General features: G+C 43.6%; 5 protein-coding genes and 1 long non-coding RNA gene across 18 annotated transcripts; 2 read left to right on the forward strand and 4 right to left on the reverse strand.

The window, feature by feature from the left end:
- Nucleotides 1-5,762: 5,762 nt before the first annotated feature.
- FHIP2B (FHF complex subunit HOOK interacting protein 2B) lies at nt 5,763-22,326 on the forward strand. Of its 2 annotated transcripts, none has more exons than XM_051975677.1 (17): nt 5,763-5,781; nt 12,041-12,119; nt 14,647-14,819; nt 15,279-15,383; nt 15,531-15,653; nt 16,077-16,289; nt 16,448-16,644; nt 16,948-17,056; nt 17,358-17,434; nt 17,719-17,908; nt 18,451-18,596; nt 18,721-18,846; nt 19,161-19,251; nt 19,498-19,641; nt 20,068-20,208; nt 20,505-20,605; nt 20,810-22,326. In XM_051975677.1, exons 3-17 carry the CDS (start codon nt 14,697-14,699, stop codon nt 20,946-20,948), a joined length of 2,025 nt encoding a protein of 674 aa, XP_051831637.1. In that variant the 5' UTR covers nt 5,763-5,781; nt 12,041-12,119; nt 14,647-14,696; the 3' UTR covers nt 20,949-22,326. The 2 variants fall into 2 exon arrangements, with proteins under 2 accessions (XP_051831637.1, XP_051831636.1); XM_051975676.1 differs by lacking the exon at nt 5,763-5,781 and adding an exon at nt 7,381-7,489.
- A 392-nt stretch (nt 22,327-22,718) lies between these two features.
- Nucleotides 22,719-37,527, reverse strand: NUDT18 (nudix hydrolase 18). 5 transcript variants are annotated; one of them, XM_051975681.1, is made up of 4 exons: nt 36,777-37,527; nt 35,447-35,509; nt 24,403-24,616; nt 22,719-24,229 (listed from the first exon to the last, which is right to left on the reverse strand). In XM_051975681.1, exons 2-4 carry the CDS (start codon nt 35,456-35,458, stop codon nt 23,634-23,636), a joined length of 822 nt encoding a protein of 273 aa, XP_051831641.1. In that variant the 5' UTR covers nt 35,459-35,509; nt 36,777-37,527; the 3' UTR covers nt 22,719-23,633. The 5 variants fall into 5 exon arrangements, with proteins under 5 accessions (XP_051831641.1, XP_051831640.1, XP_051831639.1 ...); XM_051975680.1 differs by lacking the exons at nt 35,447-35,509; nt 36,777-37,527 and adding an exon at nt 28,616-31,656 and having other exon boundaries at nt 22,719-23,270; nt 23,607-24,229; XM_051975679.1 differs by lacking the exons at nt 35,447-35,509; nt 36,777-37,527 and adding an exon at nt 28,616-31,656 and having other exon boundaries at nt 22,719-23,270; nt 23,603-24,229.
- Nucleotides 37,528-61,302: 23,775 nt separating this feature from the next.
- On the reverse strand, nt 61,303-84,363 carry HR (HR lysine demethylase and nuclear receptor corepressor). Of its 7 annotated transcripts, none has more exons than XM_051975685.1 (20): nt 81,522-81,646; nt 79,808-79,979; nt 78,493-79,137; nt 77,355-78,150; nt 76,078-76,228; nt 75,750-75,940; nt 72,298-72,462; nt 71,900-71,989; nt 71,547-71,662; nt 71,129-71,210; nt 70,642-70,817; nt 69,987-70,205; nt 69,680-69,845; nt 68,461-68,530; nt 68,125-68,255; nt 67,691-67,810; nt 67,474-67,589; nt 63,843-64,007; nt 62,295-62,423; nt 61,303-62,101 (listed from the first exon to the last, which is right to left on the reverse strand). In XM_051975685.1, the coding sequence occupies exons 3-20, from the start codon at nt 79,096-79,098 to the stop codon at nt 62,039-62,041; spliced, it is 3,552 nt and encodes a 1,183-aa protein (XP_051831645.1). In that variant the 5' UTR covers nt 79,099-79,137; nt 79,808-79,979; nt 81,522-81,646; the 3' UTR covers nt 61,303-62,038. The 7 variants fall into 7 exon arrangements, 4 of the variants coding, with proteins under 4 accessions (XP_051831645.1, XP_051831643.1, XP_051831644.1 ...); XM_051975683.1 differs by having other exon boundaries at nt 67,465-67,589; XR_007950354.1 differs by lacking the exon at nt 67,474-67,589.
- An 881-nt stretch (nt 84,364-85,244) lies between these two features.
- On the forward strand, nt 85,245-87,929 carry LOC127548318 (uncharacterized). The gene is made up of 2 exons (XR_007950357.1): nt 85,245-85,450; nt 87,414-87,929. It is a non-coding gene; the product is annotated as an uncharacterized LOC127548318 (long non-coding RNA).
- A 1,449-nt stretch (nt 87,930-89,378) lies between these two features.
- Nucleotides 89,379-94,698, reverse strand: REEP4 (receptor accessory protein 4). Of its 2 annotated transcripts, none has more exons than XM_051975688.1 (8): nt 94,010-94,698; nt 93,128-93,200; nt 92,449-92,525; nt 92,235-92,355; nt 91,569-91,682; nt 90,923-91,058; nt 90,231-90,385; nt 89,379-90,146 (listed from the first exon to the last, which is right to left on the reverse strand). In XM_051975688.1, exons 1-8 carry the CDS (start codon nt 94,039-94,041, stop codon nt 90,081-90,083), a joined length of 774 nt encoding a protein of 257 aa, XP_051831648.1. In that variant the 5' UTR covers nt 94,042-94,698; the 3' UTR covers nt 89,379-90,080. The 2 variants fall into 2 exon arrangements, with proteins under 2 accessions (XP_051831648.1, XP_051831649.1); XM_051975689.1 differs by having other exon boundaries at nt 90,240-90,385; nt 94,010-94,697.
- Nucleotides 94,699-106,340: 11,642 nt separating this feature from the next.
- Nucleotides 106,341-119,096, reverse strand: LGI3 (leucine rich repeat LGI family member 3). The gene is made up of 8 exons (XM_051975690.1): nt 118,680-119,096; nt 116,715-116,786; nt 114,733-114,804; nt 113,909-113,980; nt 113,651-113,722; nt 110,601-110,770; nt 110,132-110,296; nt 106,341-108,547 (listed from the first exon to the last, which is right to left on the reverse strand). Exons 1-8 carry the CDS (start codon nt 118,886-118,888, stop codon nt 107,730-107,732), a joined length of 1,650 nt encoding a protein of 549 aa, XP_051831650.1. The 5' UTR covers nt 118,889-119,096; the 3' UTR covers nt 106,341-107,729.
- Nucleotides 119,097-127,193: the final 8,097 nt, after the last annotated feature.

Raw genomic sequence — 127,193 nt, forward strand, 5'->3', positions numbered from 1 at the left:
AACATCCCCAGTTTCTTCAACAGATCCTTCTATGGTATGGTTTCCAATTCTCTCATTACTAATATTGTCCTCTGGCCAAGATCCAACTTCATCAGTGCCCTTCCTAAAATGTGAACTCCAGAAGGGAACATAATACTTCAAATGTGATCTTAGCAGAGTATATATCTCCCTTATTCTGGACACACGGTTCTCTTCATGAAGTACAACACCAGCATTTTTGGCAGCCTTATTATACTGTTGACTCATGTTGAGCCTGAAATTCTCCCTGTCATTCTCTTATCCAGAAGCACATTTCCCTTCCTGGATCTTTTTGTCCCCAGTATTTAGTTGACAAGAAATTTATGCATCAACATAGATCTTTTTTAGACAGTTCTCCCTTTTCCTCGTCATAGAAATCATTTGCATTTGTGTCATCAACATCTCATCAATAACCTCTATGCAGATGATTTCCAAATCTACACTCTCAAACTCTGAACTCTCCTTTATGTTTCAGACTCATATTCCTAACAGTCTGCAGAATATCTCTACTTAGATGCTACTCTAGCAAGACAAAGCCCATATTTCTAAAACTGAATTCACTCCCTTGAATTTCTGCAATTATTCAAGCTCAAAACCTGTCACTGACACACAGCTCTAGAGCTGGAAGGTCATGTAGTCCAATTCCCTCGTTTTACACATAAGGAAACTGAGACCCGGGGAGTTTAAGTGACTTGGTTACCCAGTTTATGCAGGTGGCGAGTATCAGAGCTAGGATATGAATCTAGGTTTCACTCACAGATCTCTTATTACCATGCCTTCACCCTTCCTCTTCCTTCACCCTTCTATCCCAAACAGCTGCAAAATCTCGTCAATTCCAAGACAAGCAATTCCAATTATCCACATTATTCCTTCCAATCCAATGAGACTTAACACTACTCTGTTTCAGATTCTCATGATCTCTTGTATAAGATAGATATGTAAAACAGTGACTTTTGGTTATGTGGAAATTTTGGTAGCTGACAAGAGGAGAAAAACATTTGTGACTTTGCTCTTCTCTGCAATACAAGGATCTAAGATAATTCTAAAAGACTCATGATGGAAAATGCTATCCACATCCAAAGAAAGAACTATAGAGTTTGAATGCAAATCAAAGCATACTATTTTTACTTTTTTAAATTGTTCTGATCTTCTTTTACAATATAACTAATGTGCAAAATATTTAATAATGATTGTTTAATATGATCTATGACCTATATCAGCTTGTTGTCTTGAGGAAGGGGAGAGAAGGAGGAAGAGAAATCAAAATCTAGTAAATGTCAAAAACTTTTTTTGTTGAAAAAAAGTAAAAACATATATGTAGAATACCAACAAAATCAGCTTGAGAAGAAATACAGCTTACCAGATTAAAGGACTTGAGTGATAGGCTGATAGGCTGTTCTGAGAGAATGGGAGAGAGAATAATCTTTCTCAGAGGCAAAATCCTTGACTGATGGTGGGGATGGCTGCATGGCATTATTTTCATCAGTTCATTTTCCTCTGACTGGCTTCAGGGTTTTGAAGGATGCTGCTGAGAAACTATAAATCAAAAAACTATTTAGGTATTATTAGAAGCATACCTGGAAAATAGATTTTTAAAATTTCATATCATAGATAAGTCACAAAATACCAAGATGCCCTGTTTTGACTCATTGGAAGCCATGGAGGAAGGAAGGAGCAGATTAAGTCAAAAAATAGAAGAATTAGGAGAAAAATCCAAATGTAGGTGATAGAAAAATTTGAAAACAGAAGATCTAGAAGGTAACACATAGACTTGAAATATTTCTGCCTTTAATCTATCTCCTTTCCAATCAACCTCTTACATGGATATGTGAGAAGTATTCCTCATGTGCTTTTCTGATCACATCACTTCCTTACTCAAAAGGTCTTTACTAGCTCCTCGTTGTTTACAGAATGAAACATAAATTCATGATTCTGGTTTTTGAAATGCTCTTTCCCCCAGTCTTATCTCACTACTTCTCCTTACCTCTTTCATCTTCCTGCCAAACAAGATTCTCTTCCCCATTCTATAGTGCTCTCCCTACTCCCATCTCATATTAAGAAGTAATAATAACAGCTAACACTTAAATATAACTTCCATGGTGTGGGAACCATGCTGAGTGCTATTATCTCATTTGATCCTCACAACTCTAGGAGGTAGATCTTATTATTATTCCCAATTTATAGTTGGGGAAACTGAGGCAAACAGAAGTTCAGTGACTTACCCAGTGTCACACAGCTAGTACATGTCTGAGTGCACATTTGAACTTGAGGGTTGGCACTCTATCCATTGTGCCACCTAACTCCTCAGACCTCCTTTCTTCAAAATCTAATTCATGTACCATCTCATTGAGTTTTCTCTGGGTCATTTCTCAGCTGAAAATGATCTCTCCACCTAAAGTTTATTTTTTATGGCACTGTCAGGATATCTCTCATGCACTTACTAATTCTCCTCTGTATGTTGATTATTTATGTATATTTCTTTCTTCCAAATGAGTAGGTTTCTGTCTGAGGAAATGTCTGTGTCATATCTTTGTGTTTTCAATATTCAGTGCAAGATATCTTTATTCTCATCTTTCTTGATGTTTCTATAGTTTCTTGATTACCTTACCTCTCCCAGTCACCAAGGAGTAGCACAAGACTGCATGCTGGCTCCCATTCTTTTGAGCATGATGTTTTCAGCAGTGTAGACATCTTCAAAGAGGACTATTATTAAGGGCTTGTTGGGGGTCCCCTGAAGTTGACAGGATGAACACAACATCACAATTAGCTACCACAATGATGGTAAATTATTTTAACTTGAAAATTCTACAGCTAACAATAAAGTGGAGGGAATATTGGTCCAGGATTTTGTATTTGCAGATGATTATTCACTCAATGCAGCCTTAGAAGCTGAGATACAATAAAGTCTGGATTACTTTTTCTGCTGTTTGTTCTAATTTTGGTCTACCAGTTAACACCAAGATAATACAAGTGCTTCCCCAGCCAGCACTACACCATCCTTACTTAGAACTATTATTTACAGCAAATTGAGAAGTTTTGAAAGCTGTGGATAAGTTCACTTATCTTGGCAGTATACTTTTCAGGGATGTCCTCATTGATAATGAAGTTGACACATGCATATCCACTAGCTCAGTGTTTGGTAGACTCCAAAGAAAAGAATTAGAGAAGAGAGATATTAGACTGACTAACAAACTTGAAGGTCCAAAGAACCATTGTGCTGACCTTATTGTCACATGTTTGTAAAACCTAGACAATACACCAGCACCATGCCAGGAAACTAAATCATTTCCGTTTGAATTGTCTTAGAAAGATTCTGAAGATCATCTGGCAGGAGAAGGGATCCAACACTGAGGTCCTTTCTCCAAATAAACTACCAAACATTTGAACTCTGTTGCAGAGAGCACAACTCTGAGGGCTGGCCACTTTGTTCAAATGCCAAACATATGCTTGTCTAAAAGAATATTTTATGGAGAACTCACCCAAGGTAAGTGCTCACATGGAGGTCAGAAGAATGATACAAGGACTTAGAAGGATTACTTCCAGATCTATATATCTAACCCTAATCTTTCCAACTAGATGTCCCCATCCAGTTGGGGACTTAACTCAAACTCAACATGTCCAGAGCAGAACCCATTCCTTTTCTTAACTTTTTTGTTTTGGTTGAGGGAATCACCATTCTTTTGGGTGGCAACCTTAGAACAATCCTTGAGTTCTTACTCTTCCTCACCAGACACAGCAAATCAGCTGCTAAATTTTGTTGATTCATCTTTTACATTCCTTGCATATGTCTCTCCTCCACTCACATGGCCACTACCCCAAATCATGCCATCATCCTATGCTATTGCGATAGCCTCCCAATTGGTGTCCCTGTTTTAAATTTTCCCTTGTCCATAGTAGCTTCATAGTAATTGATCAAGTCAATCAACAATCACACACATTTAATAAAGTAAATACCTACTACATTCCAGGCACTGTGGAGACACAAAGACAAAAATAAAATATTCTCTTCCTTCCATGAGTTTTTATTCTAATGAAGAAAACATCCATAGATATAGGTACATGTATTTAAAATAAAACACAAACATTGTAGATACAAGGTATCCCTCAATGAGGGATTTAGCTTCCAAATTATTAGCCACTGTAGCTTTTTGAGCTAATAATTATTCATTCTTTCAGGGTCAGATCTTCATTTTAGTGACTGTAGCTAAAAAGGTGGAACAGCTATAGAGCACTAGGGCTTCAAGTCAGGGAGATCTGAATTCAAATCCAGTCTTAAGCACTTTCTAATTATATAATCCCAGATTAATCACTTGATCCTGTTCACCTCAGTTTCCTCATCTATAAAATGAGCTCAGTCTTTCATTCCAGACTCCTTATACTTGATTCCTTTTTTCAGCACAATGCCATGGCTCAGTCAAATTGACCTACCTATTTGCTGCTCCTCATATTCAGTGCTATATCTCTTATTTCCAAGATTTTGTACAGCTCACATACCTCAGACCGAAAATGCACTCTTTTCCCTACCTCCATTTCTTAGGATCCCTAGCATTCTTTGAAGTGCAACTCAAATGCCAACCCCCCATATCAGGCCTTTCCTGATTCTGCCCTGGCTGCTAGTGCCTCCCCATCTTGTATTTATCTTAAGTATAGTTTGAATCTATTCATTTGTTTCCATGTCAATTGATATATTGTTTGCCTTCTCAAGTGATGTGCGAGGGTACAAAGAGAAGGAAAGAATTTGGAAGTCAAAGATTTTTAAAGTGGATGTTAAAATTTTTTAAATTTTTAAATAATTTTTATAATTAGGAAATATTTTGTGAAATAAATAAAAATATAGTAAGTGTATCCCTGTTGTTCTCAATTGAATTTAAGCTCCTTGAGAAAGATTCTGTTTCCCTTTTTGTTTTTTTTATCCCCTGGGTCTAGTACAATGTCAAGCACACAGTACCAGCATAACAAATGCTTTTTTACTTATTAATAATTGTTTGTTGTTGAAATAGTAGAAAAACCTCTAAGAGTACTTTTGAGGGAAAAATAATTCTGTCTAATGCCCTTCTCCCCCTAAAAAATCTACTCTCTGACTCCTTTTTTCTGTCTCTCCCCATTGCTTCTGGGCAAAGCAAAATATGAAACAAAATGGCGCAGTAGATAGAGGGGTATGGAATCAGGAGGACCAGAGTTCAAATATGACCTTCTACTTTTGAACTGCTTTAAAAGTTATACCTACTGATCCAGCCATTCTGGAGAGCAATTTGGAACTATGCCCAAAGAGTTATCAAACTATGCACACCCTTTGATACAGCAGTGTTTTTACTGGGCTTATATCCCAAAGAGATCTTAAAGGAAGGAAAGGGACCCACATGTGCAAAAATGCTTGTAACAAACCTTTCTGTAGTGGCAAGAAACTGGAAAATGAGGGGATGTCCATCAGTTGGAGAATGGCTGAATAAGTTCTGGTATATGAATGTAATATTATTATTATTAATAATTAATAATAATTAATATTATCTATTATTCTATTAGAAATGATGTGCAGGCTGATCTCAGAAAAACCTGGAAAGACTTCTGTGAACTGATGCGGAGTGAAGTGAACAGAACCAAGAGAACATTGTACACAGTAACAGCAAGATTATGTGATGATCATCTATGATAAATTTGGCTCTTCTCAGCAATACTGTGATCCAAGACAATTCTAACAGATTTGGAATGGAAAATGCTATCTGCATCCAGAGAGAGAATTATGGAAACTAAATGCAGATCTAAGTATACCATTTTCATCTTTTTTTTTCTTTTTCTTTCTTGTGGTTTTTCTCTTTTGTTCTGATTTTTCTTTCACAACATAATATGGAAATTGTTTAAAATTATTGTATATGCATAACTTATATAAGATCACTTACTGTTTGGGGAAGTGGGGAGGCATGGGAGGAAGGAAGAATAAAATTTGGAACTCAAAATCTTAGAAAAATGAACATTTGAAAACCATCTTTAAATGTAATTGGAAAAAATAAAATACTATTGAGGGGAAAAAAATTCTGCCTCATACCCTCCACACGCTTCTTTTTTCTCCTTTCCCTCATTGCTTTTGAACAAAACAAAACATGAATCAAAATGGTGAAGTAGACAGAGGAGTCTGGAATTGGAAGGACCAGAGTTCAAATATGGCCTTAGATATTAGTGATATAATCCAGGCAAATCACTTTGCCTCAGTTTCCTTATATGTAAATTACAGATAATAACAGTGTTTACCTCTTTGTTTCCAGTGCGGGCACACAGTAAGTCTATAGTGAATGTTCATTGACTGATTCCAAAGGGTATCTATCTCCCTTCCTTCATCTGTAAAATAATGGATAGCATTTATGTACTTTTATTTATATAGTAAGGTTTGCAAAGCACTTTATATGTTATCGCATCTCTTGGTTCATTTTCTCCCGCTGTCCTCCATACCTTCCAGTGGTTCTCAAACTTTTGTTTTCAGTATCTTTATCCTATTAAAAATTATTGAAGATCTCTCCAAAGCGTTTTTGTTTATCTGAGTTATATTTATAGACATTTACCATGTTGGAGATAAAAACTATTTTTGAATTTGTAGACCCTCTAAAAGGGTTTCGGAGATCCCCAGGATTCTCTAGACCATACTTTGAGAGTCACTGCCTTAATCTCTCCTCCTCTCTCTCTTCCTCCACTCCAATCCAGCAACTCATTTTTCAGCCTTCTTTAAGTACTAAGCAAAATCTTTTTTTACAAGAAGCCTTCTCCACCCCTTTCTTAATTCCAATCCTCTGTTAATTCTCTCTCTTTAGTCTTGTTTTTCGCTTGTTTTGTAAATATTTTGTTTGCATTCTTTCTCCTGATTTAGATGGTAAGTTCCTCGAGGGCAGGAACTGACTTTTGCCTTTTTTGGTCTCCTCCGGGCTTAGCGCCGTACCTGGCTCACAGTAGCGGCTGAAGAAGTGTTTATTGGCTAATTGATTTGGTTTTCACAAAACAGCCCGGTGGGATAGGTGCTACGTACACGTAGCTATAATATTAGTGTCGTTGTTAATATTACTATTTTGCAGCCCCCAGAACAAATGAGGAGATGCCCAAGAGACGCTTGGTGTGTTGCACCCACGTGAGGCTTCGTCCAACCTCGCAAATAATATAAGAAGGGCTGGGTTCTTAACGCCACGGGGGTCCTCTCCAGGCCACGTCAAGGAGATGGGGGGAGGGGGAGAGGCTGGTCGGGAGGAGCCTCTAGCTGGGGGCGTGTCGGGGCTGCGTCACTCAGGGGAAGGGCGGGTCCTGGCCCGGGGGCGGGGTTCGCCACAGCCCCGGAGCCTCCTCCTCAGCCTCGCCGCCGCCGCCTCCGCCGCCCGCACCGGGATCCCGCCGCCCCGCCGGGCCCTCTCCCCCGCCCGGGGACGGGGCCGCCGCCGCCGCTGCCGCCATGCTGAGCCGGCTAGGGGCGCTGCTGCAGGAGGCCGTGGGCGCGGTGAGCCGGGCCGGGGAGGCCGGGGAGGCTGAGGAGGCCGAGGAAGCCGAGCCACGGGGCAGGCTTGGCTGGGGCCTAGGCCCGAGGAGGCGGGGCGGGACGGGGAGGAGCCTCCGAGCGCTCGGGGGTCCCGGGGCGCCCACCCCCTGCCCACGTGGGGGGGCGGGAGGGAGGAAAGGGTTGCCCCGCCCTCGGGGGCTCCCCAATCCTGCTGAGCCGTCCCCTCCCCCTCTAGTCTGTCCCCCAACCCTTCCTCCTCGTGCCCTTCAACTTATTTCTTTCCCTCCTCTTCCTCCCTCGCAGCCCCTTTTCTCGTCTCCTCCCTTGATCTCTCTCTTCCCAACTCCCTCCATTCCCAGTCTCTCCTCCATCCATCACATCCCCAAATATTTCTTCTCCCTTTCCCCAGTTCCTACTACTTCCCAAGTCTCTGACCCCTTCCCAAGTCCCTCTTCTCCCCCACCAATCCCCTCTCCCTGTTCTTCTTCCATCTATCATCCTCTTCATGTTTCTTTCCGCCCCCTCTCTTTACTCCTTTAAGTCTTTTTCCCTTTTTCTAGCCTTTGTTTCTCCTCTCCTACCATCTAGCCCTATTCCCAGATCCTCCCCCACGTCTTCCCACTCAAGTCTCTCTTCCCCATCTGTCTTCTTCAGTTTTCTCTTCTTCCCCATCTGTTCCCTACCCAAGTCTCTCTTCTGAACATCTCTGCTAAATCTCTCCCCATATTCCTCTTCTGCTCTTACATCTAAGCCCTTCCTTTTTCACGTACTTCCTTTACCATCTTTTTCCCCTTCCCTTATTCTTCTTAAGTCTCTCTCCTTAGCTTCTCCTCCACCCCAACCTCAGTTTATCTCCTCCCTGGTTAGGAATCTTTCCCCCAGGTAATAGAATGGGAGGGGAAACACTTTTTCATCAAAATGATAGATTTTTAAATTTTTTTCTCCAGAGGGAATACAGGAAATGACACATTCTCAAAGTCAGAAGGACCCTCATTTAGTCCAGTTCATAACTGATCTAGAATGCCTTCTACAGATTTCCTGACAAGTAGTCATTCCACTTCCAAGTTATAGTGAGGAGAACCTAATACCTCATGAAAAACTTTATAGAGCTCTGATTGTTAGGATGATTTATTTTTCTCCTTATGTAAACTCCCCCCTTTGCACTAATATGGCTATTCCTAGTTCTGCCCTCTGGGGCCGAGTCTCAAGATCTTTCATATAGTAGTACCTCAGATACTGAAAGTTGTTCTATCTTCTCTAGGCCTTATTTCTTAACTCCACACAGTCTGCCTGGACCCCTCCTAAAAAAAAAAAAAAATCAGCAAAATATTTAGTCATCTGAAAATTCCCATCTTTTTTACCTTCCCTTGTCTAATATAGAACCTTGCATAGAAGCAGGCACTTAATATAAATGGAAATTTAATTGAATATTACCCCCTGAATAATCCCATTCAGACAATACCCCTCCAAATTATTCTGATTCGACTTTAAAAGCTTCCACTATTAACCTATCTCACCTAGCTTTAGAATTCTTAGGAACAGGAACTGGAGCAGGAATTTCACTAATGTAAGAAGTGATGGGGAAGTTCCCTCTTCCAAGAAAAGAATATCAGTTAGTACCTTCTTTTTAAATTACTGGCAGAAAATTGCTGAGAGTAGTGATGTCAAACTCAGAAACAGAACAATGGATCCTGCTGGTCTGGAGTCGGGAAGACCCCAGTTCAAATTTGGCTTCAGACACTAGTTATGTGACCTAGGCAAGTCATTGAACCTCTATCCCAGTTTTCTCTTCTGTAAAATAGGGATGATGATTGTAGGAACTCATCAGGGTTATTGTGAGGTTCAAATGAGATGATAATTGTAAAATGCTTATCATAGTGCCTGGTGCATAGTACTATCTAAATGTTAGCTACAATAATTATCATTAGTGTTGTATTTTAATTTATTTTGTTAAATAGTTCTTAATTTGGTTTGGCAGTACTTAGGAGGGTGGGCAGCCCACCTGCCTGTCGATGCCTCTGGCTGAAAGCACTGAGAGTCTAAATGAACTTTTGCAAGCTCACACAGCCAATTTATACTAGAGGCAAGACTTCAGTCCAACTCACTTTGGCTTCAAAACTAGATTTCTATTTATCATTCTACATTCCCTCTCACATGAGTTTACTTCATATATACCCTAAGAGTAAAAGTTGAATTCTGGCCTGTAACTTCAAACAAACCTTAGTGTAAATACATTGTCTGAGGCTCTACCTTAATTGATTCAATCTGAATTTGGTCAATGGTATCTTGTTTCTATCACCAAAATTCAATTACATTTGTATATCCTATATGGAAGAAGTACAGAGAAAGATGCAATTTTTTATATAATGACTGGAGGTATTCCATGTCAATCTGACTTTAAATTCAATTACAAGCTCAAATCTAACAAACCAATTTATTAATTAAGAGATAGTGACTTTAGCCACCTGATGGTATGTATATTTTGGAAACATCTCTACCTTTACCCATATGACCAAAGAAATTAATTTCTAATATAGGAATTTCAGGCATGGATTGAGAGGAAGCATTTTTTGGTAGTGTGACCCCTCAAAAGACACACCTTGGAATCAACAGTCTATAAGAAGGCTGGCCCTGGAAAAATGATAGGGAGTGCTGGAAATACCTTCCCCCTAATTCCTGTCCAACTCTAAATCTGGGATTTTTTTAACCCTGACCTTCTCTTCCTTGCTTTCCCCAACTCAAGGTAACAAGATTCCTATACTTTTTCTTTTCTTTCCCTGGGTTACTGTCACTTCTTAATTTAGTCTGTAACCTCAGGCACGTTGCTTCACTTTCTTATGCTAGTTACTTCTGTAAAACAGAATATGAGATAATTGCTACTTTGTAAAACAAGTATCCCTTATAAATAGAGAGAATTGGCCTTGCTGTCCAAGATCCTTTCTAACTAGAGATCCCATTATCCTAGGGCTATCTTTTTTTTTTAAGCCTATGAGAGGAAATTTCATTGGGAAGTATACTAGAAAAATAATCCTAGTAATAAACCCTCTCATGAAGTTCGTTTAAACTTCCGAAGGGCTATGGGATAACTGACTAATTATCAGAATCTTTCCATTTAACTGAAGACCAGCAAGAGACTTTGGGAGGCTGAAGTTAAATGTGGGTTTGGTAGGGATCTGTTAGAGAAGATCTAAGGTAATCACATTGATAGGAAGCCCACTAAGAAATAGACTACAAGAGCATTAAAGAATACCAGTCCTGAAGTCAGGAGGACTTAAGTTCAAATCTGACTTCAGACACTTAACACTTACTGGAACCCTGGGCAAAACACTTAACCCCATTTGTTTCATTAAAAAAAAAAAAAAAAAAAAGATATAGACTAATCCAGGAGGTATAGAAAAGGTAGGGTGGAAAGGAATAAGCATTTATATAGCCCCTGCTGTGTGCCAAGTACACAAGTATTGTGTGCCGCTTAACTAAGTGTTTTACAAATATTATTTGAGACTCACAACAAAGCTGGGGGAGGGGGGACAGTATTCTCATTTTATAGATGAGAAAGCTGAGGCATGCAGAATAGTTAAAGTGCCTTGCCCAGGATCACTTAGCTACTAAATATAACTTGCTGAGTGAGGTCAAATTTTAAGTCAGATCTTCCTAATTCCAGGCCCAACACACTATCCACAGCACCATATAATTTGGGAATTAAGAAGCCCTCAGATGTGTTCTATATCTATCATCCTCTCCCTACTTCTGCAAAAGGGGAGAGGTGCTTTTTCATAATCTTTCTGTGGGGCCAAGCTTGTTCTTTGTAATGTTGCAACATTCATTGTTGATTGTTTTGTAGCATTCTTTCCATTTAGCTGAAGTCATTCTGGATATTATTTTCCTGGCTTCTCTAATTTCACTTTACATCAATTCATGTATGTCAGTAGTTTCAATAGTGGTCTTGATAATACCCTAAAAATCCCTGGCCACCTTAACTAAGGACAGAACCTAAGGGGATACCCAAATTTGGGGGGGGGGGGTAGAAGAAGAGGAATCAGTTGAGGAACTGTCAGTTAGGAGGAAAAATAGGGTAGTATATAGTCATAGTGGTTAAGGGAGAGAGCATCATGAAACTAGATGATAGGATTTTGGAGCCAGAAGAGATATTAAAGATCTAATTCTTCCCTATACACATAATTTTCAGATAAGGGAACTCCAGAGAAGGAAAGTTACTTGCTCAAAGTCACATAGTAGCAGAAATGGGATTAAAACCTGGGCCTTCTAACACTAGCAGTCATTCTACTATCACACCAGAGTCTCCTAGAAATGGTGCCAGGCAAAAGTTTCAGAAAGGACATGAAGACCAAGCAGAAAGATGGTCAGCAATAGCTGTGGGGTCATGAAGGATAGTGTTCTGAGCCAAGTCTTGTAGACCCCAAAAGACCTGGTACATCGCTCCTTGTGGGCACCACCAGTGCTGGCTGGTGAAAATGTGTGCATTGCTAAAGAGCTGGGGCAGCCACTTCAAGTTCTACCTCTCTCACCCTTGCCTTCTTTCTGTCTTTTTAGCGGGAGCCCAGCATAGACTTGTTAGAAGCCTTTGTGGAGCACTGGAAAGGCATCACTCACTACTACATTGAAACCACAGGTGAGATCTAATTGTTTTGACTTCTCCCATATCACAGGAGAGGAGGTCACATTTCGACCTGCATGGGGAATGGGGGCTCTAAAAAGACAAACAAATAACTTGAAACCACTCCAGTATTTTTGCCAAGAAAACCCTAGAGAATCAAAAATGACTGAATAATTATTATTTCTACCTGAATCAGAAAGATGAATTTTAGATCCCATCATCTATCTATTTCTTCTCCTTGTTCTAGCCTATATTCTTAAATGAGTCTGTTTCAGGAGAGGCTTGAGTATAGAAGAGTTATATTATATATATTATCACCCTTGTTCATATATATGAAGAACTGGCATGTGAAAGAATGATTAGGCTGTTATTCTTGATTCCAGAGGATAGAAGTAGGAATGGAAAATGTAGTGAGGCTGATCTAGGCTGGAAGAAATAGCAGAACAACAATTAGAGCTATATAGGAATGCAGGAGTCTGAGTGGAGTTTAGGGTGGGGAGTGTCTCCTTCCACAGACAGGGAGGTCTTCAGTGATTTCTTGTCAAGCTGGTTGTAGCATGGATTCCTATTCAGATACAGGTTGGATGATATGGCTTCTGAATTCTTGTCCAACACTAAGCTTCTGAATACTAGTCCTAGCCTGCCCTAGAGATTTAAGAGACTTGTAGTGGTCCTAGAATCACACAGAATTCCTTAGATTGTGGCAGAATTCTGGAATACCTGGAATGGACCTTTCTATCTCTGCAAAAATAGAACAAAATAATGAAGAGGACATTGGTCTGAGAATCAAGAAGACCTGGATTCAAATTGCATTCAGATGCTTAATAGGTGTGTGACCTAACCTTTCTGTGCATAATTTTCAAAATAAGGTAGTTGGACTCAGAAGCCTCTAAGATTCATTCAGCTCTAAACCTATGATTGTTTCATCTACTGGGGGGATCTCCCTGAAACCATTGGTAATCCTATGTCTAAAGTAGGATTCAAACTCAGGTCCTGACTTCAGGGCAAGTGTTCTACCATCTGTTACATCTGGTTGGCTTGTAGCATAAACAGTCTTCAGATTAAGCTAAAATGATCAGCCTGGTGAGGGCTACTAGTACTCTGGATAGAAGACCTGTAGAAAAGGTGGCAGGCACTCTTAGATCAGCAAGAATTTATTAAACACTGTGTGTAAAGCACCATGCTAAATGCTAGGAAGAAAGACAAAAACAATCTCTGTCCTCAAGAATATTAAATTCTAATGAGGGAAACATCATTTAAATAAATAGATACATAGAAAATACAGAAAGAGGAAATGAAAGGAATCTTGAAAGGAGAGAGCTCTAGTACATAGCAGGAGGCCAACTCATTGATATTAAAGGAAGCCCTGTGGAAAACTCAGAAGCAGCAGATCTTTCTCTTTTTTTTTTTTTAATTATAGCATTTTATTTACAGATATATGCTGTATCTCAAAGCAATGGCAGGTTGACCAATACATGTAAAATGTGTTAAAGTATAAGTTAAAAACAATATATGCATACATGTCCAAACTTATTTTGCTGTACAAAAAGAATCAGACTTTGAAATAGTATACTATTAGCCTGTGAAGGAAATCAAAAATGCAGGTGGACAAAAATATAGGGATTGGGAATTCAGTGTAATGGTTCATAGTCATCTCTCAGAGTTCTTTCGCTGGGTGTAGCTGGTTCAGTTCATTACTGCTCTATTGGAAGTGATTCATCTCATTGCTGGAGATGGCCACGTCCATCAGAATTGATCATCGTATAATATTGTTGTTGAAGTATAGAATGATCTTCTGGTCCTGCTCATTTCACTCAGCATCAGTTCATGTAAGTCTCTCCAGGCCTTTCTGAAATCATCCTCTTATTTTCTTAAAGCATCATTTACTATTAGATTCTTGATCTGGCTGGCCAAGGATGCCATGTTCCTCCCTATCTCCCACTCCCACTAGCTCCCTTTCTCCAGAGGTGACTAGAATAGGTGGAGGAGTCAGAGCCCATGGAAATAGTTGGTCTGGTCTTATCTTCCATGCTAATGTGCAGTTATTCTCTTTAAATTCTTAAAGCAAAGACTAAACCAAACTCAGGGAATGGTCATCCAGGAGACCTCATAGATGTCTTCTAAGTTGCATGATAAAAACTCCAGAATCTAGGACTTGTGTCAGACCCAAAGCTAAAAGGTGCCCCAGACTATCCACTGTTGAAATGTCAGCCCTAGACAGCTCCTTTCTAAAAACATCTTAACCATTCTGCCTCTGGAAGGCAGGAAAATGATGTTGACACCCTCATTTTGATGGAGGGCAATTGTCTAAAGAGCATTTGGCATCCAGAGTTCTGAGAGACCTAGTTTTTAATGAAAGGGAGTTTCATCTGAGAGCCCTCATTTCTTTTCCCTTGTTCTTGGAATTAGATTTGGCTTCTGGATCTAAGTCCATATTGGCTACCATGAACTGTCAAACTTTTCTCTACCCTCCAGAGTATACTTATTAATTCCATTTTGGCAAGAGGATACTAAATAAGAGCTCTTCCTCTACATGCTTTAGATGAAAACACTCCAGCCAAGAAAACAGACATTCCCTGGAGGCTGAAACAGATGCTGGATATCCTGGTCTATGAAGAAAAGCAACAGGCAGCAGCTGGAGAGGCAGGGCCCTGCCTTGAATATCTGCTACAACACAAGATCCTGGAAACCCTGTGCACCCTGGGGAAGGCTGAGGTAGGGCACAGCACAACCCTAAACCCAGAAGCAGTTCCTGGCCCTTGTAGCTACAAGAGCCTCTAAGGACTACCTTGAGAGTGCTCTTGAGGGAGGAAAATGAAATGCTAGGCAAAGGTTGGCAGGGGAAATTGAGTTCCTCAATTCTATTCTCCTCTCCTACCCTGTAGTTCTTAATATCAGCCTCCTGAAAAGGCCTAACTGGAATGGCCCCTTGCACAGACCTGACGGTGATATGAGACCAGGGACTATGATGGTGGCCATAAGGATTCTTCCATCTCCCCAAGCCTACGTTTCAGAGATGGAGTTTTACCCATTTCTTGACCAAAGCTCACACCAACATTTTTTCTCTAGGGGACCTAGAATCCCTATACTTACTCACTTACCCCTTGCTGTGCAACATGGGGATTGTTCCCATTGATAGGATAGCAGTCTTTTGATCATTTATTGGCCTCTCAGTACCCCCCAGGTATGCGCCAGCAGGTGTTCCTGTTCTTCAGCAGAGTCCTAGCCCAAGTACAACACCCTCTTCTACATTACCTCAACGTCCACCGGCCTGTGCAGGTATGGGATTAATGAGAGCAATGGGGGTGGAGGATTTAGATGGACAAGATGGACAAGAAGATGTGGCATATTGCCCTCCTCCCTTCTCCCCACCAGGACACCCTGCCTTACAGCTACTCTCTTTCGCATGCTTTCCTCTGTTTCCAGAAACTCCTCCAGCTTGGTGGGTCTGCTGCTGGATCTCCCACAGAAAAGGAGGAGGTACACTTCACCACCGTTCTTTGCACCAAGATCCAGCAGGATCCAGACCTGCTCACTTATATCCTAGAGGTAAGTACTTGTCCCAAGAAAAGGAGGAAGGAGAGACAGGGTCTCCCTGGGGTTCCACCTCCAGACCACACAAGGCAGGCCACTCAGAACCAAAGACTCAGATTTCATAAGCTCATTAGGGAATGTCAACTTTCCAGGTTTTAGACAAATGGTTCCTTCTCCTTCTGGGAGTGGAGTGCCCAGAGATGAGCTTCTAAAAGTCCTGCTAGCCACTTTCTAGTTGGTTCAGAGCTAAGTTGAGTTTAGAAGGAACCTTAGAGGTCATCTAGTCCAATACTTCTCTCCTACCCTCATTTTATAAATGAGCAAATTGGAGCATAAAGGAGCCTTTGTGTGACAAGTCAAGATCACACAGATAGTATCAACACATCCTGTACTCCCACAGGAGTGCCATGACTGAGACTCATCCAGACTTCTTTGCAGGGCAAAAAAGGTGTGGGGAAGAAGGATACATCTAGCCAACAGGACAAGAGCTCTCCCCCTGAAGAGTCCTCCAGCAGGGTCCTCAGAGTTGATGGGGAATCCTGGGGGGCCCAGGCTACTGGTACCCATTTGCCAGGAGGAACTGAAGAACCTGACAGTGGGCTTGGGGAGAACAATCTACTCACCTCCTTGATTGGGTTGTGCAAAAGCAAGGTGATGGCCAAGGAGGGGCTGAAATGAGACTGGTGGGTGGATGGGTGGCAGTGGCCAGCAGATGTGGGATTGGGAATGGATGGGACAGATGGAAGAGGAAGACCTGTTGGTTTCTCCGAGTGCTCCTTTCCCTGATATTCTCTGTCCCCATTCTTTAGAAGAGTCGAGTGGCCCTGAAGGCCCAGGAGAACCTGCTGCTCCTGGTAGGTGTTGCCCCCCACGCAGCAGCCACCTACTTGGTACAAAGGAGCCCTCTGTGCTCTGCAATGGCAGAACACCTTTGCCAGCTGTATCAGGCCATGCCCAGCTTCCTTGACCCTGCTGACATCGTCACCCTAGAGGGCATCAGCTGGAGGTAGGCCTTGGCTTGAAGCATCCTACCACTGGCCGGGTAGGAAGGCATCCCATGTGGGGCATCTTCATTCTGTGTACTTCTTGCCTCTGGCTCCCAGAGTCCATAAGATGCCCTAAAGATTCCCTCAGGGAAGGGACCAACTCTGTTCTTTTATCCTGGTTCAGAAGGCTTCTATAGAACTATCCTCGGGGAAAACGTCTCGATGGCCTGGGAGGCCCCAGGGGGCTAAACATCTAGAACATATGATGGGAGAAATGCAGGAGTCCTTCCTTCACCACTCAGACTGCCCCTTTTTCCCTGCAGGTTGCCTTGTGCCCCTTCAGATGAGGCCTCCTTCCCAGGCAGAGAAGCTTTAGCCGCATTCTTGGGCTGGTTTGATTATTGTGACCACCTCATCAGGGAGGCACACGAGGTATGGAGTCACTTGATCTGGGTTCCCAGGATAGGGGAAGAGTGCCCAGCTCTCTGGTTGGCAGGTGCCCATGTCCCTTTACCATGCAGCATCTTTGTAAAAACTAAATAGGGTGGGTATCTCTAATTGTCTACCTCAGTACTCTGAAGAAAGCAAGACATAAATTGAATCCCACCTTACCCTATTCAATTTAATTCATATTTACCGATATGATGCCTAAATACTGTGGTTGGGTACCTATTCTTGAACCCTTGCTCCTTAATTCAGATGAGGTGTGAGATGTGGGTTTTTTTGCCCCTAGATTGTTGCAGGTGCCCTGGCAAAGGCTGTGACCGAGAAGCTGTTTGTTGCAACTCTACAACCCCAACTCTTGCATGTGTAAGTTGGAGTCATCATCCTCCAGGCCCACACCAAGCATAGGCTCAAACTTGATGTCCACTTCCATGTCCCAGGACCACATGCATCTCAGACCACAGTCTTCTCCAATGAAAGCTAGTAGCATTTATTCACCAGTGCCCTGTGCTGTCCTGGTCCTCCTGAGTCAGTCTTTTCCCTTCATCTTGACTCTCCAAACCTCACGGGGGTTGAGGAAGGAGATAGACAACAGGGAAGCTGCTGCTCTTGCAGGCCTCTCCCCTTCCTAAGGTCATCTTCCTTCACAGAGCAGAGCAGAGAATCCTGACCTCCACAGCCCTACTGACAGCCTTGCTGCACCAGCTCTGCTCCCCAGCCCTGCTGCAGGAAACTGTGGATTTTTTCATGGGCACAGAGCAGCAGCCTGAAGTTCCTGAGGACAGTCCCCATTCTTTGTGCTCTCACCTCATTGGACACTGTGACCACCTCTCTGACGAGGTGAGGATGGGAGATGGCCACCTTTTCTGGTAGCTCCCTCTTCTCTTCCAGCTCTAGACCCTTCTCTTTAACTAGAGGGGTCTGTGGTTGCTTTCCAGAACCAGAAACCCCCCCTAAAGTGTTTCATCTTTTCTCAGCTCCTTTCAGGCTCAAACCTCCACAATTTAATAAGCAATTAACAATTTAGCTTGCATTTTGTTTTGCATCTAACTTAAATCTGTCTAGGATTTTATAATTTGAAAAGCACTTTTCCATCGATGGAGCAGACATGGCAAGTATTGCTGGCATCATTTCACTAGCAGAAGCTAAGTCAGTAGGCTTGCCCAGGATCACCTGGCAAGTTACTGTCAGATGTCCTGTCCCGTGTCCTGGGCCAGCGCTCTTTATTGTCTTCTGTTCTCTCCCCGGAACCATCTCGCCTCCCTGGGAGCGCAGGCCCAGAAGCCTTATCTTGGTGAGCTTGTCCCGGAACAGTCTCCACCGCTGCTCACCCCGCCCGGCTCCTCCCTCACACCCTCTCCTGTGTCTTCTGTGCCTCCCAGATCAGCATAGCCACCCTGCGGCTGTTTGAGGAGCTGCTGCAGAAGCCCAACGAGCAGATCATCCGCAGGCTGCTCCTTCGGAACCTGGAGGGCCGCACATATGTGGCCCGGGGCTTGCCTGAACCAGAAAGCTATGAGGATACCCTGTGAGTGGGACGTGGGCCGGGGGGCAGGCAGGAAGGGAAGGGGAAGGGGGAGGAGAGGAAGGGCGATGAGCAGGGAAGGGAAGAGACTGCAGCACACCCTCACTCCTCACCCTTGGCCCTGCAGAGACTTGGAAGAGGACCCTTACTTCACAGATGGCTTCCCAAGCTCTGGCTTCCAGTCCACCTCCAGGCTTCCAGCTCCCACCCCCCACCTGGATGGCAAGACGGCCGTGACGGAGATTGTCAACAGGTGAGGAGTCCGAGGCTAGAGCTTGGTTCTCCTCACTCTGGGCAGGAGCTCCTTTTAGAAGGGGAGGGTATAGAGGACTGGTGTTCCCTGACAGGGAACCTGGCCTCTGGCCTCGCAGCTGGCAACGGGGGGAGCAGGCTGGGAGCCAGGAGTGATGTGGGGCCTTATCTTCTGCCTCCGGGCCATTGGCTACCAGCTATGGCAGACCAAGCAAGCAAGGAGAACAGATCCCAGAGGTCTAGGACCCAGAGTCGGGTGCAGCATCCCTGCTTGAGCTCCTTAATTTCTGGCTGCCTCCTTCCTGTATCTCTCAGCTTCCTCTGCCTAGTCCCAGAAGAAGCCAAGACTTCAGCCTTTCTGGAAGAGACTGGTTACGACACCTATGTCCACGATGCTTATGGATTGGTGAGTTTTTCCTTGCTGGTTCCCTTCTCTCCTCTTCTCATCCAGGAAGGAAGTGTGGGGATCATTTTTTTCCCATGTCATCACTTACCCTGTAGACATAAGCTCCCCTATTCGGAATTCGTTTCATTTCTAAGGAAGGACTGAAAATCTGATTTCCTCTTTAAAGTTTAAGAATTATGTCCCTGATTTCCCTCAGGCCTAGTGTCTCAGAACCTGTCCAAACCCAGGATTTCTGTCTCATCTCAGTTCCAGGAATGCTGTTCCCGGGTTGCCCCATGGGGTTGGCCTTTGACTCCTACTCCCCTGGATCTCCATGAGCCTGAGACTCCATTCTTTGAGGGTCGTTTCCTCCAAGTGCTTTTCAATCGGATGTCACGGATCTTGGATCAGGTAGCAGGATCAGCATAATGAGGGCAGCACCACAGCTTGGCAGTGTGTAAAGGCACTGAGTAAACAGCACAAGGCAGGCACTCGGGATAAAGCCAGGCTTGTACCCGCCACGGTGGTGGAGTGGTAGGATGACTGATCGCAGGGAGAAAATTTCTCATCAGGATCTTGGGTTCTAATACTAACTCTCTCCTTCCTGCCCTTCCCTCTTTCCAAACCCATGACCTCCCCCCATCTGGGAAGCCCCATCATACCTTTGCTCTTCATGTCCCAACATGCTTGGCCTTAGCCCCAGGGAAACCATGTCACATATATCACATGCCTCTGCCTCCCCCGCACATGTTCACATCGGCCAGGGGCCTTGCTTGGAAGTTGAGAGAATGCTCAGGGGTCTCCCCTCATTAACATTACCCACCGTGTTCTCTCCAGCCATACAGTCTGAATCTGCAAGTGACTTCCGTCCTGTCCCGCCTAGCCCTATTCCCTCACCCCCATATCCATGAATACCTCCTGGACCCCTACATCAGCCTGGCCCCTGGCTGCAGGAGTCTCTTCTCTGTGCTTGTGAGGGTAAGGATGCCAAAGAAGCAAGGGGCAAGCTGAGGTGGAGAGGGAAGTAAAGGGGATCCAGAGCCTGGCTTGCTGTCCACGTATGGTATCAGAAGCAGGGAGGCCCTGGCCCTAGTGGGGTGAAGGAGGGAGGGGCCCCTTCCTTTTCCTTCCCCACCTCCACAGTGGTCCATGACTGGCATCTCCTAAAGAAAGGCCACAAGAGGAGTTCCAGATCCCAATGCTGTGCCCTCTCCATGTGCCCTACTCCTTTTCCCATTTCCCCCATTTCCTGGTAATTTTTCTCATTTTCCTAGGTAATTGGAGACTTGATGCAGAGAATCCAGCGGGTGCCCCAGTTCTCAGGCAAGCTTCTCCTGGTTCGGAAGCAGTTGACTGGGCAGGTTCCTGGAGAGCAGTAAGTCCCCATTCAGATGCTGCTGATGCTTTGGGAGATGTCCCAGAGGAGAGGAGAGGGAAAATGGGTACTGCTGGGGAAGGGTCCTGCCATTTTCCTCTGGCAGCTTTCTCTGCTGTGTCCTGTAGGTCTCAGGGAAGGGAGAGGGGGAACACTAGCCCTGGGCAGCTGGACAGCTGTGGCCCTTTGCTTTTTTTCCTATAGAATGGACCATCAGACCCTCCTGCAGGGGGTGGTAGTGCTCGAGGAGTTCTGCAAGGAGCTGGCCGCTATTGCCTTTGTTAAATTCCCCCCAAACAGTCCTCACCTGAACCTGCCTTCACCCCCACAAGGACATGTCTGAGCCAGAACCATGGGGGATGGGGGACTCCGCGTCTACACCTTGGCCTCAAGGCAGCCTCTTCCCCTGGCATGCCCAGCACTGTTCTCCCTGGAGTGGGGAGAGGGGCCTGACTGTCTCTTCAGCCTCCAGCAATGGCGCCTGCTTTTCCAAGGCCAGTGGGACTCAGCTCCTGGCTTCTTCCACATCTTCCAAGGCGGGGCTCCGAAAGGCTGCCAGGGAAGCCGGAGAGGAGGCTACGGCTGCTTCCTGGACAAACACCGTTCAGAGAGAGAGAATGGGGCGGACGCCCAGCACTTATCGATCTTTGATTTTTGTACCCACTACCTCTCTTAAGGGACTGGCAGAAGAGAGCAGTCGGCTCTTCAGTCTGGGGGGTGGAACCTACTTCCATCCTAAGCATCAAAGAGCTGCTGAGACTCAGACCCCATCCGCCTACCCAAGCTTGACCCAAGGGGATGTGGGCAGCGAAGGCAGAGCTTGGGGAGGCCCCCTCTTCCTCCTCTGCCCCTCCTTCAGGCAATTGCAAAATTCCCAACTGCAGCATGGCAAGCACCCAAGGTATGTTCCGCACCCAGGCGGGGGCAGCTGCTAATGAGAACCTTGATGTGAGTGCAGCCAGGGTGGGAAAGGGCCCGGGGAGGAGAGCGAAGAGCCAGCCTGTGGCTGGTTTCTCTGGCGCCCTCTGAACCCGTCTCGGCAGGTCCCTGACACCTGGGTTGAGGCGCTGGGATCCAGGAAGGGCCGTGCCCTTAGCAGCCCGCCCAACTCCCTGGCTCTGAAAGCACACGCATCTAGGGAACATCAGGCCTCGGCAGAGTCCTGGAGGAACAAGGCTGTAGTGTTCTTCGGCCCACCTGCAGACCCGGGAAGGGGCTGGGGCAAGAGCAGCCCGAGCCCATGTCCCGCTCCACGTGTTCTCGGCTGCCGCTGCTGCCACCCCGCTCACCCTGGATCTGTCTGGGCCTGCAGTGGGCGGTGCTAGCATTACCTCACAGGGCTAGAGTCGTTGGCTTCCCTACAGGCAGGGAGCAGCAGCAGCCCAAAGCCCCTTTTCTCGTTCCCTGGCTGCCTTTCTCTGGAGATCAGACTCTGGTTGCCAAGGGGGGGTAACACGCAAGGGCAGGAAACTCAATGACCTCCCTCATCCCTCCGTTCCTCGCTGCAAACGGGGAGGAGTATTGGCTGGCTACTTGTTCTCAGGGTGGAATATCAAGTCTGATCTCAGCTGCTGGAGACTACACGGATGGGCTACCTTTGTTCAGCTTTGGGGACACAATGGGAGGTCTGGAATTGAGCTCCCAACTTCTATGCACTTTGGCCTATGCATGGTGCCCTCTGTGAGGCAGCACAGCAATAAAACGGTGTGGTTGTGCAAACACTATGGCTCCATCCTTTTCTATATTTTGCGGCCTTTCAACTAGAGAAAACAAAGACAGAAGACCCCTCACCCTCACGGGATAGTTTTCCTTGTGCCACTCTAGACTGTTCACCAAAGCAGCAGCTTCTTTTCATTGTATATGCCCCTTTTATCTTTGAAATGTTTCCTCAGTTAGGTGAGAGAGACTGAAGGGAAGCCCCTACCAAGGTTTACAGCCTCATGTCTTGTCTTTCTGTGATCTAAGAACCCTAGACCACCCAGGCGGGTCAGCTTATGAGAACAGCTTTTACCAAGACTCCTAAGCTCAATGAAGCATCCAGCTTCTCTCCTTGGGCACTGTAACTAACACATCCCCGCTTCTGTTATACACCCACCCAGGAAGACTTCAAAGGGAGCTTCATTGAACATTTATTAAGCACTTATATACTAAGTGTTTATTAGAGGCATAAAGGGTTGAAAAAGAAATAGTCCTGCTCTCAAGGAGTTTACATTCTACTGTGGGGATAGACAGACAAAGAAGCATAACACAAGGGAAAGTGAAAAAGAATAATGGAGTCAGTGACTGTTTCACAGAGAAGGCGGCACCCGAACTTATCCATGAAGTAGTCAAGGATCCCAAGAACTGGAGATGAGGAAGTGCATTCCAAGCTTAAAGGAAACCTCATGTAAATACACAAAGCTGGGAGATGAGTTCCATAACAGCAGGCAGTCTAGTATGGCCGGAATGTAGACTTCACCAAGGGAACAAGTACGCAAGAAGGCTAGAAGCCTAAGTGCAAGTCAGACTGTAGAAGGCTTTAGATGCCTGGTATAGAAGTCTATATTTTCTAATGCTATTTTTGAGCAGGGCAATGACATGGTCAGTCACCCAGTTGCTCAGGAAGAGGGCACGCTGCAGCAGCCTCCCATTTACCCTTCAACTGGCACACACACAGGCTTCAGCACTGTAGAAGAAGATAAAAGATGTTACCATTGGCAAGCTGGCCACAAAAGAGAAGTAGACCTGATTTCATCTGCAGCCAAGATGTTTTATAATCTCAGGCTCTATGATGGGTAGGCTTTCAATCTGCCTTAGGTGACCAGTGTTTGGGCTCTGAACTCTCTGCCCAAATTTAGTCAAAGTTCCCATTGGCAAGCAAAAAGCAGCACTAGGGAGTGGAAGGAGGATAGTGGCCTGAGAACCTACAGGTCCCTATTCACCCCCCTTCCCAGAAGATTTCTGTGGGCTCAACTCCCAGGCATCCTAGGAAATTCAAAACCATGTGGTCTCAGTTACCTACATGTGTGCCCATTGCCCAGCGGCTCAGCTAATTGTGAATTGGGACAACGGACACTTCTTGAAGTCTCTTTAGGAGGTGGCTTCTCATGTCTTCCTCTTCCACCTGCCACCAGCAGAAGTTGATTCCTTGAATCTCGGGTGGCTTGTTGAAGACACCTGGGTTTCTATAGGCCACTGTTACTAGCACATTCAGGCAGATCCCATCGGCCTGATTCTTGCCCAGGTGCTGCAGCCCCAGTACCCCCTGGGTCTTCACTGTCAACTGAGAGAGCGTCAGGCACTGCTGTAGGAGTCGAAACACCGACACCACAATGCTGCTATTCTGCTCTGATGGGGTGAGTCCACAGGCTGTGATGGGCAAATGGAGACTGCCTTCTGTACCTGCCAACACCCATATATTCTTGGCACTGGTAAAGGCAGCTATAAGCCTCTGGCAGATAAACTTGCAGGGAAGCTCTTGGGGCAGAGTAGGAGGATGTTTAGCTTGTTGGAAATAGTGGGAACCCAGTTCTATGAGGGGCAGGATGTCATGGGAACGGAGCGGGGTGGGCAAGGCTGCTTGTGGATACCAGCCAGCTTGGAGGGACTCCTTATCTGCCTCCTCAGAAGTCTTGAGGATCCCACCTGAAAGAATGAAGAAGGGAGAAGGAAGCATCAGAGGTAAAGGAAAAAAGATGCCCTCTTTGGCAGAAAGATTTATATCAATCATTTTAGGTTTGCCTGTCTGTGGGGTCTGAGGAAATAAAAGGGGAGTGGGGTGCTCCCCACCCACTGCCTACCATGCTGTGAAGGAGTACCTGTGGGACGGGCAAGGAAAGCAAAGCGGATCCAGCGGGGACCTCGCTCCTCCACTGCCAGCAGCGTCAATGGCTCACATTCTAGGCCTGCCTCCTCCTTCACCTCCCGTCTCAGTGCCTCCAGAATGGTTTCCCCAGGCTCCATCCTCCCAGCAGGTAGATACCAAGACCCATGGCACTCTCTTTTGGCTTCCTGGATCATTAACACTTCACCCTAGGGAAAGAAAGAGCACCTCCCTTCCCAATTGTCCATCCTTTCCATGACCCAATTGTCCAGCCCGCCATGATCAATTTTCAGGCAAAACAAATAGCACGCTCCCTCATATCAAAAAGGTCCCTCCCAAAACCTCTGAGCCCTTCCCTCCCCCATCAGAAACTTAAAGAGACGCCGCAAATACTAGAGTTGGGATGAATGTAGCAGGCAGGGAAACACTGAAGCACTGTTTGCTAGGTTTGCCCCTGCTCTTCCAGAGCATCTGAAATTCTGACTCCCCGTTTTTTCCCACAAGTTCCCTCTGGAAAGTAGGTGCCAGAATTTCAGAGTCTCATCCAGGGTTTGGAAGCGCTCGACGTCAGGCCTGTGCCTTGTTCCCAATGTGTGTCTGCATTTCTCTCCCGGCTAGATTTCAAGCTATTAAGAAACGTCAGATTTGTTTGGAAGGTCCTACCTCACAGAGCAGTGTGGATCGAGTGAGATATGTGTGCACAAGTCCCCGCGGCCCTCCCTCTGGTGATCCCCTCCCGTATCCTGTCTGCACTTAGCCTGTCTGTGCTCGGCCGCGTGCGTGTCGACTCTCCCATGGCTGGGAGCTCCTTGAGAGCAGGGGCTGAGTTTTTGCCTTTTCTTGTATCCCCAATACTTACCACAGGCCCTGACACACTGTAGCTTGCTTGTCAATCGGCTTTAAACCTTACAGGGCAAACCTTAAAGGGCTATTCAAATGGCAGCTGTCATCATCCTCATTAGTCTGACACCGTGGGCCTCCCAAATCCTCTCCTGCCTCAACTCTGAGACCTTCCTCCCACGGCCTCTCACTTGGGTGGTCAAATCTTAGACGCTGCCATTACTTGAAACTGCTTCCCCTTGGCGATCACTGACTGCGAAATTTCCATTTCTGACATAACTCACTCCCCCAGATCTCTGGTCAGCTGATGCCCTCCTGTTCTGTCAGCACGTCCTCTTCTGACCGGTCTCCCTACCTAGTCTTGACCACCGGTGCAACCCTTGCAAGTTCTGCTCCCCTTCCTCCTTTGCCTTTCTGTCACTTTGTCCTGCTCATTTAAAATGCTGGATAAGGATGATTCCCCTTCTCTGCTCCTATTCCTCAACTGCTTTAACAAAGTGAAGAAAGTGATGGAAAGGCCCAGATGGGGTCCTACAATGGAAGCTAACAACCTTCACCCGGGCCCTCCCTTGAGGCGGGGCAATCATTCTGCTTCCGGCTACTGATGCCCATTCCCCTCCCCAGCTGCTCCCAACCTCCTTTCTCCTCAAACCCACTCACTGTCAGTCCTTGGCCTCAATCTTCCCAGGCAAGCAGGAGATGAAGTCATCTGCCTGAAACTTCCCCCGAGTCCCCTCCTCCACGCATCTGAGCAAATAGCCATACCCTCCTCCTTTCCTCTGGCTCCCCTCCTGGCCCGGGACCTGGGTCCGTCCTCCCTCCGCCCCCTCCCGCCCAGGACCTCTTCCATCTCAGCGCTCTACCGCTTTACTGACACCTTTCCTTACAAACACATTTCCTCCAACTTCAAAACAAACGCACACCCTTCGAACTCAGCCATGCTCTCCAATTAGCCTTCTCTGCACAGAGAATGGTTACATGCTTCTAACTTGTCTTTTGACCACCATTCACTTTCTAATCTCTCTGGTAGCTCCTTTTCCAGCTCTTTAAAAACAAGGTGGGTGGAAGAAACTCCACAATTCTCTTTTCTCAGTATCTGCATGTCTCTCAGTTACTAACTCTCAGTATCTGTCTCTTAGTGCCTGCTTCTGCCTTTCTTTACCTCTTGACAACTATCTCTTAGTATCTGTACCTCTGCCCATCCCCCTGCTCTCTCCCTCCCTCCTTCTCTAGTGTCTCTCTCATCTCTTTCCCTCTCTAGCTCTCCCTTGCTCTTCCCCTGTCTCCATCTCCCACTCTGTGTGTGTGTGTGTCTGCATCTCTCCCTTTCTGTCTCTCTTATCTCTCTCCTTTCTCCTTCTGTCTCTCTGTTTCTCTTGGTGTCTCATCTCTCTTCTCTCTTTCTTCCCCTCTGTTTCTTTCTGTCTCCCCCACTCTGTCTCTCTTTCCCTCTCTCTCTTCCCATCTTTCCATTTCCCCCCTCTCTTATCTCTCCTTCTCTGTCTCTCATCTTTCTCTCCCTCTCTCTTCTCCTGTCTCTTTCTGTTCCCCTCTTCCTCTCTCTTTTGCTCTCTTCCTGTCTCTTTGTCTCCCCCGTTTCTCCCTCTCTCTCTTCCCATCTTTCCATTCCCCCCCTCCCCCTCTCTTATCTCTCCTTCTCTGTCTCTCATCTTTCTCTCCCGCTCTCTTCTCCTCTCTCTTTCTGTTCCCCTCTTCCTCTCTCTTTTGCTCTCTTCCCCTGTCTCTTTGTCTCCCCACTCTGTTTCTCCCTTTCTCTCTCCTGTTTGCTGTTTCATGTCTTTCTTCCTCTCTCTCTTCCCCTCTCTCGTCTTTTTGTCTCCCCCTCTCTGCCACCTTCCCCACTTTCTCTCTCTGTATCTCTCTCTCTGTGTCTCTCATCTCTCTTCCTCTATCTGTTTCCCCTCTATCTCTCCCTCTCTGTCTGTCTCTCTCTCTCCCCCCATCTCTGTCTTTCTACAAACTTTCCCTTGATGATTTCATCAACTTTCATAGCTTCCATTTTCACCCCAAGGCAGATGACTCCCAAATCTTTATCTCCCTATTTTACTCCTCCCATGCATGCCAATCCAGGCTTCCAACTGCCTGCTGGATACCTCCCATATCAAGATGTCCTGTCAGTACTTCAGAGTCAGTGTGTCCCAAACTGAACTCATCATCCCGCCTCCAAAACCTGCTCTTCTTCCTGATTTCTCTCTTTCTGTTAACTATACTGTCATCCTCCCAGCCACACAAAATTGTAAACCTCAATAATCTTTAATTATTCCTCCTCTACTTGAGGCAGTTAGGTGGTAAAATGAATAGAATACTGGACAGTCAAAAGAAGTGAGTTCAAATTTGACCTGAGACTTGCTATGTGTGAACTTAAGGCAAGTAATTCAACTTCTATCTACCTCAGTTTCCTCAAATGCAAGATGAGGGTAATCATGGTATTTACTTCCCAGGGTTGTGGTGGAGATCAAACAAGATCACATTTGTAAAGTACTTGACATATAACAGGGTTTAATAAGAGGGGTCTCTTCCCTTCCCCCAATATGTTCAATAAACATTTGTGTACCCCAATTGAATATATGTTCTTTGAAGACAGGAGCTGTTTTGTCTTTTTGTCTTTAAATAACCCCAGCATGTGGTAAAAAAGAGATGTTTAATAAATGCCTCTTTTCTCTTTTCTCCCCTTCCCCAAAACCTATTCAACAAGCATTTATTTCCACCCCCCCATAAAATATAAACCCTTTGTAGACAGGGATTGCTTCATCTTTTTGTCTCTGTAACCCCAGCATGTGGCACATAATAGATGCTTAATAAGTCCTTGCTGAGCAGCTGGACATTTGCTAAAGGTGTTCCCCTTTATTCAGGACCAGTTCAAGAGCCAGTCACAAAGCTTTCTCCAGGCATTTTGTCTGGATCTTTTCTATGCATTTATCTTATTCTAATTTGCAAGTGCTGGCTTGCAAGCTCCTGGTGGGGAGGGATCGGATCTTGTTTCTCATCTGTCTCCTTAGCCCACGTATGTGTTTAATAAATAAATAAAACGTAGAGTGGAATCCTCCATGCTTGCCTCCCCTGTGTCAGCTACCACAGTGTGGTGTGCCTACCAGATATTCAATAAACGTTTGGGGTGAATATTCTTCTTCTTTGGGTGACACTCCTACTAGGCACTTAATAATATGCTGGTTTGGGCTGGAATGAGAACGGCGTCTGACTCTCCAGTCACCACCTTGCCCATTAGGGGGTCCTTTCTCCATCTCTTTCCCAAGCCCATGGCTTCAATGGTCCGGCCTCTAGGATCCTCTACCTGGGGGTGCCTGGTCCCAAAGGACTTTAGCGTCGGGATCCTGGCTGTCTCTCACCTGGTCGTTGAAGAAGACAGCCAGCACGATATAGGAGACATTCTTCCTGAGCTGCACGGGCACAGGTGAGACCTTTCGGGGCACAGAGTCATACTCCAGCACGGGCAGCCCCTGGCCCCCCAGCACGGCCCTCAGATCCCCTGCCAGGCCTGAGGATGCCATGGGCAAGGGCCGGGGGGAGGAGGATGCAGGGATGGGGAGAGGAGGGAAAGGCTGGGACCCAGAGGGTGGGGACCACACTGGATCACGTGGGGGGGAGTGGTTGGGGTGGAGCAGGGACTCTGGACCGGAGGGGACAGGTGGAGGAAGCCCCACGAACAAAGATGGAAATGGGTTAAAAGAAATGGGACCTCGGGCGCACGGGACAGACTAAAGTCCAGGGCTAAGGACGCAGGAAGATCAGGGTCAAGGTGAGGGTCAAGGTCAGAGCCAGCTCTCCGGCAGGCCCAAGCCCGGCCGGAGGAGGGGGGAGTAAGAAGGGGGAGGGGACATCAGGGCCTGGTCGGGTTCCCTCCTCCGGCCCCTCCTCTCTCGGGAGACCCAGCCGGGCCCCCCCGCCCCCGCTGCTGTGATGTCACTCTACTCCGACCCCACCATTGGTCTGCTGGAGCCCTTTAGAACAAGGAGGTGGAGACTGTTCTTAAAGGAGCCGAGTCCGCGGAGTGACCGTTCAGACTTCCGCCCAGCTCGCGCTGCCCCTCCGCTTCTCCCTTCCGCGGCGCGATGACGTCACCATCCCTGAGGCCCGCAGGTGACTTCGGAGTGACGTCATAGAAAAGCGGGGACAGCCTCTGTCCGACCTTGGCCCGCCACACCCCGGCTCTCTCCTTCGCCCCCTCCCCCTTGCATCCCAGGCCGACGCAGCCACGCACGCATTTCCTCCTCTGGGACCCCTGAAACTGCGCCCCGCCTTGCCACGCCTCGCAGCCGTCCTCCCTGGCCCTTCCTGGGGCCAGACGGAACGGGGTCAGCCTCTCTTCGGCACGTCAGCCCAACTTGCACCCCACGCCCCCGCTGTCTGTGCAAGCTGAGCCCCCCATTCCTCCCCACCTCCGGGCCGGGCGCTCTTCCCCGCGTCCTGGGGGCCTTTGGATTCTGACACCGGCAAACTACCTGTCTTGTCTTTGCCAAAGTGTGACCGCGGAGCCCCAGATGTGCTCGGGGCGGGGGGCGGCCTTCCAGGACAGGGGAGCCTCTCCCCAGACTTGCAGGCTAGTGCTCGTCCGCTCACGGGGATAGTCTGTGGGCGCTTTTGTCTAACACTGAGCTTGCAGAGCCCCGGAATCCTCAGGATTTTTTTTTTTTTGTCTACAATTATTTTATTTTTTAAAATTATTATTATTAAAGCTTTTTATTTTCCAAATACATGCATAGATAGTTTTCAACATTCACTCGTTCAAAACCTTGTGTTCCATATTGTTTCCTTCCCTGCCTTGCATTCCCTCCCTTAGAGGGCAAGTAATCCAATATATGTTAAATATGTGCCATTCTTCTATACGTATTCCCACAATTATCATGCTGCACAGAAAAATCAGATCAAGAAGGAAAAAACTGAGAAAGCAAACAAACATTCAATCACAAGACCATTGGAATTGGTCTGAATCACCTCATTGTTGAAAAAAGAAAGTCCATCAGAACTGATCATCGTATAATCTTTCTATTGCCATATACAAAGATCTTTCAAGATTTCTTCACCCCCAACTGCTGCCTTTTGTAATCCTACATTTGGACTTTGCGTGCATCCTTATTATTTCTCACTGAAGAAGGGCAGGTCAATGGTGAGATGATGGGGGGAAGAGAGGGAAAGAGGGCGGTCAGCAAGGTATCCCTGAGGGCCAGTGGCAAAGTCAAATAGACAGCGTAAGGATCCCTGTCAGCTACATGCTGACTTAGAAAACCATAAATTAACATTAGCTATGTCTTACTGTATTTTTATTTATTTTATTAAAATTTGTTTTTGTTTAATCTGGTCTACTTCTTGTTAAATTGTGGACCTACCTTTGGTACAGGCTAGTGCACTACCCATGGAGTCAGAAACTCCTCCCTCAATGACTAGCTGTGTGATCTTGAGCAAGTCACTTAACTACTCTGTCACCTGTAATACGGGGATAATAAGAACACCTCTCTCAGGCTGTTATGAGAAGCAAGTGAAATAATATTTGGAAAGCACTTTGCAAACCTCAAATTGCTATAGAAATGCTAATTATTATTATTACTATTATCTCTCTGACACATGTTGTCTAGAGGAATCGGGACAAGTTATTTAATCTGTAGGTACTCTTGGGAGCTCTCCAAGACTATGAGCTGAAGTGCTGACTTTCTTTGACTTGGGGAATTTCCTCATAGGAGAGTTGATTCTATCAATGAAATCATATCTCTAGTCCAAAAGCCCTAAATATCCCCATAGTTCTTGTCACTTAACCACTCTCCTTCCTATCTTGATGTCATTTACACATCTGATAAACAAACCAGTTATCCCTTCATCTAAGTCATTGATAAAAATTTGAAAACAGCACAGGGCCAAACTCTGGGCATATCATTGGTCCCATCACCATCCATGAATGTTTGTTATCCCAGAATAACCAAATTCTCTTATTTGACCCAAATCTCTCTCTACTCATCACTAAGCTTCATCCCTCTTAAACTTGTTTTTTCTTAACTTAGTCTACACTGCTAGATTTCCCATTTCCTCAGCCAGTACCATGGCCCTATTTGCCTTCTTTCCCAGTGTTCACACTATCTTTAAATCAGTTCAACTTTATGTTGTTTTCTTTCCTCCAGATCTCTACCTTCCCAATGCTCACCTCAAGTCAATTAACTTCTTTGTCATCTGTAATAGGACACCTATTTCCCAGGATTGTAATGTTGCTTCTGAGCATCTCAAACTCAACTTGTCAAAAATAGAATTCATTTTCTTTCCCACAAACCTCCTTCTTCCAGATTTCCCTACTATTGTTAATACTATTCCATCTCCAATTTCAGTGTTCAAATGATCGTCAATGTAATCCAAAATTTAATATCTTTTGTAGCTCAATTATTTCTCCACATAATTTGTTTTGTAATCACATTCATATATATGTATGTATATATACATATGCATTATTAATTATTTTATTATTATAGAATTTTATATATATATACTCTTTTTTTCCTCAAAAAAATACTATATTTGTTCCATTTTTATATTTGTGGCAAATTAATAAACTCCAAAGTATTAAATACTTATTATTCCTTATACTATTTCCATTATTAAGAGAACTTAAGACAAGTAATACACTGAAGCCTGACAAGTATGGGGGGATTTTCTGATTATGAATAAAATTAATCAGCATAAAACTATACTACTAAATCTCCAGCACTTAGTATAGTACTTTGTACATAGTGCTTAATAAATGTATTATTCATTTATTTATTCATGAGGTTGGGGAGGAAACACACCACCATTCTCCCAGTCATCCAAGCTCTCAAACCTCAGTGTATTCCCATTCCTCACTCCATATATCCAATCCATTGCCAAGTCTTGTCATTTTTACCTTCTCAATATCTGTCCTATTCTCTTCTTTCCATTCAGGTCCCCATTACCTCTCCCTTGGTGGTAGTTTTCCTGCCCCAGGTATCTCTCTAATTCAATCTATCTGTCATTCAGCTGCCAAAATTATTTGCCTAAAGGACATCACCTCCTTGCTCAGAGACCTCCAGTGGCTCCCTATTACCTCCAGAATCAAAGAGAAAATCCTCTAGTTTTTAAAGTTTCTTAGAACTTGACTCCTTGCTACCCTCCCAGCCTTCCTACATTGTACTCCCCTCATGTACTTTATTGTTAGTTCTTTGAAGAAGACACTCATCTCTTATCTCTTTGTCTTTGTATGGATTGCCCCGATGCCTGGAATGCTCTTCAACTGAAATTCCTCCTTCTCCAGCAAACCTTTCCCATAAATCTCATTGTGAATGCCTTCTCCTTTTAGATTACCTTCATGGACTCTCTTTGGTATGTACCTAGTTATTTACATTTACTCTTTCCTGTTTAAATGCTTGCCTCCTTTTCTTTTTTCTTTTTTAAGGTTCCAGCACTTAGCACAGTGCAGGGCACATTTCTAGCCAGCTAGATAGCACAGTAGATAGAGCACTGGGTCTGGAATCAGGAAACCTGAATTCAAATCCAGTTTCAAACATCAACTGTGTGATCCTGAACAAGTCACTTAACCTCTCTGCCTCAGTTTCCTTATCTGTAAAATAGAAATGATATTAGCACCTACCTTGTTGTGAAGATGAAATAAGAAAACAATTGTAAAGCACTTTGCAAACCCTAAAGTGCTATATATAAATAAATATATAAATTAAATAATTACTGACTGACTTGACTGTGTTTACCATATATTTTTCACATTAATTATCTGTCCCCACAAATAAGTAATATATATATAATAAGATATAAGCTCCTTAAGGTCAGACATTGTTTCATTTTTGTCTTTGTCCTTAGAACAAAGTAGGGACTTAATAAATGTTGCTTAGTTGAGTTGAATTGTGGATATGACAAATCCCTGCAGTCAGAGGTGTCCTGCAGCCAGCTCATACTATCTGGGTAAATACAACAAAAGCAAGATTTGATTTCTTGTTTTGTTGATTGTCCAGATTTAAGCAAGTTGTGGAGAAAACATTAATAATGCAAATTAAAACTAAGTGTATTCCATGCGCTTTTCTTCTCCTCATGGGGGGATCCAAGAGCTCCTTGTTAAACATTTACTAGGATACCTCTGTTTGTAGCCATTAAACTTCAAACATCAATGAAAGTAGAGTAGTCATTCAACCAGTTCTGTTTCCACTTAATTCTATGATCCGTTTCTCTCTGTGATACCTATTCCATTCTTCAAAAATTTTCAAAAATCAACCATAGATTAGCACTCACACTACAAGTTATTTTGGTAATCTGGGAGTAGTTGTTCTTGCCCTTGGGATAAAGAACCATTGAGGACAGCTCTTTCTTACTCATTTATTTACTCATTAATATATTTCCTCATTCACTTCACTCATCTATTAAATCACTTATTCATTCATTTTTCATCAATTCTTTACCATACTGACTCATTCACTCATTTATTTGCTCATTCATTCATTTACTGGAAAAAAAAAACTTATTCTGTTATATAAAGCATTGTAAGGAAAGATAAAATCTGGCTTTTCAGAGGTGGGATTTGAAAAATATAGAGGTTAATAAATCCTTGTTTAATTAAATTGAATGATGGTTAAGAGGAAAAGGAAGGAACAAGGAGAGCCTCCTTAGGTAAATGTTGAGAGCTAATGTTACTTGAAGTTTTTGGTCTTCCTATTCTGCATCCATCTTTTCAGGGGTTCTTTATGGGTCCATTTGGTGTTTAGGACCAAGTCTATGCTGTGGTATAACCCCACACTCTTCCCATTTTCTTTCTGTGTTCCCCACCCCCCACTCTCAAGCATCTGAGGTCCAGTAACTGCCCAAGGCTGCTTCTGCCTATAAGGATTCCCATGTTCACACTTGCCTCTCTTCCCTTGGACCTTTTCCCAGACGTTCCCTGTCTGCACTTGTACCTCAGAGCACCCTTAAAGCAGAGACCCTCTTCTATGCTCTTGTCACATTCATAGGCCTGGGCACACAGTAGGTAACTCAATAATAGATTTGTTAATTAATGGATCACCCACAATAGAGATTATTACCTGTTCTTCCCCATTCAGACCCTTCCAAGGTTCCCAGTGTCAAATGTAGAGAGTCCTGGGGCAGTGAGTCAGGACGCCAGGATTCCAGACCTATTCCACACACTTGCCTAGTGTGTGTTTGGGCCTCAGGTATTCCTGTCTGTAAAGTGGGGATGATGATCCCAATCTCCTCCCTGCCTCCCAGGGATGTGGTGAGAATGAATGAGATCATGTCTGGGCAGGGCATCGAGTGCCTCTGAGACCCAGTCTAAGATAAACACCCGGGTGGAATAACAGACTGCAAGAGGGAAGACATTTCCATAATGTTTGTTTTCTTTCTATCTTTCTTTCTTCCTTCCTTCTTCCTCCCTCCTTCCCATCCTTCTTTCCATCCTTCCTTCCTTCTCTCCTTCCTTCTTTCCCTCCCTCTTCTTTCTTTCTTTCTTTTTCTTTCTTTCTTCTTCTTCTTCTTCTTCTTCTTCTTTCTTCCTTCCTTCCTTCTTTCTCTCTCTTTTCTTTTTCTTCCTCTCAAACTTATTTTCTTTCCTTCCTCCCTTCCTTTCTTCTTTCTCTTCCTTCCTTTTCTTCATCTCTTTTCTTTTTTCTATTTCCCCCTTTAATTTTCTTTTCATTTTCTCCCTCCTTTCTTTTTTTTTCTTCTTCTCTATTCCTCTTTTTCTTCCTTCTCCTCCTCCCTTTCTTTCTTCTTCTGTGTTTCCCTCAGCTTGTAGATTTACACAAATTCCTAAATTCCTAGGTTTAATGTGGGATAATTTTGGGAATAAGTATACCTTAACAAGCTAGGGATTCTATCACAGTTCAACTGGGAACGTCTAAATTCTTCTTTCTTCTTTCCTTTCCCCTTCCTTTTCCTCTATTCTTCTTTTTCTGTCCTTTTTTCCTCCTCCTCCTCTTTCTTCCTTTCTTTTTTTTCCTCTGTTTCTCTCAGCTTATAGATTCACACAAATTCCTATATTCCTAGGTTCAATGTGGGGTAATTTGGAGAATAAGCATACCTTAACGAGCTAGGGACTCCATCACAGTTCTTATTGGGAACTTCTAAAAATCATCTGAACTTAGGTTTGTTTCTTATTAGCAAATTGGACAAAGAACATGCTTTTCAAAAGTTAAACATTTAATCAGGACTATAGGGAAGCCTACCTCAACAGCCATTCTCAAATAAGTAAGAATTCATTTCCACTTCTCACTTCCTATCAGAACAGCCTGGGAAAGAAAACAAAATCTCCAAGTCACATGACCCCAAAATAGGAAAGTAGAAAATGTATGTTCTTTCTCTCCTTCTCCATCTCTCTCTCCTTCTCCTCCCTCTCTCTCCTTTCCTTCCTTTCTCCCTCTCCCTCCCCCTTCCTCCTTCCCTCTCCTTCCCTCTCTCTCTCTCTGTCTCTGTCTCTGTCTCTCTTCAAAATCTGCTTCACTGTCTTTCTCTAAAATTTTCCTTGATGATCTCATCAATTTCTGTGGCTCGATTTTTACCCCAAGGCAGTTTCGACACCTTCTCGTAGCCCAGATGTCTGTTCATTTTACTCTGTGGGGTCTTAGAAACATGTCAGGACTTTCGAACTCCTGGATAATGACAGTGCAGTCTCTCCCCATGTGGCTGTATTTTTTCCTTCTGCCCAGAGGTTTCTGTCACTCTCCCAAAGTAGGTCTCTTTCCTCTCTACCATGCAACAAAAGCATAGTTTTTCCTGGGCAATGAAGTCCTGAGAATACCAGTCAGGCTTGATGTTGATATTGTAGTCCCTTCAATCACATATGACCCTATTAACTCCTACCCATAGTAAAAATAATTCTACTAGAGCAGCTCATTGGTTCAATGGATAGAGCACCAGCCCTGAAATCAGGAGGATCTGAGTTCAAATTTGACCTCAGACACTTAATACTTCTAAGCTGTGTGATACTGGCCAAGTCCCTTAACCCCAATTACCTCAGCATAAATAAATAATTTTACTCCTTAAAAATCACACTCAATGAATATATATTGTTATACTTCATAAACATCCATTAATTTGCATGAAAAAGTCAGTCAATTATCCTTGAGACAAATATCATAAGAAAGTATACAGTATATAATTTTCAATTAATATCTCCTATAGTACACAATCATATAAATTCCAATCATAGAGAAGTAATTTATAGCAAGCAGAGTTGCCTACGACAGATAGAATATATGTCACAAATAAGAAATGCTTATTTGATTTCTTGATCTAGTTGTCTAATGGATATCTTACACTCAACATATTTAAAACAGAACTCATTATCTTTTTTCCTAGATTCTCCCATCTTCTTAACTTACCTATCACTGTTAGAAGTATCATTATCTTTCCCTAACACAGGTCTCCAACCTTGATGTCATCTTTCACTCACTCTCATTCCCCAAATCTAATCATCATTTCTACCTTTATGGTATCTTTCATAAGTGCCCCTTTTTTTCTCTACATTGTCCCCACTTGCTTCTGACCCTTACTCACCTCATAGCTGGACAATTACATAGCTGGTCAGTCTTCCTCCCTCAAGTCTTTTCCCATTCTGATGCATCATACACAATTAAGTGATCCTAACTAAATTAACACAGGTCTGACCATATCACCCTCTCTGTACAGTAACTGTCAGTGGTTCTCTGTGATCTTCAGGATCAAAAATAAAACCCTCTGTTTGGCTTTTAAAGCCCTTTATAATCTGGTCTCTCTACATTTCCAGTCCTCTTATACCTTATTCCTTTCCATGGACTCCATGTACTTTGTGATCCAGTTACATTGGCCTCCATGCTGTTCCTTGCACAAGACACTCCATCTCCCTGCTCGGGACATTTTTTACTGGCTGTCCCCCAGGCCTGGAATGCTCTCCTTTCATGTCTCCAGCTCCTGATCTCTTTGGCAACTTACAAGTCTTAGTCAAAATACCACCTTCTGTAATAAAACTTTCCCAGTCCCTCTCAGTGTTAGTGCCTTCCCTCTGAGGTGTTTTTCCCTCCAATATATCCCATATATATTTTTGTACATAGTTATTTATATGTGTTCTCCCTCCCCCCCCCCAATTAGATTATGAGCTCCTTGGGAGCAGAGGCTATTTGTGTCTTTCTCTATATTCCCAATATTTAGCACAGTACCTGGCATATTTAATAAATACTTGTTGACTTGACTTGACATAGCCAGATGATATTAAGTCATAGTTGTTTTTTTCATTTAGAATTCATATTAAAATCTATACTCCATTAATGGATACCTTTTCTTTTCTTTTCTTTTCTTTTCTTTTTTTTTTTTAAACAAAATAAGTATTGTATCTTCATCTATGATCCCAGGGACATCGCATTCCAGCCTGGTCCCTGGCCAGTCTTTGTATTTGTCATATTGTCACATCTATACCCCTTGTCTCTTGGGGCCTTATGGGTGAGTCGATATCCTCAGGCTTATTGATCTGCAATCCTAATTTTGGGCCTATTAAATGGTCTAAGTTGAAAACCACTGTTTCCAGGCCCAGATGAATCAGGTTCTGTGGAGAAGAGAATGTCCATAACTGGTATGTGGGCTAGAAAAAAGACAGCTTCTGGAGTCAGTTATCCCCCCGGATCTAAGTAGATCTTCTAGGGCAACCTTAATAGGGCTCCTCAGCCTTCAAGAAGTTGCCAACATAACTTTCAATTAATATTTCCTATAGTACACAATCACATAAATTCCAATCATAGAGAAGTAATTTACAGCAAGCAGAGTTGCTTACAGCAGATAGAATATACAGATAGAATATCTTGATCCATATTCTCCCCATATAGCCCATCATTTGTTTCTATATTCCAGGGAATCTTTCTAAATTCCCGGGGGAGAATAGGTATTGGTCTTGCAGGGCTTCACTCACTCTCTGGGTTGATTTAATAGACTGGCAAATTACCCATTTTTTTAAACTTAGTGAGACAGCTAAGTATTAGAGTGGAGAGGAAAAATTTGGAATCAGTAAATCTCAAGTTCAGATTCTTGCAGCAGATTCTTCCTAGCTCTGGAACCTCAGAAGGCCACCTAACCTCTCTCAGCCTGTTTTCCTATCTGTAAAAAGGGCAGAGTAATAGTATCCAATTACAGGATCATTGTATTGATCAAATGAGATAACATGTAACTAAATAAGTTACATAAGATATATTATAAGATATGATATATTACTATAAAATAAAATACTAGGTATCATTTTCATTAATTACTTGGTATAGGATGACCATCCATTATCATGTCTTTTTCCTGAACATTAATAATGGTTTCTCAGCAGAACTCTACCTTCCAGTTACCTCCCTGAATGAGAATATTAGGGTATCATTTCTCCTTTACTAAGCTTTTCCTCAGCTGAGACTTCTTCAAATAATCTCTCAGTTGAGTGAAGAACTAGTTGGGACACTCCATATGTTTATATTCAAAGCTTCCAGACCTCTCTGCTTCAGACTCTCTACCCCATTATGCTCCCAACTTGGGTAGTCTCCCCTCCCTCCTTTAAGCTTTCTTGTACGTATTGTTTTATATTAAAATGTAAGCTCCTTGAGGGTAGGGATTATCTTTCTTTATGCTTATAATTATATTCTCATGTTTAGCTCAGTGTCTGCCACATAGTAAGTATTTAACTAATGCTTATTGATAAGAAGATGAAGAATTATTATTCCTGATGGCATTATGCACACACACTGGATGTATTGACTCTAGTGAACTTACCCCTAAGGCCTCTGTCTTCAACCTGTTTTTCGTGGTGTAATTAAAACAGTCTGGCTATGGGGCTCCTTGAAGATGTAGTTTTAGACTTCTTGATGCTTGCCAAGGCTAGCACTAGTTTGAGCAGGATGTGGGTTATGTTCTTCCTGTCCCTTTCTAGAGGTAAAAAAGTCTATGAACACCAGCTTCAAAGACTTAGTGCTTCTGCACATGCTTTTCTGGCAAGCAGTAGAGTCAGTTTATCACCTTTCTTGGAACACATTGAATAGAGGGCTCACACTTATGGAAATCCCCTACCACCAGGGTTGATAGAACCTGGCCAGTAAAAGCCTCCCTCCAGAATTTCGTCTGGCCCCAAGAGAGTCCAGGAGCCCACCAACATGGAGTGCTTTCTTAGATGGTAGACTTTTGGTGTTAGCAATTGCCTTCTTTTTGTACCTAATATGGGTTTGGTCATTGTTTAGTTCAGCACTCCATAGCACAATTTTATCCTTGAATTCCTACTTGGACAGGTAGTTTCTGGGGAGCTAAGCTTGAGTCAAAGGTCGTGTTCCTTTTTCTTAGCCTGAATCATTTTGTGTAGATATTCCTGCCACATCTATGTACTCTACCAATCATCCAAGGATACTAGATAAAGAGAGCACTGGCTTAGTACTATCATTTACTTGGTTGCACTTTCTTGTATTAATGACCTTCCTTCCTTCAGGTTACAGGCTACTTTTGCTACCTCCCACGGGATCACCAAGGTTTCTGATGGGTAGGCTTTCCAGATAGGACACCTACATCCAAATTAGTCTTCCCTGGCTGATAATGAATGCTGAACTCATAGTTGGCCAGTGTTTGCATTTATCTCTGGCAGGTGTCATTCAATTTAGCACTTGTCAAAATATTATCCAGCAGATTATTACCCATCCATACTTAGAATTGAGACATACATTCTTGAAGCTTATCAGTGACAATGACTTTAGAGCCATGAATGTCAATGGAATGAATGTCAACCCACTGATAAGTGGATAGAATAACAAATCTCTCTATTGGCAAAGTGATAGATGGTGGCCATAGATTTCCTGGTATAAAACTGTTTCCAAGTCCCACAAGGCTTGCCTGGATCTGCAAAAGGCAGCGCTAATGCAAGTTGACCAAGTCCTTAAAAACCTGCTCACATTTCTTATCCCAACAATCTCTAACCAGTCCCAGAGAGCTTAGGGCAAGATTGCCCTGTCTTACCTTTTGTTCAACACTTGGTTGAGATCATTAAGAGGCTTTGAGATAATGATATACAGTGCTCTTCACATATCTCCAATAGTGGCCGTAAAATCCTAAGAAAAAATTTGGATGTAGTCAATTAAGTATTTTTATCTTTTCAGGGTCACCTATGGGACTCAGACACTGCAGAACTTATACTTTTTGAGTGGCAGATTTAGACAAGAAGCTTCATCTAATACCTTTAGCAGTCTTTTCTTATGCTCTTCCAATATTTTTTTCAAATACAATAGATTATCCAGGTACATAAGCCCCTCCAGCCAACAATGCATGTCACTCACGAAACTTTTTCCATGAATCACCAAAAAGTAGTTGAGTTCCAGAAATCCTTGGTACACATACATTCAGATTAGTAGAACCCCACTGGATGGAAGGTCCTCTTCTTTATCTTTAGCTGCCATAGAATTCTGATGATAGAGACCTCAGACTAAAAACCACTGGTTGTCCAGCAGACAGTCCAAAACATCTTAAATGTATGACAGTGCTCTGATTCTGATTCAAAGAGTGACGGTCCATTCATATCATGCTTTTCCCAGGCTCATTCTGTTCCACAATTGAGAGTGAGACATCCACACTACAAACCAGTCAGTAAGTCATCTCCATTTCTTTTGACTAACAGCCTTCAAAAAGTTCAGACATCACTAAATTGGATTTTGTGTGTTTTCCCTGAGTAAGCTTCTTATCTCACCCATGCAATGAGAATATATCAGCTCTTAAAAAACTGGTTTCTTCCTCAGATTATCCTTTCAATTCTCAGACTCTGGAGAGTATCCAAATCCACCCTTGAGTTGGAAGTTCTTGGAGACTCTCAGCCAAACCCTGTGCTCTATCTTCCTGTAAGCCTGTGCATAGGAGACACAAGGTGTTAAGATGTTTGGGGATAGAGCTAGCTCCGCATAGACTCTGCCAGTACTTTGAAGAGTTTGGACTTGGTCCCAATCAGCTCTGAAACTCCAGAGATATTAGCCTGCTCTGGATGTAGTAGGGTCATGATGTCCACCTTTGCTGAAGACACACTGTTCTGGTTCATTAAACCATTTTTGGTTTCTATTGTCACCTGTGGGACATAAGGGAGAAGGTTGGGAAGCAAGGAAAGCTTGTTTGTTTTTTGAATACTGTTTCCTCTCCTAGAGGTTTCAACAGAACCCTAATTGACATCTGGAGGCAGGATCTGCTGTTTTTATACCATCATCTGCACTTAATCTACAAATTCTTGAGAGCTATCTGAGTATTTGAAGGCCTTATTGGCACTTATAATTCAGTTCTTGGTAAGCTCAGAACTTTATTAGCCCTCTTCCTATTAAACTTTACTTACCTTCAGGTCCCTAAACAGAACTGAATTCTAGGTAAAGGAAAATTTCATGATACTAATAATTAATATCATTTATATGGCTTTTTAAGTTTTGCAAATAGCTAACATCTACATATAGTATTTTAAGATTATGCCCTTCAAGTTACTCCTAGAGACAGCTAGGAGGTATAGTAGATAGAGCCCAAGACTTGGGAATAGGAACAACCTTGCACACTTAGCCTCAGCAAGTCAATCAATATCTGCCTGATTCAATTTCCTCAATTGTAAAACAAGGATAATAATAACACAACTCCCAGGATTGTAAAAACCAAATGAGGTAATATTTGTAAAGCACTTAACACAGTACCTGCTGCACATGATCATTCTTTTCCCTTAACTAGTAATTATCTGAGGTAGGATTTGAATTCAGGATTTCTTGCCTCCCAAGTCCAGTATTCTATCCTCTATGTCACAGTTTCTTAAACTATGGTTCACAATCCCATATGGGGTAACATAACTGAATGTGCGGTCATGAAATTATAATTTATTATCAACAAATGTTTGATTTATATACCTATATACCCAGGGTCATGGAACAATTTCTCAGATGAAAAGGGGTCAGGAGGGGAAAAAGAAGCCCTGCTCTGTGTTGCCAAGCTAATATATTTCTCTGGCCCTTCCAGCTTCTCCCTAAATTCTTGCCCTCTCCCTTTTTTATTCCATTTTATGGAATAAAAGATTTTCCTTTCCTCAAAGACACCTCCTCCCAACACTCCACAAGGATTGGTCATGGAAGCTGTAAGACATTGCTTCTTGACATCCATCTAATCTTTCCTTTAAGATTCACTTTGTCTCACCTACATAAAATCTTTACTGACCTCCTTTCTCAATTGTCAATGTGTTTATTTGGTTCAAATTTGTGCTAAATGAGAACATATCCTTAAAACTTTATACTACTCTGTAAATGCTAGTCATCATTATTATTAACCATGATGATTTATTTGTTTATATATACTGGGTAAAATAAACTTAAGAATACACTGACTTTTGAGATACACGTATGTTATTTCCCTCTGGTACAGTGCAACTTCCTTCAAGGCAGAGACTGTCCCATGTTCCTAGCATAATATGTGATATATAACAGTTGTTGAAAAATGCTTGTTGAATGAAAAAAAAGTTTCTTGTGCCTAAATACATCTTTTAGTTTAAATAAATCCAATTTCCAAATGAACAAAATTCTCTTATGTCGTATTACCACTACCCCCAATATAGCAATACCTATTTCTTACTACCAATGGCCCATGTCCAAGTAAATCAGCAGTATGCTAAAGACTGTACCTAGAGGATCATTTGTTAGATTTCTTAGGATTTCTTGTTCAGACATAGGTCTGGCTGGATGTCTTCTGGGGTCCCTACTAGTTCTGAGATTCTGTAGCATATGTTAGATTTTGAAAACCATCCATTAGGGATTCAAATAGCAATATTTTGATGATCCTAGTAGAGAATTAGAAGTATATTATTTGTGTGACATTAAAAAAAAATTAGGACCATTAAGTTGAGCTACCAGGGCAGAAGAGCCAGGGATTCCACTCATGTGTCAGTGAAAGAATAGCTGTTCCTACAGCTGATGGATTCTTACAGACTATTCTCAGCAGAAAGTTCCCATATAACAGAGGTTCTTAATCTAGGGTATGTGAACTTTTTAAATGTAATATATATGTATATATTTATACACATATATAATAACTGTATTTCAATAGAATTGGTTTTTTTGTTAATTTTTATTCTGTGCATTAAAAATTATTCTGATAGATTTCAAAGGGGCTCATGGTACTAGAAAAGTTAAAGGCCTCTGAGTAGCTACCTTGACTTCTGCCAGCTTTTCTACATAAATTTGTCAGTTTTGAATTGGTCAGCATTTAAAGACCAAACATAACAGGTCAATGATTTCAAAATGAACAGCTTAACCAGGCCACTGTGAAACTGTTTTTATAGTTATCCTAGAGGCTATGATTGGTCCTTTTAAACATTACTCTAGACACAGAATATTTTTATTAGGACAATTCAGGTGGGTGAATTCCTGATGGTAGGCGCTAGCTAAACAAGTAGAGGCAAGGGGCAAGAATGGGAATGTAGAAGTTGGGGAAAACAAAAGAAAGTATCTGGGAGGAATTTCCTCATTGGCCAAATTGAATATTTGAATGCTATAAAAACACTGAACCAATAGAATTAGTATGATAAGTACTAAGTACTGAGAAGTAGCTAGGTAGAACAACAGACAGAATGCTGGGCCTGTCGGGTTATAAAGACCAGAGTTCTGACCCTGGGCAAATCATTTAACTTCTGACTTAGTTTCCACCTATGTAAAATGGGGATAATAATAGCACCTATCTTCCAAAGCTATTGAGAGATCAAATGAGATGATATCTGTAAATGCTTAGCTTAAGGTCTAGCATATAGTAGGTGCTTAATAAATGCTTGTTGCCTTCCTTCCAGAGTATATAGTAAGCCCCTAGTTTTACTTATCCCCAATACAGCCTATGACTCACTAAGTATTTATAAACACTTACTTTGTGCCAGTTACTATGAAAAATACTTTATAAATATTAACTTATTTGATCTTTATAAGTGCTGTCAACCCTATTTTATAATTGAGGAAATGGCGACGGACAGAAATTGACAAGGGTCACACAACTAGATGGGGTCTGAGGTAAGATGTGACCTTGAGTCTTCATCCCAATGGCTCCAGGCCCAGAGATCTACCCTCTCACCACTTACCAGCCTCTAGACTATAAAAAAAGCAGAGCCTCACTCATTACACAAATGTCAAGCTCCTGCATAGGCTCTAGGAGTTGATGCTATAAGTTTTGGTCATAAAATGAGTGTAATATAATTGCCACTTAGGTTCCATTGTTAAGCACACAAAAAATTTTGTATGTTTTATTTTCTTTATTACTAGACCCTAGGATGCTGTTCCCAGTTAGTTTTATTGATGCATGAGACCCTCCATCTTTGAGCCTATTTCTTTTTTTCATTGTTAGTCCACTGAACTTCAGCTTCTGGAAAACCAACTCTGAATTCCTTTGTTGGAGTCACTCAGCAGATCATTTCCCCATCAAGCTACAATGATAACAAATTACCCCTTGATTTTTTTTTTTTTTTTACTGTATTCTATTGACATTATTCCCGAAAATAGGCTGCTATGACCTCTATTTCCCAGGTATATAAATTGATACAGAATGAAATAAGTAGAACCATGAAAACAATATCTATTGATTATAACAATGTAAATGGAAAGATTAAAAACAACAAGACCAAACTGAATATTGTGTAATTATGATGGCCAAAATTGGCCTCAGAAAAAAGTTTAGAAAAATCTAACTCCCTCCCTCATTTGCAGAGGTGGAGGACTGTGGATATGTCGTGCAGGTAATGTCAGATATGGTTATGTTATCTTGGTTTCACTAAATTTCAGAATTATTTTTATCTATTTCATTAAATGTTTGCCAATTATATTTAAATTAATTTTAAGCGATTGTTTAAAATTTTTTTGAGTTCCAAATTTTCTCTCTTCTTCCCACTTCTTCCCCTTCTTTGATTGAGCAATTTGATTTTGATTATGCATGGGAAGTTATGCAAAACACATTTCCATATTAGCCATGTTGCAAGAGAAAACTCAGACAATTTTTTAAAAAATAAAGTAAAAAAGAGGTATGCTTCAATTTGCACTCAAAGGTCATCAGTTCTTTCTCTGAAAGTGGATAGCATTTTTTCATCTTAAGTTCTTTGAAATTCCCTTGGATCATTATCTTGGTCAGAATAGCCACGTCTTTTATAGTTGATAGTTGTTACAGTGATGCTATTAACCATGTTTTCCTGGTTTTCTCATTTTTTCATTTTGCATCAGTTCATCTAAGTCTTCCTGAGTTCTTCTGAAATCATTCTACTTATAATTTCTTATAGATAATTAAATATCACAACTTGTTTGGCTGTTATCCAATTGATGGGCATCCCTACAATTTCCAAATCTTTGCCACTACAAAAAGCTACTAAAATATTTTTGTACAAATAGCTCTTTTTCCGTTTTCTTTGATTCTGTGGGATACAGACCTAATAGCTGGGTCAAAGGGTATGCACAATTTTATAGCCCTTTCAGTGTAATTATAATTTGTTCTCCAGAATGATTGGAGTAGTTCATAACTCCACCAATGATGCATTTGTTTCGCAGCTTTTCCATATCCCCACTAGCATTTGTCACTTTCCTTTTCTTGCTATGTTAGCCAATCTGATAGATAAGAGGTGATATCTCAGAGTTGTTTTAATTTATATTTCTCTAATCAGTAGTGATTTAAAACTTTTTTTAATGTGACTATTGATAGCTTTTATTTCTCTTTTGAAAACTGCCTGTTCATATCCTTTGACCATTTATCAGCTGAAGAATAGCTCTTTTTTATATATAAATTTACCTCAGTTCCCTGTACATCTAAGAATGAGGCCTTTCTCAGAGAAACTTACTGCAAAAATTCCTCCCCATTCCATTTCCTGTTTTCCTTTTAATTTTAACTACATTGTATTTCTACTGTGATTCTATTCTATATGTGATTCTATATCCCAAAGAGATCTTAAAGGAAGGAAAGGGATCCACACGTGCAAAAATGTTTGTGGAGGCCCTTTTTGTAGTGACAAGAAACTGGAAACAGTGGATGCTCATAAGTTGGAGAATGGCTGAATAAATTGTGATATATGAATGTTATTGCATATTATTATTCTTTAAGAAACTATCTACAGGATGATTTCAGAGAGGCCTGGAGAGTCTTATATCAATTGATATGATATCACAACTTGTTTGGCTGTTATCCAATTGATGGGCATCCCTACAATTTCCTAATCTTTGCCACTACAAAAAGCTACTAAAATATTTTTGTACAAATAGCTCTTTTTCCATTTTCTTTGATTCTGTGGGATACAGATCTAATAGCTGGGTCAAAGGGTATGCACAATGCTAAGTGAAATGAGTGGAACCAGGAGATCATTGTGCATGGCAACAAGAAGATGGCATGATGATCAATTCTGATGGACATGGCTCTTTTCAACAATGAGATGATTCAGACCAGTTCCAATGATCTTGTGATGAAGAGAGCCATCTATACCCAGAGAGAGGTCTGTGGAAACTCAGTGTGGTTCACAACATAGTATTTTCACTCTTTTTGTAGTTGTTTGCTTGCATTTTATTTTCTTTCTTATTTTTTTTCTGATTTGATTTTATTTTTCTTGTGCAGCAAGATAATTGTATAAATATGTATCCATATATTGGATTTAACATATATTTCTACCATGTTTAACATATATTGGACTACTTGCCATCTAAGGGAGAGGGTGGGGGGAAGGAGGGGAAATTTTGGAACACAAGATTTTGCAAGGGTCAATGTTGAAAAATTATCCTTACATATGTTTTGAAAATAAAAAGCTTTAATAAAAAACAATAATTTTGACTGTATTGATTTTGTTTGGGCAAAATCTTTTTTAATTTCATATAATCAAAATGATCCATTTAATTTCCTACAATCCCCTCTATCTTTTGTTTGGATGTAAACTTTTATCTTATTCATAGATCTGACAGGCACATTTTTCCCATGCTCCTCGAGATTAATTTTGATGTCTTTCTTCTTTTCTAAATCATTTATACATTTTTACGTTATCTTGGCATACAGTGTGAGATGTTGGGCTATGACTACTTTCTCCTAAATTGTTTTCCAGTTTTATCAGCAATTTTTGTCAAATATTGATTTCTTACTCCAAAAGCTTGGTTCTTTAGGATTATCAAACATTACAGTTCTATGGTCATTTACTTAGGTCTTCATTGAAAATCTCATCGGCCTTTTATGTTGTTATTATGTGAATTTTTTTCTGGTCAGTAGTTGATACAAGTCTCCACAGTTTTCTCTGAAACCATCTCTTATGTATAATGATGCACATTAATATAATATGATTTGTTCAGCCATTCTCTGCCTTATAGGGACTCCCTTAGTTTCCAGTTCTTTGTCACTACAGAGTTGCTAATTTAGAACTATGTCCAAAGGACTGTGGAACTGAGTATATCTTTTGATCCAGCAATGTCACTGCTGATCATAAAAGTGGGGAAAGGACCCACGTATATAAAAATGTCTGTAGCAGCTCTTTTTGTGCTAAGGGATTGGAAATTTAGTGGATGCCCATCAATTGGAGAATGGCTGAATAGGTTGTAGTGTGTGAATGTGATGCAATATTGTTGTTCTATGAGAGATGATGAGCAGGCTAGGTGATTCCTGAAAGACCTGGGAAAACTTACTTGCACTAATGCTGAATGAAGTGAGCAGAGCTCAAAGAACATTATGTGATGATCAACTACGAATAGACTTAGCTCTACTCAGCAACGTGTTGATCCAAGACAATTCCAATAAACTTGGGATGGAAAATGCTATCTACCCCCAGAAAGAATACTATAGAGACTGAATGTGGATCAAAGCATACTATTTTCACTCTTTTGTTGTTTGTTTTTCTTTCTCATAATTTTTCGCCTGATTTTTCTTGCACAACATGACAAATATAGAAATATGTTTAAAAGGGGTGTACATTTATAACCTATAATAAATTGCTTGTTGTTCTGGGAGGGGGGAGGTGAGTAAGGAAGAAAAAATTTGAAATATAAAATCTTACAAAAATGAATGCTGAAGATATGTATTTGGAAAAATAAAATACTGTTGAGGGGGAGAAAGTTGCTATAAATATTTTTGTATATATAAGTTCTTTCCTTAATTCTTTGATCTCTTTGAGATACAGACTGGCAGCATTACTAGGTCAAAGGATATGCACAATTTAATAACATTTTGGGCTTAGTTCCAAATTGCCTTCTAGAATGACTGGACCAATTCACAGCTCCACCAACATGACATCAATGTGCTTGTTTTCCTGCAATCCCCCCAATTATTACTTTTCTCTTTTTTTCTTTTTATTAACATTGCTGATCTGATAGGTGTGAAGTAGAACCTCCAAATTACTTTAATTTATATTTATTTAATTAATTGGTGTTTGGGCAACATTTATTCATCTAGCTATTTTTTAAAAAACTAATTTCATATCTTCTAACCATTTATCAATTGAGAAATAGCCATACAGAGTAATTTTACAAGAAATTGAAACACAAAAAATGTGAAATGACTTTTTCAAGGTCAAGGGTCATAAGTAGCTGAGACAGAACTTCAGAGAAGGTTCTTTGATTCTGAATCCAGTTTGCAGATGGCACAAAGCTGAGAGATGTAGCTATCATTTTGAACAACAGACTCATGTTACAACAAGATTACTAATTTTTTTTAAAAGAGCTTTATTGCAGGGAGACACTTGAGATTAATGAAAATACATCACAATTTTCCAAATGCAACCCAGCCCATCTCTTCCTCTTATTCAATTCTGGGTCAAACTCATTGTCCATTTGTAGTACTTGTTAAAGATAAAAATGTCCTGATGAATTAGTTCAATAAACTGTTCTTTTAATACTCCTGTGGCTCTACAATTTCAATATTATGGATATTTACTCCAATAATGCAGACTATAACCCATCTCAATGATCTCTATCTTTTCTTTAATTCAATTTTATTTTGTTTTGTTGTTGTTGTTAGTTCTGAACTCTCTCCTTCTCTCTCCTCTATTCATTGAAAAAGCAAGAAAGAGAAAATCTATTATAACATGTAAAATCAATCAAAAATTTATCAAGGGTGCATTGTGTGAAAACATTATGCTTAGCTTTGGGAATAGAAAAGAGGCAAAAGACAGTTGCAAGCAAAACAAATGCCTTCAATTAGTAACGTTCAAAGATATCTCTATGTATATATGTACTTATATATTTGAATATGTATATACATATGTACATATATATGTATAAACAATCTGAGCTCCAGTTTCATCACCTTTGTATTTGGAGGTGATCGATATGTTTCGTTATGTATCCTCTGAGGATTATTATGTATCCTCTGGGGCTAGTTATTACACTGATGATTGTTCATAAGTCTCATAGCCGTTTGTCTTTTCAGTATTGTTGTCATTATATGAATTGTTCTCCTGATTCTTTTCCTTTGCATCAATTCATACAAATCTTCCCGTTTCTCTGAAACTATCCCTTTCATCATTTCTTACAGAATAAAACAATAGTATTCCATCACATTCATAAACCATAATTAGTTCCACCATTCCCCCAGTGACTGATCATCTCCTCAGTTTTCAATTCTTTGCCACTATGAAAAATTACTACAAATATTTTTGTAAATATGTGTCTTTTTCTTCTCTGATTACTTTGAGGTATAAACCTAATAGTGGCATTGCTGGGTCAAAGGACATTACAATCTAATAGATTTTCAAGCATAGTTACAAAATTTTTTTCAGAATGGCTAGACTGATTCATAACTCTATCAACAGTACATTAAAATGTTTGTTTTCAAAACATAACCCTTCCAACATTTGTCATTTTCTCTTTTTTGATAAGTTTTGGTAGTCTGATGAGTGTGAAGTGAAACCTTAGGATTGTTTTAATTGGCATTTCTCTGATTATTAATTATTTAGAACATTTTTTCATCTGACTTGAGAACTTGGGTTTCTTCCTCTGAAAAGTGCCAATTGACTACTTGTTAATTAGTAAATAGGTCTAATTTTTCTAAATTTGAATCAGTTCCCTATATAGCCTTGAAAAAATACTTCAGAGAAATATGTTGCATGATCCCCCTTTCATTTTTTCCTTTTAAAGATAATTTTAGCTGCACTGACTTTACTTGTGCAAAATACTTTTAAATTTATGTAATCATAATTATCCTATTTTCCTCCAGTGAACTTCTCTATCCCATTTGATCACAAATTCTTCCCCTAAATATAAGTCTGACAGGTAATTTCTTCGATGCTCCTCTAATTTATTTATGATGTCACCTTTTATATTTAAATTATGTACCCATGTAGAGCTTGTTTGTATACACTCTTTGTGTGTGTGTGTGTGTGTGTGTGTGTGTGTGTATGTGTGTGTATTTCCAGACTATTTACCATTTTTTGTAAGTTTTTTTTTTTTTTTTGGCTAAATACTACATTCTTGTCCCAGCAGCTGGGATGGAGATGGTATCTTAGATTTCTGACTTGGAACTGGATGGTGAGTAACAGAGCTGCTAAATGACACTCATTCCTGTATCCTGTGATAATTCTGGCATCTTGAGGCTCTTTTTCTGTCTCAGTGCCAGTTTCCAGCCTCTTTCAGTCTCTGAACACTAGAATGCTCTGCAATCTATACTCCTGGCTAGTCTGTGTCTCTAGTTTCTAGAAATCTGTCTCCTTAAACTGACTTGGACTAGGAAAATGACTATGATGTTTTTATTTCTAACTTACAATTTAGTCTGATGTGTTTTCTACATGATTTTGGCGAAGGTATTGAGGGAAGAACTAAGAACTCCTTACTATTTGGCCACCTTGACTCTTGCTTCCCCCATGGAGCACATTTAATTGCCACATCCAATGACCTTTTCTCAATCCTCATTTTCTTAGCCTCCTGGTAGCCTTTTACACTGTCAGTCACCTTCTTGTTGTCTTTTCAGGTTTTCTGTGACCCTGCTCTATCTTGACTTCTTAACAGTCTTCTTTGCTGGATCTTAATCCAGATTATGCTCAAAAAAGGTGAGTGTCCCTTAAGACCTGTCCTAGGTCCATTTTGTATGCAACTACTGTGTACCAAACACAAACAATGAAAGACAGTCCATGATCTCAAGAAGTTCACTAATGACTCTAATGAGAGGAGACAATAGGCAAAAAATAAAACCCAACTATGTGTTCATATGGTATAATTGGACCCAGTACATAGTAGGCACTTAATAAATGCTTATTGACTGTGATCCAATCTTGCTCCTCCTGTGCTCTTATCCTTGTCCTTCCATAAACTCACAGGTAGAGTTTACTTAATATGCCAGTGAACTTTATTGTTAATTCTCTGTAATCTGTGACAGTATTGGATAATGGGGTTAATCCCAGAAATCAATCCGGCAGATATGTTTTGGACCTTTTGTTCCACCTACAGTCACTCTCGGAAAGTTTTCTAGTGTAATTATAGAATAGAGGATTTCCAGGGGCTTACAAACAGATCTGGAAACAGAAAAATAACTTAACAGTTTCCACTAAAACAGAATTAAAGTTAGCATTGCTCAAAGGGAATACCTCTAACATTCAACTGAGTTCCTCTTTTCCAGAGAATCCTGTGCACCCCTTCCTCCCCAAAAAACTCATAATACTCCTCTGTGGTTTAGACTTCTTTCAGAAAGCAAACATATTTATCATGGAGACAGCACTGGGAAGGAGGGCTGCTAAAACATCCACTCCCTTCCCATTGAGCCTGGAAGTCCAAATTACTCATGGAACTTTGCACTCTGAATAGGATGAAACCCAAGATCTATAAGGACAATCCCTTTCTTTTCTCAAGAAATATACTGCATCAGAGATCCTTCCTCTTTCTAGATCTAATCCTTGAACTCTTTAACTTCATAGTTCTATCTAACATTGCCCACAAGGCAACTTCCCTTTTTTTTTCTCCAAAAAGTACATTTTGTTAAGGAGAATTTGATACTGTACCCCACACAATTTCACCCCTGAAGACAAGGCAACTTCTAAAGCTGGTGCTACCTAGGAGATCTTTCTTCATTTCTACAAGGTTAGATTCTGGTATCATACTATGTAGAGGATTCAAAATTCCCACTATGTAAGAATTAAGGTTCATAAATTGCCCCCTCTCAAGTCAGAATGTAAGCTCTCTTTGCCATATACTTCTTTTTATATCAATAGTATTTTATTTTTCTAATTACACATAAAGATAGTTTTCAACATTCATTTTTGTAAGATTTTTGAGTTACATTTTTTTCTCCTTCCCTCTTTACTTCCCAAGACAGCAAACAATCTGATATAGATTACACATGTACAATCATTTAAAAAATATTTCCATATTAGATGCTTCCCAGCATCCAGCATTTACTAAGTGCTTAATAACTGCTTGCTGACTGATCAATCCAGAAATAGGTACACATGGATAACCTCTTCTATTTGGACACTAAATAGTACATCTTTTATGCAAAATCATTTAGCAGGGGCAGTTAGGTGGTGCAGTAGATAAAGCACTAGCCCTGAAGTCAGGAGGACCTAAGTTCAAATCTGATCTCAAATACTTAACACTTCCTAGCTGTGTGACCCTGGGCAAGTCACTTAACCCCAATTGCCTCAGCCAAAAAAAATATTATTTTGCAAACATCTATCTCTCTGCTTTAGATCTTCATTGGTATTGCTAACAAGCATATAACTTAAAAGAGTTATCTCTGGAGTTGAATCTATTGTGGAATCTTGGATAGCATATCCATAGGAATGCCTTATCACTTTCTCTTGGAGAAGGGACTTTAAAACTTGAGTTTTGCTCTAGATAATTCTTAGAACAGCAAATCACTTTAGAAATCATCTGATTTTTCTTCCCCTCACTTTACAATGAATAAATTGATGCTCAGAGAGGTAAATGATTTGATTAATGTTTTATATAAGTTAAAAGTAATAGAATATGGATTTGAACCCAGATTCACACTTCAGGTCTAGGTTCTTTCTACTACATCAGGTGCTACCCGATCAAATATTATTTGTTTTAGTCAGAATTACAAAGCTACTGTGTGTCTGAGGCAGGATTTGAACTCCAGTCCTCCTGACTCCAGGGCTTGTGGTCTATCCACGGCACCATCTAGCTACCTTACTTTCTTAAATCAATAAACAATAAACAAAATAGAACTTACTTCCCCCAAAAGTTCGGTATATGGGTTTTTTTTTAACATTTTAATTTATTTTTCCATTTCAAGCAGCAAATATTTTTATTCATCTCTCTCTCTCTCTCTCTCTCTCTCACACACACACACACACACACACACACACACACAAACACATAAATTGAGGAATTTTTTAAAAATCCACTCACTTTTAATCTCAATATCTTTCATTCAAGCATATTTTCCAATGCATTTAACTGACAAATATATTTTATTTTGTACTTATTTACTGTCTACTCCACCCCCTCCCTTCTGGTTTTACATACAAATGCTCTTAGGAAGATCTGACTCATTCCAAGTTTTTTTTGGTACCCTTATTTTTTCCCACAATTCCTTTTTACTTCATAGTGAGATGAGGTGACACTGCTCATATATCTTACTAACCACTTCTGTAATATTTTACAAATAAACTTGTTCTCTAAAGAGATATCGCCTACATCTTGCATGCTTCTCTATTTCTCAGTTTCAAACATGAGGAAAAGGGCAAATATTGGTGCTACAAACAGAAGTAGTCAGATCAGAAAGACAAGAAAGTTAGGGGAAAGTTTGGGATGTATTGACTTTAAAGTGACAAAAGAAAGAAATATTTTGCAATAAGTGGAGAATTCAGAAAAAGAGACCAGAATTATACTCATATGTAGATTGGCAATGATTGAAGACATTGAATAGACTGGACAGCGAATCGTGGGCCAAGACCAAAACCCTGGTGAAGACCTATGCTATGAAGCAGAGAAAACTGATCCATCAAAGGAAAAGAGAATATCAGTTAGAAAAAGAGAAGATAAGGGCAGCTAGGTGGTACAGTGGACAAAGAACCAGCCCTGAAGTCAGGAAAACCTGAGTTCAGATCTGGTCTCAGACACTTAATACTTCCTATCTGTGTGACCCTGGGCAAGTCTCTTAACCCCAATTGCCTTAGCAAAGAAAAAGAAAAAGAGGAGGTGTTGCTGTACTGTAGAAAAAGACAAAAATGAAGAATATAGAGAAGCATGGAAAGATTTAAATGACCTGATGAAAAGTGAAGTAGCAGAGCCAGGAAACAATATACACAATGATTACAACAATGAAAATGGAAAGAATAACCACTACAAAAAGATGAAAGATGAACAGTATAAAATGCCCCCAAAGAATAGGTAGAAGATACTCTCCATTAATTTCTGAGTGGGTGGGAATATATGGATATGAAATATTATGTATATGGTATACATTTGTTTGTGCTTGTATTTTTGATCCATTGACCAATTTTGCTGATTTTTTTCTTTTAAAAATCATTATATGGAATGACTTTTTGGGATTGTGAAGAGAAAAAAGGACACAAGAAATGTAGGTGGTATAAAAATAAAAATGGCAATAAAATTTCTTTTCAAAAAAGGAAAAAAAAAAAAAGAGGCAGCTAGGTGATGCAGTGGATAGAGCATCATCTCTAAAGTGAGTAGGACCTGAATTCAAATCTGACCTTAGACACTTAACACTTCCTAGCTGTGTGACCCTGGGCAAGTCACTTAACCCCAATTGCCTCAGCAAAAGAAAAGAAAAGAAAAAGAAAAAAAGGAAGTTAATTAAAAAAAAAAAAAACAACCAAGATATTATGCCTCTGAAGTCAAGGGAGAAGAATATGCAGCAAGAGGCAGTGACCAGCTATATTAAATGATAACTACAGATAGTATTTCTGTAGGCCTATAAGGTTTGCAAAGCATTTTCCATATGTCATCTCATTTGAGCTTCACAACAATCCTCTGCGATAGATACCATTATTATCTCCATTTTACAACTAGGGAAAACTGAGGCTGAGAGTGTTAGATTGACCTGCCTAGGTTCACACAGTTAGTAAGAGTCCAAGGCAGAATTTGAATTCTTCCTGACTCCAAATCCAGCAGTCCAATCATACCTAACTTCCTTGTAATAAAAGCCACAGAGCATGACTACTTGGGAGGGGGAGGATAACTTGGGAAGGATTTGGCATTTAGGAGATTATTGATGTGGTTAAAAAATTTGAGGTGGGAAGGGATATGTGAGGATCCAGTAACCAAATTACAAGAGGTTGAGGAGAAAGTAGATGAAGAAATGGAAATATCAGATATCTTTTTCAGAATTTAACAGTAAAGGCTAGAGAAATGGGATGAAGCCTAGATGGATTGGCAAGGACAACAGAAGGCTTTTTTAGATTTAAGATAACTAAGACATATCTGTGCACAGATGGGAAAGACTTGAATCCATTGATTCAATCAATGATCAATGAATCAATGGATTCTCATCCATTGATGAGAAGAAAACCAGATCTCTTTGAGAGAGGGAATTTCTCCAGCAAAATTCTAGAGAAAGGAGGAATGGCATTATATAGAGGGATTAATGTTTAATTTTGGGGCAGCATTCCCTTTTCTGTGACCAGAGATGAGAAGAAGAAAGAGAACCAAAAGGTTGACTTTTGAGACTTGGAGAAAGGAGGCTGCAAGAAGCTCCCATCAGATAGGAAGGAATAGACTAAGTCTGTTGTTCTTAGCTTGGAGTTGAGAGGTAGAAGGAGAGATAAGAGTGGTATGAAATACATGCCAAGGTGGGTAAGATAGGGAGTTGATAAGGATATAGTCAAAGATTGTGTCAGGCAGCTTCGAAGACTCAGCCAAGGTTATGTAATATGAATTTGTAGCAGATGAAGTCAACTTGATTTTGTGATTTTTCTATCAAGATACATCAGCTTGAAGCAAGAAAGGAGAAACCAAGGGACTTAAGTCATAGTAAGATGAAGAACTTGTTTAAAGTGAGTACTGGACCTCAATGGATGCAATGATTAGACAGAAGAATTCCAAAGTTCTGTACCTCTCTTCCCTTCCAAGAAAATATAAACTCTTTGAGGAGATCTAGTTGTTATTAAGGTTTCCATTGAGCTGAAATCTGCCTGCCTATAACAAACATCATTACTCCTATTTCTAGTCTATAGAGCCAAGAAAAACAAAACTTTAAGAGCTTATCTTGTGGAAGGAAGATTAGATATGTCCCAAGATGGCATGGCCTCTCTCAAGAGGTAGCAAGTTTCCTCTTATCAGAGAGCTTGAAACAGAGTTGAACAACCACTTGTCAAAGATGTTGAAGAAAGGACTCTTGCTCAGAGATAATTTGGGCTGGGTGACTTTTTTGTTTGTTGTTTGGCATGTGTGAGGCAATAAGTGACTTTTTCAGAGTCATACAGCTCGTAAATGGTAAATATCTGAGACTGGATTTGAACTCAAGTCCTCCTGACTCCAGGACCCATCCTCTAGCCTCTGCATCATCTAATTGCCTTAGCTGGATGATCTTTGAGGTATGTCTCCACTCTGAGTTTCTTTGATTCTGATTGGGAATCAGGAAAAACCTTTTAGAGAAGTTGACTCCTGAGCTGCACATTGTAGGAAGAGAGAGTTTTTAAGAGTAAGGTGAGAAAGGACATTCAAGGCATGAAAGGACTACTGATAAAGAGTCAAAAAGAAGAATAATAAAATGCTGTGTGTGAGGAATGGCCAATTATCTATTTTAGCTAGAATATATAGTTTATAAGGTAGAATTACATCTAATTAACCTGAAAAGATAGACTAGTTACATATATATATATATATATATATATATATATATATATATATATATATACACACACACACACACACACACCTAATTTCTTTACCCAATGCCAGTCATATGTTGTCAATTATTTAAAGGGTTTTTTCCCTTTAATTTTTTAAATTAACATTTTTTCTCCCTTCCATCTTCCCCTAACTTAAAAGAAAAAAGAAAAACAAAGCCTTTGTACCAAATATATAAGCAAACAAAACAAATCTATATCCATGTGCAAAAATATGTCTTATTTTGCATCTTGACCCCATCATCTTTGTCAGGAGAAAGATAGCATACTTCATCACTGGTTCTGTGGAATTGTGATTGGTCACTTGTTGACTGAAGACTTGCTGGATATGTCTACCTACATATATTACAGATATCTTATATGCATGAGATGTCCAAAGTAGATCTCATTACTCCCTACATCTCCTCCAAACTTACTTATTTCTATTAAGGTTACCACCATCTTTCTAATTATCCAGGTCCAATTTGGGAATCATCCTTCCTAGACTCTGTCCTGTCCTTCAACCTCCATATTCAATTGTTTACCAAGTCTTGTTAATTGAACATCACATTTTCCCCATTCATCTCCTTCTTTCAACTCACATAGCCACAATCTTAGTTCAGGCACTTATCACCTCTCACATGGACTAAAATAACTTCTTGGGGAGCGTGTGGGTGTTCAGAAGTACTAAACCTTGTCAAGCCTTTTTGAGGGCTGCTCATCCATCTTTGGTGTCCACCTGATTCACTCTCATCTCACCTGTGGCTCCAAGAAACTGTAGCATACACAGTGCCCATAGATAAACTGTTTGGAGAGATAGGTTAAACCAGATTTAGGGTAACATATAGGTTTCAAAGCTGTCAATGAGTAAGGGGAATATGTACTCCAAGCATGTAAAGATTCTGTCCTTAGTGGAATGGGCAGTTGACAACAATTGGCCATGAAGGCAGCTGAAGCAGGTGCTGTGGAGTGCTTACAACTTGGTCAGACATCAATGACGCCAAGGTCATCCACTATATCCTATACTCTAGGTGATCCTCTTGTTTTTTTGTCTATCCACTTTAATGACTCAGGAAGAGAGAGTGAGGGTATGTACCTGTCTCATTTTAATCTAATACATATATAAGTCAAGATGTCATCCATGATGTCATCAATTCTCTTCAAAAATGAAGGTCAAACATTAGATTCCTTTTATTATTATTATTATTATACCTTTTTATTTACAAAACATATGCATGGGTAATTTTTCAACATTGACCCTTGCAAAGCCTTCTGTTCCAACTTTTCTTCTCCTTCCCCCCACCCCCTCCCCTAGATGGCAAGTAATCCAATACATGTTAAATATGTTAAAGTATAAAACATTAGATTCCTAATTGTTCTTTCCATCTCTAATATTTCCATTCTACAGCTTAGTCTCCAAACAAGTGACAAAATAACCTTCCAAAAACCTCTGATCTGATCTAATCACATCATAGCTCTACCCAAAATCTTTCGATGGCATCTCATTATCTATCAGATAAGATAGAAATTCTTTATCCTGGCATTTAAGGATCTCTTCCATCTAGCCCCCATCTACATTTCCAGCCTTATTTCACATAATACCTCTTCACAAACTCTTGAGTTCCAGCCAAATTGGACTCCTGGTAACTTTCTAAACTTAACATTCCATCTTCTAACTCCCTACGAGAATATAGTTGGTGCTTAATAAAAGTGTTTTGAACTGAAGATGTCTACCTGACACTCTTCAAATTGGCAAAAATGACCAAAAAATGAAATGATCATTGTTGGAGAGACTGCAGGAAAATAGACATATTAATACAATATTAATCCAGTCATTCTGAAAAGCAGTTTGGGGACTATGCCCTAAAAGTCACTAAATTGTGTGTGCTCTTTGCCTGGAAAGACTGTTCTTAGGTCTAGAAAACAACAAAAGAAGAAAAGGATTTATATTACCAATATTTATAGAAGCTCTTTCTGTGGTGGCAAAGAACTAGAAACTGAAGGAGTGCTCATCAATTGGAGAATGACTGAACAAATTATGCTATATGATGCAATGAAATACTATTGTGCCTTTAGAAATTAAGAAAGATTTCAGAGATACCTGGGAAGACTTACATGCACTGACACTGTTAAGTGAAGTAAACAGAACCTACATACAACATGTATACAATAACAACATAGTAAAAACAAATTTAAAAATGGAGATCAATACAATGACCAAAAATTATTTCAGAGGACCAACAGTGAACTATGCTATCTACCTCCTGACAAAGAGGTGATGAATTGAATATGCAAAATGAGACAATCTTTTTTTGGATAGAGTCAATGCAGGAATTTGTTTTGCTTGATTATGCATATCTGACAAGAGTCTCCTTTTTCTTTTCATTTTGGGGGAAGGAATGGGAGAGAAAAAAAATGTTTATTAATTGAAATGTTAAGTCCTTTCAATTGTGTTCAACTTATTGTGACTTCATTTGGGGTTCTCTTGGCAAAAATATTGGAATGGTTACCTATTTTCCTTCTCCAGATCATTTTACAAATGAGAAAACTGAGGAAAACAGGATTATGTGACTTACCCAGGATCACACAGCTAGGAAGTGTCTGAAACCATATTTGAACTGAGGAAGAGAAGTTTATCTGACTTACAAGCCTGACATTCTACCCATTGTGCTGCCTAGATACCCAATTATTTATTTATGTATTTATTTATTTTTATTGAAATAAATTGAAATATATTGAACTATTTTTTAGTTAAGTGAATATTTCTGGGAATGTTCTAGGTAGCTTGGAAGCCCAAGAAAAGCTTAATGGCATAGGGAAACATTTCCTCTGCTCTTCATTACAGATAAGCTATTGTCTTTGCATATCAAGGAAGATCTCCATGTTTGGAAGCATTGAAAAGAACATTAGTTTTTCTATCTCCACTTGCTTGTGATCCTTCTCTTACACACACACACACTAGGATTCAGAAGGCTTGAATTCAAATTCTGCCCTTCCTACTTTTTTATCTATGTGACTAAAATCATTTGATTTCCCTAGATTTCAGTTTCCTTATCTGTAAAAGGAAAAGCCTATGGGTCTCTCCACCGGATAGGTTTGTGAATTTGGAATTAGGACACTAGAATTCTATATTAAATATAAGCAGTGGATCAGATGGGAATGAAGGAAAGTCCTTATTAAGTATAAAGAAGAAGATATTTCAAGAAGCAGGAGGAGGAAGTCTGGAGGCCAAGTCTAGTTCATTTTTACTGGAGACTGGAATAGCTTTTTAGATGCAAATGAATGAAAAGTAAGATATACAATTTCCCTCATCCAGGCAGGTATCTCTTGATACCTTCCCAGAGATAAAGAGGAATAAGAACAGAAGAGTATGGGAAGATGACAGAGAAGTTAATAGAAAATTATACACATCATATGTAGAAGAGCTGTCTATGGAAGAACAGATCAAGTCTAGTAGCCATTATCCTTCCCCTACCCCAGCTCATTAGTGAGGAGGCAGCAAATAGATAGGGGCTGGCTGGTCTGAAGAGCTGACCGATGGCACATAGTTAAGTGCTTGATAAATATGCATTGAGTAGCTGATCTCTTTCATACTCTAAAGCATATACTCCTGTTCATTCCTGGAGGCCATTGGTCAGCTCTTCAGAAAATGATGTGGGTATAAAGAAAATAGTCTGCCCTCAAAGAGTCTACATTCTAATGGATGAGGAAACGTGAATATATATGAGTATGTGCAAAAAACACACCAAATAGATAAAAAGGAATTTTAAAGAGAAAACACTTTGGACAGGTTGAATTTGAGATGCTTATGAGACATTCAGTTCCCAATGTCAGAAGCACCACTAAGGCTTTCTAGATCTGGCACTTATTTGCATAGATAACATAATCATGAGACCTTATGTATTCTCTGGTTTCTTCCCCCTTCCCACCCTCCAAGAAGAGTGTAATTCTTTGAGAACAAAAATGCTCTTACTTTTGTATCCTTAGGGTCTGGCACAATGCCTTATGTACAATAGGTGATTATTAAATACTTGCTGATTGATTGGTTGACCTACTGCTCTGGTTTCCCCAGGATCACCCCCATCTGAGTCCTTGATGCTGGTTTCAGTAATGAAGGCTCCATCTTCTAGTCAGTTCATCTTGAGCATAAAACATCCAGGTGAGAGACCTGGTCACAGGAATCATCCCAAGGGTAGGGAGCCATCCCAGGGTCTCCATAGCCTTTCTCTCTCCCCCCAACATAAAGAAGGAATCCAATCTTTCCCTCCTCCCCCATGCATATATGGAAATTGTATGCAACATCAACCACACAGAAAGTATTCACAAAACAACACAAACTTTAATGGATACTCAAACTCACAAGGAAAGGAGGGGCAGTGTCACCCAGACTATGGTCCCGCCAGCAGACCCTGCAAGCTCTGGAGTATCCCTCACCCCCATCTAATCCCCTGCCCTCTTAGCCCCTCTATGAAGGCAATAGGAATCAGGAAGATTCCTGTTACCTCACAGTGCCCGTTTGGCAAAAGGTGATGATGGGAGGGATTTCCCCAGGGAATTCATATAGGATGGGAAGACAGGACAGAGAAATTGGGCAAAAGTGGAGTGCTGAGGGCAAGAAGGCAGTGACATAGTTTAATTAAGTCAGACTGATTTCCCAAGTTCACCCAAGTAGCTGGGAAGGACTGTTTTCCTTGTTCTGGGATCCCTGTGGGCATTTGAGACTAGGTACTAGAGGAAGAGGGAAAACACACATCACAAGAGCTGAGCCCTCATTCAGTGACAGCATTGGATGAATGAGGAGAGTGGTATCAGAGCACACACAAGCATCAGCAATACTCTGCATATTGTTGTAGTTTGCAAGGCAGGACACTTTGGGAGATCATGCCCTGCTTGTGACCAGAGAGATGCCCATGAGGTTCATTCCCAGGATGTTTAGCATTTTCCCCAATTGATGACCAGGGGCGAGTTGCTGGGGCAAACACCCAGGTAGCATGCTGGTGTTTGCTTTGTCTTATCCGTGCTTCCCCTCCCACCCTAAATGACTGGGTTCCCCCTATTTAGAATCATGTAAAGTTCCCACAGCCTCCTTCACCGCTTGAAATATGGCCCAATCCATCTATGAGAGACAGAAAAGAGGAGGATGTATCAAGTGCTGCTCATAACTGGTTCTGGCATGTAGCTTCCTCCACCCAGGAATTCCCTTATAACCCCTACTCACAGCCAAAGGCTTCCTTGGCATGGGTCAAATACATAAGATGCCATCTTCCCCATAATCAGCAGTTCCCCAATACCCCAATTGAGACTCTCACCTGGCTATAAACCTGGCGGGCATCAGGAGGCAGGTTGGATGCCTGGTGGCAGAGCTGGATGGAGAGGCCGATGGTCTCAGGAGACAGGAAATACTGGTTGACGCTGACCGAGTTCACCAAACCCTGCACCTGTGCCAGGAAGGAGAGGGATATGAAGAAAAGAGAAAGGGGAGGAAGGGAGGGAAGGAGGAAGGAAGAGAAGGGGAAAGAAAGGGAGAGGGAGGGAGGGAGAGAAAGAAACAGAGAGAGAGAGAAAGAAGGAAAGAGAGAGGAGAGAGAGAGGGAGGGGAAGGAGAAAGGAAGAGAGACAGGGACAGACACATATACACAAAGACAGAGAGAGAAAGAGAGAGAGAGAGAGAGAGAGAGAGAGAGAGAGAGAGAAAAGGAAGGAGGAGAGAAGGGAGGGAGGAAGAGAGAAGGAAAGAGGGAAGGATGGAGGGAGAGAGATAGAGATGCACAGAGAGACAGAAACAGAGATAGAGAGGGAGAGGGAGAGAGAGAGGAAGGAGGGAGGGAGGGAAAAAGGGAGAGAGAGAGAGAGAGGACACAAAATGGCATGCCCTTTGGTCCTCAGGTTCTAGGTAAACACTCCTCTGATGCCCCCTCCTACTCTCTGAACTTTGCTCTTAGGGACAAAGACCATGGTATGGGTTTGAACATGACAAGGGGCTTGTTACGGTACTAGTACCATCTTCAAGTAAGGTATATGGTAGAAAGGGCGCTGAGCCCATCAGGGAAGCCCCTTCAGAGAGATGCCACTCTGTGATACATAGCAATTTCCCTAATAAGCTATGCTGCCCCCCATTTTCACAGTTCTGACTCTATACAGCATTTAAAGAATTACAAAATGTGGATCTAGATTCCCACCCCTCCTTTCCTAATCACTTGCTGTATTCTTGAGTAAGTCACTCTGTTTCCTAAACGTTAGAATGGAAATATTGTGATTGGTCTGCTTACTTCCTAAAAGTAATCCTTAGGATCAAATGAGATATTGTCTAGGAAAGCACTTTTAGTTCAATAGTTTTCTTCCTTTCAATTTTATTAATCTCCACTTTTATTTTCAGATTTCCAAATTTGTATTTAATTGGGGGGTTTAATTTGTTTTTTTTTCCCCAGCCTTTTTAGTTGCATGCCCAATTCATTGATTTCTTTCTCTATTTTTTTTTCTATTTCATTTTCTATTTCATCCCCTAAATTTTGGTATATTGTATCATTATTGTCATTCTCTTGAATGAAATCATCAATTGTTTCTATGATTTGTTGTTTCACCCACTCATTCTTTAGGATTAGATTATTTTGTTTCCAATTAATTTTTGGTCTGTTTTTCCCTGGCCCTTTATTACATGTAATTTTTATTGCATCATGATCTGAAAAAGATACATTTGCTATTTGTCTTTCTGCATTTGATTTTGAGATTTTTATACCCTAATACATGATCAATTTTTGTGTAGGTTAGGAAAGCAGTTTGAAAAGTGTAGAGTTTAGGCAAAGGTCAGGGATTAATTATTATCCCGAGTAGTCAATCTTGCCCCTGCCTGCCCAAACCTGGTGAGGGGCCCCGGCGGGCACCAGCACCGCCTCGCCAGGGGCTTGCAGAAGGGTCCAGCCGCTCACACCCCACTCCTCGCGAAGGCGTCGACGAAGAGCAGTGTCCAAATAGCAGCTGCCAGGGGATCCTGGATCCAGGGTGCCTGCTCCAGAGGGGCACACCTAATAAGGAAAAACAGAGGCTCTATAGTTAGAGCTCTGAGGAAGCTCAGAGAATCAGGAGCTCACTTAGGTGTGTTGCCTCTTCCCTGCCTCCCACCCCACCAACTAACAAAGGCCAGGGCTGCTAAGAAGATGCTATAAATGTAGTTTTTACCCAAGCCTGGATCCCTCAGGGGACTTAATCACTTGGAAAAGAGTAAAAGGGTCTGAGATTGGAAAGGAAAAAGAGATGGTGACGAACAATACAGCCCCAGAGTGAAGCATCCTTAGACCTGAGACTGCTGGGGAAGCAAAGAAAGGCAAGAAGCTGAGGGCTGCCCAGGTTGGCATGAAGTTATGGGACTGAAGAGAAATGGGTAATGTACACAGTTTAAGTCCCTAATTCTCTCATGATAAATGGCTGTAAGGCCCTCCTAAAAGCATTTATGAAATATGTTATCTGACTCAATCTTCACAACCATCCTGAGAGGCATTTTACAGATAGGGAAAGGCAGTTTCCCCATCTAAGGCAGACAGCAGGTAAGTGACTTGTTCAGAGTCATACAGCCAGTAAATGTCTGAGGTCAAGTCTTCCAGTTGAGCACCCTATCCAGTGTCAACCGTATCCCGACTAACACTCTAAGCTTCCACCTTTCTCTTTATCTATGCAAACCAATTAGCATCCACAGGGATCCTTCCTTCTACTCAGAGCTCTAAGGGTATCTGTGGGTAGGGAATAGTAACTGCCTTATATTTTATTCTATTTTACCTCTCTCTATATGTGGGTCCTGCCACTTCACCTAGATTGGGTTACCTTTTCAAGATATGGGGTCCTCAACATGCACATGTGCAAGCCAAGGCTACATGATCCCTTGGTGGGGACATCAGAGATGGAATATTGGTTCAGGTGGGTTGAAATAGATAGCCTTTAAGGTCCCTCTGTGATTACACATTCCTTGGAGGGCAAGGACTGAGTCTGATAGCCTTTTCCCACCACTGACTCCAGTTTAAGACCGGGGCATGCAAACACCTGTATTGTACTTATTGAGTTTACGCAATAGAACTGGTACTTCACAAAAACAAGTCTAGTTCATTTCTGTTGCTGTATCTACAGTATCTGTCCCATATTAGGTGCTTAATAAGTGCCCATTGATTGATTGGTTGAAATGAATTGCATTCCTCCTTGGTAGTCACCTAATTAGAATCCTCCATTTAAAAGTTTCTTTCCTGAAACTTTTAATAATTTTATATCTTTGTTGAGAGGCAGCTGGAAATAACAGATAAGGTTTTAGACAAGGAGGCAAGAAAACCTTGGTTTAAATCCCATCTCTGACACTTAAGAAGCTATGTGACCATAAGCAAATAATTTACCTTCCTCTGCCTGTATTTTTCCCCCCTGTAAAATTAGGATAATAATCCTAGTATTAGCTTCTTCAGAGGGTTGTGATGAGGTACAAATGAAAGGATATGTGTAAAGCTTTTCACAGACTTCCAGAAGTGCTAGATTTGGAGTCAGAGAACCTAAGTTCATATCCCGATTCTATCATTTACTACCAATATAACATTGGGCAGATACTACCTGTCTGGACTTGAGTTTCCACATTTGCAAAATAAGAAAGTTAGATTCTTAGAGGTTTACGAAGGTCCTTCTCATAATGTTAGATCATTTTTATTATCATTATTATCTCTAAATTCTCTTATTCCCTGTGGATTTTTCTACCTGGAGCTGACATTTTAGGCAGCTCAAAAGCTAGATGAAGACTTCCCTCTCCACCAGCCACCCCTTTTGCCTGAAATCTCTCCCCTCTCCATTCCCAGAAGACCTATTTCTATCTTCAAGAGAGCCTTTGAATGTACCCCATAACTCCTAGATTCATGAGAGGTTCCAGGGAAATACAGTACAGAGATTTCCACAAAACCTATTTGCATCTACAGCTTCTCTAGGAATTCAGGTCTACACTAGAGTTTAGATTAGAATCTTAAGTTTACCAAAAGTCTGCCTATGGTGTATATGACTCCATAGGGGAGTCCTGTATCCTTAGTTACACACAATTGGGTTACCCAGAATTGTCTTAGATCACAGATTAGCACCCCTGGGGGGATTAACCCCAGAAAGGGTATGTTGATTTGTGTGTGTCATTATATAGACCCACACATGTATGTGTGTATAGATATATGTGTGTTTACATGTATATTTTTATATATGGATAATACATACATATATATAGGAATATGTTCATGATAAATGATAAAAGATTTTTTGGCTAAAACCTTCCTCTTCTAGAGAACTGCCCCTTTCTTGAATACTGAAGCAATCTCCCCTAATTTCTCACTTCCTCCAAGCATCTCTTCATTCCCTGGGCTCTCTCCTATACCTGCCTCCACATTTTATTCAAATACTAACACTGATTTTGTGATTTTTCCTTCAAGCTATTTCCTTTAGTCACTTTATCTAGAAGCATCTCCAAGACTACTTCCTTCAGAAAGCCTCTCCCAGTCACTGCCACAATATTCACATTAACCTCATTCCCAAGTTAGGATGGGCATTACCCTGCAGAGGCACCCTCCCTTTGTCTCATTTGAGAACTCATCAAAGGCTCTAGGAGAAGATTCTGCCATGTTAACTAGTTGTCAACCTAGAGAAAGTGCTAGTGAGCTACTACTAGAAATAGTGCATTAGGAGAGGGGGGAACTAAGGACACATTAGGGACAAAACAAAAATTAAAAAACAGATCCTAAAAGGAAATTGGGGAACACTCTTTCACAAACTCTTGACTGAATATTCTGGTGCTCAGTGACCTCCCTTTCTAAATGCTGATACTACCATATAACATAGTACCAACTCATATACCACCTTGTATCATTGCCTGTTGCTTGAAAGATACATTGTGTTGCTTAGGGCCCCTCTTATTGGCATTTAAAGCTCTTTGCATGCTAGCCTCAACCTACTTCTGATCTTATACCTTACTCCTTTTTAATTACAGTATAATTCAGCCTTCTTGCTGTTGCTCACAAACTTTAGTTCATCTCCTATGTCTGTGTCTTTTTGCCCTGTAACTGCCCCATGTTTACAATGTACTTTATTCTCATCTTCACCTTCAAGAAACTCTATTTTTTTCAAAACCTAGATCAAACTCTGCTTTATACATAAAGCTTTTCCTGATCCCCACAAATCATCTTACACTTATTTTGTGTATATATACATGTTATCTTTTCCAATAGATTGTCAGCTTCTTGAAAGCAAGAACTGTTTCATTTCTGTCTTTGTATTCTTAGAACCTAGGACAGTGACTGGCACCAGAAATTTCATAACTAATGCTTGCTGATGCTGATGCACTGATTATTTGACCTTATATTTGTGGATTGTAGAGAAATGGAAGGCTAGAAAAGAGATTTTAGAAGTTTGGAATGAAACCCAGAAGGAGAGATTTATTGGAGTGGGATGAAGTAGGAAGGGGCTATTCAGCTCCTCTCCCACCTTCCTCACCATCTGGAGAAAGCGACAAATGCGCTGGGCGTCCTGTGCCCGAAACACATGCCACACAGCGCCCACCTGGCTACCTGGGGACCACAGCCCCTCACCTTCCAGGCATGTCAGGAGTTCTAAGAGGAGAGAAAAGGATGTTGGGGTTGGGGTTGGAGATGAGTCCACCCTTTACTTCTCTGTTTCCTCCCACCACCTCATTCCATCTATGGATATATACCTTTCTGTGCCCGGTGCCAAGTAGGTACTGGCGCTTCTGCATGGACCAGGACACTGATGAGGTCTGTCACCTCCACGCACAGATTCTTGGTCCCCAGGTGCCCGTGCTGTGGGCTCACACCTGGCATGGGGAGGGGTGGGCGAAGGTTAAGAGCACAAGGCAATTCCAGACTGTAGCACCTGACCCAGGGAAATGGGGCTGGAGTTAGACCTTTAATTGTGATGGGCATGGGAACCTGGGCACAGAAAAGTCATGGATGTGAAAACTAGAATCTCTGAATTTGCCAGAATCCAGGCAAGGATTCCCAACAGGGCCCAGAACTAAGGCTTGGGGACACAGCTGTAAATGATGCTGGGAGGGCATGAAGAGCTACAGGGCATAAGGAAGAAGTTGTAGCCGATGGGACTGTGGGCAAAGGGATCCTAGATACTCACCATAAGAGGCACAGAGTTGTGGCTCCAGCTGGCAGAGGGTAGGGATGGGAGGGAAGTAAGAAGCCAGGTTGAGTTTCCCATGGCTGGTACAATATTCTGGGAGGGGCAGGCTAGCAGCCAGGTTCTCTGTTCTGCAGAAGGGGAGAGGAAGGGCTTCATTACACCCACAATTTTTACCCTAAGCACTCTCTACTAAGAGACTACATGCAAGCACCAAAAAGACAAGTCTGAGAATGAAGAATGGGCAGGAGGAGCCAGGAGGGGAAAGGCTCAGGCAAGGGCCAATATAGGGGAGGGTGGAGGAGAGATAAAACTGGCTCCTCTGCCGATACACACCTGCCGGACTCTGGCTCGCCTAGATTTCTATGCAAAAGAAGGAGGGACCCACTTTCTAGCTTTGGACGAGCTAAAAGAGAAAGAGGTTATTAGTCTAAGAGGTAGGACTCAGTCTGAATAGTCTGGTGCCTTTTTTTTTTTTAAAGGGGAACAGCTCTCTCTCTCACTCTCGCTCTTTCTCTGTCTCTCTGTCTCTCCGTCTCTGTCTTTCTCTCTGTGTCTCTCTTTATCTCTCTCTGACTCTCTCTTTGTCTCTCTGTCTCTTTCTCTACCTCTCTCTATCTCTGTCTCTGTCTATCTGTCTCTGTCTTTATGTCTGTCCATCTGTTTCTGTCTCTCTCTCTCTCTTCTGTGTGTGTGTGTGTGTGTGTGTGTGCGCGCGCACGCTCTGTGTGTATATGTCTTTCTTTTTCTCTCTGTATTTTTCTTTCTCTGTCTCCTTTCTCTCTGTGTATCTCTCTTTTTCTTTTTCTCTCTTATTCTCTCTCTCCTTCCCTTCTTTTCTACCTCTCTGTGTATCTCTCTCCTCTCCTCTCTGTCTATTTACTCTTTTCTTTGTCTCTCCTTCTCTCTCTGTCTTTATTTGTCTGCCTGTCTCTCACTTCCCTTCCTCTTTTCCTCCCCCTTTCTTTTTTGGCTTCAAAATATCCATCCCTATCCCTAGGTGTATCTTTTTTCCTATTCCTATCATCATAGATATTATCATGCTTTATGTTAACAAAGCATGTTCCTCACGGAGGAAACTCCCTCCAATAACAAAGATTGGGAGCTCTTCTACAACTCAGAGCTTTAGACACTTGCCGGGGGCACTGCAAAGTGAAGTGACTTGTCCAGAGTCACACAGTCAGCATACACCAGAGACAGGGTAGATCTTGATTCTGAGGCCAGTTTTCCATCCACTCTACCAAGCTGCTTCTCCCTTAATCTACAGCACCTTATATTCCCAGTTAGTTTCTCATCCAAGGATTCATCAGGCCCAGCCACTCTTAGTTTCTATGATAGGAGAAACCTGACGGATTTGGTGTAATTTGTCCATGGACATCTCATTTGGCATTTAAGGATTTGAAGGCTCAATGCCAAAGCCACACAGCAAAGAAATGGCTAACAAGAGTGTTTCCTGGATGTTCAGGAATCTCTCCACTCTACCACATTCCCCCCATCTGAATCCTCGCCCTTATTTCCAGGACTCTCTCCCTTTGGGAAATCCAAGATTACTCACCCTCTGGTCGGGAGAAACCCTTCCAAAAAGCTGTGCTGCCCAGCTCGGTGGACCGGGGAGGCCCAAGAAGGCTCAGGGCCTGCACCTTTCCCCCCAGTGACCCAAGGGCTTCTGGCCCCCAGAGACTGCTCTGAAGTGTTCTCTGTAGTCCAGATACCAGCACGGGCTGTGATGGGGAGAATTAGAAGGGCCATAGTTATAGGACTTATTTGTGTGGGTGTAAGGAAAAGGACAGATCTGGAAAAAGGTGCCCCTTGTCTGTAAGGAGCTGGGGCACTGGGGGATGGTACCAGGAGTAAGGTCTCACCTGACCCTGTCTCCAGTGTTCCTGGAAGAGATGGAAGTTGTGCTGGGGCTGGGGCTCCTGAAGCCACAGCAGGGCTCCCCGAGAAGGCAGGCCGCGTGGAGTGGCAGGGCTGGGCAGGCCGAGTCCCTTCCGCAGCCCTGGACCTAGCGCCTTCTCCTGAATCTTCCTCTCCACCACCTGGGCGATGATGCTATCCAGAATGTTAGTAATCCGATCATCCTACAGACCATGGGATAGGGGTCAACACATTTCCTCACCTACCTCTTCTGCTCTAATGCAATGCCAAACACTTATTAAGCACCTCCTCAGTGCACACGACTGGCTAAATTTAGATGAGACAAAGCTTCTGTCAACATTCAGACTGCATGATAAATGTGGGAATATGTCTGGAAAAATTGCACATATTTAACATATATTGGATTACTCGCTGTCTAGGGGAGCAAGGTAGACGGGGAAGGGAAGAAGAAAAATTTGCAAGGGTGAGTGCTGAAAATTATCTTTGTGTGTATTTTGAATATAGAATGCTATTATTAAAAAAATAAAACAACAACAAAAACATGGAGATTGACGTCAAGTGAGTGGAGAGAAATCTGACTGAGCCCATGACTAAAGCAATGGTCCCCCAAGGCCTGAGATCTTCTCCCCAGGCACTCACATTGGGCAGAGCTGGGGTCACAGGGGCAAAGGCCATGTGGATTCTCTCATGGCCCAGGCAGAGTTTAACAGCTGTGGAAGCAAGGAGTTCACACAGGGAGGGGCAGGGCAGGGATCCCCGGCCTCCTGGGGTTTCTCCTGGAGTTTCTCCTGGAGTTTCAGTGGCGTCTGTGGCTTCTGTGGAAAGAACAACTAGAATTGTAGGGGTCCTCTAGAAAGATCCACCAAGTACACACACACACACACACACACACACACACACACACACACATTTCTCTTCTCTATAAATTCACTCCTCACTTCCCAAGGACTGCCCCACATGCATCCTAAAGCAGCTCTACTGTGCCTATGCCCCATTTCTATGTCTAGTGGTCCTCATGGACCTCCTAACTCTGGAGCTTCAGTTAGGAGAAAGCCCTCTCCCCCACTCTGCCCTGGCCAGACCCCTTCCCCAGGTTCTCACAAGAGCTGAGGCAAGGAGGACGCACCTTCTTTGATTTCCTTGGTTCTGTGTGCATCACCATTGCAAGAGGATTGTGGAGTTGGAGGAATTTTCTCTATTGTCTCCTTCTGTCAAAGCCAGCCCCACCCACCCCCAAATGAATGAAAACTTTAGAAGTAAGCAAGGGGGTGAGCAGGGAGGGAGGTGTATAACAAAGTTTCTTTCCTGTATCCTTCAAACCCCCAGCCCAGAACACCACTCAAAAAGACTGTTTTCGCCCAGTTCTTGTCACTGTCACCAAGGATAACGGTGACTCCTTTAGGGTATTCATGCAACCTGGTGCTGGGTACCAAGAAAAGTTGTTAAAATGTTTGGAGCTCACTCAGAAACAGCTGCCCCACCTCTCCCCCAAGGTCCCTTAGGGCTCTCCTCCGCCATCCCTATTTCCTCTTTTTATCTCTTACCTTTTGTCCTCTATCCCCAGGAGCCCACACTCGAGCATCAGCCTGGCAAGGGCAGTGCCCTCGGATGTCAAATTTGGCCCGGACTTGGTGCATTTTGGTGCTCAGCTCTGCCAGAGCTGTGGGAGTGAGAGAAGGAAGGAAAGTTACCCCTTAGGACTGGGAAGAAAGCAGACATTCAAGAGTAGCAAAGGAGCTGTTTCCTTCCCTATCCCTCTCATCCTTGAAAACCAGGAGGTGCCAGGGAGCAGGGCACGTGGGATTCAGGAGGCAGAAAGAAAGGAGTCCTCCTCCTGCTATTGAGCTGGTGTGCCTCCGGTTCCTGCCATAAGTAGCCTGCACCCCAGTTGGCTTACCCTGACTGGGAACGAACTGGGTCAGCATAAGAGAGTGGGCATCGTGCCCAGTGCTATGGGCACACTTCTCCGGGGGCTGCTCCTGAGGGCCTGTTGAGGTGGGAACAGAGAGGTTAGAGGTCCAAGGAGCAAAAAAAAAAAAAAAAAAAAAAAAAAAAAAAAAAAAGAACAAGTCATAAAAGTCAGCTTTTAGAAATCTAAGCAAAGATATGCTGAGAGTAAGGTTTAATTGGATTTAGTCACAGACTCACTCCCTGATAGGGCTGTTTGTCTGTCTATAGCTACTTCAGATGGTGCTAGATGGAGGCCAGGACTGGGCGAGGGGCTTAAACTTGGCCCAGATCTTGTCTTCCCATCCCTCCTCCTTCGGGACTCCCAGGCAAGCATTCACTTCATACCTGTGGTATCCCTAGCCCTCCCCACATGGCCACAGGCCAGACAGAGCCTGTAGCAGCAGTGAGGGCAGCCCCAATGTGTGTTGAAGAGTCCACGGTAGCAGCGGCTACAGGATCTTGGTGCTTTGGGATCCTCCCATGGGATTGGGGCAAGGATGGGTTCCCCCACTGCAGAGAAAATGGGCACAAAAACCAAAGAACTTAGTAGCTGGCCAAAGAACTCGGCCTCAGAGGTGAACAAGGATAGGAGTAGGGATGTTTTGGTCCTAATCTCACCCTTCCCAACGAATGAAGGTAAACCATAAACCTGGTGGAGGAGTAGGGGAAGGAAGGAAGTAATCAGACTACCTTCTATTTCTAAAGCCCTTTATGTCTCCAAGGAATTAAAGGGAAAAAGCTTCCTTCCTTCCAGGTTCACATTCTACTTGAAGCATCTTCCAATCTTCACCACTCTCAGCTGATTGCATCCTTCCTCCTCAAAATTATTTGTATTTATTTTGTATTTATTCTATTTTTATTTGTCTGTATAAATGTTCTCTCAGTGACTAGAATAGAATCTCCTTGAGGGCAGGGATTATTACATTTTTATCTTAAAACTCCAGTACCTAGCATGTGGTAGGCACTTGATATAGCTCTGTTGATTAATAATGATCAACATGGTTAAAGGGACTTCTTTAATCCCTACAAAGAGTAACTTGTTCTTGCCATGTCTAACAAAGGTGTCATTTACATATAATTTTAGAGTCTAACACATATTTTACATGGATTATCTCACTTAATCCTCAGAATAGCCTTATGAAGCAGGCAGATGCATATTATCCCATCTTCCTCCACTTCCTCCCATCCTCCTCCACATCTATTTTATAGGTGGGGAAAATGAAACTCATAGGGATTTAATGATTTGCTTCAAGGTCACAGATAATTAAGTCTCAGATCCAAGACTTGATCTTACATCAAAAAACTCACAAATCTAATCTTCTTTCCACCATGCTTTGCCTAACCTCTCCAATTAATTACTCCAGTTGAGTTGTTTCAGTTGTGAACAACACTGTATGACCTCATTTGTTTTGTTTTGTTGGCAAACTCCATTTCCCATTCCTTTCTTCAGCTCATCTGACAGATAGGAAACTGAGGCAAACAGGTGTGACTTGCTCAGGGTCACACAGCTAGTTAAAAGTCTGCAATCACATTTGAACTCAGATCCTCCTGGCTCCAGGTTCATCGCTTGATCCACTGCACTGACTAGCTGTCCCTCCAGCCAGAAAATAATGCCTAGGTTCAAGTACAAATAAAGACAGCTCAACAGCTCAAAAATTTTGCATCTACCAACCAATTCTTAATCATTTCTCACTGACCCCTGGATCAGTCTTTGATATTTATCCCAAACTCAACAGAAGAACTGATCTCAAATCCCATTTCAAACTACTTATGTGATCATTTAACCTCTGTTTGTCTCAGTTTCCCCACCTATAAAGAGAGGATAATAATAATACCTATTTCCCAAGTTTGTTGTGAGGACCAAATAAGATACTATTTGAAAAGCATTTAACACATTGCTAATACATAGTGGCCACTATATAAATACTTTTTCCCAACCTTTCCTCCTCCAACATCTTTTTGTTCAGTCATTTATTTGTTCACTCCTTCCCCTCCCTTTCCTCTGTAAGTATTAACTGAATATCAGCTATGAGGTCAGTTCTGCACTAATGACCTTGAAAAGGCTACAAAAAAGAGTATAGATAGGTCCCATTTAAGATCATCATTGTTGTTATTATTTTGTTTAGATCTATGATTTGTTCAGTGAGCAAAATTCCTTTAACTAATGTAGATGAGCAACTGCCCAGTTTGAAGTTGGACACTGAAAGAGTAAATGAAGTGCTCAGAGTGAGAGCACAGAGGAAGAATAAGTCTTCCTGACTCCAAACGCAGTGTGAGAGCCATTGAGCCACTTAACCACCTCTCCTTAATTAGTTTCCCTAAAAGATACAAAACAATATTAGGGAAGTTCAACAGGAGCAATGTTATAAATGGTACAAGTGAACAATAAATGGAAATAGGGGAAGGGGGCATATACATCTTTATAGAAGAATAATACTGTGACATCAAACTGGTCATTCCATCCAGTGAATGAACCCCTCTATACATCCTCTACAAATGGCCAGCTAGACTCTACTTGAAGGCTTCCAGTAAAGTGAAATTTACTATCTCCTGAAGTATCCTCATTCAATTTTTGAGGCAGCTGATTATTAGGAAATTCTTCCTTCTGTTGTACTAAATCTGCCTCTGTCACTCTATCCACTGATTGTAGTTCACCTTATGAGGGAAATGGAACACATTTAATCCCACTTCTACAGGAGCTTTCAAATACTTAAAGATTATTATCATGTCTTCCCAAAGTATTCTTTTCTCTAGGCTTAACACCCCCTGGTTCCCTCAGCCAATCCTCTTGGACATGCTCTCACAACTAGTCATCTCTTCTGTATTTGCTTGAGCCTAGCAGTACGCTTCCCAAAATGCGGCACCCAGAAGGAAACCTGATATCCTAGATGTGTTCTGAATGGCGCTGGATACAGTAGGATTGTGACCTTTCTTGTTCTGGATGCTGGGCTCCTCTCAGGGCAGCTTAGAATTGTGACAGATGGTTTGTCTGCTACCATCATCACATTGCTAAACCATACCAAGTTCCTAGCAATTCACTAAAATCCCCACCTCTTTCTCCCATCAGTTATGGACTGGTTGTGCGACTATAATACAAAATATAAGTAGACAAACTCTATATGGAAAGAGGTAGGGGTTTAATGGACAAGAACCAACGAAGACCCCCTGAAGCCTCCACTGGAGATCCAACTCAACCACCACCTTCTACGTAAAGCCTTTACTCCTGATCTCCCCAGCTATTCCAGTAACTTTCCTCCCTAAGATACATAGTATTCATTTAGGCAGCTAGAGAATACAGTAGATAGAGCACTGGGCAGGAATCAGCAAGACCTGAATTCAAATTCAGCCTCAGACCCTTACTAGCAGTTTTACTTCTGTTTGCTTTAATTTCTTCATCAATAAAATGGGGACGATAAGGGCATCTACCTCCCAGAATTGTTAGGATCTACTGAAATTATAACTCTACTTAAATTGTAGCCACATATTAGGTATAGGCTTAGATATATCTATTTATTAAGTACCTACTATGTGCCAGGGACTTTGTTAAGCCTTGGGATACAAAGGAAAAAAGATAAACAGTTCCTACCCTCAAGGAGCTTACATTCTAATGCAGGAAATAACATGTGCATAAATAGGTATTGTATATATAAAATATAAATACAGAGTACATATAAGAATAGATACAAGGTAACCTTGCTTCCCTCTTGCTCACTACAATTCATCTTAAGCTTGTTGTTTGACTGATTATTCTTAGTGTCTTCCAGTAAATGGTTCCAGAGACTTTAATTCTTGCTTACCTTCCTCCAAAGCCCAGGCAAGGGCCTCCCGTTCCCTCCTCAGTAGTCTACAGAATCTGTCCCCGAGACTATTCAGCAGGTACTTGGCAAGATGCACACTCAACTTGGTGTCTGGCCCGGGCCTGCGGCCTCTGCCCTCCTCAGTCTGGCTGGTTTCACCTTCCTCCATCCTTGTTCCACTTGAAGGTAACCTGGAGAAGCAAAGAGGAACCATGGGTGAGAGTCTGTGCAGAACTGGAGTGGGTGCCCAGAGCCAGGAAGAAGGGGATTCCCAGAACACAGAAGTCTTGCTAAGGAAACTGGGGGTGAGGGATTGGCAAAGACTCACTTTCGCACGTTCATAAAGCGGCAAGCCTTCCCTGTATCTTCCCTTTCCCCAAGGGCACAGCTCTGGCAACGGGGCATTCCTGCTGGGAGCTCTGTACAAGGCACACTCTGGAGTTCAAGTCCATCAAGGCCAGGCCTGCTGCCCAGGAATCCTGAGGAGATAATGCATCCTGTCAGGACTCCCCTCTGATCTGCCATTTGCAGCCTCCATTAATAGCACCCGTCAGCCCCTTTCCCAGCCTACAGCTCTAGTGCTCACGGCCCTCCCTAGCCCAAGGTTCTATGAGCAGTGATTCTCAAACCAACTGAAATGGCTCACAGACAAATGACTACACAGAGACTGGGGGAGGAGGGCTGGTGTTCTGGGTCCAGGACTCTGCTAAGGGATAGTGATCCAGCCTGCTAAGGAGCTGGACGGTTCCAATTGTAGGCAGAGTAACACCGTCCCCAGAGTGATGTAAGAATTCCAAGGCAACCACCGGTAGGGTAAGATGATAGGACAGTCCCAACTCGGGCTACCACAGTTGTGAGAAATCCCATGAGGGACTTCAAAATAGAAGCAGCCTCGGCTTGGGGATCTGAGAGGTCTAGAAGAGTCCAATCCTGGCACGGCGATCCAGACAGTGAAGGAGCTGGGACAGGCTCATCTCAGGCATATAAATCCAAAAGGCAAAATAGTTCCACCCAACTCACTGAGATCTAACAGTCCAGGAAAAGAGATGAAGAGGACAGCAGATCTAATTATTCCCCAGGTGAAGCCTGGGGAGACATCAGCTGATGAGATATCAGAGAGCTGGGGCAATGGCATAATGGCCCAATTAGTCAAAAGCACACCGAGTCCCAGCTTGGGGTCCATGATCCAACTGGGCAAAAGAAGAAACAGTTCTTAGCTCAGAGAGCATGGGTCAGCAGAGACTCATCTGAGGTGACTTGGAAGGAGCTCCGTCAGAGCTGTTCTGCTCCCTTCTTTTCCATGGCAAAGCACCCAACTAGTGCTGAAGTAGGATGCCAGTCCCAAAAGGGCAGCAGGTAAACAAGAAAAAAGATTCCAGAAGTGGGCAGCAGTTTGCCCCAAGTTGAGAGACTGCAAAATCTCAAAAGTATCCAGGTGGAAAAAAACATTCTAGACGTCGAGGAGTTATCAACTGGAAAAGGACCTCTTGAGTGTGGGACAGGGCCAGAATCCCACCCCAAGCCTCACCCTTCAGCCCTTGCCCCGATTCCCCAAGTCCCAGGTACCCCAGTTGCCATTCATGCCCAGCTCATCAACCTCCTTACCTCTCCAGCCATCATGTTCCGCCATCTCGGCCTTGCTTCCAAGTGGTGGTTCCAAAGCTTCCTGCCAACTCCCAGTCCCCTGTCCCTCACTGTCCGGGAAGGAGTCAGCTGGACGCTTAGGGGCTGGACTACCCGCTGCTCCCCCCATCTCAGGACTTCCCTCCCTCTTGAGGGACCCAACCTGTGTGGTTGGGCCCACCTCCTCCCCTGGGCACCCAGTCAAACATCCAAATTGCTCGGAATGCCGAGTGAGCCAGGTCTTCTTGAGCTTGGTAGGGTGGCTTGGGGGACAGGCCCCAGGCCCAGGAAGCTTGCCGACTTCTTCAGTGGACCCAGCTGTCCCACTAGTACCACCTTCTGTGCCTTCCTGGCACCTTCCACAGTGGCTATGACTCCCATCTCCAGCAGGCAGATGGGATGAACAGCAGTCCACCTGACTGACAGACTGTCCTGGGGAAGGGCACTCTGACCCAGAGGATGGCCCTGGTTGGGGGTTTCTGAGGTTCCCATTTCGAGGCACTACCCAGGAACTTCCAAGAGCATGAACCAAACCTGGGGAGTGAGTAGGCCAGAGGGTCCGGCTGCCGAGTATATCTGGGCACCCCCCCAAAAGTGGACAAAGGTTCTGGTGCCCATTGGCCCCTGGCTCCCCATCCTTTTGATAGGGTAGGGACCGATCCATCTCCCCAGCTCTCTGAAGATGCCCACCAGGGGCTACGCCCAACAACCCAGGTTCAGCAGTGGTCAACATCTCTTTTGCCAGGCGAGGTATGCCTAGATCTTTGTGATAAAAGCCCTAAAGGGAGAAGAAAGGGATAAGCTGGGCACTGGCTTTGGCTCTTAACTGAGAGAGATGAAATAGGGGTGAGTGGACCTGGGGGAAAGAAGGAATGATTTATGGAGGACAGTTAATGTGAAATTGACCTTGGGAACCTAGGCCAGATCTTTGCGTTAAAACATCTTTAATCTGGTGCTTATTTGGGAAGATTCCACACTCAATAAACACTTGTTGAACTGAATGGAATTCTTCTGGAGAAGAGCTTTCACTGAGCAAAGAGAATCAACTGTTTCTTTCCTTCTTTACAGCCTCCCCAGTGTGAATTCCCTCTGGGTGTTCTCCAGACTTTCATGTCCTTACCTTGCTTCCTGAGCTGAAAACAGGAGGACTCTTGGGCTGGGTCCCCAGGTATGCCCAAGGAATAGGAGCTAGGGGCCAGTCAGAAGGCCGATCGTGGGGCTGGCTGGGCACCAAGTAAGGAGGCAGGCAGGCAGGCACCCAGAAGGGGGTCCTCTCTAGGATCTTGGTCTCCAGAAGGAAGGGGCAATGTAAGGGCCGGAAAGCCAATGGGTCATTCTTGGGATGGCTGCCACCTTGCTCTGGGGGCAGGAGGTTATGACGGGGTGGGCATGGCTGCCCACAGAGTGCCAGCTGGTGGGCTAGCATTGCTTCCTTCCATCGCAGCCCCTCTTTGGCCCCCAACCATCCAGTCTTTCCCTCACCATTACGGGGTCCCTCGCCCCCCAAGAATGGAATTGGGTCATTTGGGCCATGGGGTAAACCATGTGGAAACCAAGAGTCTGGGGTGCTCAGGGTTCCTCTCCAAAAGGGAGCAGGATCCCCCAGGCACAGAGGTCCATAGTGTGGACCCCGTGGCAAGGTGCCTGGCTCCTGTCTGATGCCATTCTCTGATGCTGGCTTCTCCCAGGTGGGGGTGTCTTGCAGATAGGTGGGTGTGCTTTCCATGATGCGTCTGCCCTCATGGGGTTCTCACAAAGGGGCTCCCTGTGGTGAAACCAACAAAGCATGGGCCCAGATGAATTGCCTGGGCATCTCTGTTGCCCCACCCTGGCGGCATTGAGGCAGCACAAACCGGTAAGACAAGTACAAGCCAACAACTGGGCATCAAGCTGCCTGCCCACACATTGCCCTAAGCTTCCCACCCTGGACATGTTGATGCCCCCACTGTAAAGAAACAATATGAAGCCTCCCTCTCCTTCTCACTCCTCCCCTTATTCCCTGCTTTATTCCACCAAAGTCAGGAAGCTTCAGTAGGAATAGAAGTAAAGTTGGGATCTCTATGTATTCTTGTTTTTGTATCATTTAACATCTTTTAAACATTTGTATCATCGGTTTCATCTGGCCAGAAAACAGAAACATAATTCACTGATATAGATTATTTTGTCTTGGTTGGAAAATTGCTTATTTTTTTTAAATCCAACTGTCTAGTCCATATTTATTAGTATACAGTTGTGATGGGTTATTGGTGGAAAATAGCCTATAAACTTAAATGTTACACTATTATCATAAGTAAAAAGTCAGATCATGTATATCAGACTGACCACATCATCCTCCCTTGCTCAAGGATCTCCAATGATTCCCTATTGCCTCTAGATAAAATTTAAAACTCTTCAGCTGAGCCTTTAAAGCCATTCCCAATCTGGTATCAGCCTACCTTTCCAGGTTTATTTCATGTTACGCCCCTTCATGAACTCTCTGTTCCAGCCAAACTGGTCTACTCGCTGTTCCCCAAATTCAGCATTCCATCTCCGGCCTCCATGACTTTGAACAGGCTGTGTGTCCCTTCACTGGAATTCACTCCCTCCTCACCTTCTTCTCTTAGAATCCTAAGGTTTATTCAAGACTCATCTTAAGTGTTACCCACCATGGGAAGTCTTTCCTGGCCCCCTTAGTCATTAGCAATCTCTCCCTCCTCAAATTGATATTGATGTACTTAGCTATTAAATGATTAATAGCAGGACAGTTTCATCTTTATCCCTGTATCCCCATCACCTATCATAATGCCTTATACCTAATCCACACTTAATAAATGCTTTTTAGGGGATTGGGATTTAATTGGACTGGGCAGACCTCTTCAGTCGCACACATTTGGGAGAAGAGAAACAGAAAAGAATAGATTTAAGAGTGGAAAACATCTGATCTAACTACCTCATTGTACAGAGGAAGGGCACTGAACTTCAGAGAGTAGTGAGCAGCAAAGACTGGATTCCAGACCTATCTTGGAATCTCTTTACCAAATTTAATGTTCTTTTCACTACATCATCAGGGGATGAAACCTAGGACTTTCTCTCCACCAGCATGGTAAAGAAGAAAAAATGAGAACCTAGAAGAAAAGGCTTTTAAAACCCTTTGTGGAAAACTCTTAAGAATAGGACTCAGATTTGGGTCCTAATTCTAAAATCTTGTTGTGTGTAACTTTCAGTTTCTGTCTCAGAGTTAAGGAAATTTAACTAAATGGTCTGCAAGGTCTTGTCCAGCTTTCAAATCTTGAGTCTGAGTCATGACCATAGCATAATATTTAAAGTTGCAAGGGAGCTCTGAAATTATCTCCTCTAACCCTCTCATTTTACAGAAAAGGAAACTGAGGTTTAGCTTGGTTCCCATTATCGAATTCTAGCCTCCAGGGGATGAAAAGAATATTATCTGGTTAAAAGAAATAACTAGGGAGGAATGCACCCTAGGGCTGAGGGTGCATTTTGGCATCTCTCCTGGCGTACTATGCAGTGGAAAATGATTCTTCTTGGTCCTCTAAGATTATCCTATTTAGCTCTCCTTCAGTCCCAGGAAGCCCAGAACAGCTTATAGGGTCTGGAATCTCCCCCTGAGTTCAGGTTGAGTCCTTGCTCCTAGAAAAAGCTGAGCCATCTTCATAGGGAGGCCCTAAACTGAAAGGAATTAAGAGACATCCCTGCTTATTTAAGTGAGGTCTTCCCAACTGCAGGAAGTCATAATGTCCTTTAGAAGAGGAAGACACACACACAGAGATTCCCTTAGTCAGAGACAGAGAGGTAGGGAAAAGAGGGAAACTCCCAAGCGGAGCAGGGAAGTACCAAGACTGGTGTGACAGGTGTCACTGAGACTAGCATGACAGTGTGACACCGGGCTGGCACTCTTTCCAGGGGAATTCAACACCAGTCCAGAGTAGGGGTCCCAATGCCGCAGAAAGAAAAAAAGAGTAAGACGGGTGGGAACTTCAGAAAGAGGACGGCCCTGGTTTTCTAGGGGGCAGATTTAAATTTAAAATGCTGCGGGGGAACGAACAACTTTATACAGAGGCACCTGGGGCCAAGACAACTTGACGGATCAGTTCCGTACTCTCTTGGAGCCCAAATGCCCGGGTTCTCCTCGGTCCCAGTGGTAGTACTCACCTGTGCTGCTGGGACCTGGCGCGAGGGTAGCGGGGGTCCTGGCAATTGCCGGACGCGCCTTCCCCATGAGCCACCTCTGGGGCCTGCGGGCTCCTCTCACCCCCTCTCTCCCCCGAGCGTCGGGGGCGCTCTAGGGCCGCAGGTTGGAGGGGTCAGACTCCGGGATCTGCAGGATGCGGCACACTGCGCGGATGGGCCGCACCAGCTTCTGAGCCGAGGTTGTGGGCTGCGCCATGGGCCGCCGAGACTCCGTGCTGCGCCTCTGGGTGGTCCGGGCCGGGCCGGGATTGGGGAGCGGGTGCCCCGGGGATAGAGGGAGCTAAGCCGGGGGGAGCGGGCGCCCCCGGAGGGAGAGGGAGCTGGGCGAAAGTGGGGAAGAGGGCTCCCCGGAGGGAGAGCGAGCTGGGCTAGGGGGGGGGAACGGGCTCCCCGAGGGGAGAATAAGCTGGACTGGGGGGAGAAGGCGCCCCGATTAAAAGGTCGAGTGGGGGGACGTGGCCGAGAGGCCAGGGGAAGGGGTCGTAGGGGGGGCGATCGGGGTGCCCTGAAAGGCGGCTCCACGGGAGCGCAGCGCTGCGCGGCTAGTGTAGACCAAGCGGCACGGAGAGCGCAGCAGGACCTCCTATCGCCATCGCCGGACGCGCAAGTGGGGAAGCCGAAAAGCTGCTCCGCGGGTTTACTCCTCCTGCACCCTGCGGGGAACAGGAGCCCGTGATTCCTCAGCCCCGCCCAGGCCTGCCCCCTCCTGGCCCCCGGGGGCTTCCGCCAACGCCCCTGCGATGCCACCGGCTGCGCACCCAGAGAATAAGTCCTTTGTTTCCCCCCTTCCCCCCACATCAGCGGCACCCGGGCGCCTGCTGAGAGAGGCTCCCCCAGGGCAACGTGCCAGCTTCCCAGCGGCCCCACCCTCCCGTGGGCCGGCCCGGAGCCTGGCAGGCGGGCAGCACCCCGCTAGTAGGTGCCAAGCTGGGGAACTGGAGCAAAGGGCGGGAGGGGCTGGGCAGGATTCATGGGGTGGGGCTCCCCCCTCCAGGGTAAGGCATGAAAGGAAGGGGCAGTGTCATCGCTGGCAGTAGCAGTCAGGTTCTCATGGGGTCAAGGATGGGAAACATCTGTTCTGTGTCATTGGGGGCTGGGTCTATGTCATGCAGATGTACGTATCTTTCCCCTCTCCCTTTTTTTCCTTTGCCCCTAAGGACACCTTTCCATCTTAACCCCCCACCCCTTCCACTCTCTCCCTTAGCCAAACCCTGCTATTAAATACTCCAAGGACCACATAACTTCTTCATGAGTCTCAGTTTCCTCATTTGTAAAATGATGGGGTTGGAGTAGGTTTCTGAGGGCCTTTCCAGCTATGGCATCCTCTGATTCTATTCCATTACCCCATGTTCCCTGGGCTTCTAGGCTGAATATGGGGAGAGCAGTTGATGGGAGTGGCTCAGAGGGAGGGACCCAAGAATGGGAGAGGAAATGGGAAAGTGAGGTACCCTTCCACCCAAGGAAGCATCAAGGTTCCTCTGTGGGGGTGGTTCAAGAAGCACAACCAGGTTCACAGACAGCCAGACAGATTCACACACATACACCAACTCAAAAGGCGGCTCCCTTCACCTGGGCACCCATCCCCCATCCCCTCCTCCCTTAAATCTGACTCAAGAGAGAACAGCTCTCTATCTCCAAGATAATGTTAGGACCTAACCCTGATCCACCAAGCTGACTACTGTCCTCATTTAGGTGGGGGGCAGGGTGGGGGAAAGGAAAGGGGAAGAAAGGGAGAGTAAAGAAGGGAGGGGGTTTCCTTCTCTGGACCCAGAAGAGCCCTCATCAATGAAGATCCTTGTCAGAAAGAAGGAAACCTAATAAGGACTGGTGAGAGGCAGGAGAGGGAAGAAGTTAGAGGGTTAAAGGATACTGAACAGGAAGAAGAGCTCCAGAGGGAGCTGGGTTATTCAGAGCCTGTGTTCTGTTAAGGTAGATTCTCATCCAGCATTACAGCCTCCATGTCTGGAGGCAGTCCCTCTTCTCCCAGACTGGCTTGGGCCAGTCTCTGTTCCCAATCCCCACCCTCACCCCTCAGTTGCCTGGCCTGAGATGAGCTTCAGGGAGTACAAGAGGGTGGCACTATCTGGCCAGTGGTATTGGCAGGGTGGGAATCTCCACATGTCCCTGATGGGCTCCCAGCGTTCCAGACAGTGCCAGGGGGTGGGGGCGTGGGGGGGGGAGGGGAGGCACCTGGCCTGAGCCTTCGGAGACCCTCTGGGAAAGCCCGGGTCCCAAGCTCCACGTCTCGGAGCCGGCCGTGGGTGAGGACAGGCCCCCTTAGGTGTCAGGCCAGGTATTTTTCCCCAAGGTCTGTGACTCATTTTGACTCTGACTGCTCCTTCCCAGCACAGGCTCCCAGAGAAGCTGGGAAGCAGGGGCGATGGAGTGCAGCGAATCCCCTCCACGGCCCCACCCAGCCGAGCCTGGCTTCCAGTCTAGCCCTCCTGGGCCAACCCTAGAGCCCAGGGCCTTTCAGTCGGCACCTCTTGGCCCGAGAGCAGAGCAGCACTGTGGGAATACACATAAAGGAGCAAGTACCCAGGAAAAAGTGATACACAGATGGACACATACAAAGGCAAGCCGACCAATACCCAAAACATAGGCGTGCCCAGACATAGACCTGAACCAACCCCCACGCAGACAAGCACAAACACAAACAAACATACATACGGGCATCTGGGAGCTCCACCCACCTTCACCCCTTTCCTCAGAGTCCCTTACCTGGGCAGGCTAGCCAGGCCTCCCTCCCTGGAGCAGCCCCCGGACCGGGGGAGGGCGGCCCCGGACAGCCAGGCCAAGCTGCCACTAATCTGGGCAGGGAAGGGGGGGGCACCCACGTCAGAGCTGGGACTGCCGGGTGGAGGGCATCCGAGGACATCCCCTCCTACACATGCGGCTGTCTGGGCACCTAGCCCTACTTCCCCAGCCCCTCCATCCCACAGATAGCTGAAGCTGGCTGCCTCCCCTATGGTGGAGAGTGTCGGGGGTGAATCCCACCAGAGCCCCTGAGGACCTGGGTGGGGGTGGGGGACCGTGAGAAGGGGAGGGCTCTGTTGGAAGATGACTTTATTGCTGAAGAAAAGGTCTGTGGCAGACAATTCTCCTCTCTCACCCACTCACCCACCTCCCTAACATGATTTCGTTTCCTCTTCCTGATCATAACCCTCTCCCCACTGAAACAAAAACTCTAACCACCCTCAGAGTAAATCACTTAATAAATGTTTGTGGCATTGAGGGAGAGGGAGCTGCTTCTGGGATGCCCTCGATTCAGGCTGCTTTACCTTGCCCTAACCAATTGCTTTGAGTACCCGCACTCTCCATGAGTGGAGCTAAAGAAAAGTCTCTGGACCAGGCTCTCCCCCCCAACCAGCCACGCCCCTAGCAGTGGGCATCTCTGTGGCTGCACTCTGGGGCCCTGTCATTTGTGGTCAGCTGTTGGAAGCTCTGACCCCAGGGGCTGAGTAGGGGGAAGGGACTGGATTTTCATCTCCTCCCCTTTCCTCCCCCCCACCCAGGGTGGGGCAGTGCCAGCCAGGACAACCTGGCCCTGGCCAGGGCCAAGACTGTGTTGAAACAAGAGGCTAATTACGTTGCTGAAACTGGCATCTAAAAATACAGCAACAGGGCCATGTGTGTGCTGTGCACATGGAGGACGAGACAGCGGGTGGGGGGAGTGGGGAGGAGGGAAACTGAGACTTCAGAGAGAGGGAAGCCGTGATTGAGATGGAAGAGAAAGACTGATACAGGAAGCTGGCAGGAAATGTGGGGGAAGAGATTGTGGGGGGAAAGGAGTGATGGAGAGACAGGAGAAGAAACACCAGGAAGGAAGAACAAGAGGAAGAAGAGGAGCAAGAGAGAGAACAGAAAAAGAGGTCCACGTGGGAAGGAAGGTAAGGTGGTCTTCCACAGAAGAAGGGAAGGATTGAGAGAAGGGGGGAGGGCGGGTGGATCCAGAACAGAACGCAACTCTTAGGAGGGCTGAACTGAAGCCAGAGACCCAGCTGTGGTCCCTGGGATCCAGACTGGGTCAAGGATGAACATGACAGAGGAAGGGGTGTAATGCAGAAGAGGGATGGAATATGCTCCTGCTTGGCCCCAGAGGGCACAATGAGAAGCAGTGAGGAGAGAATTCAGAAAGGCAGATCTAGGCTTGCTTTAAGGAAAAACTTCCTTAACAATTAAGAGCTCTCCAGGAGAAGGAGGAATGTGCTGCCTTAGGAAGCACGCTTTTATTAGGTGTTTTTAGTCAGAGGGAGATGACCACTTGTATCGAAAGCTGCAGAGATGTTCCTGTGTGGATTCTACTGGATGGCCTCTGAGCCATCTCCAGCTCCAGAATTCTGTAATTCTGTGAGATGGACTAAGTGATCCTTAGGGGATGTGGGAGCCCAGACTGTGGGGATAGATAAGGCCTTGAGTCCTTTGGACAGGCGGAGTTTCCCCTTGTCTACCTGTCAGCCCAGAAAATCCTGCATGACCTCTTAATTCCATTCCAGGAACCAGAGAGAATGTGGCCAGGGGAGGGACAGAAAATCAGAATTTGTCCCCCTCACATAAGAGATAGAATCTTAACCCTGAGATCTTTGAGACATTACAGAGTTTATTTGGTCCAAATTCCCACCCTCTGCACAAATCCCCTCTCTTACACACTTGACAGATACCTAGCTTCTACTTAAATATTCCAAGAAGTAACAAGATTCTCCTTATCTTAATATGGCAAACACATCCTATCGGGATCGAGCTGGGGAGAGGATCAGCTCTAGTCAGAGGATTAAGACTTAGTCAGTGGTCACTAGAATATGAACACAGAGAAAAGCCTCCATCCTAAGAGGAACAGTTAGATTGGAGTAGCTGGTCCAATCTGTCCCACAATCAAAAAGATGTTGTGAGGCTTGGGAATTTTATTTTCTTTTATTCTGGTTTCATGAGTATGGTAGAAACTGGGAGACTAACCTGAGTTCCCAATACTGTTTTGTTATTTTGTGACTCTTTGTGACTCCATTTGGGGTTTTCTTGGCAAAGATACTAAAATGGTTTGCCATTTCCCTCTTCAGCTCACTTTATAGATGAGGAAACTGTGGTACATAGGGTTAAGTGACTTGTCCAGGATCACCTATGTGTCTGAGGCCAGATTTCAACTCAGGGAGATGTCTTCTTGATTCCAGTTCCAGCGCTCTGTCCTCCCTAGGAGCCCCAAGTTTCTCACACTAAATGCTCATTGAGTACCTACTATGTGCTCAGAAGTGTGCTAGCCACTCTGAAGGGTATGAAAGGCTCCCTGCCTTCAGGAGGTTCACACCTTAGTTAAGGAAAGAATACATAAAACGAGTACATTTACTATCTTGTACTCTTAGCTTTAATGCCAAGTTTAGTGGTACAGTCCAATAATTACTGGCCTTTAGAAGAAGGAAAGATCACTGGAGTCTGGGATAGTTGGGGAAAGCTACCTGAAAAGATAGGTTTGGAACTGAGTTTTACAGAATTCAGGTACAAGGAGAAAGGAAGGGGGATTTTGAAGGAGAAAGCTTTAGAAAGAGTAAAGAAGAAATTGATTTTTTTTTTTAGGGAACAAGAATGAACAAATGAAGCATAATTTATTATGTGTCAAATATAGGAGAAACAAAGGACTGTCTAAAAGAGGGAGATATGACTTCCAGAGGAGTGGTGAGCAGGGAAGGGAGAGGTGGGTAGGGATGTGTTCACAGCAGCAGGCTTTATGGTGAGATGACCTGGATAGGTGACTGGATGAGACATGAAGGTCAAGAATGATGTCTAAAGCCAGCCAGGAAGTGTGGTGGACAGAAGGGCCAGTCTCTATACATCCATTTACCAATCCACTGCTTTGGGCCCTAGGTTTGGAGCTCCCTATGGTCTCAAATGTAGTATGGAGGAGCAGGTCATCAGAGGCAGGCAGAAGGTAAGAGGACCTCAGTGGATAGCCGGATGTGATGGGAGACAAGCATGGGAAGGGGGAAGACAGGATTAGAGGTATCTATAGGGGAAGAGTGGAGGGATAAATTGTAGACAGAGGTTCAGGCTGGGTCTTAAATGTTGGAAACAAGATGTTCCTATCTTCTTACAGAGATCTGAGGACTGGGTGACATCAGTCTTATAAATGGTGGCAAGTTGCAGCTTGCTGTGACTTCCTCCTGGAAACCTTTCAATCCATCCTGATGCCCCATTCTGTCTTTCCAGACCCATTCAGATCTGCATTGTTGCCTTCTTTCAATTGCCTGGTCTCTTCTCCTAAGTTCTGTGAGCTCCTGGATGGGAGGAGCCGTCCTACTTATTCTTGATTTCCCAAAGCATAATCAGGACTAGACACACAGTGGGGATTCCCAGCGACTGAGGATGGATTCCTGGTGATTGCCTTGGTCCCACACCTAGATATCATTTGAATGCTTAACACCCCCAGAGCCGTAAGAGCTCAGAGTTCTACAGCTGCTGAGTAGGAATCTTTATATACCTGTCCGCGGGTTCTGCAAAGACATTGAACACTCCAGGGATGGGAACTTTTTAAAGCCAGACCAGTCCACTTTTAGACAGTCTATTTAGCAAATTCTTCCTTAAATTGGGCCAAAATTTGACTTTCTGTAACATCTATCCATTGGTGCCAGTTCTGCTGTTTGAGGCAAAACAGAAAACAACAAAAAATCATGGACGTCCGCCCATGAAAGGAGGGGGCAGCTCCAAGGCATTAATTACTGAGGAACGAGCAGGCTGTAGTTTTGCTTGGAATCGCTCTCCTGGTGAGGCAAGCCTTAAGTCAGAACTTCATATTCCCTGGGAAGGTCGAAGGCCGTCAGGCAGGCTCTGAGGTGGCCGCGATGCCCCTTGATTCTTTCCAACCCCAAAATGACAGGCCCAGGAACACTCGAAACCCTGCTGCTCAGTGCTCCCCTAACACGGGGAGACCTCATAAACCTATCAGGATTCAGCACCGTGTCAGGCCTGGTCCGCTTCTCCCTACTCACTAGGGACACAGTTAATCTTCGAACTGACGGCTAAACTCTCTCCTCAGCCCCCTCGCCTCCTCCCTTTCTCACTGACTCCCCAGCCTGAGTCAAGGACCCCTTGACAAAACACTGGCTCCTACTTGTGTCCAGCGCTACCGAGATGGGTAGGGAAGGAGTGATGTGTCTAGAACCATCAGGGATAGGTGGTCGAGACCGGGCAGAAAGACGGCCCGAAAGGACTGGAGAGCCGCCCGAAAGTGGCCCGGAGGAGGCCGAGCAGCGGCCAGCTGCAGGAGGCGGCCCCCTACTCGGGTTATCAGTCGCTATCTGATGAGTCTGCCCCCTCCCCCCCAGGCTAGAAGGGAGCTGAAGCCCTGCCCGGGATGCTCTGTGCTCAGGCACAGAAGGGATCCCTGGCTCCGTTCGGGGCGCATCCCTCCGGGCGAGCAGGACACCCCGATTCCCCAGGGCATCTTCCCTGCCCTGAAATTTCCCCATCAGGCACCAGTGGTTGGGGAGTGGCCAGGGCTCAGAGCAAGTCTGGAAAACTGGTGCTGCGGCTGCCCCCGTGTGGCCTCCCTCCAGGGATGCAGCGCTCCGGCGCTAAGGCTGCGCCTGCTGAGGGGTGGGACAGGATTTCCAGCTTGAGCTGGGAGGCCCAGCACATTTTCCACCCTAGGAAAAAGGCAGCTTTCTCTTTGTTTCAAGATAAAAGCGCTATTATCTTAAGGCGTGAAAAGGAAGTCCTGGAGGGAGACAGGGAACACCTTTTCAAATAAACATTTCAAAAAAGAGGACCTGCTGGGGGAGGTGAGAAGCCCACCTTGAGGCTTTGGGGGGAGAAAAAAGGATAAAAACAGAGCAAAGTCCATGTATTTATTTATCAAAACCATTACAAACTTGTCTACACACCAACACACATATACACATATACAAACACATACACACACATACATACGACCCCTGAAGAGGCCTGTCAAGTAACATTGGGGAAGGGGATGGAATGATCAAAGCTCCGTCTGGAATGGAGGGGAGAGGTGAAAGGGAATCACGGCTCCCCCTGCCTCCTGACCACTAAGGGTCGGGGGAGGGGAGGGGAGGGGGAGGGAGAAAGGCAATGCCAGAAAAAAGATGGGCAATAAATAACCCTCAGGTCAAGGCACGAAGGAGGGATTGCTTTGGCATATTGAAAACACACGACCTGGGCAATGCCAATGGGTGACCCCTTTGGAACACTGACCCCAGAGCCAGGAGGAGGTGCTGGTTAGGGCTGGCCCGGGGTTTCATGGAGGCCAGGCTGGCAGGTGAGGGGAGGAGGATCCCCTCGGGCCCACCAAGAGCACTTTGATGGGGAGAGGATGTTAAGTCAAGGAGAGGGCATTGGGGCAAAGAGAGATCATGTGGATATTGATGAAAACCATCCCCAAAGGGGGCATTTCTGCCTTTTCCAGTGTCCACGGACCTAACTCCCTCTCCTCCAACCTCCCCTTCTGTATCCAGAGTGGGGTGTTAGAGGGGAGGGACAAGGCGGCTGAAGGTAGAGCGGAATGGGAGATGCTGGGCACTAGCTGTCCAGGTCTGATGGGGCCGCCTTCTTCCTTGTCCGAGATTTCAGGGAGCGGGAAGTGCCCTGTAGGGGAGGAGAGATGGGTGAGAAATGCGTCCCGGGTCCTCTGACAGCCCAGCTGTGCGGCTCTCCCCTCTCTCCCCTCACCTCTCTCACCAGTGGCTTCCTCTTGCCAATCCGGAGGCTCTGGCTCCTCACCAAGGGCTTCTCCCTTGGCCGGGGAAGGGTGTGGGCCTTTGTCTGGGAATCGGACCAACACTCATCTTCAGTGTCACTGTCCTGCAGGCCCCCGGGACGGTACCCTGGCAGAATCAGAGAGAGAAGGAACATAGAGGCTTCCCATAGGCAGCTATATTTTCTGCTTTCTCAAGATTTCCCCAACTGACTGAGAATGCAAGTTACTGATTCTGAGCTAAGAGCCATTTCAGGATATCTCCAAACCTGGGATAGGTCCCTGATATCATTCCCTTCAGCCCCATCACTTCCCCCTAGGCCTAGCAAGACCTGTTCTCAAGGCTGGCCAGCAAAGCAGGCTCACAATAACCCTAAACAGCTGACATTGCTATGTACTTTAAAGTTTACAGAGCATTTTACATCTGTTACCTCACTCAAGCCTCCAAATAAATCCGGAGAGAACCACAATAAAATAGTATTATTCACATTTTACAGATAAGGAAATGGAGGACTGGAGAGATTAAGTGACTAGTCTGTGGCCACACAACAGCAGGATCAGGATTCAGTAATCCTCTCCACTTACAGTGCCTTGTCACTGGCCCAGTTCTGGGAGCCCCCTCCCTGAGCACAGCTCATCTTCTCCCCCGTTCCCTGCCCCCACATACTGATGGGTGGTCTCCGGTGCAAATCCTGGTCCTCCAGGTAGAGGGGATCCTGATACGATGGAGCAGGATTGTCAGGGATGGAGCGCAGGTCCTGCATAGAGAAGCTCCGAAGCCTGCCAGCGAGGGCACCCTGACTCTGCGGGGAAAGGAGATGGTCACTGGGCATTCCGGCCATGGAGAGGGCCCAGGAGGAGCATGGCAGGGCTCCGGAGTGGCTCCACAGCTGGTGAGGAGGAGTACCCAGACTGGGAGGCACGAGCTGCCCTGCTGCCTCGGGGCTCAGGGCCCAGCCTGGGGGGCTCATGGATGTGGGGGCTGAAAGCTGCCTTGGAGAGTTTAAGACATATTTACTTGCCCAAACTCAGGAAGCTAATTATCGGCAGAAACAAGGTAAGAACCAGGATCTTGGGGCCCTGAGAATTTCCCAATTTAGAGCTGTAAAAGACGTGATCATCCAGTCCAAAGTCCTCATGTTACAGAGAGGAAAAGGAATTCCAGTGACTTAATGGATGCGTAAGGGTAAGGACCGGACTCAAGTAGTGACTGGGTTCCAGCTCGCCCCAGTGTCTCCCGAGAAGCCTATCACTGCATGTCGGGACGGTGGGCAGCACCCCCCAGACCCGGCGCCGGAGGACCAGGCTGGCACCTTAGCAGCCGCCTGCACGGCGGCAGTGGCGGCGATGTTCAGACCGCGCTTCCCGAAGCTCAGCACCGTCTCATAGCTGCGCTCCTTCGCCTGCACGATGTATGAGTCGATCTCCTGGGGACGAGGGAAGTTGTGAGGGAAGTTGTGAGAGCCCCACCACCCTTCTCTCCACAAGCATATAGTCAAGAGGCCGTGTTCCAGACACTGGTGACACTGAGCGAGAACTGAGAGGTTTTCTCTTTCGGGAGCAATTTCTACTTAAAAACAAACAACATGTCTGTATCTTTAGGAGAGAGGGGGCTGTACCTCCCTCCTGCCTCAGGACCATCTCCAGTGTAGGAAGCCAGATACAAGCCTGCCCCAAGGAGCCCCGGTCCCGGGCTCCCCATGAAGGTCCTACCCTGCCCCACTCCCAGCCAGAGCCACGTGTCACACATGTTAACGTTTTCCAGCAGGTTCTAGTGGGCACCCTGCTATATTCATTGGATCCTCACTTGTGAAGCAGGAGGACAGGGACAGTGATTCCCATTTTGTGGATGAGTAAGTGGAGGCACAGATATGGCCAGTGCCTCATGCAACGTCAAACATCAATTAGCGGCCGAGCTGAGGACTCCTCAATCTCAGTTCGAGGCCTTCCCTCTCCCCCTCAGTCTCTCTCCTGCCTACCTTCTCCCGGTAGGAAAGCGCTGGATGGACAAACTTCCTATAAAGCAGGCTGGCACCCTTGGTGTAAGGGGAGAGGAGCCACACCACAAATGCCATCTTGATCTCATAATAGAAAGGAAACCTGTAAGATAAGAGTCAAAGGCAGGAAGTAATCAGGAGGGGGAGGAAGCCAGCACTGCCCAGTCCCACCCCCAGCCACCCACCATCCCCATACCAGGAAATGAAGATGTCCGAGAAGGTCTCTATTGTCATAAAGAAGGCGAAGACAATCCAGTACATCATCCATCGGACCTGACGGATGGAGGATGCCCAGGGTCAGCTGCCCGGCCTCCCCTAACCCCTCCCCACTAGCCCCAGTCTGGCGGAGACGTTCCCTGAGAAGCTGGTCCTGCTGCATTCCGCCTCCAGAGACTCATCCCCACCAGAAGCTGGGCAGTTTCCTCCACTCCCTCTCCAGACACCATCCCTGACATCCTTCCTCTAGAGGACCCTGTCCGTTGTCTAACACCTTCGACACCGTCGCTTACCACCCACTTGTGATTTACACGACATTTGTGGCTAAAAGGTGCTATGAATTCTCCCATATGTCATAGGAAACACCACAATTATTTTCCTCATTTTGCAAACTGAGGGTAGTTGACAAATTTGCTTTTACAAATAGTTCACTGAGGTGTGGCCTGATGAAGCAATTCGCTCACAGCCAACTAGCAAGGGGTGAATGGAGTCAGGGCTTGTCTCTGGGTTGGGTGCTTTTGCCACTGCGGCCTGTGGCCGGCTTCCCCGAGGCTCACGCTCCCATCCATATGCCCACTGCCCCCTACCAGGCTGCTGCTCCGCTCTAGCTGTGCCATCTGCCTGGCAGCCTGCCCCCATCACACCAGGCCCGCACTCACATATTCCCGGATATTCTTAGTCTTCACAGCTTTATAGGAGGCGTAGGCAGGGTACAGCATTCCAAACACCAGCCTGGGTGAGGAGAGCAGGAAGTCCAAGGGAAACGCTCACAAAGGGCCCTACAACCTCGTTTCTTTAAACGTGGCTTTTCTGTTTTTCACTCAGGAAGGAACTGAGGATCCGAGAAGGGGGTGTGTGCGAGGAGACCCCGTGGGAGGGCTCCGTTGGAGGTGACATGCCTCCCAATCTGGGCTCCTGCCACCACCGGGGCCCTAAGCTCAGACCCCTGCTCCCGGTCCCGCCTCCCGCGGCTTGCCATCCATTTGTTTCTGACTGGGCCCATCCAGGGTTCCCGATCCCTGAGTCAGAGCCCTGCAGGCCCCCTCCCCATCCCATGGCGAGCAAACATCCCCGAGCCTGCCCGGGCCCGCAGCCGCCTCCCACAGGGGGAGGGCACAAGGCACTGTGCCATGCTCGCAGGGAGGGGAGCAGAGCCACAAAGCCCCGCGGAGGGCCCAACCCTCGGCCCCCTCCCCCGGCCCCCCGGGGCACGCAGGTGGGCTCCGAGCGCCTGGGGAGAGGCGGGGGGACCTTGCTGGAGGGGGACCCTGAGGAGGCTGGGTGCGTTACCTAGAGACCCGGGGGTGAGTCACGTGCTTACTCAGGCAGGAAGCAGGCACCTGGATTCTTGGGCCATGATGGGCCGTCGCCTCCCTGCCCACCCTCGGCGAGGGGATGTCCCCTGCTCCCCCAGCCCCTCCCCTACAAGCAGATCTACTCCCTTTGGGGGGGACGGGATGGGTGCCCGGCGGGAAGCAGCTCCGATGGCTGTGGGGCAGGTGGGGGCGGGGGCTTCTCCATCCTCCCGTCCCGATACTCACACCACCAATCGGGAGATCACCCAGGACACCATCCTGCCAGCCGGGGGGGGTGGGAGGTGCGGGGTCCAGGGGAAGCCGAGGAAGTTTCCAGAGGGTTTGGGGTGGGGAAGGGGCGCTCCGGGTGGAACACGCCCGGCCGCTGCCCCCGCCGCCTGGGAAGCGAGGGGCCGGCAGAGCCGGGAGAGAGGGGGGCGCAGAGGCGGGACGCTCGGCCGCTCCGGTCGCCGCACCGCTCCGCAGATGCCCGAGCCCGGCCGCCGCCGCTGCCGCCCCGTCGGGCCCCGAGGCGGAGTTTGCAACCGACTTGAAAGTTGCACTGACCTAACTTCTGTCCAATCCCCGAGGCCCGAGCCGGCGCAGGCGCAGTGCGGGCCCGGAAGGCCGAGACCGAGCGGAGGCGAGTCAACGAATCCTTAAAGGGGCCGTGCGTGTTCCGCCCCGGCGGGCGCTGTGGGGAGCCGGGCTCCCAGAGTGGCGCTAAGGAGAGCGCGGCCCAAAACTCTGCGAGAGGCTTGGCGAGCTACTGTCCAGAGCTGTGAGGACACAGAAAGTCTTCAGATCCCACCTGCCTCTCTCTTCCTAGGAGGAAACGGAGGCCCAGACAATGAAGTGTCTGGATTCGAACCCGTGTCCCCCAAACCCAACTACCCAGACGTTCCTCCTTCCTGTGCCACAAGGAAATGTATTCCTTCTGTTTACGCTTAATTTTTTTATTGTTTTATCTAATTTAATTAATTTTACATTATTTCAAAAATAATGATCGTCAATCATTTATTATATAATAAATTTATTATTATTAATGTTCTTTTAAATTCTTACGTTTCAAATTCTTTTCCATCCTTCCCCACCCACTGAGAAGGCGCGCAAAATTATATCAGGTATCCTTGTGAAATCATGCAAACTATGTCGGGAACAGCCACTCACGGGGAAAAGTAAAACACAAACACATAAATCTTGTATTTAGCAAATGGTGAATGAGATGCTTTGAAGTTACTCTCTTCCCACCCTCCCCCTCCCAATATACACACACTTATTTCAGATCCTGCCTTTGTCTTTCTACCTTCTGAGTCCCTAGGGGATAGAAGGAGAAGGAGCCCCTCAGATCCCGAGAAATCTCAAGTAAGCGCCGTGTCGGGAGGCCGGCGTCCGGGGAGACTGGCAGAGGAGAAGAGCTGCTGAAAGGCCTCGAACAATAACCAGGGGTTCTGTCTGGCCCTGGAGGCGATAAGGAGGGACGGAGTAGGGAGAGACGGTCCCACCTGGGCAAGGGGAAGTTGCTTTGGCAGCTGATGGAGGAAGGACTGGATGGGGAGAGACTTAAGGCAGACAGACCCAAGTGCGGGCTGTGCGATGCCCAGAGAGCCGCACCGCAGTGCAGCAGGGTCCAAATGTAAACCTGACGGCAGGCGGGCTCGCTGTTTTTCAGTCGTGACTCCTTGTGGGGTTTTCGTGGCAAAGCTACTGCAGGGGCTGGCTATTTCCTTCTCCCTCCCGTTTTACAGATGAGAAACTGAAGTCTGAGGCTGGACTTGAATTCAAAGCTTCCTGACTTCAGCCCGGCTCTCTTTCCGCTCCTGCCGCTCCCGCTAACTGCTCCTCTCCCTCCACCGTTTGCAGCCTTGAACACTTACTAGCTCTGTGACCCTTTTTGCTTCAGTTTTCTAATCATAAAATAAGATAGAAAAAGAAATGGCAAAGTACTCCAGTTTGGGTTTTCTAAGAAAATCATTCCAAGTGGGTTCATAAAAAGTTGGCCATAACTGAACTCTAACTACAATTTGATTGTAAGTTTTTGGAGGGCAGGAATTTTCTTTCTTTCTTTTTCTTTCTTTTTTCTTTCTTTCTTCCCTTCCTCCCTCATTCCCTTCTCTCTTTCCTTTCCCTCTCTTCCCTCCCTCCCTTCCTTTTTTCTAACCCTACCTCCCTCCTTTCCCTCCTTACTTCCTCCATCCCTCTCTCGATTCTTTCTTTTTCTTTCTTTCCTTCCTTCTTTTCATCCCTTCCTCCCTCCTTTCTTTCCTTAATTCCTCCATCCCTCTGTTGATTCTTTCTTTTTCTTTCTTCCTTCCCTTCTTCCCTCCCTCCCTTCTCTCTTTCCTTTCCCTCTCTTCCCTCCCTCCCTTCCTTTTTTCTATCCCTTCCTTCCTCCTTTCCTTCCTTCCATCCCTTCCTCTCTCCTTTCTTTCCTTAATTCCTCCATCTCTCTGTTGATTCTTTCTTTTTCTTTCTTCCTTCCCTTCCTCCTTCCCTCCCTTCTCTCTCTCCTTTCCCTCTCTTCCCTCCCTCCCTTCCTTTTTTCTATCCCTTCCTCCCTCCTTTCCTTCCTTCCATCCCTTCCTCCCTCCTTTCCTTCCTTACTTCCTCCATCCCTCTCTTGCTTTTTCCTTCCTTCCTTCCTTCCTTCTTTCCTTCCTTCCTTCCTTCTTTCTTTCCTTCCTTTCTTCCTTCCTTCCTTCTTTCTTTCCTTCCTTTCTTCCTTCCTTCCTTCTTTCTTTCCTTCCTTCCTTCCTTCTTTCCCTCATATTTGTATCTCCAGAACAGTAGCTGACACATAATAATATCTTAATAAATGCTTGTTTATGACTTATATGGAAATATGTTTAACATGTTTGTACATGTATAGCCTATATCAGATTGCTTACTGTCTTGGGGAGGGGGAGGGAAAGAAGGAAGGAAGATAAAATGTAGAACACACAAACTCTTACAAAAATGAATGTTGAAAACTACCTTTACACATAATTGGAAAAAATACTATTATGTGGGAGGGGGGAAGTTTGACTTTGAAGCCTGGTATAAATTCTCTCTTGTTGCCTCCCTCTGAAAATTTGAGAAAATAGCTAACTCCCTCTTCTCCCACAAAAGAATGAGGTAGGGTTGAGTGACATCATGTCTACATAGGGCTCCCGAGAGAAAGGGAGGGGTGATTATTATTTATTAAAAATAATACTTAACTCCCACCTACCTCCCCTGAGGGATGGAAGAGTTAATGTGAAGCAGAGTGAAAGACTTCTGGGAAAAGGTAAGCTTCTTAGGACAGAAGGAGATAAATATATACTGTCCATCATTAGGCCATTATTAATTATTATCATCAATTTTATAGGTTACCACTGGGTGTGAGAACTGATCGTGAAACCTACCAGAGAAATCTTCTTTTAGGACTTCTCCTCCCTTACCCAGTTGGGCCAGTGTTCACACACAAGAAGAGAAACTGATCATTGCCCAGGACCAGATTATTCCTAACCAAAAACTTTGAGTTTAGTGTAGGATTTCTTAACCTTTGGACCACATTGAGGGGCCTATGGATAGATTCCTGAGGGTCCATAAACTTGAAAAGGAAAATAAGAGTTTATTTTATTTTCTAAATCTTTGGTTTCTTTTTGTAATCCTATACATTTTATTTTATACATTTAAGAACATTATTCTGAGGAAAACAGTCTAAGGAGGAAAAAAAATAACAAATTCCTACTCTTGCATTATCTGAAGGTGATATGTATTCCCCCAAATCACCTTATTACCTTGTATTATCTTCTTCAACAAAATCTTCCAGGTTAAAAAAAAGGACTAAAATTAATATAAAGAGTAATACAAAGGGGAAAATTAGAAAAGGCAGCTTCTAAAGTGCAAAGAAGCAATAAGAGAAGGAGGGGAGATATCTTTGTCTTGATTGACAGAAGAAGTGGATGCTGTCTCTGCAATAATTTAAATTTTTTTTCATGTTTCAGTCATATCCAGTTATTTCACCACCCCTTTGGTGGTCTTCTTGGCAAGGATATTAAAGTGGTATGCTATTTCCTTCTCCACTCATTTTACAAATGAGTAAACTAAGCCAAATAAGATTAAGTTATTGCCCAGGATCATGTAGCTAGTATCTAAAAGCTGGATTTGAACTCAAGTTTTCCTGACTCCATGCCCAGCACTCTATCCAATGTGCCACCTAGCTGCTTTGAATTTAAAAATACTTCATATTTACATAGTACTTTAAAGAACTTTCACATCTATTTTCTCTTGTTCAAAGGTTTCTGGCTGATCCCCTTGGGATATTGGGGAGGTGGCAATGTGAGAGGGACTAAAACATTTATTTATTCTGGTATGGATTGGACTAGATAACCTAGGAGGAACTTTCAAGACTGAGATTCTGTGATCTCATATGATCCTATAATAACAATCACAGACATAGGTAGGAAATATATTATTATCCCAATTTTACACATGAAGAAAATGAAGGTCAGAGAAATGAAATCTGGTGAGTTTGTTTTGTTTTTTAACAGATGTTGATAGAGCCATCTCTTCTTTACCACCCATGAGTTCCTCTTCTCAAGAGTTTAGGACTCTGGAGGAATCCTTCAGACATGACATTCTCCAACTCATACACATATGAATGGCTTTGTCAAGAACTTTTGCCTTAGGAAGGTAACTTACACCAAATCTTCCAGGCTAATGTTGTGAAACATTATCAGAGGGTGAAATTTCAAGTATTATCTCCAGGGTTTCAGGGTGTCCCTAACTGGAGACATAGACAACTAGAAATTCTACGTAAGGTGATTCTTAGCTTAGAGTCTCTTAAAAGAAGCATGGGGCCTAAATAAAGAGTATATTTTTAATTTTCTGATTAAAATGTTTTTATTCTATTAATATCATAAGATGATAAATTACAAGACTATATCAATTATAAGACTATAAATTGTTGTCCTGTATTGGTAGAGAAGGATTTTCCTCACCAAGTTTTCTCTATGTCAATAGAACTGCAGATCTAATAAAAAAAATCCTTCACAAAGAGAACCTGGGAGAGAAGCAATGAGATTAATTAAAGTATCCTTTTGATATCTAGGATTATATCTTTCCAGCCTTTAGCCTCAAGTCTATTGACATCCAATTTTGGTTATACTAGAGATTCTGAGGTATTCGTTGGTGATATGACTAGTAGGCAGATGACCTCTTGATCTGGCTATGAGGTAGACAGATCATGTGTTCTCATGCCCTTTGGACTGCAGGGACTAAACGTCAGGACTCTGTGCAAAGGAGAGATTGCTCCCATCCTGCATATCCTAGATATCTGCTATCATACTGGCATTTGGATGTTCCTTAGTTGAGCTTCAACTGGTCATTTTCTCTTTTCCCCAGCAGCCCCCTTTCTGGGAAAGAATGATTGGTTTACTTCCCTATAATTACAGGACAATTGTCTGCAGGATGATGAAAGCCCCAGCTGTGCAATGAATAATGTTGAAGGAAGCTGACCAGGTGAAGGACTGGCTATCAGTGTCCATCCCACATGGTCTGTAAGTCATCACAAGGCTAGAGTGAGAAGGACTGAGACAGGAAAAGGGAGAGAAGCAAGAGAATGGACTCCCAAACAGTCCCATCCACTGTTACCAATGTTCTCTTAACCACTAAATCCTAAAACCTTTTCTCAGCCCTTATTGTATTTGTCTTTGTACTTTTTAACCCTGACTTCCCCTCCTCTCAGGACTATTCTCTCCTACCCTGACCTTTATTGTGCTGAATTAATTTGGTTTTCTTCTCCCAGCTTCCTAAATTAGGGGTCATGATTCTATATGGGGTTTCATTTCTGAAGGTAATGATCACAAAATTGTGATTTATAATCATTAAATGTTTGATTTGTATACCTGTTTTATATACTCATATACCTGGGATCATGTAAAAATTTCTCAGGCAAAAGGGATCACAAGTACAAAATTTAAGAAGCCCTGGTCTATTTGAATCTTTTTTTTTCCAGTTTTCTTTACTATATATCATCATTCTGCTAAGTGGAAAACAAGCTGTTTGGGGAACCATCATTCTTCCAATAATTCAGTAATGCCATATTCATTCTTGGTCCTCACAAAAATTCAATCACTAGCCAAGCCATGTCTATTCTACCTTCCCATTAGGTTACTATCACCCCCTTTTCTCTAACTATCTTGATTTAATCATTCATCACCTATTATCTGAACTCTGACAATTGCATTCTAAAGGGTCTCCCTTGCTTGCAGGCTGTCCCCTCAACAATACACAAAGCCATCAAATCAATCTCTTTAAAACACAAATCTGATTATGTCACATCCTTACTCAAAAATCTTTGCTTCTGGTTGGCTCTAGGATAACATATGAAATCTTTAGTCTAACATTTAAATCCTTCTAAGATCTGCTCCCCACCTTCCTTGCTAGCCTTATTTCATACTGCTTTTCTTCCTGTACCCTGTGTTCCAAAATTGCTGCTCCCGGGCACAACAGAACATGTCTTTTCTCTAGGACTTTGCACAAGCTTCTTTTCCATGCCTGGAATGCAATCGCTCCTCATGGCTACCTTGGACTACGCAGTTTCCTTCAGAGCACAGATCAGTTAACCTAAATAAGGCTTTTCTTTATCTCCCTAGTAACCAATGCTCTCTGCTTTATTTTGTACCTTGTACTTAACTGTGTACACATTTTATCCTCTGGTTCTTTCACTAAGGAAAATTTCATTCTTATTTTTGTATTTTCAGCTCCCAGAAAGGCGCTTTGTACATATTAAGCAAATAACGAATTTTTGTTAACTAGGTTTAACTGAGTTCTACAGAAATGGAGGATGCCTCAGAAACCAGGTCTTAAGCAAGCATCCCAAAAGCTGCCTAAAAATACAGAAGTATTATGGAGACCAAATTGATAGGATCTGACCAATTGCCTAGATAGAAGAGAAAAGAAGGGGAAATGAAGAGTTGAGGATGAATCTGAGAGCCTGTCGTGCTTAACTACATGCTATTTAACTTTTTTTTTAATCAGGAAGAGGGAAGGATGGGTTTAGGGGTAAACATCAGTTCTGTAGAGGCAACAAAGACAGCGCTAGGCCAGCAATCAGGAAAATTCATCTCCCTGAATTCAAATCTGCCCTCAGACACTTATTAGCTATGGGTGGACACTGGGCAAATCACTTCCTTTTGTTTGACTCAGTTTCCTAATCTGCAAAAGGAGCTGGAGAAGGAACTGGCAAACCACTCCAGTATTTTTGCCAAGAAAATCCCAAAAAAGGGTCATAAAGAGTTGGACGTGAATGAAAGTGATTGAACAATAGCAACAACAACCGCATCAGTTCTGTGCCAGGATCTTTGCCTAGGGAGGAACAGTACAAAAATGACAAAATAGGGAGTTGAAACCCAAGATAAGTAGAGAGATAATAAGAGCACTTGTTTGCCCTTATGAGTTCAAGTCATCTGGCCCAGATGAACTACATTCCAAAGTACTGAATGAGCCAGCAGATGTGCTTGCTGACCCAACATCAATGACCTTTGTAAAGACTGTGAACAATGAGGGACGTGCTGCAAGACTAGGCAAAGCAAATGTCCCCATTTTCAAAAAAAGAATAGAGAATTCAGCCTGCAAACTATTGGCCAGTGAGTTTGACTTCTTCTATTTCTGGAAAAATTCTAGAATAGATTATAAAAGGGATATCTTGGGAACATTTAGAAAAGGAAATGGTAGAGAGATAGTCTGGATCCATCAAGGTCAATCCAGAAAAAAACTTTGTTTTCTTTTATTAAAAGAGTAGATCAGCAGGATGAGATAGATATAGTTTGCCAAGATTTTAGAAAAACATTTGACAAAATCTCTTACACTCTTCTTGCACACAAATTGAAGAGGTATGGTGGATTCAGATTTGGTTAAGTGGACAAATTGAAAGAGTGGTCATTAAAGGTGTTTCAAGGGGCAGCTAAGTGGTACAATGGATAGAGCACCTAGCCCCTGGAGTCAGGAGGATCTGGATTTAAATCCAGACACCTTTCTAGCTGTGTGACCCAGGGCAATTTAACACATTTGCCTAAAAAAAAAAAAAAAAAAAAAAAAAAAAAAAAGTTGGTTCAATGTCATCTTAACCTTGAAATTTTCTTGGCAGAAAGCCTAGGAGAGTCTGTGCTTGACGATGTGCTATTTAACTTTTTTTTTTTTTAAATTTAATGCCTTAAATAAAGGCATAGATTTTTTGTTGTTGGATTTGAGTTCATTTCTGTTGTATCTAGTTTTTCATGACTGCTTTGGGGTTTTGTAAGAGGTTTTTGTTGTTGTTGTTTTGGCAAAGATATTGCAATAGTTGCTATTTGCTCCTCCAGCTGGTTTTAGAAATTGGGAAAGTGAGGCAAACAGGGTTAAGTGACTTGCCTAAAGTTATTCAGCTATTAAATGTCTGAAACAGGATTTGAACTCAGGAAGATGATTGCAAGACCAATACACTATCCAGTAAGCCACCTAAATGCCCCAAAGGCATAGATTATATTATCAAGTTTGTAGATAACACCAAGGAGAGATAACTAGCATGTTAAATGACAATGAGGATCCAAAATTATCTTGTCAGATTAGAATACTGAGCCTAATTTGAAAAGATGAAATTTAATAGAGATAATATAAAGCTTCATAATTATGCTCCAAGAAATCAACTTCACATGGAGAAGGAATGATTAAATAGCACTGAGTCAGTAGCTACAACAGACTGTTCTGCTTTCACCTAGCTCTCCTAGCCATCCTCAGATGAAGGAACTCCTGTTGGGAAGAAATCAGCCGTCCCCACCAACCAACAGCGACTAACAGGACATGCAAGCTGACTTGGCTGAAGCTGCAAAGCTTCCTGAGGAAGCAGCATGTGCCAGGCAAGTAAAATCATTACTACCATCTTAACTGGCATCTCAGACCCTGAAGATCTTCATCTTCAGACCCTGATGGAGACAGCCTGGGTTCTTGTACTCAAGACCCTTGGAAATAGATCATTGGATCTTGTGATGAAGAGAACCATCTACACCCAGAGAGAGGATTGTGAGGACTGAGTGTGGATCACGACAGAACATTCTCACTCTTTTTATTGTTGTTCACTTGCATTTTGTTTCCTTACTCATTTTTTCCCTTTTTGATCTGATTTTTCTTATTCAGCAAGATTATTGTATAAATATGTTTACATATTGGATTTAATATATTTTAACATGTATAACATATATTGGATTGCTTGCCATGAGGGGGAGGAGAAGGTGGGAAAAATTTGGAACACAAGGCTATACAAAAATCAATATTGAAAAATTATCTATGCATATGTTTTGAAAATAAAAAGCTTTTTAAAAAGAGAGAATAGATCATTGGAGCTTTTCATCTGATTTGGAACCTCCAAAACCTCTAGCTTAGTGTCATTAGCTATCATCCTACAAAGAAACCCCCTTTGGAGATGAAACCTGACAACTGCTCCTGCAAGTACTATAGCTATAGCTACTGCATATTCAGAAAAGAAGTATCTTGTCCCCAAAGTTCTTGGAACTGTCAACTGGTTCAACATTAGAACTGATCATTTCCTTGATAGAAAAGACATTAGAGAAGAGGCATTGAAAACCGCCACTGCATCCCAATGACTGTCAGACCTTTTCATCCCATTTGAAAACTTCCATAAATGTTGTCTCCCCCTTTAGAATGTGAGCTCTTTGAGAGCAGGAACAGTCTTACTTCTTTGTTTGCATGCCCATTGCTTAGCATAATGCTTTGTGCATAGTAAGTGCTTAATAAATGTTTTATTTATTCATTCAAAAAAATTGTCTCAGGTAATATTGAGATATAGTGTTCAGGTGACAGTCCCACTGTTCTCTGCCCCAATTAGACTCATCTGAATCATGGCATTCAGTTCTAGGGAGCTACATTTTAGGAAAGAGATTGGAAAGTTAGACAGTGTCCAGAGGAATGCCCAGTGTGGGGAAGAGTCTTAAAATCAAGTCTCCTGAGGACCAATTTAGGCTAGAGATGTTTTAGTTTGGACTTAAAAAGAACATCACCTCTGTCTTCAAGTTGAAAGGTTGTTGACAAAAAGAGTCAATAGATTTATTATTTTTGTCCCAGGGGACAGTAAAAAGGAGATTTAGATAGGATATAAAGAAAAAGGAACTTCATAACAATTTTTGTGGTTGTAAGTCACTTCTGCCTTACCATGAACTTATTTGTTCTTGGCAAAGCTCTTAAGAGTGGTTTGCCATTTTCTTCTCCAGATCATTTTACAGATGAAGAAACTGAGGCAAAAAACAAAATCTGAGGGTTAAGTAATTTACCTGGATTCATACACAGCTAAATAAGTGTTTCAGGACAGATTTGAATTTATGAAGAGGAGTCTTCCTGTTTCCAAACCCAGTGCTCTATTCACTTCATCTACTAGCTGCCTCCATAAAAATTAGAATTATTCAAAAGAGGAAAGGGTTGCCTCAGAGGTAAGGAGTTACTCCTCATTAAAGATGTCAAACAAAGGTTGGATGCTATTTGTTGGGGGATATTGTAGAGGGGATTTTTGTTCAGTTATGACCTATACTATGGCTCTTCACCTGCTGCTTGCCTAAGATCCTAGTTTCATCCCCTCAATCATTTTGTTTTTGTTTGTTTTTGTCTTGTAATGTCTTATTAAAGGGCACAGAATGGAAGTACAGTAGGTTCAGTCTGCATCGAGAATTGCTATCCCAGAGCTTGAATAAACAAGGTAAATCCATGTGTTGAAGGACATTAAATGTCAGACAGAGAGAATTGAGGTTTCAGGAAAGTTACTGTGTATAGAGGAAGAGGGATCAGCTCAGGGAAAAATTGGAGAGAGAGAGAGAACATCCAGTAATCCAGTCATACAGGGCTTTACCAACAATAATCCACATTTGTAAAGCACTTTAAGGTGTACAAAGGAAGGGAAGAAATAGACATTTATTAAGCACCTCCTAGGAGCCAGGCATTACGCCAAATATTTTACAAATATTTTATTTGACCCTCACAACAATCCTGGGGAGAAAGGTACTCGTGTTAACATTTTTTAAACTGAGGCAACAGAAGCTAAGTGGTTAAATGATTTGTTTAGCATCACACAGCTAATAAGTATCTAAATCTAGATTTGAATAGATTTGAATTCCTGATTTCATGGCCAATTCTCTACCCAATGGATAATGAACAGTGTAGGGTATCTATATATACCTATTTATTTAGAGTATATGTTGTCTTCTCCACTAGGAATTTAGGAATTATTATTATTTTTCATCAAATATCTTAAACAAAAGTAAAAGGGAAGGGGAGTGAGCATTTATATGGCACTTACTATGTGCCTTACCCTGGGCTAAGCACTTTATCATTACCTAATTTGCTTGTCACAACAACCCTTGGAGGTAAATAGTATGATGATCCATTTTACAGTTAAAGAAAGTGAAATTAAGTCACATTGCTAGTAAGTATCTGAGGCTAGATTTGAACGTAGGCTCTCTGGACTCCAGTCCTATATTCATTGCACCACCTAGTCTTTTTCCTTTCCTCACCTCAAAGAGACAGATAAACTCTGAGAGGAAGATAATGGTATATTTTTCCTATTTTTACATTTGAAGAAACTAAGGCCCACAAATTAATATAGTAAATGTCAGAATCAAGATAAATCAGGCAAAAAGGATCGCAGCTAGTGCAGGGATCATAGAAGCAGAAAAAGGCAAAATCTTTTTTTCAAAAAAAATTTTTTTAGCAAGCTATATTTGCTGCCTGGTGACTGAATATGAAGGAGAGATAATAAGATGTGGAACCAGGAAAGACTGCCTTTGAATCCTTCCTCAGATACTTATTGGCTGTGTGATCCTAGCAAGTCCCATGCTCTTTAGACATCAGTTTCTCCATTTGCAAATAAGGGGAGAGGCTACTCTCTGTGACCTCAAAGGACCTTTCCAGGTCTAAATATATGAATTTTTAAGAAAGGTCCACCGAATTCTGGCTTCTAATAGGAAAATAGCAAGTTTGACTTTGGACACGTTGAGTTAGAAATGATGGCACAACACCCACCTAGACAGGAGTACCCCTTGGATGCCAGTCTTGTGTTTGCCATAGACTTCTTCCTTCTCTCCTTTGTGACGTGATAGGGTTGACAAGGTTCCAGTAGAATGAGTCTCGTTTCTAGTTAGGCCTTCCTCAGGGCTCGGAATGTTGCTTGCAATTCTGAGATGTCCCATGCTCTCCCCGGCCTGGGATTTCCCAACAGCCAAACACCTTTCCTACTTTCCATCTTGCTGCTGGTGCCCTACCTGTGCTGGGTCTCCAGGACAGGAATAACCTTGACTTGGGACTCCATCTCAGGCCTTGAGAACCAGTCACGCTCCATCAGCCCCCCGTGACTGGCTTACACATGACTGCTAATTCTGGAATCTATGCCTTCTGGAAGATCAAGGGATGGGCTGGCCCTCTATGTGGGGGACTGAGTGGGGAGGAAGGGGAACCCTAAGTACTCAGAAAAGGCCTCTCCGACCCCTGCAGGTGGATGCTCACTGATGTGAGGGGCAGCTGGTCCCGGCACTGCCTCGGATGATATCGATGGAAATTAAACAGGAGACAAGGGGAAAGGTGAGGGGTTTTATTGGAAAAAAGGTGAATCCGAGCTTTACGCCTGAGCCATCTGGATCATTGATATTGTAGGCTCTGGGGGGTCTCAGCAGACAGCAGCCCCCTCCCTCCTTTTACCACAGCCCACCCCTTGTTTTCTCATATTCAAAGTGCCCAGAAGGTGGCAGCAGAAGCTTATCACCTGGGTGCCCTCACCTTCAGACTGGTAGCACTAGGCTGTTCACTCACACCTGGCCCTCCCCAAAGGGCACAGCACCCGAGAGACATTCTGGCTAGAGATGCAGGAGCCCCAGGAAATGCCCAGCTTAGCTTGGCCCCTCTGGTGCTGGGGGCCTGTAGGCAAGTAGATACAAATGCCCCATCTGCCAACTTCCCCACCTCTTACCCAAGACAGACCCAGCCCGGGGCAGCTCAGGATAAACAGATGGGCAGGCTCCAGGGTGAGGACAGATTGGTATTGAGCCAAGATGGACTCAGTGTTCTGCTACCAGGCTCTTAGTCATCCCCTGCAAGCAGGAGGGGACCCTGCATCTCAGAAAGAACTGGGGGATGCACCAGCAGCACCAGGAAAAGCCTGGGGTTTATTATTGCTTTTGGTGGGAGTGGGAGCGGCTCAAGCGCAAACAGGGGCTGTTCCCATCGTCTTGATCCTGGCTAACAGTGGGAACGGGCCCAGCTGTGTGGGTGAGCAGAGGCAGAATGGGCTGTGGTTCCCTGGGGCACTGCAGCTTCCTGGGTCCTTCCTCTGTGGCAAACCAAGGGAGGGAATGGAGTGGAAGCCCTGCTAGACAAGCAGACACCCTACGTAGGCGAGTCTCTGTGTGTGTGTGTGTCCCTATGCACACTCATGTGAACAGAAGCTAAGGCTGGGGTGTTTCTTTGGGTGTGACTGGGTGGATGCCTTGGGCTGGGGGGGACAAGTTGTCGGGGTTCAGACACAGCTAAGGAAGGGTTTAGCCACCTGAGAGCAGAAATGCTAACTGTGTTAAAGAAATACTCTGAGGCATCAGTATGGGAGCCTGGGAGAGCCAGAGAAAAGCACAGATAGCCACTCAGGGTGCAGATGCTGGAGACAAGTGGACTTGTTAATACAGGAGAGTGAGATTGGGGGGGGGGGGGCCTGCACACACCTCTGTGTGCATTTTGCATCTGCCTGGGAATGCGTTTAGGTGTGTTTGTGTATAGTTCTATTTAGGTCGGTTCTTGTACATCAGACGTGTGGCCACATGTTACCTTGTGTTTCTTATGTGCACATGCATGTTTCTGGGGTGTACATCTATATGCATGTATGAACACTGGTCACATGTGTCTCCCCACTGTTACATACGGACTACAGGGACCTCCCAGTGTCTTCTACAGAAAAATCTCCGCTCGGGGCTCCTCCCTAGGCACTAAGATCCACCACAACGTGGCGGTACACCAGGGTCTGCCCCTTGAAACTAGGAGCCAGCAGCAGCTGGGCGTCCCCAGCCGGCATGTAGCAGAAGGCCCGGGGGGCCTGTACTGCCAGCTCCTGGAAGCGCACGAACTTCTGCCGGCCTTCGTCCCACTGATAGATTTGGGTGAAGGAGAAGTCGCTGCCTAGGGCCAGGTAGCGCCTTTCGCCCACAAGGAAGGGCTGAAGTGCCAGGGAGCCTCGCGACGGCAGCGCTTGCACTTCGGAGAAGCGGGTGCCCTCCCAGCGCAGGATCTTCGAGTCGCCGATGTAGCGGCTGAGGCACAGGTAGCTGTCCCGGCCGGCTCGGAAATGCTTGACCGCCTGGGCGTCGGGCACCTGGGACACCTCGCCCTGGGCCACAAACTGCTTCTGGGCTCTACTCCACTGGTAGATGACGGGAGCCTGGGAGCTGCTGGAAACAATCAACCGGGGCTTGCCCTCGCCATCCACGAACTCCAGGTCGGTGTCCCGGTGCCACGCGTGCAGGGCTTGGTGGGAGTAAAAGCCGTTCTGGTGCCAGCGGTAAAGGCTGGTGGCTCCTGCCTTGGAGCTGTCTGCTATGGCAAAGAACCAGTCCCCTTCGATGCGGAAGGCCTCCAGGTCATTGGGCTTCCGAACCCTCTCGGGGTCGATATCCTGAAGCTTGTTGAAACGGGTGGTGTTCGGATCCCAGTGGTAAATGTAGGAGCCCCCAAAGAGCTGGGCTGCGACCATGTAGAGCTGGCCGTCCACCACCAGTGGCTTACAGTGCACAGCTGAAGGAGCTGTTCGCGGGAAGAGAAAGCAAGGCGCGTTATGGAAGCCGTCCCTCTCTGCGCGTCTCTCCACCCGAGCTGCTTTCTGTAAATAGGGCAAATGTCCGTCCTCCTCGGCTATCCAACCCACAATCATTTCTCTTTCCTCCCTCAATTCCTACAGCAGTTACTGCCCTGACCGTCATTATTTTCTCATTGAGCCAAGGATGTTGATTTTTATCTCCCCAGAGTGAAAACTGCACGAAGGCGGGAGCCATGTCGTATAAGTCTCCAGATGCCCTGAAATGTCTGGCATTGGAAAGGGCATGGGGTGAGCACTCCATAACTGCTGGTTGACTGGTAGGTATTTAAAAGGAAGTTAACTGTTCTGGAGAGGAGGAAAGGCTCACTCCAAAAAACAAGACCCTTTGCATGAATGCCACACACACACGGAAACAAAGTAGCTATGATTCATTGCCTTCTGAGAATAATTCTTTTAGAATGTAAAGTTTACATTCTAAAGTTTAAGTAAAGTTACATTCTAAAGTAAAGTTAAGTTTACATTCTAAACTGAAGGCAGGGGTTGCCTTTTTGCATTTGTTGTAGTCCAGCACATTCATTTATTCACATACAGACACACATATGTGCATATAAACATAAACTTATACAATTATGCCAAGATAAAACTTTACACACATGACCAAAATTTATCTCCATCCTGGTTATCCTTTAGCTAGGATTAGTATTTATCCTCTCTCTTAACAGACTATGTCCCAGATCTACTTTGTCCTTCTTCCTCAGTATGTTGAGATATAAAATTTCCCCTAAAAACTGCTTTGGCTGCAGCCTATAAGTTTTGGTATGTTGCCTCATTATTGTCATTCTCTTGGATGAATTCATTGATTGTTACTATGATTTCTTGTTTGATCTACTCATTCTTTAGAATGAAATTATTTAATTCCCAATTGGTTTTTAGTCCATCTTACTTTGTTCTTTTATTCAATGTAATTTTTATTGCCTCATGGTCTAAAAAGGATGCATTTACTATTTCTGCCTTTCATTGTGAGATTTTTGTTTTTGTTTTTGCTGAGGCAATTGGGATTAAGTGACTTGCCCAGTATCACAGAGCTAGGAAGTGTTAGTGTCTGAGGTTAGATTTGAACTCAAGTCCTCCTAACTTCAGAGCTGGCGCACTATCCAATGCACCACCTAGCTTCCCCAATTGTGAGGTTTCTATGCCCTAATACATGGTCAATTTTTGTGTAGGTACTATGTACCACTCAGAAAAGAATATATTCCTTTCTATCCCTATTCAATTTTCCCCAGAGATCTATCATATCTAAGTTTTTAAAGATTCTATTAATCTCCCTAATTTATTTTTTTTATTTTGGTTAGATTTACCTAATTCTGTTCCTCAGCACAACAAAAACTCATAGTGTTTGTTTGGAAGACTCAAGTCTTATTTGGAAGACTTTGTTGCTCAAACAGTAATTCTGCCCATAGCCTGAAGCCCTCATCACTGAACTTCAGGCCCACATAGTCAAGCACAAAAGGCTATCATGCTAATTGGCAATGCTACTAGTAGTGCTGGAAGGAGACTGGCTGCCCCCATACCTGGAATTCGGTCAAAATCACGAAGCTGCCGTTCCACATAGTCCCACTTGAGGATGGTACAGGCACTGGCACTGGGCTGGGCCAGGGCCAAGTAGAGATCACTGGCATAAAGAAAAGGTTCAGCCGACACCGCAGGGAAAGGCAGAGTCTGGTACAGCACGAAATCTGTGAGAAGGAGATGTGGGGTAAAGCTGATAGAAGGCCCATTGGCCCAGGGACAGAACAGGTGGGGATGGAAGGGGAAAGACTAGCACAGGTTAATGAGAGGAGGGCCAGAGTGTACTCAGTCAGAGTAAGAAGAATAGAATACAGGATGCAAAATGAAAGAAAAGGGGGTAGTAAGATACATGGAGAGGAAGAGTATCTGGTGACCTAAAGCTGGAGGGGACACAAATGTGGAGAGCTTTATGATGTACCCAACGGATACCCTAGGAAAAGGGGCTGCATTAATCCCCAGGTGGTCTCCTACCAGTTGTGATACAGTCGAACTCTCTGAGTGGCAGGTCCTGCACCTTGTGCTCTTGGAACCTAGGAGGGCTAGCGCAGTAGATGGGAGCCACAGTAGTATTGGTATTTGCCAACCACTCCACCAACCACTTCACTTTGCAGTCACAGACCAATGAGTTGCCCCGAAGGTCTCTGGCCAATAGGAGTGAGAGATTTTGGAAGGGAAGAATGACATTCAGCAACCTGGCTCAAAACACTTCCCTCCCAAAGTAGAGTGTGTGGATCACTTATGCTAAGCAAACAGTCCTCCTCATTCCCCTACCCTCATTTTATTCCTATTGTCCCATACCAAGAATTCCTCCTTCCTCAGTTTCATTATTTTCTTGTGTAAGTAAGCATGAATATGTGACAAATATGGAAATATGTTAAGAATAAATGCACATATTTAACCTATATCAGATTACTTGCTATCTTGGGGAAGAGAGAGGGAGGAGAGAAAGAGAAAAATTTAGAACAAAAGGTTTTGCAAAAGTGAATATTGAAAATTATTTTTGCATGTATTTGAAAAAAATACTCTAAGAAAAAGAAAAAAGTGATCGTGAATATGGTTGAGCTTCTGATAAGGTTCATTTGGGATTTTCTTGATGGAGTCTCCAATCTGTAAAGAATCATAGAATTATAAAGTAGGAGAGATATTAGGGCAATCCAGTATGGAAATAGCTCAGCCTAGAGGCTGCTTAGAGCTGGTTTTGCCATGCCCAGGGTTTATTCAGAGGAATATGGAGTGGAAGTAATAGGTCTTTGTGAAAAGAAACAAAGACTGAAATAACAATAGGACAAATAGAAAAGCAAATAAACTTTAAACGTGTGATTAGAGCCCATGAATCCCTGTTCAACTTTCTCATTTTATGGATGAGGAAATTGACCTATGTATGCTACAGTGAAAAGAATACAGGTTATTGGTTCCAATCCCACTTCTAATATCAACTACCTAAATGACCTTTCAAATGTCACTTAACCTTGCCTATGCCTCTGTTTTCCTATCTGTAAAAAGGCTGGACTAGATGTCCCAGCTTTCAGACTCGAGTTTAAGGAACTTATTCAAGCTCAGAAAAGGAATCATAAATACTGACATTTTCAGAGTGCTTTACACTGAACAGGTGGCAGGTTCAATGCTAAAATCCAAACCTCCCAATCTAGTACCCCTCTACCTATATCCTATCCCATAATTGTCCTCTTATTCTCCATGGAAGAACCATAGGGAAGATAGAGGTGACTGTTTCTTAGTGACTCAGTGTTGCTTTATAAACATCAGTTGTACCATGTACTGGGCTGTTATGCAATGCCGTCCTCAGGGCCTACTGAGGCACAAAAGCCCAATGATAATAGCTGACATTTTGGATTTGCCAAGTGCTTTACATATATTATGTTATTCTTGCCCTAACACAATCCAGTGAGGTGGGAGTGACAGGTACTTATCAACATTATACAGATGAGGAAGCTCAGAAAGATTAGCTTTGCCCAAGTTCTCACAAGCCAAGAAGTCTCAGGGGCAAGATCAAGACCTCCACCTCTTGACACCTTGATTATAGCTTGCCCTGCACATTTTAAGTTGGTAACCAGCTCCTTGCTTTGGTATTAGCATGCCTGAGATGCGCTCCTTGCTGACCCGTGCCTCAGAGAATCCCTCTCTTCCTTTAATGAGCAACTCGGGCATCAAATTTCTACAGAGCCTTTCCCCACTGAGTTCCTGCCCTCCCTCCAAAATTCTCTTGTATTTAGCTTTTCTGTATGTGTTTGTATTTATTAGCTACATATACCTTCTGTATATATACTTTATATGTACTTATCTCCCCTGTCAGAATAGAGGTGCAAGCTCCTTCTGAGAATGGGTTGTTTCATTCTTTGTACTTTTATTTCTAATGTATAGCACAGAGACTGATAGGTGCTTGTTGTTCAGTCGTGTCCAACTCTCTGGGATCCCATTTGGGGTTTTCTCAGCAAAGGTACTATTACTATTGCTATTTTTTTTAATCCAACTCATTTTACAGATGAGCAAACTGAGGCAAACAGGGTTAAGAGATTTGCCCAGGGTAATACAACTAGTAAAAGTGACTGAGGATATATTTGAACTCAGGTTTTCCTGACTTTAGACCCTGAATTCTGTCCACTGCACCACCCAGCTCATTAAATGTTTATTCTCTTTCCTTTTCCTGACCCTGCAGTGGGAAATGAAGGCTTTTCATACTTGAACTTCCCCCAATCATACATTTTAGACAAGGTCATGAACGCCTTGGGGAATCATACATGTTAAATTTCTAATTCTGTCCCGAAGGTCCCAGTACCCACACTTGTCTCTTTCTTTAGATTTTATATCCCTCACATCCCCTAACATTTCCCTACAATAGTTAAGTGACCTCTTTAAAAATCTGGTGAATCTTGTGAGCCCCTTCTCTGACAATGTTTTTAAATGTATATAATAAAATATGTAGGATTACAAAGAAAACTATATTAAATCAGTCACCTATATATGTGTGTTGGTATATAGATGTTATATAGACTTTTTAATCTTATTTACCTGTACATATATATATTTATGTGTATGTATGCATATATAAATAACACATACCTATATCACATACAAGTATATATCCACATGCATATATGTGTATATACATTTGTATATATGTACATACTTATATAGGTATATATACATATATCTCTTTGTGTCTGTCTCTGAATCTGTCTTTCTATCTGTTTCTGTCTCTCTGTCTCTGTCTTTGTTTCTGAACTCTCTGTTTCTGAATCTCTGTCTTTCTGTCTCTCTGTCTCTCTGAGTCTTTCTGTCTCACTCTCTCTATATCTGTCTTTCTTTGTTTCTGTCTGTCTTTCTGTCTAAGTCTCCTTCTTTCATCCTCCCTCTCCTCCACTTTCTCTCTCCTTCCCACTCGCCCCTTCTATCCTTCCCTCCCTCCCTCCCCAAGTTAAGAACTCCTTCCCAAAAGGGAATCTCTCCTCCTGGCTAAAAGATTCAAAGTAGGTTCATTAAAAGAGATGGGAAAAGGGCCTTACAAGTCACTCAAGATGTCCAAGGGTCGGAAGACATCTCTGGGCAGTGTCTGAAGATTATTGTTGGCTAGTGAGCTGCAAGGGGGAAAAATATCTTAGTTACAAAGTCACCTAGAAATTATAAGGGAGTCTTCTGGGTATTGGGATTTTGGCCAAAATCAACCATTCCACCTTTTTTAGCCCCGGAGAGGAACCAGTTTTTAGGGACTACTGGGCAGGGATACGCCTGTAGCAAACAACCTTGTGTTGGGTTATACTTACAGGTGTGTCAAAGACTTGAGTCCTCGGAAGGTGAACCTAGACAGTGCCCAGATGTCATTGTTCTCAATGAAGCTATAGAAAATAAGAGCTTGGCTCAGCCTGGCATTCAATCCTACCCCTGCTTTTAGCCCATAATTTTAACCCTAGCCAAACTGCAAGCCCAGTCTCCAAAAAAGGCTACCAATTAGACTGCATGGACTTTTGACCCACAAAGCTTTAAAAAGGAAAAAAGTGATGGCTAAGAAGCTTTAAGGCAGTTCTCAATACATTTTTTTTTGCTTACAGCACAGTATTCTTTGCCATGAAGAATCAAGGCACAGAGCACATTTTAAGTTGGTAACAAACAACAGTTTCTTGGCAGTCAGTGCTCCAGACACATTAGGCAGATTTTTCTCTTCCTCTCTTTACCCTTCTTTTATCCCCCCTCCCACTTCACCCCCAAGGTTCTCAGCAAGGGAGGTAACTTTTCACCTCTCTTCCCCTTCCACTGAGTGGCTATTATGACCTTCCCAAAGAGCAGGCAGCCAAATGCAGCAGAGGTGGGGGTGGGTGAGGGCTAGGTATTTTAAAGCACACCTAATGGGAAATATTGAGGCAATACACACTTTGAGAAACTCTGGTTTAGCTGTAGTCATGTACATGATATGGAAATGGATGAAATAACCATGAGTTTTTTTCCAGACCTAAATTTCATTGATTTTTTTCACCCTCTGACCTTCCATTTCCAACCTTCTCCATCCAACTTCCAATCAACCCCACCCAGATCCCAGTATCCTCCTCCTCCTCCTTTTGTTCCACCCTTTATCCCTTCTTCTCCCACGCACAGATATTGTAGGTGGGATAGTCCCATGAAAGCATTGTCTCCGATCAGAGTAAACTTGTTGGAATTGAGTAACCTAGAAAAGGAGGCAAAGGAAAAGTTAGAGCTCTAGGATGTGCCCATTATCCCAAGATCCCTCCCCAAGTATTCTGTCTGTCTTCTAAAACTCTTTACTATGATTTGGCCTTCACTATTGCCCATTCCATCCAGAGCACCCAAAAGATTTGTTAATAGGTGACTATCAGATCATGGAATATGAAGAACAGTAAGGTACAAACATGAAATAATATATTGTAGCAGTTGGTACTTGGATTTTTTTCCTCCCTACCACAACCCAAGTATAAAAATAATGGAGAGAGGATTGAGCTTCCTCCTGTCAAAGATGGATGTCTCTGGGTCCTGAGTTTTCCCACTTTTCTTTTACTGGCAACTTCCCTTTCCTTTTCCTATCTCCAACAATCTAGCATACAATTGAAGGATGGTTTGGTATGAAGGTACCATAAAGCACCTTCTCCTGATTCTCAGGATAATTTTAAAGATTTAAAGGACCAAAATTCTTAACATTTTCTGTGTCTTGGATCCCTTTTCAGAGTTCGTAAATAATCAGAATTATTACATTTAAGCCAGAGGTTAGTAAAAAAAAAAAAAAAAGACATAATTATTTTCCCCAATCCCTTGAAATCTAACCCTGAACTTATTGGCCCCCCATGCTTACAATCATGTTTGATTATACATGACCCTATGGACATTGTTTATGGGGTTTTCTTAGCGAAGATACTGAAGTGGTATGTTATTTCCATTTTCCTCATTTTACAGATGAGAAATTAAGGCAAATAGGGGGTAAGTGACTTGTTCAAGGTGACACACAATTAGTGTCTGAAGCTAGATTTGAACTCAGATCTTGAATCTACGTCTGGTACTCTATCTGCTGTTTCACCTTACTGCTTCGGTTAATAACTCCTGCACTAAACAGTCCCTTTTTAAGTTCTCCTTGGAATAAAAAAAGTATTCTCTCTCTCCCTATACAAAAGTCACTCCTCTAGTCCAATATGTATGGTTTATGTATTTTCTGCCTTCTCTCTTCTAAACTGCCATTTCTTGCTTTGGAGGAAGCTATGTAGTAGCTTGGACTGGAGCAGAAAAACTGAGTTCAAATCTGCACTCGGAACACTAGCTGTATGATCTTGAACAAGTCACTTAATCTCTGCCTCAGTTTCTTTAACTGTAAAATGGGGATAGTGATAATTTCCCAAGGATCAAATGAGATATTTTTAAAGTGCCTGACCTATTATAGGAACTTAATAAAGACTTGTTTCCTTCCTTTTGTTCATACCTGTCTCTCCTGTGGGAAATGAGAGCTATGTACAAACAAATTCCACCACCCCCACCCCCCATGCATTTTTGGCAAATCCACTGATGACTTGAGCAATCCTTTAGAAATTTTGAACCTCTCTAGAGTTTGTGAACTTTTAAAAATATATATGCATCTTGATAATTATTATTTCAATATAATTGTTTCACTTTATAATTCTATGTACATTATATTGTACATTCTGAAATATGATCCACTGACTTCAAAAGTTGGCCAACAGGGTTATAACACAGAAAAAAAGGTTAAGAGCTTTGGCTCTGAGACCTGATCCCCAGGACCCATCAATATCCAGACCATTCCATCCTTCCCCAACTCTCCAGATTCAGACTAAATTGTTGCCATATCCTTGCCTGGATCTTACCTCCACTCCACCATTGGCTTCTGGTTTAAAATGCTTTTCTCACAGCCACTGCCCTCATCAACCCAGCCAAAAAAGTCTAGACTCTGATTCTAGAGATCCTTCCCTCCACCCCAGCTCTCCATCTCGATTCCTGCTTTCAGGTAGAGGCTCCCCTGTGTTTTACAGTACCCACCACAGAACAAAGACTACAACCTCTCCCCCTAATCTCCCAAACCCTAAGGTTTTCTGAGGAAACGTAAGGATGGTCCCGTACAAGAACTGAAGAAGTGGCAGATGAGAGAAAGCTCCATCGTGGATCTCCGAGAAGGCTGCATTCACCAGTGTCCTGTGGGAAGGCAGTTGGGTCAAGGATAGAGTGAGCAGCAGGAATTATGCTGGGTGGGTGGATGGGGTAAAAAGAAAGGGAGTGGGAAGATTTAGCTTAGTCCTTTACTCCAATGATTAGTTTCTCTGCTTTCCTCAGCTCCACTGATTTCATTTTATTCATTCACACCTTCCAACTTTATCCTTTTCTCCCAAACCTCAAACCCTATCTTTCCTTTCTTGACACTTAAACCCTCTCCTTGGGCCATTTAGATGCAATCCCTCACCCCCACTACCTTGTGACATTCCTTGGGAAGCTCCTCAGCCCCTCCCTGTAGACTCACCTAGACTCCCCACATCTTTCCTTACATGTTCCCCCTCTTTGCCCTGCCTCCATAAATCCTGTGCTTTTCTTACACCCACACCCATCAGAAAGAAGCTGTTGCATCATCATGAACAAACATTTTCATTCCTACTGTGTACAAGGTCCTACAAAGTACTACAAGTCCTGTGCTAGGCCCTGGAGATATAAATAATAATAGCTGATTTTAAATATCTTAAGTGGCAGAGGTAACTCCATGGTTAGAGGATCTTCTGTCAAGAAATTCTGAGTTTAAATGTGACCTCAGACTCTTTGCTGTTATCCAATATCTGATTCTTCATGACACCATTTGGGATTTTCTTGGCAAAGATATCAAGGAGTGGTTTTCCATTTCCTTCTCCAGTTCACTTTACTGATGAGGAAACTGAGGCAAATTGTGCTAAATGACTTTCCTAGACCACACAGCTAGAATCTGAAGGCAGATTTGAACTCAGGAAGTTTACTTGACTTAGGTTCAGCAGTCTATCCATTGTGCCATCTAGCTGACTCTAAACACTTACTAGCTATGGAATACTGGGCAAGTCTCTCTGCCTCAGTTTCCTCTGCTGCAAAATGAGGTTAATAGTAGCACTTATCTCTTAAGCACTTATTTTGTGAGATATTTGTAAAGTGCTTTGCAAAACCTTAAAGTGGTATATAAATGCTTATTATTGTTATCATAGCACTTTAAGACTGAAAAAACACTTTGTATTACATGATCTCATTTGATCTTCACACAGGTTATTAACTGTTTTCATTTTATAGATAAAGAGACAGACACAACTAGAGAAACTGTTGACTGAAGCTCATATGTGCTATTTTCAAAGAGTTTAAACTCAGGATATCCCAGTAACCAAGGGGTTAATTGTGGCCAAAATTACATCTGTAATGCTGAAGTTCAAAAGATACCATTGAAAGGCCGATATGTCACATTGCATTGGCCAGCATCAGTGTCAAGGAACAGAGCAGGGCAAAATGTGGCTGCAGTTTCCCTCCCTCGATGCAGCACTGTGGGACTGATCCCATGGATGGGCATGCAGGATGAGGAGACACATATACACCAGAGGAATACACATGCTTGTGTGGACACAGAAGGCCTTGCACCTTTCCTCATGTTTGGTGACCATATACTCTTCTGTATATAGAGCACATACTCTTGGGGTTTTCCCCATCAGTCATGCTTGCTGGTCCCCTTATATTCATTACCCAACTTTCAGCAGCGCTGTGGAAGGTGCTGTGCTGCATCTTGGAAATAAAATTTTTAAATGCCACAGCCCCTACCTTCTAAGAGCTGCTTCCTTGACATCTGCCTCCTGTTTCTGAGGCATTGGGATGACAAGGCATCTGCTTACCCCCCTCTGAAGCCAATCACCTTCTTGGGAAACTCCTAATCCCCTCCTCCCCCAACCTTATCTAAATTCCCCCCCTCTTCACCCCACACTTTTTGCCTACCCCTAAAAAATGCACTTCTAGAACCCCAAGCCTGTGCCTGTTGTTCCCCCATCATCTCTGGTCTTTCTCTCCATTCCCCTCCCCCTTGGATCGGGCACTCACAGGGAGATGACTTCAGTGGGAAGATTCTTGGGCACAGCCTTGGAGTCAACGCAGAAGGCAGTGTCCCGGGTACAGGAACAGCTGGGTGGGCATGGGGGAGTCTTGGGGGGCCTCTTGGCATCCCCCAGTAAGATCAGGCAGAAGCCCAGCAAGCACAGCTCCAGAAGCCGATGCCCAGATCCCTGCGGCAATGCCCACAGTCCCAACATGGCTGCAGCTAGAGATTGCCCCTCTCACCCTTCGCTTCTCACCCACGGGCACTGCCACCCCGAAGGCTGGTCCCCCACAGTCTCCAAAGGCCCCCAAAGGATGCCAGCATTCCAGGCTGGCACCTCCCCCTGCAGCTCGGATCCCTGCCCGGTGGCCGCAGCTGAGAACTCCCAGGCAGCTGGATCCTCCCTCTCTCTCCCTCCCTCAACCCCCAGCAGCCCGGCAGCCGCTGCTGCTCTTTCTCCCTTCCCCCTTTCCGCTCCCCCTCCCCCTGCCCCAAGCTGCGCTCTCCAGATTTCCAGCCTCTCCCTCCTGACAGCGGCGCTGCCCTGCCCCGCTGCAGTCCCCTCTGCCTGGGAGAAACAAGTGCGGAGTGCGCTGCGCTCGGGGACCAGCCGGGACAGGGGTGGGGTTGGAAGGGACTGCGGCGGGGACAGCGCATGGAGGGAGGGCTCTCAGGATTAGACAGGGAGGGGGAGGAGGAGAGGGTTGGTTAGAGATCTTGCTGCAGTGTGTGGGAAAGCAGGTGTCTCAGGACTGCGTGTGCGTGTGCCTTTGTCCCTCAGTACATACATCTGGATCTTGCATCTTCTCAAGAGTTTATGCCCGTGCTTACGTGTGTACTGTGTATAAATGTGCACACGCATATGTGCGCATGTGCTCCCGTCCGTGCATGTGGGCTTTGGACACACATGTGTGTGTGCATCTATGCAGACGTTCAAACAAGTCTCCGTGTGTGCGTTCCTCTATGTATCCCCTGGGTCTCTGTATGTATGCTTACCTGGCCTCAAATGGGTTATAACAGCTACTGACATTTCTATGGCCCCTTTGGTTTACAAACACTTTGCTTTGCAAACACATCTCAGTGAGGCAGGAAGTGCAAATATTCATAGCCCCACTTTATAGAAGAGGGAATGACTCTCAAAAATCAGGCAGCTTGCCCAGGTTCACACTAACAAGTGGGGTAGTCCATCAATCAATAAGTATTTGTTATTATCCTTCATTCTCCTCCAACTCTTCACTGACCTTGAGGACGGTGGAACACCGATGTTGTCCATGGCGTTTTCTTGGCAAAGGTACTGGAGTGGTTTGCCATTTCCTTCTCCAGTGGATTAAGGTAAACAGAGATTAAATGAGCTGCCCAAGGTCACACAGCTAGTAAGTATCTGAGGCTGAATCTGAACTCAGGTTTTTTCTAATTCCAGGGCCAGCTCTCTACCCACTGAGGCACCTAGCTGCCTCCAATTATATTCCCCCATACCTCTGCAGTATGTACCCATGATGGCTTGTGTGTGTGGTGGCCATGGCAGGCCTAAGAATGTAGGTAACAGGGACTGAGATGACTGGGGTGGAGTGCATATGTATGTTCATGTGTGTGCTGCTGAATAAAAATATCTTTGTCCATTGGGCATGATGTGTGGGTGAGAGGACAGAGTCCTTGCTGTTCAGTACATGTGGAATCTGGAATATTTCTGACCACCCTCCTCCCCCCAGAAAGTCAATTATTGGTTTTTACTAAAGCCAAGTGTTCTGATAGCTGGGGACCATCCTGCTTGAGTATACAATTATTTCCTCCTTCTTCTGGAGCCCTCCAGAATGAGAATACTCTGACCTAAACAAAGACTCTTTACTCAGAAACAGATGGCTTCTCTTTCTTCTAAGTCTAGTCCAGATTCTCCATACAACTCCCCTTTGCTTCTGCCTCACAGACACAAGGCTAAGCTTTCTCCTTTAAGAAGATGGGGTTACCCTATGTCATCACTGCCAACCCATCTGCTTGTGCCCTACTCACTCTGCTCTTGCCCACTTGTGTGATAGGGAGTAGTGGGAGGGGGGCTGGGAGTTGGGGCAGCTGGGCTTCCCACCGTCCCTGGCACAGCCCTGCCCGGCATACAAAGGGAAGAGTGAGAGCTGCCCCGCCCCCTGGTAATGAGAGGACCAGGAGGGGGTAGAAAGGGTAGGCTCCCTGGTGTCATCCATCCCAGAGAGGACATAATGAGGGTCATCTTAGAGACAGACAAGAGATTCTTAAAGCCCAAGGAAACAGGATTCCTGGATTCTTTTCTCAAATAGTGGAGAGGAATAATGATGGACCAGAGCAGAGCCCAAACTAAGACTTCAAAGGAAGAAAATGCAAATAAAGTTATGTCCCCTTCTTCTGAGGGCATAATCTGTGATATTAGTATTGAACTTAATTTTTTCACAAGCTCCATTATCTGTCATTCCCACTGTGATTTCATTGCACGGTTTTTGGGGTTTTTTTGTTCTTTTTAAATTTAATTTTTTCTAGGTTATATATGTAACATTAATTTTTAAAACATATTTCCATATGAGTCATTTTGTGAGAAAATCAGAACTAAAGGGAAAAACCACGAGAAGAAAAAAAAAAACAAGGGTAAAAATAAAATGTGTTGATGCACATTCAGTGTCCATGGTTCTTTTTCTGGTTACAGAAGACATTCTCCATCCAAAGTTTATTGGAATTGCCTTGAATCACTGAACTGCTGAGAACAGTTAAATCTATCATAGTTGATCATCAAACACTCTTATTGTTGCTATGTACAATGTTTTTCTGGTTCTGCTTGCTTCACTTAGCATCAGTACATGTAAATCTTTCTAGGCTTTTCTAAAATCATCCTGTTCATTTTTTAATAGAACAATAATATTCCATTTCTTTCATATACCATAGCTTATTTAGCTATTTCCCAAATGAAGTTATTTTTTCCAATTCCTTGTCCCCAGAAAGAGCTCATTGCAGTTTAACTAAAAAAACATGATCCTCATAACAAATATGTATAGCAATCCACCAAAACAAATTCCAATTCCAACATTAGCCATGACCTCCAGAAAAGCATTTCTCATTCTACACCTTGAGTCTATCAGTTATCTGTTAGGAAGTTGATAGCCTGCTTCATCATCTTTTCTCTGGAATTTTAGTTGATCACTTCATTGATCAGAGTTCTAAAGTCTTTTAAAGTTCATTTTCTTCATAATATTATCATTGCACAAATTATTTTATTTCTTGCTCACTTTATTCTGCATCAGTTCGTAGAAATTCTCCCAGTTTCCTCTGAAATAGTTCATTTAGTCACTTCTTGGCAGAATAACATTCCATTGCAGTCATATACCACAATTTGTTTAACTATTCCCAGTAGGAGGGTGCCCTGGTTTAGGGCTATTTTTGATATATAAGGTTGTTTTTTTTTCTTTTTCTTTCACCTCTTTGGGATATGTCTGATGTGTTTTATCAACATCAAAAGATATGCACCTTTTAGTAACTTTGGATACAGAGTTCAAAATTAATTTTTTTTTTTGCTGCTGAGACAATTGAGGTTAAGTGACTTGCCTAGGGTCACACAGCTAGAAAGTATTAACTATCTGACGGTCATATTTGAACTCAGGTCCTTCTGATTGCAGGGCTGGTGCTCTATCCATTGCACCACCTCGGTGCCCCTCAAAATTACTTTCTAGAATATCTGGACCAATTCACAGCTCCACTAACAGTGAACAAGTGTGCCTATTTTCCGGAAAACCCTTCTTCCCAACATTTGTGTTGAATTAACAATCTTATTTTTTTCATTTAACATTTGATTTTCACAGCCATTCTCTGAGATAGAGAAGGAAAATGTTATTATTCATAGTTTAAAAAGATAGGAAATCATCTCAGAGGTGTGATATGACTTGCCAGGTTTAAACAGCTGGTAAGTGGTATAGCCAATACTGTAACTCAAGCATCTTGACTCTTTAGCATTCTTCCCAGTGTATTATCTGTATGCTGCCCTTGACTTCTTCCACCCAAACCAAAATGGGTATTTTGGTTCTATTCATCCCAGAGAAAACATAAAAGGCATCAATGTAAAGATAGGCAAAAGATTCAAATCTAGAGAGAGAGAGAGAGAACTGAAGCATTTTGTGTCATGGTTCCCTATGGAAATCTAGTAAAGCCTGTGGACCCTTTCTCAGAATAGTGTTTTTAGATGCATAAAATAAAAAAATTAGAATTACAAAGGAAACCAAAGGTTAACAAAAATAAAGATGTAATATTTTTCTCATCAAAGTTGAAAACCCCTGAATTCTATCTAAGCACTCTTTGGGGATCTGTGCACACCTTTATGTAAAGGAATGGGATTCCTTCATGTAATTAGATTTGAAATAATAGACTATCAAAACTATTACAGAAATAAGGTCTGAGATTCACTTGTCCCCTTTCATCACCATGTCAAGCCATCAAATATTCATTCATTGAGGGAGTATTCATAAGCACCCATCAGATGCAAGGCAGTATGTAATTCAATGAATAATTCAAAGATTACTCCACATTCTAGGAACTCATGGTTTAATGGCCATGGTCTAGCTAGCCAAGATTAACACAAAGATAACTGAAAATATGAAGCATTGATTGATGCCAAGGTCAATGTTATTTGAGTGCTAGGAGTTCATTCCTATGGTTTCAAAGTGACTGGGAAAGTTTTGCCGGGGAGGGGAGTTTTTACCCAGGTCTTGAAGGATGGATCAGATTCAAGACATAATGAAGAGGACAAAGATGACCGAAGAATAGACTTCACAGTAGAAGGTAATGGGGGACAAGGCTGGAAAGGTAGACTGGGGTAAGATTATATAGAAATATGAATGTTAAAAAATACTATGGAATTCTTTTTTATCAATCTTCCAGAAATCTCCAAGCCCATTAACATGGTGGTGGTTGTTCTCCAAGAAAGAGGAAAAAATAGTCTTTCCATCTATTTTCTCCACTAGCCAAAGGAAAAATTTCCAATTTCTTTTCTCTTCATAACTGCCCCGCAAAAGGTAATGGATTTGAGAGTTTGTGATAGCTCCTGCTCATATGGAACCTTGCCAACAAGGAAGTAGGATCATGGATTAAGAGGAGGAAGGCATCTTATAGTTTATGTAGTACAACCTTTTGCTTTGTATAGATGAAGAAACTAAAGCCCAGAAAGACTGAGTGAATTATCTGCCAATGGTCCCACAGATAGTAAATGCAGAGCCAGGATTCCTTACCAAGGAGAATAATGACCCGGATGAGGCAGACTTGCCCAGAGTCTTCCAGCAATGTGAAGGATTCAGGACAATAAATTCACAGTTTAATAATTTATGCTACAAACTCCCTCCACCCCCATCTGACTAGCTCTCCTGAGAACAAGCTTCTACACAATTTCAAAGCTCAGGACACTCCCTGGGTCAGGGCCCTCCGGCCTCTAGAGATGCCCACGGGGTCCCCGAGATGCCTTTGGTTCTCCTTGGCTTTCCAGTTGGCCCAGTGCCCCACCTGGCTCCAGCCCAGTGCCCGTGAGTCAGCTGATCAATTCCAATGTTACCAAGACAACTAGGGGAAGAGGCCCTCGGGAGCTGGCAAGGGTGGGCACTGCAGGCGGGCAGGCTCCCAGCTCTGGCACCTGGACATGGCTGAAGCAGTATTATTAGGAGAGCAGGGAGTATGGGGCTAGAATTTCTCTTTTCTTCTTCCTTCTTTCCTCCCCTCTATCTCCTCTTTCTCCTGCCCCCAACTTTCTCCTGGGACATTTTTCCAACTAGAAACTTGGGCAAATATTTAAAGGGGTACATGGAGGATTGGGGATGAGGAGCAAACAATTGCTTCCTCTCCTTCGAAGCCCTACTGAAACCTCTTAGGCCCTCTCAGGAGCCAGGAATTCAATTAGTTGCACAACCTCTAGAGTCTGAGTGTACTTCAGCTAGGGGTCATAGGTGAGAGAGACATGTGCATGCAAAACTAAGGGAACAGAGTGTCAATTTTTAAATCTAAAGAGAATTTTAAAAGTAGTTGGATTAGGGAAGATAAAAGGTAGCAGTTGAGGTAAAAGCCTGGAATTTGGAAAACTGCATGGCTGGGTCACAGTTAAAGATGTCAGAAAAAAAAAAAAGGTGAGGTGTGAGGAGGGAGTTGGGAGAAGCAGGTTACGGATTGGGAGAAACATGCAGAAAAATCTAGGGAGAGAATGGAGATTCAGTGAAAAGAGACTAGCCAGCCTGGGAAAGGAAGGCTGAATGGCGATTTTATGTTTGGAAGACAGGAACATAGCAGTCAATCAACTTCCTGTGCTAAGGATTCCTTTGGGGTATATAGAAACATAAAAATAGTTGCACACATTAATTTTAAGGTTTGCAAAATACTTCTGTGCTTCACAATAACCCCATGAGGCAGTTGCTGTTATGAACCTCATTTCACGAATGAGGAAACTGACATTCAAGACGAGTAATTTGCTCAGGCTAACAGCTGGTAATCAGGATTGGGATCTCAGGCTTTCTGACTCCCTTGATTACACCATAAACCCATGCCAGCATCTAAAACAGCCCACCCCAGAAAATGAAGAGACAGAGGTCCCAGAAGTTAATGTAGAGCCCTCCCTACCTGACTCCTGGCCATCCTTCAAGGCTCAAATCAAGGCCCACCACCTTCAGGAAGGCCTCCCTAATTACTATCCTTGATGATCTCACCCTCCTCTCAACTCCTTTACCACTTACTTACTGGAACCATCATTGGTGCTATTACATGTTGAGAGCTGTGTGTGTCCCAGCCGGACTCTTTGAGGACAGAGATTCTGTCTTCTTCCTCCTTCATGCTCTCTTCAGCATGTAGCCGAAGAGAACAGAGATGGGATAAATTCTGTCCTTCTAATATGACTCATGAGATAGGAGCGGAGTAGAAAGCCTGAGGTGGTGGAAGCAGAGGTGGATTTAAAGTCAGACGTCATGATTGTGAATTTCTGCTCTGATATTTGGGTGTGAAATGGTGCAGTGGAGAGAGCACTGGGCATGGAGTTAGAGAGCTCTTAGTTCAAATCCTGCTTCAGACATCTATGAGCTGTGTGATCTTAGACAAGTCACTAAGCTGCTGTCTGCCTCAGCTTCATCCTCTGAAGAATGGGGATAAAAATGGTACTCACTTCTCAGGATCTCTGTGAAGATAAAATGAAATAATGTTGATATAAGATACTTTGTTAATCTTAAGGTGTTGTATAAATGTTAGCTCCTGGTACTGATGTTGCTGGTCCTATAACTATTTGTACTGATACTTTTATCACTGCCACTACTACTATTATTAGTAATACTATTTCTGCTGTTATTATCACCACTACTGCTACTTCTACTATTGCTGTTGCTACTACTATTACTTCTATTGTTGCTACTTCTACTGCTGCTGCTGCTTCTACTACCACCACTACTATTATTGCTACTATTACTACTTCTATTGTTGCTACTTCTACCATACAACTGCTATTGCTTCTATTACTAACTACTTCTGCTACTGCTTCTTCTACTATTACTATTATTGTTACTATTACTACTTCTATTGTTATTTCGACTTCTGCTACTACTTCTGCTTCTTCTACTATTACTATTATTGCTACTATTACTACTTCTATTGTTATTTCTACTTCTGCTACTACTTCTGCTTCTTCTACTATTACTATTATTGCTACTATTACTATTTCTATTGTTGCTACTTCTGCTGTTGTTGCTACTTCTACCATACTACTGCTATTGCTTCTATTACTACTTCTGCTACTGCTTCTTCTACTATTACTATTATTGCTACTATTACTACTTCTATTGTTGTTACTTCTACTTCTGTTACTACTTCTGCTTCTTCTACTATTACTATTATTGCTACTATTACTACTTCTATTGTTGCTACTTCTGCTGTTGTTGCTACTTCTACCACACTACTGCTGCTGCTTCTACTACTACTTCTATTGCTGTTGCTACTACTGCTGCTACCGCTATTGCTTCTTCTACTATTTCTGTTACTGCTGCTACTATCACAACTACTGCTATTAATACTACTACTTCTACTACTGCTGCTGCTGCTATTGGCACCACTACTGCTATTGCTACTATTACTACTTCTATATGCTGCTGCTGCTACTACTACTTACTACCACTCCAGTTATTGCTACTCCTACTATACAACACCTACTTGAGCCTTGACTTTCTCTTTTGCAGAATACACTTGATTTTAACTCTACTGCCTAGCTCACAGGGTTTGGAGGAGAGTCCTCTACAAACTCTTTCCTTCAAGGTCTCATAGTCTGGTTGAAGAACATAGAGGAAACCCCTGGCAAATGATAAAAGAAAGCGTATCACTCAGTTCTACCCAAAGGGAATTTAGAGTTTTCAAGAGTAAAAAGGAGTGCTAGGATTCCCAGGCTCATAGAATTGAGACCTTAGATTGCATCCAACTTAATCACTGTGGCCCAGAGAAGGGTCACTGGCTCAAGGTCACACTGGAATTGAGTAGGGAAGGAAAGATTCAAAACCATATCT

The sequence above is a fragment of the Antechinus flavipes genome, chromosome 2, assembly GCF_016432865.1.
Source record: "Antechinus flavipes isolate AdamAnt ecotype Samford, QLD, Australia chromosome 2, AdamAnt_v2, whole genome shotgun sequence".
Lineage (NCBI taxonomy): Eukaryota > Metazoa > Chordata > Mammalia > Dasyuromorphia > Dasyuridae > Antechinus > Antechinus flavipes.

Coding starts and splice junctions, on each gene's coding strand:
- FHIP2B (XM_051975676.1), top strand. CDS start 7,445: ATGCTGAGCCGGCTAGGGGCGCTGCTGCAGGAGGCCGTGGGCGCG. Junction 19,642..20,067: donor TGTCACGGATCTTGGATCAG/GTAGCAGGATCA, acceptor TGTTCTCTCCAG/CCATACAGTCTGAATCTGCA. Junction 20,606..20,809: donor GGGCAGGTTCCTGGAGAGCA/GTAAGTCCCCAT, acceptor TTTTTCCTATAG/AATGGACCATCAGACCCTCC.
- HR (XM_051975684.1), bottom strand. CDS start 79,098: ATGGAAAGCACACCCACCTATCTGCAAGACACCCCCACCTGGGAGAAG. Junction 71,990..72,297: donor GAGGGCTAGGGATACCACAG/GTATGAAGTGAA, acceptor CCACCTCAACAG/GCCCTCAGGAGCAGCCCCCG. Junction 70,818..71,128: donor AACCAAGGAAATCAAAGAAG/GTGCGTCCTCCT, acceptor TTCTTTCCACAG/AAGCCACAGACGCCACTGAA.
- REEP4 (XM_051975688.1), bottom strand. CDS start 94,041: ATGGTGTCCTGGGTGATCTCCCGATTGGTGGT. Junction 91,683..92,234: donor CGCTTTCCTACCGGGAGAAG/GTAGGCAGGAGA, acceptor CCTCGTCCCCAG/GAGATCGACTCATACATCGT. Junction 90,386..90,922: donor GCACCGGAGACCACCCATCA/GTATGTGGGGGC, acceptor TGATTCTGCCAG/GGTACCGTCCCGGGGGCCTG.
- LGI3 (XM_051975690.1), bottom strand. CDS start 118,888: ATGTTGGGACTGTGGGCATTGCCGCAGGGATCTGGGCATCGGCTTCTG. Junction 110,771..113,650: donor TTGGACATCTTGAGTGACTT/GTAAGGCCCTTT, acceptor CCTATTGGCCAG/AGACCTTCGGGGCAACTCAT. Junction 108,548..110,131: donor TGATTTTGACCGAATTCCAG/GTATGGGGGCAG, acceptor TCCCGCGAACAG/CTCCTTCAGCTGTGCACTGT.
- NUDT18 (XM_051975680.1), bottom strand. CDS start 28,777: ATGGCATCCTCAGGCCTGGCAGGGGATCTGAGGGCCGTGCTGGGGGGC. Junction 24,617..28,615: donor CTGTCTTCTTCAACGACCAG/GTGAGAGACAGC, acceptor TTCTTTCCCTAG/GGTGAAGTGTTAATGATCCA. Junction 24,230..24,402: donor TTTCCTTGCCCGTCCCACAG/GTACTCCTTCAC, acceptor TCATTCTTTCAG/GTGGGATCCTCAAGACTTCT.